This window comes from Xiphias gladius, chromosome 14, assembly GCF_016859285.1.
Source record: "Xiphias gladius isolate SHS-SW01 ecotype Sanya breed wild chromosome 14, ASM1685928v1, whole genome shotgun sequence".
In the NCBI taxonomy this organism is placed as follows: domain Eukaryota; kingdom Metazoa; phylum Chordata; class Actinopteri; order Istiophoriformes; family Xiphiidae; genus Xiphias; species Xiphias gladius.
In genome coordinates, this window is record NC_053413.1 from 23,826,532 (window position 1) to 23,970,710 (window position 144,179).

The 144,179-nt window shown below is 42.0% G+C and overlaps 1 protein-coding gene and 1 non-coding gene across 2 annotated transcripts; one reads left to right on the top strand and one right to left on the bottom strand.

The window, feature by feature from the left end:
* Window positions 1–23,238: 23,238 nt before the first annotated feature.
* Window positions 23,239–101,720, bottom strand: LOC120798995 (contactin-associated protein-like 4; the record flags this gene model as incomplete). Its single annotated transcript, XM_040143794.1, is given in 24 exon segments — window positions 23,239–23,435; window positions 24,347–24,418; window positions 26,278–26,496; window positions 31,028–31,115; window positions 35,887–36,020; window positions 38,289–38,513; window positions 41,416–41,655; window positions 48,098–48,316; window positions 52,516–52,686; window positions 53,080–53,207; window positions 54,732–54,894; window positions 57,144–57,344; window positions 59,789–59,908; window positions 62,040–62,146; window positions 69,251–69,422; window positions 69,872–70,021; window positions 70,684–70,951; window positions 73,891–74,037; window positions 74,258–74,433; window positions 79,386–79,592; window positions 82,750–82,897; window positions 87,825–88,018; window positions 97,545–97,655; window positions 101,693–101,720. Coding segments are annotated over 24 exon segments (3,885 nt in total), but the record flags the coding sequence as incomplete, so codon positions are not given.
* trnal-caa lies at window positions 68,715–68,797 on the top strand. Its single transcript has one exon. It is a non-coding gene; the product is annotated as a tRNA-Leu (tRNA).
* Window positions 101,721–144,179: the final 42,459 nt, after the last annotated feature.

Below are 144,179 nucleotides of genomic sequence, written 5' to 3' on the forward strand. Positions count from 1 at the left end.
TGCACGCCTATTAATCCCACATCAAAACCAAAATGCCTATTTTAAAAATAAAAATGTTATCAGAAGGTTGGCTTTCCCTTCCTATCTTATTTCTTACTCATTCTTGTGCACACAAAACGTCCTCACTGTTCTCCCTACTTCTCAATGGAAGCTCATAAATATTATCAAACGTCCCTCAAGGGCTCATGTATGTGTTTTTGAACAATTTAAGTCCCCTTAAAGACTCATAGATCATTAGTTTCAAACGTCCTCTCAAAGAGGCTCATAATTATCAAAACGTCCCCATGAAAGAGGCTCATGTATATTTAACATTAAAGAGCAAACATCTGTCCTTTTTTATGAATCAATAAATCACGTATTTTCAACCACAACCTATGTGTGGCTCTCTCACGAACCTTCCGCCGCCAGTCACACCCAGCTGAAACACAGCTGACACACACACCATGCAGCAGGCTCACTCACCCGGACCAATCGTTGAACAAACAAAGGCACAGAGCAGATTACACAAAGCAAAAGCTCACACTCAATCACCATCCCAAATTTCTCAAAGTTAACTCATTCATACTTTTTCCCTACTAAATGCGCATTTTTGTCGCTCACTTTTCTTTTTTTTCCTAAATTTATGCTACCTTTTTTTTAATGAGATGTAGACATTTCAATGAGACGCTGCTTCAGACTTTGTTCGTCAACAAATGTTGGATTGGGAGTTTACAATTGAATTTTCTCATTCTGCACCTCCAGTTCTTAGAACTGACCTGAAACATCCCCTAGTGACATTCCAGGTTTCATGGCCCGTCTAACACCGCCTTCCTAAGGGCTTCATCCGAATCATCTGCGGCTTGACCTCCTGTATTATCTTTTCCTTTTTACATCGTCTCTTTTACCATGTTACTTTTACTTTTTATTTAATTTCTCAGAATTCCTCCGGGCCCGGAGTTACGTTTCTATTTTCCAGTCAAATTCCACTATTCTTTAAAAGCTAACTTTCACGCAGCGGCTAATACGCATGTCTTACCGCTAAGAAAGATAAGGGCCCTGTCTTCATTAAACTTGCATGGCGTTTATTTAGCACACCTCACCGTTACTAATTAGGCTATTCTACAGTTTTCCTACTTTAACTTCTTATTTTTTTTTCAAGTCCTTTTACTACACTACTCCCCCTTTTGCAGTGCCCTAGCAACGCAACAAAACCCCAATGTAGAACGGAGCACCGAACAAACCATCAACACATCATGACACGCACACACAACTGATTCTTTGCGGTGAGTCCAACCAGCCAATACAACAGCCTCAACGAACAAACCAGTGCCCCTAGAATGTGAGGAAGGCTCACCTTATCTGCAGGCGTGGAGCGGGAGTCGGCGCGCTGATGCTGGTAAAGATACTGCAGGGCACAACACGACCAAGTTTGTGATGCCAAAATTCTTCTAGTTTATTAGATGATGAGGATGGAGACTCTGCTGACACCGTTTTGATTGCATATAAAGGTTTTACAAAGAAGTACAGCGTCAAACTTCATTCCTTTTTTTTACTCTTCAGCAACTTTTTTGCTTCCATTTCTATCACTGCTTTTCTTCTACGTTAAGTTGGCATACTAACCAGCCAGCCCTGTCACGTAATACCACTTTGTGATAGTGAGTCACTTTAGCATCTGGTCTGCCCTCGGTCCAACATGATGAAGTAGTGCTGCCCAGAGGGCGTATATCTATCTTGTCTTGTAAATGCAAGGATGGCTGAAGCTCTTGGTAAGTGTTTTTATTTTTTTTATTTTTTATTGTTTGTCTGAGAGCCTGTTATCAGAGATTCATTTAATAAACTGCTTTCACACTGACTAAAGTAGAAGAGGCTTTCAAGATAGTTTAATTTTATTTACATAGCACCAAATCATAAGAGGTTCTCAGGGCACTTTTCATAGAGAGCGGTTCTAGACTGTACTCTTAATAGTTATATTTACAGAGACCCAACATTCCCCCATTAGCAAGCACTTGGCGACAGTGGCGAAGAAAATCTCCCTTTTTAACAGGTAGAAACCTTGAACAGAACGTGGTTCATGGTGGGCGGCCGTTTGCCTTGACCAATTCGGTCGGGAGGGGGGGGTGTAAGAACACAGCACAATACAGGTTCCACATAAAGATGTGTAATAATGAGACGAATAATAAAAGTAATCATTAATGTAATACTAAGGCTATAGTTGATGGGATATGAATGCGTACAGGAGGAGAGGGGAGCTTGGCGCATCATGGGAAGTCCCCCTGGCAGTCTAGGCCTATAGCAGGATAACTAGGGGATGGTTCAAGACAAGCCTGAGCCAGCCCTGACTGTAAGCTTTATCAAAAAGGCAGGTTATAAGCCTACTCTTAAATGTGGAGAGGCTGTCTGCCTTCTGGACCCAAACTGGAAGAAGGTCCCACAGTAGAGAAGCCTGATAGCTGAAGGCTCTGCCTCCCATTCTACTTTTGGAGATTCTGGGAACCAAAAATAAGCTTGGGTTCTGGGAGCGCAGTGTTTTTAGTGGGATAATAGGGTACTAAGAGCTCTTTAAGGGCTTTGTAGGTGAGGAGGAGGATTTTATATTCTATTCTGGATTTTACAGGGACCCAATGCAGAGAGGCTATTACAGGAGAAATATGATCCTAGTCCTAGTCTCATAGTTAGCCGTACTTTGAAGCAAGTTCAACTTTTACCAGGATATCTTTTCGTTATCAGGCTTCACTAAGCTTAACAGCCACAATCACGCTAAGCGATCACAGAACGGTGTTTATCAACCGTTGGTAAGTCAAACCACGTTTTCCTGAGCACGTTCACAGAAAAGGGCTGGTGTTTGCATATGCCTAATTGAAAATGTGGACATATTTTACAAAGGAAAAGCGCAAACTAATAATATTAGACAAATACGAATAAATAGACATAATCCAGGCTAAAAGCAACAGTTGCAGCTGCCAAATTCAGGAAGGATGGCTAGTAAAAAACAAAAAATGCTGACTGTGAATGTGTAAATTTAATAGGCTTATAATATCACGGCCCCTTCATTAGGGCACAAGTAGATCTGAAAAATTACAAATTACAATTGTGTATGTATGTGTGGCTTAGGTATTCTTACTGCGTTGCAATATATTCTTTCAGCTGCAACCCCGGTTGTGTCAAATGGACTCTGGAGCAAGCAAAAATTTTATAAAAACACATATGATTTCAAAGCGGTGAGTAGGTTTAATTTCATAAGTACAACAAGTAACGAGGCTTTAGTGCTTCGGTCTCTGTAGGATGATGTCAGTATAAAATAAGCAGTGACATTTGCTTGCAGCCAAGAGGAAAAAAATTAAAAGACAGGAGGCAGCCCTCCTACACAAGTACACTCCTGCTGAGGAGCTCGCCTTCTGCAATAATGAGGGTCACTCATATAAAAAATAGTCAGAAATCCAAAGGCGTTTGCTGGTCTCTGAAAACTCTTGCCCTCCTAAGAGACCCTTTCATGATCCATGCACCGACCTCCATGGGATCTTCTACAACTGGTGATGCCATTTTCCAAGAAAATTGACTGGTCAGTAGAAGGTGCTTTTATCCGTTATCTGAATCATAACCTGCTCCGTAGCAGGTTAGGTGTGCAGCATAAGTTACTGTGGCGATGTACCCCAGGAAGAAGTGAACCACTGTCATAACCCTGAAAAACCAGGGTTAAACCTGAAGTTACCTTCCTAACCCCAAATCCCGCCTTTTTTTCTCCAAGCCTCAGTTCACTAGGAATACAAAGAGTCGGCCCGGACATTAACTACCACTGTGGTTGCAACATCAGTCTGGCGAAGAATGGATGGAGAGCCGAGGTAGTTGCACTGCAAGTTTAGGAACTGTTGTAGGACAGGTGCACAGGTTATCAGCGAGCTGGGAAGCCAAGCCCATTCCATCACACTCACACACACACACACACACACACACATACACAGATGGAGCGACAAGACAGGAGAACACTGAGAAGACAGGTTAGGGGAAAAGACAGGGAAACGCTAGGAATCTGCTGGGGGGGGTACGGCACGACCACAGCCATAACACAGAGGGCGAGACAATGTTAAAAAATGTGACAATTAGAGAACATTTTGGTCAAAGGATCAGTGTCAGCGCGACTTATAGACCTTGCACCTCCTAGATGAGGAGGTGCATGAATAGGCTATCATACTAACAGGAGGAGGGAGGTAAGAGGCCAAAGGAGTTCCACATGAGCTCTTCAGCTACCTAGGTTTAGTCACACAATCTAGAAGAAAACCACAGTGAATTCTTGGACAGCACATGTATTTATCTACACACACTGATGCGTACAAGAGAGTCCTTTTATACATTACATGGTCTCTTGAGGATGATCAGAGAGCAGTATTTTACATTTAGGCTTTACAGAGAACACCTCCTTTTTTTTTTTTTTTTTTTTTTAATTCAGCTGCCTACCGTCGTAACAACTTTTTCAAGGGCTGAATCAAGCCAGCTGGGTTTGAGCCTGAAATGAAAACCCTCCACAGTGAAACAAATGCAGAATATCCCCTTTTGAAAAAAAGGGATGTTAGTATCTGTTCACCTTGAATAAATCAAGGTTTTCCAGCCTTTTTTTGCACCACGGATAGTTTTTTTTTTTTTTTTTTTTTTTTTATATTGACAATGTTGGCATAATTGCCTTGTGTAATTGTTCTCCAGACACCTCATCAGTATGATTACCGTACCATACCAGAAGCTAAAGCAGATAAACAGAAGTCCAAACTAAATTTTTACTTACTTTATTTGCTTTGAATTTCATTGTGGTTGCTTACAGAACCCTTCTGTAGTGTCCACACATACAGTCGAAGCACAGACTGTGACAAGTTCAAGGGAATTACCACCAAATTAGCCTATAATAACCTGTAAAATTTACAAAGAGGTTGGAAACCTCTGTTATAGGTAACCCACAGGATTGGAAATGCACTCCAAAAGAGCAAAAATGTACTGGTCGTTGAATTAAATTGCATCCATCACTTTTACAACCCCCCCAGCGGCTGCCGGCTGCTGCTGCTGATACGCGCATTGTGTTTGGTGTCTTTGCAAATATTGACATGGCAGTCTTTTTGTTGAAAAATTGTCATTTAAAAATCAGAAACTGACAAAGCGACTATTACTGTCACCACGGGTTGGTTTGGGGGTACACAAGACACCGGCGCTAATGTGACGCTCACTCCAACATTTTCTTTACACATGCTTCATATATATCCCACAGAGATGGGAATGTCATTTCAACAGGACCAAATCTGCCTGGTGAGGAAATTAATCTGTGGCTGTCAGCTCCACCTACCTGTGCTGCTCCCTGTGTGAACACACAAATGAGCAGAGAAAACCTATCTCGGTTTAAATAGATCTATTTGCAAATACATTATTCATGTTCCCCTGGTAAGGACTAATATATTTTTACCTGCCGCTATGTTTAATTCATAACTTGGAAACATTTCTCTTGCCTCCGAACTGGGTGAATAAATTGTGAGAGGTTGTGTGATATTTCTCAGAGGCTGCTGTGTCCACTTAGACTGCATGCCTCGAATGGCACTAATGATTCCTCTAGCACCAAAATCGACCTTACTTTAGCAGGATATATTTATCTAGGGGCTACCAAATGGGGATGAGTAGCAGGTGCTACAAGTGTCAGTTTGTTCCGCCGACAGCCGAGAGATATCGGTACACCACATCTACCACCCTGGATGTTGTTTGATACTTAATTGTCCCCAAATATCAGGAGGAAACGAAATCTGCCATGTATTCCACAGACACAACAGAGAGAGGGTTATTTGAGCACAGACTAAATCTGTGCTCATATTTACAGAGCAGCTTAATAAAATTCTTAGCTGCCACCAAAGTACGACACAGGACGTAATTTTATTCAAGTTAATTTTATACCACCATTAACTGGCAAAGCATGTGCTTGCCAAATCTCAGTTCAGCGTGAAGAGTTTCCCGGTATTTTATCTCTATTAAACAGGCAAGTTAATGTGATCAATATTCAGTTTGCAGGAAATTATTTAAGCAAACAAAACACAGGTTAGAAGCAAAGAGAAGAAAAGGCACACAGTAGGGCAAGAAACAAACAATTCTGAAAAAAAATAAGCCAGAAAAAATAAATAAGGGGGTGAAAAAATAAGAGTAAACTGAAGATGGAAAGGCAGAGAAAATGAGAAGGAGCCTGCTGAGCTGAAAATAGCTTTATTGTCTCTGTGTGCAAGGTAACAGCAGAATAAGACTCCGGTCTAAATGTCAGGATGTTGGTTTATGTAATGGAAGAAGAGCAGTGGGGAAAATGAGACACTTTAGCAAGTGACTGCCTCAAGATTCTAACAGTAGAGCTAGAGTGTGTTATGGGGACAGGCTAGTATCCCTTCAAATTTGGTAAGAAAGAGATCTGACATAACGGATGAAAATGGGGGAGACAGTCAGATCAGAAACCACTGTCCCGCGGGATGGAATCAGATCCAGGGTTTTACCCCTGCAGTGACTAGGTTTACGCACACTGGGTGAAACCAAAAGTATATCAACAAGCGCCAGAAAGGCTTTATTTATCAGAGGACTTCAGGTGAAAATTGAAGTCAAATCGTGTGTGAGGGTCAGGTGGTCTACAGAGTAATAAAAGGTGGCGTCTGTTGCCCTGAGATGGGTTTCTTTTTTTTTTTTTTAAACAAGAGCCTCTAAAGACTCAAGCCTGATTCTGATTTTATCAGACAAGTATGTTAAAACACACAAGTAATTTGCTTCCGGTCGGTGAAGACTCACAAGCACTATAGACAATGTACATCATATTTTACAGACAATACACAATATATAGATGTAGTAACATACAGACTATATGTATATTTATCTTTTTATAAAGCGTGTGTGTGTGTGTGTGTGTGTGTGTGTGTGTGTGTGTGTGTGTGTGTGTGTGTGTGGTACTGCAAAAAACAATTTCATGTGAATGAAAACGAAATTGTGATGTATGGGTATTTTGCACAATTCAGCATTTTGTAGATGTGAAGTAGGGTGTAATCTGAGGAAACAAGGGTAGCTATGGCGTAGCAGGTGATACTGGTCAGCTATTTGTGAGGAGGGTGGCATGAGGAAAGGAACTGCTCTTGTGTCTGGTACTTCTGGTATGCATGGTTCTGTAGCGGCTGCCGGAAGGAGCCGCTTGACTCACTCAGAATGTCTGCTGGTCTCTTATTGTGATATGAGAGAGAGATGCAAACGCTTAAAAGGTGAGGCCCCACGAGCGAGGTCAGCCCTACAGGCTCGGCCCTGACTGGACAACTCTGGAGGACCCATGCAGACTCAGTCGACAATGTCTAGCAATGTCAAGTTTGAAGTAACCTGTATGCACAAAGGGACCGCACTCAAGAATGAATAGCTGCAGCGCCCAAGTCAAATTTGAAGGAAGAATGAGTGGTGTCACCCAGCAGGACTGAGTCAACAAAAAGGGGTAGTATCGGGGAGACATTACCCTCAGGAGAGGGCATACACACAACTTTGTAATTAACACTTTGGACAACAATCAAAATTGACATTTTAGTGCCAGAGGGTATACCTCAGCAGACAACATTCGAGTGTCGAATTGCTGAGGGACCCCTTTTGATGGCAAGGCTGTGAGATTAGATGTCTAAGAAAGAAACACCTCAGAGGAGACAATGTCAGAAAATCAAGCCTCTGACCCTCACCATTAAAATGCCTCAAAGGTTATTTGTCTTTAAGGCCTTTTGTATTGCAAGGGTTACAAGTTTTTCTGTGTTGTAGACCACGGTCTCACTGACCCATAACAAGAAGAGCCAAAGCCGAGAAGAAGGCAGGGATGGATTATCGAACGGGCCTACCGTGCACAAGCCCAGGGGGCCGAGAGGTCAGGGGGTCCTGGGCCAGAGCCTGTGTGTGAAGAGCTCAGTTAAAAGACACAAAACGACCACAAAAATATGCCAAATGACTACAAAGAGACAGACAACCATCACAGAGACAAGAAAAAAAAAACCCCCACAGAGACTCAAATGACCACAAAGATGCAAAACCAACCTTTTTAAAGAGACACAAAATGACTACAAATGACGCAACTATGTTTCTTTCAGTATGGGGGTCCTATATAGGATGGGCGGGGGGCGCACTTTTACCTGTCTCTGCCAACTGTCCCATTTTCTCAATCTGTCCATGGACGGACGTTGATGAGGAGAAAAAGGTGCTTCAACTGTTTGTACATTGAACATCAGTAAACATGAGGTGTGTTCAGAATTTTATTGAGCCTCCCCTGCATACAGCTGAAGATTGAATCAACAGGGCATCGACTCCAAATGATCTATGTCTTTACCGTCTGTCCGACTTAAGTCTTTACCTTCTTATCAGACAGATTTAAAGCTGGCAGGGTTTTCAGGAGACAAAGGATCTTAATTAATAGTTGAGGTCGTCTGAGTTCTGCCGTGTTGAAGGGCCTGCATCCTCTTCCTCTTCCTCACAGCTCTCCACCTGCCCGATAAGAACGTGCAAGGGGTGAAAATGGAAAAAATGTTTTTAGAAAATCAATTTTATAATTGGATAGTGAGGCTGTAAGGTGGCTCAGCCCTGATAACTGATATGTATCAGGTTGAACACTGACTCCTCTGTGTGGAGGCAGACAGACAGGAGACGCTGGAAATGTTCTGGAGAGCGAAGGTGATGAGTGTGAGGATAATCCTTTTTAAAAAAGTGGATGTCGTCTGCAGACAGCCATGTTTAAAAAGTTGTCCTCCAGTGCTGTTACTACTTCTGTTACAGATTAGCTCTGTTTCTCCAGGGACTGTTATTTTTCCATTAGAGATTAGAGCAGTTTTATCTCCTTTTTAAGAAGGAAAGGTGGGAAGAATCAAAGGGCCGTTAAGCTGAATCTGTTAGACTGAAGAGCAATCTGATAAATATTCTCTACAGACGGACACAACATTGCCTTGAGCTGTTCCAGGAGAAATCTTTCTCTTCCAATTCTCATTGCCTTATCCTACTTTTGTCTTCTCTTCTTCTGTGTTCTCTTTACCTCAGACATCCGCTGACAGCCATCAGCCATTGGAGGTGTAAAACTGATAACAGGTTGGAAAGGGAAATTGTTTTACCACTACCCTCTGACATTTCAGACATTTGTCAGAAGCGTCTTGATGGAAACGGATGGAACCTGTTTTGTCCAACTTCATGACAAGGATAATAATCACCTTTACCATGGCCATTGGAATATCAGTTACGAAATGGATGATGTACCTGGGAGCCAGACATTATAACTGGATACCTTTTTTTTGTTTTGTTTTTGCTAAATTAATTCAAAAGTATTCAACTTTTGGTAATAACAGGGGTTTAGCTGAAGAGCTTGTAGTTAGATCAAATTTTGTAGTTCTCCGTTTTATAACTCTTAGAATGTAGATATCTATGTCAGCTAGTGTTGAGAGGAGGAAAATACAGGTCATTTGAAATAACATCAGCTGCAGTGGGGCTCCTTCCTGGTGGCCTGCTGGTTTTAAAGGACAGCTGCAGGGGAAGAAGGCTGGAAAAGTGGCCAAAAAAGGGAAAATCATCTCTCTCATTTGTTTTATCTCAATGTATTTTATCAATTTCATATCAGACATACAAAGACACAAAAAAAATGGCTAACATTTTCCACTTATTTTGCAGCCCCACCACCCTAGACAACATCATCAACAACTGTTACATGCCCAAACAATGCCTGTAACAGAAATGTTAATCAAATAACAAGACAAAACCCAGAGGAATATGAAGCACAAAATGAGGATGAAAGAATTACAAATAACTGGTCATTCTGGTTACAAAAGATTAAAAAAGAACCCTACTTGATTTATATTCTTTCACTCCCACCAAGGACAGCAGACACCTGCTCTGCTACATTTTTCTGTTATGGTGGGACGAGTTCTACTTTGGTCACCTCAGATGATTCCCGGCATACAGTATCTCCACCCAGCTTTAACCTACAGAGGTTTAACCAACCAGAATAACTGAAAACACCCATGGGGCTGTGCGAGGCCTTGAACAAATTTAAAATAGCCGATTAACTAGTGTCTTGCATGTTTGTCACTTAGAAAGCTTTTGGAAGGGGCAGTGGGGAAGGTGATCGGACACACTTGGCTCGTCCTAGTTTGTTGGAATGGTCATTCTCACTTACTGAGAGGGAAAAATTATTTTAAACTGACGCACCATGACACTTGTTTCCTTTGCCTTTTTACTTGCAACATCTGAAACAATGGACAAAGGGATACTTTTTTGGGATATGTAGATTCAGACGTTTAACCCTAAATGCAATGCTACAGGTCCCTGGAAACACGTAACATTTCTGAAATGACTGCACTCATTAACTTTGGTGGCACAGCAAAAGATGTCTGTCTGCGGTCTCTCACATTAGGATTAGTAGTTGACTAATATTTTCAGGGTCACAGAAATCACATTCTTAAAAGTTAAGTAGATTTTAATGAGTCGTTCAGTCGAGGCGGTTCCACATTTAACAGATGTTTTGAATTAACGAACCCACACACGAATGAAATTAAGGGTTTGTTGGATCATTCGTTAGATTAGAGAAATGAAGGGGATGATAGTGGACTCACTCTGCTCTCTCCGCCATGTTATAGGTGGGCTGATAAAATTCTGCAATCTAATTAGTCATCTGATTGAATTCAAACTCCAGTGAGAAACATCTCCACAGCCGCTGAGATGATAAACTGTAGGTGGGCTGGATAATTGCCGGCAGCCTGCTATGAGAGAGGAGAGCTTTTCCCTACTATCCTCCTTGACAAAACATCAAGGGTTTTTCAGGCTGAAGCAGAGAGAAGCTCCACTGTTTCTCTCACCGCTGTTTAATGACACAAGCTCCTCTTTTACTCCAACACTGTCCGCCAGGTCATCTGACAATTATGATAAAACAGGAGTCAGATCCAAAACCAGCAAGTTGATGCTTCTCCGATTTCTTGGAGGAGCAAAAAACTTTCAGGAAATTTTGAAAAAGATCTGGAATGACTTTGATAAAATAATCTTAACTCAAGGTCAACTCAGTAACTGTTTCCAGACCTTCAGGTGCATTTCGTGGCTTTCAGAGCAAATTTAGTTTCTGCTCTGAGAAAATAAACTTTTCACAAGATAAAAACCTGTTTTAGTTCCCACAGGTTTGAGCTGTATCTTTCAGTTGTCTTTGAAATTAACTCCCTGATTCTACTTTGATAAATATTTAATCTGAATTCTGTTACTGTTGCTACAGCTGATGACCTCCATCTTGTCGTGTTTATAGTAACATTCTCATCTGTGTGTGTTTGGGATTCTGCCTGTGCAGAGCTGTGTGCAAAGAGTCTTTAGGTTATATGTACTGTAAATGAACCGAGGTTGAATTTGTATCTGTATCACTAAATATACTGTTTACTGACCGTTATTGATAACTCCTGAAGTCCTTCCTGTGAGAGCTCTTCGGTCATACCATCAGCTGACTGGTTGGCAAGTATAATAGCGATGTCTTACCAAACCTGTGTTTTTCTGTCTTGTTTTTGGCATTATCCTTTGCCCATTTAATACAGAGACTGTCCTCACCAGAAAAACATCAGACCATTTGTCCCGACACTTGAACAAACCTATGTTTATCCTTTTCTGACGAGTGACATCGTCGTAATCGTGAGACTCTCCCATGTAAGTACTTAGTAGTTGTTGTTATACCCTTTCATAACCACGGGTGTTACTGTCTTCTGCTTCCACTGGGGACTTAATCTATATATATATACTGGTGATGGTTTGTTTCCTTGTGGCATGAGGGACAACGTAGCTAATTTGACAGCTATACTATACTTGTGGGAATCCAGTTTGTTTTGTAAAATACTGTTTGTGTAACTCTTGTATCACATTTTTTTTTTATTTGTAATCATTGTCATTGAATTTTTTTTTTCCAACACTGTTTTTATTGTATCACTGTAGCTTCTTGTAAAAACCTCCAGTAAAGGCCAACACCTGTGTTCAACCTTTTTACAGGAAGTGTGTTTAGTGGACTGCAAAGCTGCGTACTTACGGGGGAGAGGACATCCACGCAAGAAAAAGTTTTATCACACCATTGCTCTTCACTTCTTTTATAAAATACAAGTTGAACTTTACAGATATTAAGTTGTAAACGTCATATATAAATCATCTCAAAGCCTAAAAATCTCTCTCCAACTTGCCTACTTGTGTTTACATCTTTTCTTTTGCAATGGGTTTAGATTTGATAAGAGAAATCAATATAAGGAAATTGCTTTTACTTAGATTCATCTTATCAGTGCATGTCATGAAAAGAGCAGGTGTCCCTGGTATTTTGTACATTCTGCTAACTCCTCTCTAACAACGCTGGATGGCTGAGAGGAGATGGTGATGTTGCTGGGCTGTTTTGATACTTTCACAATGAGCTGTAGCTCAGAGGAAGTTGTTATGCTTTTGTTGAATGTCACCTTAACCGTCTGGATAACTGCAATGATCCAATCTGACATGACATTGGAGTTCTGGATGTTAAGAGTCTGTCAGTTTTTTGTGAAACTGGCTGGTCATACATCAGTATTCATGTAGTAAGCCATAGGTAGTAATACAGCCTGTATTGACTGACACATTCAGATAAATCACCCTTTCCGCTCCAATATTTTTGCATATTTTTAAAACAATCCATCAAAAACTGAAATTGCTTATAAAGTTTGACTCCTGTCTTGCCTGGAGCAGCAGATAAAATTCATTTTATTCTAGAGCGTACCATGAGGTACGCAGTGTCCCTACCTGTATATCAGACATAATAATCTGGGATATTATGATAATGCAGCACTGTGTAACTGCAGCAATTATCCTGAAATGGTAATAGCTGGTTGTTGCAACGATTGTAGATAAAAACAGACTGGCAAGTATCTTAGGCTCTAAAGGGCTCATGAATCAAAACATTTGATTTTAGTCAATATTGGAGGTCTTTTGGTTACCACATGCATACTTTTGACAAGTGGAATGATTGAAGCTGACTTGCGCTTAAAACACACAAGTGTGTTCACTTCAACCGTATCAACATTTTTAATAATACGCCCTTTAATTGAAAGAGAAAATGTAACCTATTCCACATGTTCATAAGCCATATTCCAACAGAAGCATCTGGCTGTAATGGAGTGTTTAAAATAAGAATTTATTCTGTTAATTTCAAAGACATTAAAAAAAGATCATAATCTTTAAATTACTTTGAGGAAATATGTGATACAGCACATTATTCATCAGAATTATTACAGCAGTAAATGCTTGCTATTTAAAATCACTTCTGTGTCACTGTGTTAAGTTATTCTGCTCTATGTATATAATTCAGAGTGTTCTTCATCCACCTCAATGAATTCCGTAAGTGCTATGCAAAGGCAACTGGACCTGCATTAAGTTCTAGAAGTTCTTCGCCTCTCATTGGAAAGGTTTCTTCAGTTCTAACTGACTAGTGGGGAGTTCCAGGTATCTATCCTCTGGAGAGATCAGCAACACTTGGGAGTCGTTGAGGTCACATGAGCCGTTGACCCTCCCTGGCGTCATGTGAGACATGAGTCCTGGTGTTCGGCTGTCTGTGGAGTGAACTTAGAACTGCATTGTATGTGGCTGACAAGTGGTGTCTCAGAAGACGACCTCTGTTTAGTGATGGTTGTTCTATACTGACAAAAATGGTTTGTTTCACTCCTCTTTCAAACCATCGGTCTTCTCTGGCCAAAATGCGTACATCACTGTCCTGAAGAGAGTGTCCTTCATCTTCTGAGTCCTGACCCTGGGAACTGGCTCTCCTGTGTTGTGCCGTGCGCTTATGTAGTGATTGTTTAGTTTCCCCAATGTACAGGTCTGTGCATTCCTCGCAGCATTGGACTGCATAAAGTACATTGTTCTGCTTGAGCATGAGTATTTTGTCCTTTTGAGGCAAAAACTTTCCACCCTAAAGTGTTACTGGGCTTGAAATGTACAGGGATGTTATGTTTGTAGAAGATCCTCAAGAGTTTTTCAGATAATCCAGCAACGTAGCGAATGACAATGTTATTTCGTTTATTGCAGTTTTATTGTCTGTCCTGCCTCTTTTTGTGGTTTTGACAAAGGCCAAGTTGGGGTAACCACAAGTTATAAGTGCTTCCTTGATATGTTTATGTTCCTTCTCTTTTCCTTCTGACCTTGTGGGAACATTCTGAGCCCAATGGTGTAGAGTTCTGAGGACCCCCAGTTTGTGTTCCAGTGGGTGGTGAGAGTCAAACAGTATGGTGTGTGTGTGTGTGTGTGTGTGTGTGTGTGTGTGTGTGTGTGTTTTGTGTTTCTGGTATTCTTCAATGTTGAGGCTTCTGTCATTCTCGATGTGCACCACACAATCCAAGGAGGCTAGGCTATTGCCACTGACATCCTCATTAGTTGACATGATGTTGCTTACCACTTCATTGATGTGTTTAGTGAAGGATTCAACATGGATTTTGATTTTGACCCGGGTGTCATCCACATACCTAAGCCAGTGGCTGGGGGCAGCTCCTGGAGAAAGAGGTCAGGGCTCTGCTCTCTATCTCTTTCATGTAGAGACTAGCCAGTATTGGTGACACCCTTGAGCCCATGGCAAAGCTGTGCTTCTGTCTGTAGAAATCATTGGTAGTCAGGCAGAGGTCAAGCTAGGCACATATATGGTCAGGGGTGAGGTTGGGTCTGTTGGGTAAAGCGCTGTCATGTAGCAGTCATTTCCTAACTTTTTTAACTGCTGCTGTGGTAAGAATGCATGTGTAGAGTGAAGCGACATCATAGGATACCATGGTTTCATCTGAGCCCAGTTTTATTTTTCCAACCTTGTTAGCAAAGTCCTGGGAGTTCTTGATGTGTTGTGTTTCTGACCAGAGGAGCCAGGAAGGTGGCCAGGTGTTTAGCAATGTTGTGAGTTACCAAGTCAATAATGCCGATGATGGGTCTGAGTGGGGCTCCTTCCTTGTGTATCTTTGGGAGTCCATAAATGCGAGGGGTGGCTTCCCCGGGGTACAGTTTGTGATAAAGAGAGTGGTCAATAGCATGGTCCTTCTCCAGTTGTTGTAAGCAAACTGACTACTTTACTTTTTTGTACCCGCTGGTAGGGTCTTGCCTTAGTGCCCCATAGGTGGCTGTGTCGCTGAGGAGACTGGTACCTTGACATGATAATCCACTGTGTTTAGCACCACTGTCCATTTTCCTTTTGTTGGCTGGAAGGATGGTGATGTTCCGGTCTCTTTGGATTGATGTCAGTGCCTTCCTTGGATGGTGAGGTTGGAAGGGAGCGCTCTCGCACTGGCAAGAGCGGCTGATACCTTCAGTCTGAGTGGCTAAGTCTATGTATTAGTCAAATTGTTGTTTCTGATGGCTGATTCTGTGGCTGTGATGAGGTTTACAACTGGTACCTGTTCTGGTGGTGTTGCAAAGTTTTTAGTCCTTTTGGATAAGACATCCTTTTCTGGTTGAGTGAAGTTCCTGTCAGACAAGTTCTTCACCCACTTTCCTTGAATGTCCAGCTGTGTTGTGGGGTCGGACTTCCTTCTCCAGGTCAGTTCCTCTGTCTTGAGCGCAGTGCTGAGATGTGACTGCAAGGTTTGGAACTTGCGTATCTGTCGTTTCTTGCCTTTGGTGTGTTGTGAAGTCTTTGCCTTCATTTTTCCATTTTAAGCCTGAAATGAAACCTGTGCATGTACAGATGAATGAGCAGGTGTCAGTCAGCAGGAGACTTCTGGGTTCCTAATGTCTGCTGCATGAAGGGCTGATAATGACAGGATTGACTTCCTCCTGCTAAACAACATCTGAATCATCCAGAGACCAGAGGAGGAGCAGCTGATCAAGATTAATTGGAAGGAGCTACATACAGAGGGAAGAGAGAAATGGAGGCAGGAGAGAGTGGCTCCTGGATCTCAGCAGGACTCAGATTTCCTTTCCTCTGCTTCATTACCACTAAACATCAACACAGCTGTTTATTGCATTTCATCACTGGCAGATTGGCATTGGAGCATCTCTTAAAGAAGAAATAATCTTATGGGGTGAGTAAATATCAGAAGGGGCAAATGCAGTTTTGACTGTCATACACACACAGACGTGAAAGGTGGTTGTAAAAAGTTGCTACATCTCAAACTTCCATTTAAATTACTCGATACAATGCATCCCAAAGGTGATGACAAGTTTTCACAGCAGAAAATCATCAGCTTTCTTAAATCACTTGTAATCCACTTCTCATCTGTCCATCTGTTAGCAGTTTTGTCAAAATGGTCCCTAAACTAAATAAAATATAGTTCCATATATAGGTCACTCGTGACAACTGAACAAGCTTCATGACAACTAAGCAAACTCCCTCCATTGAAGGCCATGAGACTGTGGTTGAAAGCTCTGTAAGACATCTAGAGAGTGGCCCTTGAGTTAGAGAATAAGAATATTTTGTAAAAGAAAAAAAAAAAAAATCCCACCAAAATACAGTTTCCATTTTTCAATTGCCCTCTTCAACCCCTTACCCATTTCTTTTGATGAAATAACATACTGATACTTTTGATTACGTTGCAGGATTAGTTTGAAGAGAATTCAATGTTTTAAAACTTTTTACCTCCTATGAAGACAATGCCCGGTAGTGCTAGGAATTACATCCATATATGATTTTAAGTGTAGCAATTTATGTCAATCGCCCAATACGGTGCCAAGGAGGAGTTAGTCCTTTACAATAGTGAAGAGGAAAGTGAGTGTGTGGAGGTAAGGCTGGAGTATGGACATGTGACACATCTAACGTTCGTGCAGGGGATTTCAATTTGTGTCCTACACCTCTAATTATCGTTTGACTTTTTATTAACTTTAGAGAGTAACTTAACACCAGACTGGAAAGCAGTGTTTTGATTCCCTTTCTAGTTTCAGGCCTGTTTCCCCTCTGATGCTGGCTGTGTTTGGGCCAGGAATGTGTTCTGTTGCACCTAATAACTCTATCCAACACACCTCGGGGGGGTTAAGGTACTTTTTAACTACAATTTTTTCCTAACCTTTAGCCACATGTTTAGTTGCCTAACCCTAGCCATACCTTGACCATACTCTATTTGCTGTAACCACTTTCTTTCACTAACCTTAACCATACCATAGTTTCCATGCACTTGTATTACAAAAAGCGAGATTTCCAAAATGTTTACAAAAGACATAATCCCGGATTTTGCGGAATTGTTATTTCAGCAAGTGCCCCAAAACGACACATTTACTTGAAGGTGATACATCCTTCTAATAGCCATAGCAATAATGACGGAAAGAAAGGAGGAAGTCTGGTGATGTTGTTATGGAGCAACAAAGTCAACATATGGAAGAGTTCAGGGTTACTCCCCCTAATCTTCAAGGTTCTCTAAATACATTTTCTCTGCCACCAAACGTGGTTTCTTGCTGGGAGCAAATGGTGGTTGTGTTGCTGATAATGGTCGCTTGCCATTGATGAGCTTCAGCTATCATTGTGTTTTAAAAGAGGTTGGAATATGCCCTCAGGGCAGCGCTACTTCATAAGCCACTCGTGTTGGACTGAGGGCAAACTGGAGGCCAGAGTGACTGTAGTCCACTGGCCAGAAAATGACGAGGCAGGCCGGCCAGGCGAGGGCTAGCTGGTTATCACGCTAAGTTCAGTAGGAGAAAAGAAGTGATTAGAAATAGAGGCAAAACAGGAGTTAACATTGCCGTTGCTTTCCACCAATGGAGACAGCTCTTGGCGGGTAAAAGAATGATGTTTGATGTTTCTTCTAAACTGGTTAGTAAACTGCTGTTAACATTTGCTATGTAGCAGTCACTTTAACCCAAACTGTAGTCTTTCCAAAAACCTATCCAACACATTTTTGTGCCTAATATTTTTGTACTATAATTGAGAAGACTTGTTGGGCAAAAGGTTTGGAAGACACAGCACAGTTGGAGTCGACTGTACCTGACATGAATTTATACTGACCAGCTGTGGCTTTAAATTAAGGGTGGAACTGCAAACTATTCAGTGACCTTAGGAGTACTAATTGTGGAATCAAATTCTTTGGGTCTGGCCTCTGAGGGTAGTTTGTTTTTGTAGTAGTTGAACTACAACGTGAGAATAATGAATCAAACTGGCTTTGTCATTTTCACCACTCAAATTACAACATCTAGATCTATGACACTAGATGATAATCCAGCCTCCAAGATGCTGCCAGGGTGGTAACCTGGTCCACTCATGTTCAGCTGTAAAATCAACATTCTGGAGATCAGGATCCATTGTTGCTTTTGCTTTTGTAGATTGGAGGTGATCTTCCACTTTCCAGCTTTACAACTGAATAGTCTTGAAGCTGATTGGCTGACGGCAGAGTAAAAGAGGTGAATCCAAGTGGTATTTAGCATCCTAATGACACACAGCTGTATGCTGCACTCCCTGAAGATGATCCTTATGATCTTTGAGTTTCCTTCGCTTCGAGTCTTTGAAATCGCCGACGCCCAAGATGTAAGTTATCGGCTCCAAATCTTGTCTCTGATCCCAACCAATCAGAGATTTAAAAGAATCAAACGGGGAACCCTGATCTGAGGCAGCTAAATCAGCTTGTAACCTTGGGGTTGTGAGTGTTTAAACAGGCAGAAAGGCTAAAAAGCGCTTCACAGAGAATCACTTTGACATCCTCTGCTCCTGGATGCTTCACAGCTCTACATATTTCCCTCCTCTCTGGTCAGCAGCAGAATGCGTGTTAATAGGCATCAGAAATGTGATGTTCCCACATTAAAATGACATGGCACAACAATAACAAATGTAAGTGTAAGTTAATTATACTCGCTGTTGGGGGGTAAATTCTTGCTGTGTGTCGTTCTCATTCATCAGAGATACAACAATTCTAAAACAACTGGGATTATTAGGAGCAAAACCTGTGTTGGATATTTCTCAGATTTTTCTTATCGCCCAGAGACTACTGCTCTCAAAACATTTTAGTGAAGAACAAATTATTGTACAAAAGAAAAAGAATACTGTGGAAAATGGTTCCACAGCGCGTTATAATTCTAATTTTGATGGTTGTAATGTATAAATTATTATTGTATGACTTCTTCAGTTGTTGTAGGGTTATATCATCTTAAATGTAAATTTATACTCATACTTTGGGGTTAAAACCAACCAAATAAAATAAATCATATGCAGTCTCTGAAAAAACTTTTTTTAATTTTCATCAAACAGAATTATTTCTATTTTTTTTTATTTTTTTCAATTGCATGTCACTCAGACTTACTGACATCACTGTTACTCACCAATCACCAAAACTATGTACCATCACATTGTTATAGCTACACTGATAATCAGTGACAGGAGGTCTTGCGGGAAATGAAATCAAACCACCAGCGAAATATTGATTCTTGAAATTTGAAGCTGTTATGACACTGTACTTCTGTCCATTCCATTATGGAGTGACAGATAATCTTCGGGCTCAGTTATTATCAATGACATATGACAAAGGTCTGTTTTTCAAATTTTCCTCTGTTATTTATATGGTATGATCTGATTAATTTAGCCGCACATTTTTGTACTCTGCCCTAGAAAGGTAAACAACAGTAAAGTGTTTGTATGTTTTTCAAGAGCGAAAAATCATGACTCAACTTTAGAACAACAAAGCTAGCGGCGCTTCCACACGAGAGGCATTTCAGCCGCCTTTTTCTGTCTGTCTCACACACTTCTGAACTTCTGATAGAACAGAGCCGCTTCAGTTTTCATTACATCTGTCCACACAGGCCGCTTTAACGGCTCACATTTTTACTTGCAGAACCCAAGAGTGTTCGACTGTGAGAGCTGCCAGGGCGCGGGGTGACCTACATTCAGTTCTGTGCCTGAAAGCATCCTGAGTAAACACAGACTGAGAACTGCAGCCGTTGCTGCTCTGCTAATGTGCTGCTCACGCTAGGCCACCTCTGTAGACACGGTGCTTACGGCTCTGTTGAGGCTTGAGCTTACATGCTCACATCAGCATGCTAACATGCTCACAATGAAAATGATAACACGCTGATGTTAATCAGGTATAATGTTTACCATTTTCTCTCTTGGTTTACCGTGCTAGCATGCTAAATATGCTCGTTTGCTAATTAGAGAGCGTCATTGGTTTTTCAGGTATTTGGTCACAAACCAAAGTATGGAACAAAGGTAAAAGGCCAGGGAATGAAGCTTTTACAATTCATTCTCCGGGGACCATGAATGTCTTTTTACCAAATTTCGCAGCAAACAATCCAACGGCTGTCTGTTATCTGTGTCGCAAGGTTACTTGTTTAGTTTTGCTAAACAAGTAACCTTATCGGTGTGTGGAGAGTGAGCGGCCGTTGCAGAATTGTTGCAGCAGAGATGCGCAGCGGTGGTGAGAACTTTTATAAAAGCTGAGAACAAGGCCCGCGTCTGCTTCTTGTTGTGGGGGTGAAAAAATAAATACTCAGAGTATAAAGATGCACTTAGAAGTTTTAGCAACTTTTCTCATTAAAATCCCATCTGTGCTTTGGGGTCTCGCAGAGAGATGGTGATGTGTGTTTGGTAAACAGCTGCTGTCGGTCCTCTTTCTGCTTCTCGGCTTCCCTCTATCAGCAGCCCTCTTTACACATGATCTGATTCAACACATGGACGGATTTGCTTCATTTTCAGCATTAGTGTCAGAATGCGTTGTCATTACATCCAGTGTCTGCTTGACACCCTGTCCCCGGATTGTCTCCCTGTCTCATTCTGATCATCTCGCCGCTTTCTATCGAGTCACAATCGACCTGTCGGACCGCAGCAGATTAGCATTTCAAAAAACACATTAACTGTCTCTGCACCCAGTGAACAGGGTGACAGACAGCCACAGCGTCACAGAGCCCGTGCTGCTGTCAGTGGTAAAAGCTCTACTGCTCAGAGAAATTTAGAGAGCTGGGAGGCTCCTAGCAGGCGGCACGCAGCAGGGAGGAGAAAACTTTTCAGTGGGGGTAGAAAGAAAAAGCACAGCGAACTGGATGTAATGGCTTTCGAACAAACCACACATGGTAGAATTACAGAAATGATCTGGATGCATGGATGTGATTTGATTTGCTGCCTGTGCTGTGTATCTATGTTTGGAAAAGAAAGAAGGGGGGGAAGGACAACCTGAATGTCCCATGTCGGTCCACCTCTATCCTGATTATGGCTCAGATATCTCAAACTGTCACTGCAAGAAACATTCACAGTCATACGCACACACACACACACACACACACACACAACTTTTCACAAATGAATCCAGACTACAGCGTAGGAACCTAGTTTTACTAAAACAAAGTTGTGTGAATCACTTGAACCATGAGTTTCTGCGGGAGAAACAGCTTGAATTCCTCGTATGGAAGTTTTCAGAAGGAATTCTTCAGGCTATATTACATAAGAGAGGCAACTTTGATATACTTTAGTCAACCTTTTTTATAGCTTCAGATATCTCTGCAGTTTTAATGAAGCCTTACTTTTGTAACTACAGGGGTAAAGGTTATTTAACAGATGTCACAGCTTCCTTGCCGACACTCACATTTCTCAGAGACCTCTCCTCGCAAGCTTCCAGCTAAATTTTAAAATTTATAGTAACCCTACTTGACTTGTTAATTAATTCTGGTCAATTGAATCCACTCTGCGCTTTAAAAGTTAAATATAAAAAAAAAAAAAAAAAAAAACTGAGTGTTTTTCAACATCAAGTGTTAAACATCACGACTCAGATTCAAAACTGGCAAGACTAAGTGTCTACAGCCATGCTCGCGGCCCTGTGTGGGCGGGGGGGCTTGAAGTTTTAATTTGTTGTAAAAGTTTTTTTTGATACTATTTATAGTTGCCTTCTTTTTTTCCAGCCATAGCCGTTCAATGTATTTACAGTTCTGTATTTTCATGTGTTAGTAGCGGAGAGATTCAAATTGCCTGCCGACGTTTACCTACAATGTGAGGTTGTTTTTGGCTGCGCTGTAAACAAACACACCAGTTGCTCTTTTGTTGTATTTGTGTGTTTGTTGTCTTGTGTTTTGCTACCATCAGGACTGTGGGACCCGCAGTATTACACCACACTAGTAGATATCACCAGTAACCATGGATGTCACCAAATCAATCAGGACTGAAATCTTGCGGATTTTTTTAGTGTTTTTTAAAGGGGAACATCAACAATTTTACACATAGTTTACAGTTTGGAGATGACTACTGCATATGTGAAATAAAGTTGTGTAAGCCGTGTGTGTCACTTGAGTCAAATTTGGGGGTGTGGAGATAGAAAAGCGACGTTACCAAGTCCTCTGTAGCCCGCTCCTCAGCTATGATTGAGGCTAGTGGCTCCAGGCTACATTAGCCGCTAGGACCATAACACACCGGGATCTGCTACGGAACTGTCAGTGATGGGGTTGCACTGGGGGTAATGTCAGCTCCAGGTTTTGACATGGGAGAATAATGCATGGAATAATGACTACGATATCACTTGCTCTGCTGCATCAATTCTGATCTTTTTATAAAACCATCACGACTCCAAGAATGTTATAGCTTACAATGCTAAAGTGAAGAAATCATTTTAAGCCTGGTAAATCAGTGAGCCCATACATTTGGAATAAAATCTGTAGTATAGTGGAAGAAAAATTTCCCTTGCGGAAGTATCATACTGTATATTTACTGAAGTTTTTTTTCCACCAAAGATCTTACAATGTGAAAGCTTATATGGGGGGGTTAAAATGGCAAGTAAGTGGGAGGGATGTTGAGAAGAAGAAAAGAAGCTGAAGACGTAAAATATCTAGGGTTAGTGGGTGATCGTGTAAAAGGTGGGCAAAACCTTTCAGGGGGAAATAAAGCAACAACCTGCCGATTTGGAGTTTGCCTCTGTCCCGACATACCGTAAACCCATCTCTCTCCAGGACAAACCCAACCACAAGACGCCGTAGTTTCACCCCCCACCATAAAAACACTGATATCTCCTTATTTTCAGCATTTCAATATGACAAAGTGACGTTAGCCAGAGACTGCTACAAAGACATGAATTCAACATTTACATTTTTGAATATTTACAGCTGAAACAAAGGATATCAACACCTCAAAGTCCAACGCTGTCTGTGGCCTGTTTGTATCAGTATTCAACATCTGTACAGAAAAGCAGCCAAAAGACAACACTGTGTGAATTGTTCTTTTTTGCCTCCACATCCTGTGGAGCCACTTCTGTAAGTGAAGCGTCTGAGTGGCTCTGAGTGCAGTGTAAAGTCCTGAGGCGTGGCAGGACAACCCCCCCGTCTGCACCCTCAGCCCCAGAAACCACCAGTTCAACAGGTCATCAGGGCCTCCAGTTAAATAAAGTACTCCTTCTGGTTTTCACAGGAGACGTTCTGGGAGTCAGTCTGGTTGCTGAAAGGAAAATCTGGGCTCTCCTCCTGCTTGACTCCCTTCACATCCTGATTCCGATACGTCTCCTTTCTCCGGTAGAGGAATCTGGCCGTTATCGCCAGGCCAGCCACAATCACAAAGATCACCACCGCTATCACACCTGCAAGGTAGAAGAATTTCAGGATGTGAAAGGCTGAGGTATCAGATAATTGTCTTTTCGAATTTCAATATGGATGAATGCTTCAAAGCCTTAAAGAAACTACTTCTATATCAGAAAAAAAAAAGGAATTTTTTCCCCCTGTTGTAGAGTCATTTTCTTTCTTAATGTTTTAATTATCTTGCTACTCTAACTAATCTAAGTACAATAAACATCATTTTAAATCTTTTAAATCAATTGGGCTCCTCTGCTCTGTTTAGCACATTTGGGAATATAATAGCATGTTTCATTTAATTGGACTTCCAAAATACAACTGAAATCAATTTAATGCCACATTACATTTAAAAAGAGCATGCTTTTTTTTTGGATAACAGCAAGAAAGCTTTCCCATCAGCAGGTCTTTCCTGCACAGGTTTAATTAGGTGAGCTGCCCTTTGTGCACTGAGACAGAGTCAGGCCAGTTTAATGGACAGTTTTAAATGACTTTTCTCTGGGTCTCATCTTTTTCTATCTATGCAATTATAGATTGAACCTTTTCAGTCCTCACTTTGAATCAATCTGTGCCGGCAGGGCAACAAAGTCTTAAATTAGTTTTAAACGGACTCTTGTTCAGCACATCGCTTTACTACTTCTTACAGCTCAACATCTGTCCACAACTTTGTTCACCTGAGTAAAAGCTGAACAAAAACTTTGAAGCAGTTTGTCACTTTGGGAAAAATGCATCAAACAAAAATAGTAATAAATGTTAGGTAATAGACGATCATTGCTACAAGATTAAATACCAGTATGGTTGACTTTGCAATAACTTAATGAGAGTCGACCAAAAACCAAAGCTTCAGGTGTTTTATACCAGTGAGACAAGGTGAAATGGGCCCTGTTTGAGTAGAGTGAAAGATGTTGAAACAGTTCGGTACCTCCAATCAGAGCCGAGTCAGTCCTGATGGCATTGACTAAAGGTTGACCCGAACCCACAGAACCAGACTGGTCTACAGCAGAGAGAGAAAAGAGGGGTGGAAGAAAGGAGGAAGATGTACGGGCAAAAAAGAATAATGGAAAACGGAAGGCCCCCAAGAAATGTAAGACATGATATTGAGGAAGATGTACGGACAAAATGTACGAAAAGCAAAATTGATGTAAACGAAATATGGGAAGTAGGGAAACCAAAACATGGAATAATAGAAAATAGAAGGGAAAATGAATTGGGGGGGGGGCAAAAATAAAGAGATCCGATCAGAAAAAGAGAGGGGAAAAAAATCAGAGAATATAAGAACATAATCATTCAGAGCAAAGGGGGAATAACTAAAGCACCTCTCCAACTGACTCCAATAAAGCAAAAGTAAAGGAAACTCCCTCTTTGTGGTCCAAATTAATTAAATCATTGATCACACTGTCATTAGCGTCCCCAAAACAGGAGGCATACTGAATGCGATTAATGAGCCCCTTTATGAGCACGAAAAGCAGCTTTCATGGAGTTTACACACACAGAAATTGAAAGGCAACAGGAGGTGCGTGCTAGTCTACTCACAGGTTAAACCCCAAGGAAGACAGACGGAAACAGAGTTGAAATAAGAGTTGTCCCCATCTAAACTAACTCCCAATCAGTGCTAGTTAAGCAATAGAATCAAAAATGTCCTCGATTTTAGAGCAAAGCGGTTCATCGGGTGCCGTTAACTTTGTGCCGTTACTGTAGCTGTTGAACAAAGTGTTAGCAGAAGCAAAGGAAAAAAAAACCACGTCAAGTGTGAGTGGGTTGAGCAGTACACAGCTTGTCATAATACGTAAGAGCTTCAGTCTTGACAAGTTAAACCGAGGATATTTTAACGACTCCCAAACTGCCACTCAACACTCCGCCGTTGTTGTCCCTGTCGGACTAAAGCTGACGATATTCGATGTTTTCTTGTTGTTGTCAAGACCAAAACCAACAGAGCAATGGTCGGTCTCACAGTACTTTTTGACTCCGGGACCCTGTCTGTCACACTCGGCGCCAAGCCCACTGGTTGCTACTGACGACGCACGGCTTTAAGAATGGGTCGCAAAGGCTCAGTCATTTCTTAAAACAACTGGGCACAAAACAAACAAACTAAAAAAAAAAAAAGTTGGTTTGTTGGAATATTTTCAGTGACGGATTATTAAACATTTTTGCTCTTGTGATATTTCAGACAGCGGGCTGGTGTATTTGGAAGTGACTAAAAATAAACTCCGGTCTCTTTGTGTGTGTGTGTGTGTGTGTGTGTGTGTGTGTGTGTGTGTGTGTGTGTGTGTGTGTGTGTGTGTGTCTGTTTCATGGTAATAAAGGAATATGTTACCCGCCGCAACAGTGTGATTTATTATAATTTTTAGACAACAGTTCAGCTCGGTGGCACAGAGGAATAAGCTATATCAGGCTTTAGCTCCATCGGGAACACTTGTTCGAGAGATCAGTTCACTGTTGGTTTTTGGGTCTTGTAATGGAATTTGTGACAATAAGAAAAAAACACAGAATATCACCATATCCGCTACGTTTTACACAACCTGTCATCCAGTTCTGATCTTCTACATACACTACAATCTTGTATCTGACTTTTTTAAGGGGCTTAACATGATTTTGCCTTCATTACTGTCATTTACCTTGGTTTGTAACTTCAAGAATTGATTGAATGTGCGGGATCAGAGCTAATACAAGTCCTTAAGATACAAATAAACAGTCAAAACACATAACGGACCTGACTTTTGACACATCATGTAACATTTATTCTTTGTTCTTGTCTGACAAAACTCTCAACCTCACCCTCGTGTGTGAAAACACGTTACATTATAAGTTTGATCTTGATATCCTGAGTCCTAGCCAACTCCTTCACCTTCTTACCTGACAGGTGGTGTGTGTTCTCTGCTGCGTGGGGATTGGCTGAAGCCGAGGAGCCACAGTTGGACTGGACTAAAGGTCCGGTGATGACGACGGGGCTGGTGTCCGGGTGGAGCAGAGCAGCTTTCAGAGGCCTGATGGCGTTGAAGCGGACCACCGACAGACAGCCGGTAAAACCCAGAGACGCCAGCCTGGCCAGGTCTGGATCCAACTCATCAGAATCTGAGGGAAGAGATCTGAATATGTATCATTGTTGAAACACATTGACAGTATTACATTTTATATTTGAAAGTTCAAAATACATTAAAAGCTCATTTTAAAATACTACCCTGAACCTTTTTTCTCCTCTAGTTTCATCACAGGATGCTACAAACTAGAAGTAAAGGTATTAAATCACCAACTGGTTCCAATTTAAAACTTTTCATTCCTTCTGGACATGACAGCAACTTTATGTAATTAAGTGTCAGTTTCCTGTAACAGCTCTGTGCTTTGATTTCTCCCATTTCGAATGAGACACATTTTACTGCATTTCCAGGGTGAATGTAACTAACGTACAGTACCGACGTGCTTTGGAAGTACAGCGTCTTTTCCATTCAAACCGATAAAGAGTAAATTGACCTGAACTGTAATGAGAGACTACCTGAGATGAAAGAGCCAGAGCTACATCATTTTTGTCAGCTAGGAGATAAATATTTATGGGCCAATAGTGGTGGTTTTTAGAATAAAGCATATCCTTTCCAGGATAGGGAGTTTTGATTTCTTCCTAGTAGACGACAGTGTCTTGTCAGATCAGCAGAGGAGAATCTCGGTGAATATAATATTGCAATATCCCTGAATATCAGTCTCGTTATTCCATCAGACTTGAGAAACGGATTTATGAAACGAAAGGCTGAGGACTAATAGACCAGTGCCATGCAAGTGGCTCTGTGAGGATATAGTTAGGCTCAGCAGTGCTTTGAGCTAAATCCAAAGTCGTCATGCTAACACGCCTACAATGACAATACTAACACACTGATGTAACGTGGGTGTGTTCACCATCTTAGTTTAATGTGTTAGCATGCCGATATCTATTAATTACAGTTGCAAGAGTAGAGCTGCTGACGGGAACGTCATCCGTTTTGCAGGTATTTGTTCATAAAATTTTGGACCTAAAAAGTTGTTAAAAAAATAAAAAAGTGAGGGGCTTGCCAAAGATATTACACTTCATCCTGAGGCGGACGTGAATGTGTGCACCGAATGTACTGGCAATCCATAGTAGTAGTCCAGACGTTTCGCTCAAAACTGTAAATGGCAAGTTGATGTTGGCACTAGAGGAAAAATCAGAAAAGTCTTTCGGACTCATCACTTTGCTCCGGACCGAAGCGGTGGACTGACCGACTGACTGCCATCCCTAAAACCGCACCGCTAGCACGGCTGAAAATAAAAAAACAGGCTGTTTTTACAGTCCCTGTGGCAGGTGGGGACACACGTTTTAGGCAGTTGAAACTGTTTTGATGGCAACACCAACCCCCTTTCTGCCTCACCTTATCTCCCATACATGCCTACAACATACACTGACAGATCCACCGACTCAGCTGCAGATCCCCGTTATCCCTCGTTGCGGGACATGAGTGGCAGAATGCCGACTCGACCTGATTCAAGCACCTGTAAACATGTCCTTCACTCATTATGCTGAGTACAATACTTTTTACCTGTTGTGCGTTTGAATGTTCACTCTTATTTGTGCAGCAGAGGTACACAAACTGACATCAAGTTGGGGTCAATCATGTTCATCCCCCATCAATCCAAAAAAAGGCCAGACGTACAGTCACACACTCCCTCATTACTGTAGACAGACTGGCAGTGATTCAGCCTCCAGTCCCCATCTATGACTGCACAAGACCGATGCGTTCTCTCGCCCTCAATCTGTTCATTTGATTGACTTAAATCCCTTCATCATTCACCTCCACTCCTTCACAGCAGTGTAAACAGCAGCTGTGAAAGCCAACATTACCGCTGTAACCAGCTGCATCGGTGTCTGTTCAGACGACTGTGGCTTTACCGGGACACATCTGCACGTTGAGGAGAGCAGCGGGAAACATTACTGCAGCCTGTAGGCTCCTCTCAGCTGATACGCTCCCCACTCCATCACCTCTCTCCCCCTCCCTGTCTCTCTGTATTCCTTCCTGGTTCATTAGTTAGGCTGATGGATGATAGGGTTGGCAGGGAACGACAGAAAATCCACTTTCCTGCTGCTTTTCGGACCCTGATCCGACTCTCTGCCCCTTCTGGTTTGACAGAAGGGAGGACCGGTCGCATGCTGACGTGACGGGGTTAAAACACACTGTGCGACACTAAGTTACTCACTGGGGATTTACATCCAAAATAACAAAAGATCTTGGACAATTTATATCAGTTACTCCATAGGATGTGTGATGTTCGTGCCTGACATAAAATGTAGATTTATTTGGTTTTATTAGTATGTAAAATTTATTTTTGACAGCTATGGATATTTGAAGGCGAAAAAACCAAAAACTGATAACAACTTTGGATTCAACATTTTTTAATATTGATCAATTTTGTGCCTAAAAATGTGAGTAATTAAAATTTTTGAGCAGTGGTAGAATAGAAAAGCCTCTGAAACATCAATAGCCTGAGTGAGTCTAAGTCACTATTGATTTTAATCAAAAGAAAAAGATGAAAAATAATAACACATTTTCATGATTTCAGGAGGCAACCACTGGAATGCTGAAAACTCACACAAGAAAATAAACAAACCGCATCATATCAATGAAAACGTTAAATATTTACTTTGTTTTTAAAAGTTTGAACTCAATACTGACAAATTGCTGGAATGTGTGTATCTGAAAATACATTTATTTGCGGTACCATGTAACAACAGCACATTGCTGCCTATTATCTTGCACAACACTGTTACACGATTATAATAAAGGGCCACAAAACAACTTTGACAGGAAATACCTGTAGAAAATGAGTCATTACCTGGTATAAATTAATAGCACAGACGCTAAAATAAAGAGCTGACTCGAGTTTTACTGTTGAAAGCCAGTGTGTTTCCTTCTTAATCGAGAGCGTGTTGCTGTGACTCTGTCTACCACAGAGCTGTGACAAAAGCCTGCGGCCTCTCGGCTCCTCATGTTATTAACAGCTTATATCCCAGTCCTACTCTGATGGAGCCGCTCAGAGAGAGAACATGAATAAGTCATGACAGAGCAAATTACTGTCTCACCCCGACTGTTACAAGTCCCTGTCGAGGACTACACAGCTAAATGGATAAATCATGGCACTAACACACCCGGGGTTGGTGAAACTTTGCAATAAAATGTCCATTAAATGGGCTACCTTCTGTTCACTTCAGTAAAAGTGTCTGGGAAGAGAAAGTATGTGATGGCAGTTGGAGTTTTACAAAGGAAAGGCAGGAGTAATCTGCGCACTGAATATTGCAGGCTGCCAAAATTGCAAAGGCGCAACATTTTGACCTTCAAGTTCTTCATCTGGCACCTAGAGTTTGGACAAAGTCTGAGTTCTTCAACTAGGGTTGGACCTTTTAAAACCAAAATTATCTAATAACATGATGGATCCTTCAGGGCTAAAAATTGACCTATTTTGTATATTTCAATAAAATTTCCAAATCCCATATAATTAAACTGAGAATACCCACAACAACTAATGATGTCTATCCAGCAGTTTAATCCAACAATCAGCTCACTGTATAGAGTCCAGAATCTTTAACTTTCAAAGTCAAACACACACACACACACACACACACAGAATAATATTACTCTTTGTCTTGCTTCAATTTGGAGGATAATCATCGTCAAAGTTTTGGAACTAGGCTTCCCACAGTGTTTTGGGGACATGTAAATACGACAAATTTGCCGAACGGTAGCTTGTTTCCAATGTGTGCCCATGGATGTACAGACAGCTATCACTGCCTAAAGTACCTCAATTGCCTTCCACCCGATGTAGTATCTTTGCTTCATGTGACTCCACCACCTGTCACCGCATTTATCATTGTCAAGGTGAAGGTGCCAATTTTTCGTAATATAGATCAAATCAGATTCATCCAGCCCTATGCTGGATAACTAACATTTGTAAAGTATGTACCCGTTGCTGCACATGTTTTTCCATAGTTTTAAACTTTTGCAGGTTTACAGCAAATTTGACTCCTTTCTTCTTTTCAGTCTCTTCTCATTACCATTAGAAAGTGGAATGTTGCCAAGGCTATTAGGGGCGTCTGAAGTTATCTCCTTCTCAAAGTCAGTCAGAAAAGAGAACAACTGGATTATTTAAGTGCGAAGTAAAAGGGACTCTATTGTATTTCATTTAATAATTGGGGAAACGGGGTGATCCGGATGCTAGAGAGAACATAAAAGGTCCAAAATATGGTTTCCGCACATGTCTGACAACATTAGCATCAACTCCACACCTACTCACAACATGTTGTTGTGGATGCTAGGCCTCGGTTTGAAGTGTAACGCAAGAGCTTCTAAAGTATGTGGCTGTCTCCAGTTTCACCATCTGCTAGTTTTATGTCCATCTCAACTCAGCCCTACTTAGCACATGATAAAGTGATTTAATTTTCATCTTGGTACCAACAGCTTTGGCTGCATTTATTTCTGTAGATTTTCATAAGAAAGCACAAGCTGAGTGTCAGATGAGGCCGAGAGTTCTTAGAGCTGCTATTCGAATGAGTGTGAGTGCTCCCTAAGTAAAAAGGCCTTGTGTTTGCTTTTACTGCCTCCTCACTTACCGTGCACTCTGCCCAACACCAGAGACTTGATGGCGTTGAATTCTCCATCAGATGTCAGGTTGAAGTCTTCCCTGGCATTTTGGTTGATCTGAAACAACCGACACATTTCTCTTGTGAATTGTGGGGGAAAACATTGTCGGTGCCTCACTATGCTAGCTACATAAAACAGCCACTTTACAATGCCTCAGTAAGTTCACTCAGTGTAGCATTCTAAAACTTTGGATATCTGAATTTGGAACTGAATTTTTAGAACAGCGTTCAGCTTTCCCCTATTTCACCTCGCCAGCTCAGTGGGTGAAATGAGCCGGTCCATACTTTCAGCGGAAAACATTCAGTCATCGGGGGTGAAATTCTCCCCTGGAGACTATTTTAATGAGGGCTGCTCTACAGAGAGTCTCACCATGTGGCTGTGGAGAGAGAAGCTAATCAGAGCCAAAACGGAGGTTCCGCACTCACTTCAGCATTTAGAGGACATTTAACACCAAAGCTTGACTGTGCCATGGTCTATTATTTTACTTCTAACCCTATTTGAATCTGTGAGTACAAGTTTTAAAAGCTGATCACTTTAATGAGGTAATTTTTTGGGATGAACCTCCGGGCTAAAATAAGATCCTATAGGTATTAACTACTTAGAAGTTGTGAAACACATCTGCGTCTGGAATGTCCCAAACTTGAGTTCTTTGTCCATTTCAAATAAAAACAGTGAGGTGGGTTAAAACACCTGCTGAACTAAACTGTGTGAGATACTGTACAGAGAGGAGTATTTCATTGTTATTTTATATTATGCAAAGCTGTATTAGTTCTATGCGTCTCTGGGCTGCATTCAGACAAGTATGCACGTGTGTTTTTATTTATACTCGTATGGATTTGGGGTATAACGTATAATGTGTCCACTATGAAGCAGCGTCACATTTAGCAAACCGCAATATAAATTAAAAGGAGAAGAAATATGGAAACTAAAACCAATTTCACCCCAGTGACAGTGCAAACAAATTACTACATTCGTGAAACACATGGGAAAGAATCTTTTTTTAGCATTTATCAATTTATCAATGTAAATGAATCGGACAATGACATGATATTAGTTTCCTGTGCTCCGCAATAAGATCCCTTGTGGCAGTACTATGCTAAAATTTCTGCCCAAACTCCGAGTGAAACAAATAGAGAAAACGTCCAGACAAGGTGTTAGATAATCCAATCGAACAGTTTAATGTTCATATGCACGTTAAGAATAAACTAAGTGGTGCAACTGTACTCGAGTAAACGCGAGTTATCTTTTAAGGTGGTGCCGGCTGTGGCACTCATATGTCTGTGCAATCTTCACTTAATCTCTTTTTCACTCCAGTTGAAACACTTGCACTGAATCTGAACCTATGACTCCTCTTCATGAGCAGGCATTTTACACAGTGAACAGTAGAGGGGGTGGAATATAATAGAAGTCACACACACAAAGACGCACGGGTACAAGCCGGTTCATGTTGCTAGGTAGCTACAGCTTATGACCATACACGTAGATGCATTGGATGTTTGTGCTGTGTACAGTATACAGCAGACCCTTTTTTATCCGAAGCGACTCACAAGTGAAGGGCAACACTAAAGCTTCAGTAAACGCAATGCATCCACATCATAATATGCATGATGGCTTCCCCATCTTCCCAGACACCAGTACCCCTGCGCTGGAATGGCCCCAAGGTTTCTGTGTGTCGGCTAGTTGAATTCATAAAACGCAACATTATGTAGGAATATGTGCAATGTGAACACAATATAAACTATGATAATGAAGGTCTTAAAAATGGATTTTGACTCAGGGCTCCTTTTATACAATATAATGAAGGACCCCCCTCAGTTGATATTGTTCTTCATTTGTGCAAATTCGCTAACAAATCTGTTTATTAATCAAATTACCAAAGGCCACTGACATGCAGAGAATCTGCGACTACTGGGGGCCCCTGGGGATTTGGGACCCCGATTCCCTTGTCCACTTTTGCAAGTTGGTGATCCAGCCTGAGGTGCTGGGTGTGGCTGGATGAAAGTTTGAACCAGAGAGGGCCATGAAACACTGCTTTTCAGCCTGGTATAAATGAACTGTTTAAGGATGGGGTTGGTTGAATGTGCATTCTTTACATAGATACTTTACCCATGCAAATACTTTCCTTTTTTTTCAAAAGTGATCTGTACTGACTAATCGACCTTTTATATGGTTGCAAGTAAAACTTATGAGAAATTGTATATGTTGCAGATAGATGGTATTAGCTTTGTGCTAATAAGTAAAGTTTGGAAAGTGGTTACAAGCCTGTTCTGCTAATATCAAACAATAAGCTCCAGGTGGAGTTTTCTTTGCCCTAATTACGATATGATTTATTTTACAGTCGGTTTCTGGATATTATAACCAGGAGTATTTCTCCTCTGATGTATGAACAGAGTGTACTAATTGGAGCATGCTGTGAGATGAACAGGAAACCCCTCAGAGGAACACACTGGACTCTGGCCTCTCTGATAACAGAGCAGGAACAGAGGAAGCGGCGCACTGGTAGCCCAGAGTGAGTCATTTTTCACCGGGACACCTGCTCAAGGGACAGGATATGACACTGTCCACTTGGGAGACTGGGTGCCGCCGGCCATCGGGAAACGGCTTCGGCGGAGCTCTTGTCGCCGTTCACCTGATGTTCCCCGGAGTACGCGGCTAACGATATTATGATTCGAGGTGACGGAAACAGGCGGGATGAGATGCACCTCATATTTCACCGGAGCTTCACAACACTGCGACTCGGGGAGCTGCGCCCATGCAGGATGAGGTCACCTTGTATTTCATCTCGCCGCGCTGATAATTAAACAGGCGCTCAGGCCGCTGGCTCATGGTTAGATGAAGTTAACCTCATATATCATCTGAGGCTGTTGTTAACAAGATGATAAGGGCTTCAGTAGATCCAGATATGATTTTAAGATGCTTCATATTTCATCTAGAGCTGTTTTAATGTGTAGTGTGTCCATGCTGCCCTGTCGTAGCTCTGCTATCATCTTATTTATAGCCGAGAGGAATGACAAAGTACTGCAGAGAAGGGACTCTGTTTGTTCCTGCCTCTTTGCTGATTAAAATTATACACAAACGCACGTTATCTACCATGTGTTTCTGGTAGATCATTAGTCGCAGTATTCTGACATTTCAGTGCACACTACCTTGAGTGACAGCAGGCAAGTCATTATCTCAAAACTGGGAGAACAAATCATTTTTAAATGCCATGTCCCCAAAACTGTCACTTTTTTTGGGTAAATGTATTAAAAGTATGACAAACATGTTTTCATCTATTAAGAACTACTTACCCTGTTTGTTTGTCTTTTGTGCTCACTCAAAAAAAAAAATAAAAAAATAAAAATCAAGCTCTCTTCACTCTGCAAGTCAACATCTGAGAGCATGAAGACACAGATTCGTAAGAGTGGAATTAGATTTGAGCAAGAGGGCGCCTGCGAACCATATTCAACTAGCCGGGTGCGACAGGATGTACCCACATGTGGACATTGGGGTCATGCCATTTTCAAAGTTTTTCAAATGGTGAGATGTTGGAAACCCTGCAAATACCAGAACACATTTTTATTTTTAAAACGATCCAAACCACATCGCTGTTCCAGCTTTTATTTTGAAAGCAGGAGGAGGAGTCTAACAAGATGACCCTTTTTAAATTGAACAGATTATGGTCTGCTCTCTGTTTCAGGCTGCCGAAACTGAGAGTGAGCAGCTTTGATAATATAAGCCTCATTGATCAATAAAAGGTAATGACACAATTCTTTTTGCAGCCTCAAATCATATGCTATGCTCACAATTTTGTCCACACACACACACACACACACACACACACACACACACACACACACACACACACACACAAATCTGATCCTGCACTTACAAATCTTTGCCTGCACACACTCAAATGAATAGCGCTCAGAATAAGCTTTGTCCTCTCTCAAATCTTATATATAAATATATATAGTCATATATATACTTCCATACTTCCATATACTTCAGGTCAATCCATAAAAATATAATTTTGTGTATTCTTTCAACTCTCTGTAGCAGTAAGTACAGGGTGTAAATGATACCGTACAACTATAGTGTGGGTGAGTGAGTGAATAGGGGGTTAAATGGGTCATGGAGGATAAGATGCGTGTAATACGCTCGTGTGATTATTTACTAAAAGTCTCACGTGTGTATGTTATCTGTATCTGTGTGCAATTTAGTACAACTCAGCAATTCAGACGCACGTGCTTGAGCATAGGTGACTCCAAACACATAGGCGTCTTTGTGTGCGTCCTGCGACGCTGTTGCGTAACATTAATTACTAAATGTGACTATGTGACCATGTACGAGGTGAGATACTCTAGAATTACTGCTAAAATGGCTTTGGTCTGATATAGTCATGTAAACGTTTAACCAAATCACCATTATAGCAACTACCAGACGGAAAATCATACATACATACATACATACATACATAAAAATTAAAATAAAGCTACATAAATGATGAAAACAGATAAAACAACAATAATGATTCATACTGGCCTGTTAATGTGTCAACATTTAGATGAACTGCTAGTTTTTTTTTGGTTCTTTTTGGTTGAAGAGTTTGGATGAAGCCAGGCTCCATTAAGACTCACACGTGCAGTCGCAGGATGCGCACGCGACATACTTACACACGCACATGGGACTTTTAGTATATAATCACAAAAGGGTATGTACGTGAGTCTCGTCGTCTGTGACCCCTTTTCACCCACCGTAGTGTGTGCGCATGTGTGTGTGTGTGTGTGTGTGTGTGTGTGTGTGTGTGTGTGTGTGTGTGTGTGTGTGTGTGTGTGTGTTTTACTACCTGCACAGACACAGAGTCTGTCAGTCTCCTGACGGTAACAGTGTGTAGTTGTCCGTTGGCCAGGCTCCTCACTCTGCTCCTCAACACTTCAGCTTCTCTGCTGCTGTCCAGCTTGTACCGCACCTCCAGCTTATCTTCACACACACAGAGACATAAACAACACAGGTTTTTTTTTCTTCAATTTAAACTTTTTCCCTTGATGAAAACATCCAGGTCTTCTTCTCCAATCTTTACTTAGGTTTTTTTTAATGATGTATTCTTTGGCTCAGTAATGAATCTGAATGACTGACTAGTGCCTGACGTAATAAAGCTTTTCATATCAAGAGGATTAGGATTTAATTCCCTATCAATAACAAAACTCCAAATCTAATTAAATGTCCTAATATTCAGAGCATTAAGAGCAGATTTAATGAAATCCCTGTGATGTCTGTGGGCTTTTAAAAATAAAACACAGGATAAGACATTACACATCATCCTTCAGGTGCATACATAATAACATTCATCAGAATTTTCAAGTATAGTAATTAATACCATAAAGAACATTTCATTAACACAATTCATTATGTTCTTTCAATTAGAAACATGTATTTACCAAGAAGGATTAATTATTTGGTGTAAGAGCTCATCGAGTTAGCCGTTGGTCTTGATAATAAATGCATGTATTCTTGAAAACAGTCAGTGATTGGCAAAGAATTTCTGTGTTTGAGCTGAGAGGGTTTAACTGCAGAGGTTACAGGAAATAAATGACCCAAACAAGAGAAAGCTCTCAGGGATTTAATTGGACGCTTGAGTTTAAAGGTGCTATATTTCCGTTTTCTCTGCCGCTGAAGGTGGTTTCTTGCCGCGAAGGGAGGGTTGCGGTCGCTTGCCAAGAGCTTCAGCCATTGTTTACAATACAAGAGGCCCTCTGAGCGGCGCTACTTCCTCAGGCCAACCGGGACGCTACAGGGACTCGCTATTGTGACGAGACGGAGCAGCCGGGCTGGGGCTAGCTAGTTAGCATGCTCACCAGTAGACGAAAAGAAGTGACAGAAATAGAGGCTAAACAAGAGTTAACGTTGGTGTTGCTTTCTACTGCTGGAGACAGCTCTTGGCGAGTATAGGAATTAAGTTTGATGCTGAACTCGCAACGTTTCTTCAAGACTGGTAAGTTAACAGCTGTTAAGGCTAACGTTGGCTATGTAGCGACAACAAAACTCACATATAGCAACTTTATCAACATTTACCTGACAACTGCACAGTCAGCACGAAACCTTAATGCTCTGCTGTCCATCAGTTTTGATCATTAACACCAGAAAAAATCCATTCACAGCTAATCTAGCACCAAAGTGCCAGGTTTATTAGACTCCTGAATGCTAATAAAGTACTTTTAAATTTAAAGTGCCTCCTTCTACTCTTAAAAGCCAAACTCACAACATACTCATTTGACTCAAAAGTTTATAAAACAAAGTGAGTTTACTGCTGCTTTATTCAGCAGCACGCTGACCTGCCACCCACTAACAGCCCACCAGACACTTCTATTCCCGCAGCATCACTCATCAGGGCGCGCTGGTAAAACCAGTGAACGCTTTTTTAAAAATTTTTTCAGCCAGAGACAAAACATAATAGTTGGCCCAGCTGGACAGATTAAAAGGCAGCCGAGGCTGACGGGGTGAAGCCAGAGAGAGGAAGGATCTGACAGATCCTGATAGATCTGCTAAAGCTGCAGAGCAAAGGACGAGCAGGAAGGAGAGCGGGAGGGCAAAGGAGAGGTCGATAACACGAGAAGATGACAGGGACGGGAGAGAGGATGAGATGAAGAGGGGAGGAGAGGTACGATGAGAGGCTGGGCGGAGACGTGGGGAGAGGAAAGCAACTGGAAAACGTCGAGGAAAAAAAAGAGGAAAAGTCTTGACAGAATTTTTGATTTTGGGTTTGAAAATGTGCACAAAAATAACAAAAGAAGAGAGAGCAACAAACAATAAGAAAAAGAGAGAGAAGATAAGAGGTATAATTTACTGGAAAGGGAGGGATGAGGGGATTGGGAATTGGAAAAACATGTTCAGAGGGTGAAAGAAGAATCGAAGGGAGAAGGAGGCAAACTGTAAGAGAGGATTTTAAGCTTTTCATAAATAATAGAGGACATTCAATCTCAATTCTGATTGACCTGGAGGAGAGAAGACAAGAAAAGGCGTGAAAAAGGCACGAGACAGGGAGGTAAATAGGAGGAGAGGTGTTTAAGTGTATAACTTTTGTAAAAATCCTCTTAAGCTTGTTAAAAAAAATTTTAATAAATAAAAGCTACAGGAAAAAAAAGTCAGGGTGAATAAAAAGATTTAAAGGAAAAAGACACTCCAACTCAAGCTTGGACACCTACCACACAAACAAACTCCTTCAAAATAAAAGCCTAGTGTCCTCCTCACCGTGCTTGTTGATGAGCAGGGCCAGGTACTCTCTGTAGTAGGAGCTGACGTAGAGCAGCAGAGCCGGACTCTGGTTCGTCCTGAAGCTCAGGGAGACGTTCTCTCCTCTTAGCGTCATGTCAGAATAGATGGAGGACGGCAGGGCGCTGCTGTTCCTGATTAACTCGTACGGTTCCTTGAAAATGTAGCTGACGGACGTCCCTGACTTAAAGATGGCCGACACCTCTGGAGGAGGAGAGACAGCCACAGAGAGGCTCATTACAAAGGTTTTTTTTTGTTTTTAGCAAAATCTGAAATGGAAAAGAAAAATGATAGCAGATTTTGCAAGATACAGTACGTAAACTGAAGATGGAAACAATGGCCGGCACTGATCTCCAAGGCAACTCTTCCTACCAAATAATACCACATTTAAAGAACCTTCTTGACTTGGGCAAATGTATTTAAACCTCCTTTTTCTTGTTTTCAGTAGAAGAGTATTGCCCATGATTTTTCGTCAAGGAGGTAGACTCAAGTACTTTTTCATTCTTGTTTCTGTATATTTACATTTTAGGAATTTCACTATTCACAAAGATTTAGAGTGACCAGATGTTGCCCAGGGTAACTACACAGGTTGCTTTGCTGATGATACAACACCACAATACTTGTGAGCATCTGGTTAATGCGTGTAATTGCCAGAGGGGATCGTGGAGCTGGTCATCACCTGTCTGTGTTGACACTGGGGTTTCCAGCTACGAGGCGGGTTGGTAACCGCTACGTTACAAGCCACATAATCAGAAACATGCATGAGGTATTGAGGTGAGATAAAATGGTATTCAGTAAACGTAAAAATCTGATATGAAGTTGCTGATATGTTTCCAATTATTATGGTATTGATTGGCATCCATACACAGCTGGATACATTATCCTCCCCACCAGCCCTACACACACACACACACACACACACATTCAGAGGAAATTACATTGACTTACATTAATTTCCTGGAGACTTACTCTAACATTAACCATGACCATTACTTGCCTAACCCTAACCTTAAAACAGTCTTCACCTTAAAATTCAATGATTTACATTATGGGGGGTTGCTTTTTGTCTCCATTAGGAAGACAACTCCCCATAACCTCACACTCTGGCTCTCTCTCTCGCTCTCGCTCTCGCTCTCTCGCTCCCATCTGAAGCCAGAGAAAAGAAATGTTGTCTTGGCAAAAACCTCGATAATTAGGTCCGCTAGAGCTATATTTGCTAAACCAAAGGATCATTTATTACTTTTAAGCTTCTTTATAATTGTAGGTTAAGGATTTAATTATGCTATATAAAGTATAAGTATAAAAATAAATATAAGACTATATATAATTTTAGAAAATAGTTTTGAGTAAGTGGGGGTCATTTAGACAGTTAGTATTGATATCATCAGATGTTTTCTTTGAATGGAGCGAGTGCCAGTGTAACACGGTCTTCTACATAGTTGCAAGATGGTTTTTTTTTTTTTTTGAAGCCTTAATGTTGCTAGGCTAGGTGTTTTTAAGTCCATTTATAGTGAGTCTTTTCGAGTTAGTCAGCCCTGAAAGTGTTTCTTTGGCAACTTTCTCTTGCAGTAAATAAGGCACCGTCTTTTGACCACAGCATCCGATTTCCCCAGCGGTTGAGCCTGATCCTTTAAAACATTAGACTCTCCCTTGCTCCACCTACCCATCTCTCATGGATTGGAGAGATTTTATATCTCATCAAGCGGGTAAAAAAAGAAAAGTTGTTAGTTGCTTCCCTCTCAGTGACTTTCCACTTTGTTTCAATGGTGTATTAATTGCTCAGGGTTATTTTAGCTCAATCGGATGTTTAAAGCATATAAACAACTCTACGTGGCCTAATTAGGTTACAGGAGAACACGAGGCTTTTCTCAAAATACCAGCAAAAAGCGAGACGAAAACCCCTTTGTACTAATTACAGAAAACAGTGTTTAACAAGTTTCCCGACAACTTTAAACACAGCTACAGCACATCCATACAGGGTTTCACAAACGCATGGAAGCAACTAAAATTCACTTTCTATGCCTCACCCCGCTGACATAGACGCAGATAAGTACAGTAGATGGAGCAGCAGGATAGTGTGTGGGAAGAGGGCGTAGAGCGTCCTCTTAAAACTGCTGAACTCACTTAAGTTGTTGAACCCAGATACAGTATAAAGTTCGACGTGGTGATGCATTGTTAATGCAACGAGTTTAACATCAAACAAATGACTTAAATAGACTCCAACACATCAAACAAACACTATTTGCATGAAACCTTTGATCTCACACGGTAGCTAAGTACTTCTTGATGAGTGCTAGGCGCAGTAAGAGGTTCACGGGAATGATGCACTGTAGATTCTCAACCTTTTAAACAGGCAGCAGATAAACACCTACACATGAATGTTCTGAATCACAGTCTCTGTCTCTTCTTCCTATCTGGTCTTTATTTGTGTTCTTCCATCCTTTTGAGTTTTGTTGCTTACGTTCTCATTGTGTGTCCTATTAGAATGCTGTAGAAATGACTGCCCACGTTGCACATATGCAGATGCAGATGGTTCGGGGGTCGACCTGCGGATTAACCCTGTCTGTCTCTGCTCAGACAATCACCTGCCTCGACTCTTTCAGCCTCCTCCCGAAGGACCCGCGAGCTTACACGAAGCAGCCGGGGCTGCCCCAACCCCGTCTGCGCGAGATGTGAGCTAACTACGGCAAATGTAAGGCGGAGGGGAGGGGGACGCATGTGGCGCGCCGCAACGTGTTGTGCAGTGGTTACACCGGCCTCCTGGAGAGAGGTCAACTCTGTCTGAGCTAAAGAGAAAATTTATGATAGAATAAATGGCTTTAGCTTGATAAATGACTGTGACAACCTTGCTTTTGTCTGAAAAGTCAATTTTTTAAAACCAAAACTTGTCAATTTTTACCTTCCAAACAGATTTTTTCTCTATGCAAATTAACCTCTAAAATAACTGCCAAAGCGAGTACATTCTCCAGCCAAAGAAAACCTTTACAACATGAAAACAACCCATATTTATCTAGTGCTTTTATCCAAAGTGCTTTACAAATTTGCATCTAATTCACCCTTTCACGGGTTCAGTGTCTTGCTCAAGGACATTAGACGTGGACAGTACCTGTACGGCAGAAGACTCCGGTGTAGGCTGACAGGCCACAGTCACAGTGGAAGCCGTTGACTCTCTCCACACAGCGACCCTGGTTGTGGCAGAGCGAGCCGTAGCTGCTACAGTGACCCGGGCAGCCGGGTCGAACCCCGGGCGTGATCTTCGCCCTCTCCTCCAGGTCCAGGGTGACGCCGTTCAGCTGCAGAGAGCGAATACAGCCCCGAAAGCCCTTCTGCCTGGACGCTGTGCCCCCTGGCAACATAAAAAAACAGAGAATGATATTTATTGCTTTTATATTTCATGTTTTTTTAATATTTCAAAATGGCAAACTTAACATTTCCTCTGTAGCTGAAACTGCTATATTGTAAACATCACAAAAAAGCAGCATCAAAGCATGTAGCAATCAAAGCTAGTTCTCTGAGAACAAACAAAGAACTAATATGCCTGTCTGTCTTCTTTTTCCCCAGCCTTTCTTTTATTTCTTTGTGTGTTGACACGTCTGTATGTTTTCTTTCTCTCTACCTTTTTTCTTTTCTCCTCCTCCTGTCATCTACAGCAGATCAACACATCGCCTCTGCTCCCCCAGAAGCTCCAAACTGTCAGCACTCTTCTTATGAAATGACACGATGATGAAACCGCAATGAGGCAACAACCTGTACGTGGAAAATGGATTCGGGGACATAACTTTCATCAGCCGTCTTTTAGTTCTGTCTGTAAAGCATCATTCTAGCTGTGACGGGCTAACTAGGTGGCAGGCTGCCTTGCTGAATTACCGTCTGGCTGTGTGTCTGGTCTCTGTGGAGCAGAGAGGCAGATTTTTCTTCCCTTTCCATCACTTTTCCTTGCATCATTCCCCAGCACCTCAGTTGCAATTTTTTTTTTTTAAAATCATGGCTACAAACCCGAGGACGGGTGAAACAATATCAAAAATACGTGTAACACACATACTGTCCTCTCAGATGTGATGGCAGAGCAAGAGTTCAAACCTGACAACCTGTCATTTCTACAAAGATCACGGGTTGAAATTGTTTTTTGTCCTTGGAGTTCATGCCAGCACTTTGCTCTCAGCACTCAAAGCTGACAACTTCCTACTGCTGGGCAGCAGCAGCTTTTCACACCAATAAATCTCTGAGATCTGTGAGACTCCCCTCTGCTCTAATACAAGTCACAAACTGTAAATCATTAAAATGGGTATGGAGCACAAAAGGAGCAATAACACAGAGGTGAAAACAACCATTAACTTTTATTTTTTTAATGAAACAGGGAAGCTAAATTTAAGTTGACAAAAATACAGACTCAAAAAATGAATATTTTCCATATATAAAAATGAATCTTTTGATGAATATTTTTTTTAATTAAGCTGTGTGCTAATATTGAAGGAAAACGTACAAAGTTTGTGACTAAGTAAAAGATGAAAAACTACCCTACTGGGGACTAGTAATTAGAAATGTGAGGGGTCATACTCAAAAAAAAAACAACAAAAAAAACGTTCGATCTTGAGACAGTGGCACGTGGTGACATTTACAGATAGGCATGCAGACTACTGAAAAATGTCAGCTTCAAGAACTACAAAATGTATTTTAGGGTGCTAGATTTTCCTCCTGGTCAGCCAACATAAAGGATACATTCATTTCTATCATAATGGCCAATTAACTCCATTTTAAGAGTATTTTATAGGGCACGGTATCTCATGTTCTGCACTGGAAGGGAATTTAACAATGCTTTTCTCCCATGCAGTTGACATTTTAGGGCACTTCACCATGTTATTAGTAATTGAAAGGGCACTCATCATGGCATCATGTTTTTCTCACACACATGCTTGATGGCACTTTCTCTCTTTTTTTTTTTTCCATTACAGAACTTCCAGCTCACCCCATTACAACAGCAGCTCACAGGCAACTACATCTTCGTCATCTAAAGGGCACTTTATTGCGTTTTTCTCGCTTGTGAGGGCACTTTATAGGGCACTACCTCATTTTCTTCCAGTGAAAGGGCACCCATGAGGAACTTCATTCCATATTGTCACATATAGAGGCCCTTTATAGGGGACTTCATCCCCTCTACCGTGGGAGCACCTCAGAGGGCACCTCTGCGTTACTTTTTTTGTCCTCAAGTCAGCGGGTGGGGTGGGGCGGGGTCAGCGGATGCCCCAGTGCTTACGGGAATCACGTCCAGGATGGTGAGGTCATTCATAAAAGCATAATGAGGAATTTGTGGAGCCATGATCAAAGCACAGATCAAAGAATCCAAATGAAGACCTTCAAGATCAGTGAGACTTTCATCCTCACATACAACCTCAGCTCTAACAAGACGATTTACAGTCTCTCTGCGCGAGAGCGCACTCGGTACTGGAGTATACAGTATGTCAGCCACAGGAGAGTGAATGGAAAAACAATTAGTGAAGTGGAGAGCAAAGCAATCATCAAAGGCAATGTACGTGGCTCAAAATACAAAGAAACTCGACCTGCGGGTTCAGAAAGCAAAGTGTAGATAGAGAGAATGAGCCTAGAACTGGGGAGTTGGCAGAAAAAAACTCTGCGGCAAAGAGAGCTTCAACCACGTATGCGACGGCACAGCTTCTGTAACTTGAAACACAAAAGTACAATATCATGCAATAAAACACACACACAGGATGGGCCCCTCTGCCACATATTTGTGGGGTAGAGATCAAGTTAAGGAACAAAGAGTACAGAAGGGCAGCAACAAATGATCATCTTTTATCATTTAAGTGGTCGTTTTTAGCCACATACTAGCTGCAGGGCTCTGGGATTGGAAATGTCAGTCCGTCTGGTCTGTTCAAAACCTTGATCCAGACTGAAATATCTCAACAACTACTAGATGAACGATGAAATGATGAAATCTTCATACAGATATTCATGGCCCCCAGAAGATGAATCCTTATTACTTTGGTGATCTGACTTTTCTTCTATCACCATGAGGTGAATCTCAGTAAAATTTTTGTACATACATTCATGTCCCCCCCTCAGGATGGATTCCTCTGACTTCAATCATCAAACATCATCATCAGGTCAACTTTTGATTTGTCCAAAACTTTGCGTTATGACTACTTACCTGCTAAATTAAAGACATTCTCATCAACTTAAGCTGTACTTTGTGTTTAGGGCCAATTAGCAAATGTTAGCATGCAAACATGCCAGACTAAGACACACGGTAAACACCCAGTAAACATCATACCTGCTAAACATCGGCATGTTAGCGTTGCAATGGTGAGCATGTTAGCATGCTGGTGTTAGCATTCAGCTCAAAGCGCTGCTGTGTCTAAATAATGCCTCGCACAGCCAATAGTGGGGCTTCAGACTCTTGGTCTTGTATCACTTATGAAAAAGGGAAAAGTCAATCCTTAGTCCGAAACGGTGTACTCAGTTAACGGTTATTCATAACAGGGAAAAGCAGCAAATCCTCGTTCGTACCGAAAACTCGTTTCAGTACTAATTTGAAATGCAGTGTTTGCTACAAAAAAAAAAGGCAAGAATAAAATATCTGTGCATCATCAAGTATGAACAGATTAACAGATAGAAAGATAATTTGCCTCTGGGATAACATTGAAGATCTGTTGAAATCAAACAATACCTCAAAAGCAAGATGATTACACCAGGTTTTCTTCTAAACTACGTGGGAATACTGTGCTTACGCAGCCACTCACAGGATGCAAGAAACGGACATCTGAACTCGCCAGCCAACACTGATGCTAATGCAGCACCAATAAACTATAGCTTATCCATCCAAACCAGGCAATACAACAAATAATGTGAAATGCTGCTTGCAATGAATGCCAAAATCTTTCACTTGAATCTGCTGCGTGTGGATATCTTACATCTACAAATATTAGCCAATAAAGAAACTGGAAAAGCAACCCTCGGGCTTATAAGTGCATGCAAGGCAATAACACGGGTTATTAATTGAGACAATGTAACTCACTGCCTTATAAATCTGTACAAGGAATAATTAAGGCTCATAAATGCACTGTTTGTAGAATTATGTCTTATGAATTCATACAAGACAACACTGCGCTTTGTAATTAATACAAATAAGTCGACTGAAATAAAAATCTGTCTCATAAATGCACTGCACATGACAATATAGCTTAGTCATTCAAAATGCATGCAGAGACTGGAAATCCAAACAAAAGTAAACAGTTTTCCTTATGAATTTGTCGAAGGCCGGATTACAACTCATACATAAGCTATGCATAATAATAAAGCTTGTACAGCTTACGATTGCAGAAAAGCTGAGCTTTTCACTCTAAATAGCTTTTTCAAGTAGAGTTTAACAGAAAATACATTATACTTGTTACTGTTCTTAGACTAAACAGGGAGGGTGGAAACTCTGCACATCAATTTATGACCATCAAGCCAAATATTCAGCACATTTCTATGAAGCTGTCACCACTCAATTGTACTCTACAACTCAGAGGCAAACACACATGGGTTTAGGCTGACGGTGGTGACCTGCTGGCTATTCAAAGCGGCTTATCGGCTAAACACATGGAGCGAATCAATATCTAGCTTGATTCCTCTGCTGCCGCCGCCGCCGCCGCCTTTGTCCAATCTCATCACTGTTTGTTGGTTTGTTTGTTTTGGTTTGTGTGTTTTCTGATGTGAAGTGACATACATAATATTTACAGAATGATAAATCCTGATAATAAGTGATGGGTTTTCATTATACCCCCCCCGCAGTTCTACACAGAGACTCAGAGGTTTAGTAGAGAATGAGACTTGTAGAACTGAACCGATGAAGCTGAGATAAACGGAGGTGCAGTATTGATGAAGCTGGTAGTTAGGTACTCTCAGTGTGCAGTGTGTTGATCACATGGCTGCTAGTGAAAAATTTACAGGTTCAGATTCCGTTACAGATTATTTAAAGACCCTCGCTGCAAGAAATCACATCGCACGCTACACTATAAATGAGCGCTCCCTGCTGCATGTTTATTTATTGAATGTGATTATGTCTCAGTGGTCGGAAACCATCGACTCAGCCCGTTCACATCCAGTGGTGCTGAGCAGCTGGTGGCGTTTGGCCAATGGCAGTTTGAGTTCTCTTTTTCAGCATGTGGGTCTGTAAGAGGAGGTCAGACTTGCTGCCGCCTTGAGTCCTTGATCAGGAATTTGAAGAGACTCAGCATCTTTCATATCCAATACTGCTTTGCAGACAACAAGTTTAAGCCAATAGCAGATAAAGAAATGTAAAAAAAAAAAAGGGGGGGGGTTATTTCTAGCCTCATGGGGAAACACAACACTCAGTGAAGTTTAGAGATCAGTCACAGGTAGTACAGGAAGTGATCTTACAGAGTGTCTCTGGTTTGGATGTAGATCGAGAGGTACGGTGTTAGACCCCTTAAATATAAATGTGTCAAAGTGGCATCTTCAGTACTTAGTACCACTTCACGAAAATCCATCAGTAGCATCATAGAACATGCGAAGCAGCCAAAGTGATTTTAAGAGCAGAGGAGTCAGTCTTATATATTGTCTCTCTTCTAGGCCAAACAGCAGAACCTGAATGAATAATGCAACTGAGAAATAGTTGATCTATTTCACTTAGAATGTTGTCGATGTTAAATCTTAAAACTAGTCATGCCCCTTGACTTTCACACAAACACTAATTATCTACTTCTCTCTAAAGCGGCCTTTTTTACATATGCCTAGAGGGTCTTCATTGGTAAAGTCAGGAGACCTCAACCTGACTGAACTGGTTTCGCATAACTGATTTTCCCAGTTTTATAATTCACTGCAATGTATCCCCATGAGAGTTAGTTAACCGTGCTCAGTTTTTTTTTTTTGTTTGTTTCTTTGTGTGTGCGTCTTTTGCCTATTAAAGGTGCCCAGTGAAGTTTTCGACCAGTAGTTGCACTATGGAGCAATGTTTTGAAGAGCGGTTTGTTTGTGTATCGTACGCCGGTTACGTGATATACAGTTCTAGTTCTACGCTATTCTAATGATCAGAACTGTTGGTGGCAGCAATGTGTCAAGGCAGCGCTGACAAGCAAACACAGATGTCGGCAATGTAGCTTCCAAATCATTACAAGAGCTGGCCCTGCAAATGTCTGATTGAGAAGGAAATGCATTCAACATATTTATCAGCCCTTAAGAATAGATACGATGTGCTTTGGTGAGAAACAGTGGATGTAAACATAACTTTTTTTTACCTTTAGTTAGGGCACATTTTATGCAGATGGTATGTAAATGACCTTTTCTGTACGAAAGCTCTGAGTAACAATACAAAGCCATTAACTTGTCTTTATGTGTCATAAAATATCTTCTGATGAGAATTTGAGGAGGAGGAAAAAAAAAAATCATTTGACTAAAAGTTCTTTGATCAAGCTCCTAACTTCAGGAGGAGCTGAAGAGACAGAAACACTGAGCTACTGGTTCTCTCGAGAGCAAAAAGGATAAAAGAAACGAAGCAAGTAAAAGAGATGGAGAGAAAGAGAGAGACTGATGATCTTCCAGTCCCACAAGATTTAAGAAGGGGCCTTGAACCCGCCAGCAACTGAGACTAATGAGGCAAAAATTCACACAGACAGAAAAAGTCTCCTGTGTAAAATTATAAAGGGCGGTTTTATAATCTTAAAAAAAGAAACTGGATAAACAACATATGATTAAGGATTTTCCTCCCTGCTTGACAATTGTAAGGACCTTTGGTCGTCATGAATACAGCGGAACATCACGCTCCTCACCTATGAACAGCTGGCTGTTGAGCTGCAGGTGGAAGTGCCCGTCCGCAGGAGCCTCCTGCGTGGCGGCAGGAAGCTCGTCCAATCGAAGCGACGCCTCCTTGACGTTCCGCTCGGCTCGGACCCGATGCCACCGGTTGTCGTCCAGCGGGACGCTCGACCCCACGCGCACCTCCAGCGGGCCGTTACCCACATCGAAGGAGAAGAGCACCTGAGTGGAGGCTGATTGAGGGGGGACGGCGGGATGGAGGAGATAAAGAGGAAAAAAGAATTTGAATGGAGATAGAGGGGGATTGATATAGATAATGGAGAAAAAGAGGGAGAGGAGAAAGGAAGGGGACAGAGGGAAGCATGAAAAGAGACACAATGTGCCGTGTGAGTTTAGATAAGTATTCAACACCTTACCATTTGTCAACCAAACCATACAATTACTCTAGCCCGGTGAAGCGGGTGCATTTTATTGTGTTTTTGAATTCTTCTTCTACAAATCAAAGATTCTGATAATACAGCGTTGAGACAGTCTAATTAAAACAAACGTTTTCCCCCGACAAAACCAAATGTAATCCAGGAGATAAGGTAGGTTTCTCTGTCACCCAAATCATTTTTCACAAAAACTTCTGGTCTTACTGAGCAGTAATCAGTTCAATTCATTAATTTTTCAATAAAGTACTGGAATTAAAATTCCAGTGATACAATTTTTAATTTAATTTTTCAATTTTAAAAGCTCTAAACTTTACAAAAACAAAATGTAACGACAACCACATGGAGATGAAATATGGAGTCCCAGCTTTTCTTTGGACAGAACGCTCTTTCATTGCTGCTGTTAAGGAGACAATTCAAATGTGGTGTTCACTTGTCATTTCTTCTGGACACAGAAAACCACAAAGCCACACCATCTTTCAATTTGTGCAAACAGAACGCGGCCATATCTCAGTCAATGGGAAGGGGGACGTCTGTGTTGAAACCTCCATTTTATGATTTAGTTTGAGGAGACAGGTGTACCTCCGCGTAAAAATCTTGCCAAGTGCGGCTGGATTGAATCTTCATTTTATAGCTGCACATTTCCACACCGCTCCAGCCAGTCATCTGAGACCTGCCAGCGCCACAACTGGGAGTACAGACAACAGACTTAACAAGCAGGTAGGAGGGACCCGAGTGTATGGAGAGCAAAAAAGCAGACGGGGCATATGCAGGGCTCTCTGGAAAGAAGTTTAATTACTCTCTCACAACAAAACAACAAACACTAAAGCCAGCGGAGCTTCTAACTAAGCGGACTGGGAACAGTTCTCACAGGATAACAACAAACAAAAGACTAGAGAGCCCGGGAAGAGGTTATGTACTGATTAAATGGAAGAACTAGACTGTGTGCTGCTTCTCTCCGGAAAGCTATAATGTTCTTCACTGCAGCTTGCGAGGCCTCGCGATGTGAAAGCAAAAATGCACAAAGTCACGCAGGCGACTGAGGCAAGTGCAGATTTATCTTCTGGTCCTCTTGACCCCACTGTATTTATGCGACGGCTGTACATACACGGCAGATTCCGTAGAGACTTTACACATAAAACATATGATAAGTTACAAGATATTATATATGGTTACAGAATGAACAACCCAAAAGAGTGTTAAGGTGTATTTACTTTATATTTATGCCACATAAATATAAAGTATGGTATAGTAACGATGTAACACTGAAAGGGTGAAGAATTTGTGCTTTGACTTTTGATACCTGAATATATTTTATTGGTGATGCTTTAAAAAGTGGGTTAAGTGGCCATGATATATGTGTAACCCACTCTGAGGTGTCCTGATGTAAAAGATTAGTCTCTGTACGGCAACGACTCCGTTGTTGGCACTTTATTCTCATATATCAGGCCACCCTCTTGTGTGTTACTGCTTACGTGGTATTGCGATCAAGCCAGGAAGGAACTGCGTATGAACTACAGTTCCTAAGGAAATACTGTAGTTTGTCCTCAGCAACGCTAACCTTAGGACCAGATGGACATTTGGAAACATTAAATTCTGTGGTAACGAACGTATCCTCATCAAATTAGCGACACACCTTAAGTTGCTTTTTCAAAATTGAAATGAGGACTGAATGTTAAAAGCCATTTTTTATTGTCAAAACTTCCAAACTTTTAATTTTGTGAAATTTTTGATGTAAGAATTTCACTTATAATAGTGTTTATGCTCTTATTTCTACTTAACTTTGTAGTATTTTTAGTTGTTTTGTTTTTGACCAGTTGGGGGCAGCGGACACACATTGGGTACACAACATTGCCATATCATCAACTTTTTAAGTTGATATGGTGAACCTGTTAGCAAACAGCTGCTCATTTTACACATCCACCAGCTATGGAGCAAAAATGACCACTTTTTTGTCTCCGCCTGATAAATGTAAATCCAGTATTTTCTTTCTTTTACCTCTGTTTCTGGTTCTCCAAGTGACCAACTCCCTGTTAGCTAAATGCTAAATGTGTCTGTCTGCTGCCTGGTGCTGAAGGGGTGGTGCACAGTGGGTTGTTTTTTTTTTTTTTTTTTAGAGCTTTTTCTCCTGAAAACCGCTGCCTGTTGTGGCTGAAAACGATGCTATGAGAGCGGTGAGAGTGAAACCAAAACAGTGGTTGCGGGCGGACAGCTGAACACTGAGCTGAAACCTACTCTCAAGCTCTGTAAAGCCGAGGGGAGCTGCAGATCCAGGTGATAGTTCTCTGAAGGGTCATCGCTACAAGTAATCCTTTCTCACATTGTCTTCACATTGTTTTCACATTGTCGTTTAATTATTTTTTTTAAATCAAAATATCGATTATAGGATCTGAAAACTTCTTCCACCGCTGTCCCCAGAAGAGTTTCCCTCTGAGCCCCGGCATCAGGTTCAGGACCGCGGCCAGCGCCTCAAGCGCCTCAGCCCTTCAAATGCAGCTCTTGGTCAGCGCCATGGGCAGCAGCTCGGTGCCAGACGCCTGTGTTTGTTCTTCCCTGTCCGCTCCACCGACGGCAAAAGATTTAGGAGAGTACGGACGAAGCAAAACCATCACTCTTCGTGTTTTGCTGGTGGAAGGTGAGGATGTATTACTGCGGGTGAGTACAGCACGAGATGAAACAATATCCAAGCATCCCGCGATAACTATGTTTAGACGTTGTTGTCAGGCCTGGCCACAGCGTTACAGAGCGATCGGGGGCCGGCCGGAAACAGAGCAGCAGTATCCAGAACTGGAACAACCAGGCTGACAATGATTTCCCCGAGGAGAGAGGCTGCTGTTGCAGCACTGTCCCTGTATTAGATTCTGTGTGGGTCCCTTACCCCCCCCCCACCACACACTTTTTTTTTTCTAAACAACTCCCTCCAAATTACAACACAACAAAAAAAACAACCAAACTAAAAGGGTGAAGTGAGGTGAAAGAGCTTCAACAGGCAACAATGGGTGATTCAAGGCATTTGTACAGGCCTACTTAAAATGACACACACCATTGCTGCCCATAAATGTGTACTTCATACCTCACTGCATTACTGTCATAACCATATAAGCACAAGGACACCTTGTTGGGTAATACAGCTATATTTCAAATGATACAATCTACAGTTGGCTATAAACATACATCTCACACCCCACCACATCTCCATGGCACCCATAAACCAAATAACACCCTGTTGGTTATTACCGTCATAATCTAAATGACACACTGTGGTGCCCATAAATGTGCGCATTATGCAAGAGACAGGAATTAAAGGAGGGTCATGGATAAAATGCCCCTGATAGTTCATGAAACAAATGTAAAATTAAAAACAAGGTTGCAAAAAATATGCCTGCAGTCATTATGAGCTCCTCTTTATAGGTGTAATCTTGCTCACATTTTATTGGTTGTGTGGTTAATGCAATGCTGTCCCACATGGACCAGAGTATGGTATCCACAGGGGTGTGTACAATGCATTCAACTGCAGCCTGAGGGGGGGGGAGAAAATGGATTCGGAAACAAACAGCGCAGCCTAAAGCGAAAAATAAAATGTTGGAAACAGACAAGCAGCGCTAGAGGAAAACAGAAACTCCACACAGTCCAGCCTTTCAGCAAACCATCCTCCACTGTAAGGCCTCCAGACGTAGACAAAACACTTTATTCCGAGCACTGGGAAGGCAATGCAAACAAGCTGTAATGTTTTTGTGAAGTGCACGTGGTCACAGTTCAACAAAAAGAGACAAAAAAAGGACCAAACTTCATTTGAAAATTAGATTAAGAGTGAATAAAGTATAATCCAAAGTTAACTTCTACAGCATCTTCTAACTGCATCACTAGTAGGCCCGTAAATAGAAATAAAGGAACAATACAATAGTTTTGCTGTCATGCTGTAAAACCACACACCATCAAGGACTTAAAATGATGCACACACATGTTGCCTTTAGGTGTGTCTGGATTCATCTCCTACTCACAGCTCAGTTCGATCCGGATGAAGTCTTTGATGCCCAGGTTCTCCAGGAACACACCCGAGGAGGCCGTGGTTTTGAACAGGAAGGAGATGTCCGCGCTCAGCTCTCCGTGGAAGGTGGGGAAGTGGAGGTACGACGTCTCCTTGTCGAAAAAGGCAGCGTTCCAGAAGTTCTCTGAAAAACACACACACACACACACACCCTCACTGTCACATCAGGAACAAATGACCTAGAGGGTTAAGCAAACGAACTGAAACCAAAGGTATACAGTGCTGCTGGCCATGCTTTGACATTTGTATCAAATGCGTTGCTTTTCAGGTGTTAAAGACTGCAATTACAAAATAATTAAAAGAGGAAAGAACGAATGGTTGCTTTGATTAGGTTTGAATAAAACTCAAAACAAAATCATGTTTAGTCAAGTTGCCAAAAGCCTCCAACACTTCAGATTACACAGAACGAAGCCGAGTTAAGACGCAAAAGGAGTCTCCACTAAAAAGTGATGAAAAAGCTTGACGTTGCGAGCTGTTGCCAAAGTTTGTGTTCATGGAGTCGCTCTGTGTGACTCACTGTCTCCATGGCAACGGAGCGGTCCCACCCTGTAGGTGGCCTCTGACCCTGGCCTCTGGATGTCACCCAGCACCAGAGACCTGACGGGGAGGCTCTCCTTGTGGATAAGCAGGCCCGAGTCTTCGGCCCTGGTGGAGGAAAAACAGGAGGAGGAAGTGAAGAAAGAGGGGGAGAAAAAAAGAAGAGAGACGAAAGACAAAAACATTTTGAGGAGAGAAAGGCAAAGTTAAGGAGAAGATAAAGAGGAAGCAGGAGGATGAGGACACAGTTTGATGTGTAAAAGAACAAAAAGGAAAGACAAGATTTAACAAAAACACACCAATCACAAAACCCAAACTATGCTCATTTGCTTGCCACAGATTTATCGGTGTGTATGTTTTTAATGTTACATCACTCTTGTAACAATATTACATGTGGCGACAAGCTGATGCAAAACACTGCAGTGTGTGTGTGTGCGCGTATTCACTCCCTTAACCAAATTATGACCATCCAGACGCTCAACTCTCAGTGCGTGGCGGTTTTTTTTGACCAGCAGCTCCAAGAGCGGGACACCTCCTGTCCACTCAGGCCCACGCCCAGCTATAGGTGCCGTAGATGACCTGTTAGCCGCGTCGCCGGGGAACGTTGGGAATGAAAAATACACTCAGGACTGAGTGTACGCGGCACCTTGTGAGTCTGATGAAATATTGAAGGGCAGCCGCGGCAGCTCCGGTACATAAAAATAGAGGTGGCAAGGCAGAGACAGTTGGGACCGTTGGTAGAGGAATGATAGAGGAAAGGAAGTGTTTGATGGCAGGATTGCTTACAACATGAGGGGATGTTAAAACTGTTTTGTTTCTTCCCGGGCTCGATTTATCGCAGTTGATTTGATGTTTGCTTAACCACCAAACGTACAAGTCAAGCAGGGACAGCATTCTCAGTGGTGCTTGGTATCCCGCAGGAAATCAAATTTCATACGTATCTTTTCTGTTTTTGTCTTGTATATTTTGTAGTCCGATTATTTCTCAGTGTTCCTGCTGTTTTCATCAGCCAATTGAGCCAAGTATTGAGTAATTCTGTGTATTTTATGACAAACAGAACCATTTCTACAAAAATTCATATCCTCACTTTTCTTTAAATTTGTTTCTCCTGATTGAAATGATATCCTGCCTTTATTTACACATCGCTGTAATATCCAACTGCTTGTTAATGCAAAAGGCACCAACAAGGGACATTTAAGTAATAAAATTAACATCACACTAATCTGAAATGGGCCCCCGCCCCATTGATTCTTCCTCAAAACTTGCTAGATTACTGTTTTTACATTTTTAGAAAAGGTCACCAGTGTATTACCGAACAAACTGCTATGTAAGCCTTTACTTTCATGTCGAATTCCATTATTTTTACTTCCTTGAAAGCGCTGCCGATTTTTAAAGCCGTCATCACGGTTTACCAGTTATTACACAAAAATTCTGTCTTCCAAGTGAAAGGTGACCTTGTATAATGGCGCACTCTGCCTTTCCACCCCTTGAAGTCGTCCGTTTTCTTTTTCTCGACACATGATGGCCTGTTGGTGCCTAAAATAGATGCTTAAACTTGAAGACACCCCCAAAAAAAAACATTACCTCGTGACTATAAATGGTGGGGAAAGATATATAGTATAATTTCAGTACCACTCCATGCGGTCGGCGTCACAGTTGCAGTAGTGTTGCGGGTCCACACAGTCGCCCTGCAGGCCGCAGGCACACTGCCGGCTGCCCGGCTGAGCTCCGCCCCAGTAGGTCTGGAGACGACCGGGGCCGGGACCGCCGAGCCACCAGCTGAGCGGAGAGCCCTCTGAAACACACACATGATAAACCCGCACGCGTGAGGAAACATTCGTGCGGCATCAGGTTCAGCCTTTTACGGCAGAGTCTTACTTCAGGATCCTGTCCCGGTCTTTCCACTCATCGTGCTCACACGAAGGTATTTTCTTGGGACACAAGACAAAGAGATGTGCGCTGCGAGGAAATAACTAAATGCTCCTCGAGAAGATGTCGTGCTGTGTAAAAACTAAGGAGTCTTCGGAAATCTTGGTGGCCCTGGTGACCTGTGAGACTAGTCAGTCATTTAAACACAGTAACTTTTATAGACATCATAACATCTGAAACAGCCCTAACAAATTATAGGTTCAAAGTTGCACTAAAACAGATACATAAAACTTTTTTGTTGAGTGCTGCTTTCACTTCACTTCTCTTCACCCAAGAAAGGCTGCCAACTACATCTTGGCTCCTACGATAAAACTTGAAAACACTTCTTTGAAAAAAAAATTGCGGCCGTGATGTAAAAAATGTCAGCGAGTTGTGTGCGTTGTTAATATGAGAACGTTGTGAATTTCACAACTTTTTGCCTTTCCATCCATCTCCTCATCCAAGAAAGATAAATAAATAAATAAAAAATCTGTCCTTACTGGAACACAACAACCCTATATCCATAAAAACTGGCTGGATATTGTTGCTCTGGTCAATACATTATGTGCTAATCTTTACTTGTAATGTTGCTGTACAGGCTGAAACCTTTCTAAAAAGGCGCTTTATTGTGAGCCACTGTAAGACCATAAACTAAATACCGAGGAAGTAAAACACACCCTCCATCCACCCATCTGTCTCTTAACCTTTTTCTTTCCTCAGTCCACCTACTGTGCCCTTAATGGTTCCAGCCTTGTTGCCCTGCTAACTGTCTGGGCTGCAGCCAGACAGAAGATGGACAGAGGGCATTAATATCGAAAGCTTATCCCGATGCCCTGCAGCAGTTTTCTCTGAAGTTGTAAAATTATAACACTGTACGCTGCTTGAATGCAAAGAAAAAAAAAATAGAAAATTAAAGATAAATGCTGAAATCCTGTCTGTATAATAATAATATGTATGCATTTATATATATAAGCAGTGTTTCCCACAAGAAAAACGCGTCTCTAAACACTTCTGGTGGTTTAACTGATTCTAAGTCACAGCGTTAGGGTCAGTTAATTACTCGTGAGACAATTTTTAAAAAATAAACAAAAAAACAAAACCCAGACAAACTAATTGGACTCAATGCTCAGTCAAAAAGAACGAGAGATTTATACAAATTGTACACAATCCATTTGCCTGGCTCGCTGCTGAATAGGAAGAAAATCCTTGGACCCTGATTAAATTTGAAGCAATGAGACTAACAATTACTTTCTTTTCATCTGGTAGAGCGGGAAGATTGCGTGGACCTGCGGGGAGTTAAATTGTTTTCTCCACAGCATTTCTTTTTTGTACAAAATGATACAGTCCTCATAACTCACTCAAATTAGAGTCAGTGACACACAAAAAGTGAAGCAGGCGGGATTCAGTGGTTGCAACTTCAGTAAGTCGTGTCCTTGATAGACAAAATAAAATACATGAATAAAAGCATTGACTGAATATTTCACTATCTTAAAGCTATCTTCTGTTTGTCCTCATGTAGTCTGAGGCGGTCAATGAAGCAGGGGGGATCTTTCAGCTAAAATCTGAGCAAAATCCGAGCCACGATTGTACACCAGCCAGCTAAAGAGGCGCTAAATCCCGTTTCCCTTATTCTTGCTTGGCCGGGAAATCGTTCCCGCCTTCCGCCTCGAAGGTCGTCCCACAGCTCTTGTTTCTGCCCCGAGGGGCGGGAAAGTCTTGTCATGGTCACCGTTTTACACTGAAGTTGACAGACGAATAATAGATTCAGTAGATCCAAGTGTATTATGAAGTTTTAGATTTTATTTTTGTTTTTCAGATTCACCATCAAAATTTAAAAAAAAAAAAGTGGACCTGTAGGTCTGATTCATAAAAGAACCATGAACAACTTTCTTTATTCATTAGAGATATTTTTCTATGCGTGACCGGTTACTTCCCCTTTGAATCTGTATATGTGGATAACACATCGTGAGAGACGAGGAGAGTCTGCTGTCCTTCAGAAATAATTTGACATTTGACTTGTCTACCATCTATTGTATAAAACAACCTGAGTGATTCCACTCTCCCTGCGTTTCTTCCTGTTGGAAGGGACTAAGATGCAAGAAGAAAAAACAAAACAAACAAACCAAAAACCATTACCTGGCGTGTTGAGGAGGCGGGACTTCCTGCAGTGGTAGGACAGCTCCTGTTCACAGTGCTCCGATTGGCTGATAGCAGCCAACAGTTGTTCCTCCTCAGTCGAGTAGTCAAAGCGAACTAAATGCTGGTTGACACCTGGAGAGGGTCGGACTCTGGTCAGCTCTGTGTTGTTGTGCTGGATCACCATCCACGTGTTCTCCTCTGCGGATAGGTGGACACAAGCATACACGACCATTACCACGATGCAAATTACACTACATGGTCAAAGGCATTGTGGCTTCTGTTTGCAACTTGAGGCTGGAGATCGTGGAACGGGAGAGTTCGCTTATTCTCATTCTAATTTTGAAAAGTAAATTTTCTGTTCTCTTTCTGTTGGTCAGTGTATTTATTATTTATTTACAAAGTTTCGGCGTGCTCAGCCCGTCATCAGGATGTGTTGTCAAGCATCGCAACGGTTCCGTAATGTACATTTACTACACAGATGATGGCTAAGTTGTCCAATCAGAGGACCCAAAGAAATTGGTTCAGTTGTTTGAAGGAAAGATCTTGAGTAAATACACACTGCCATCCAGGTATTTGGGCCATTTTTTCCTTCTTTAAAATATAATACTATCGAAAGATTATAAAAGGATTAGGAAATGACAGAGGTAAATGAAATTAATCACGAATCTTACAATTTTATCATGCGTAGAGCATTACACCAAATTCCAATGTCCCAATGTCAAAGAATTAGAAAATGACAGAGGTAAATACGGAAGCAAAAGTGACTGAGAACGCACTTTAACGCCCCGATCACGTAAGACGCGGCTAGGCTCTATACACGTACGTATATGACGAAGGGCTGCAAGTGTTGATCATTTGTTTGGATTTGGAGAACCGAGGTCGTGCCGAGAGTCACCTAAACCAATTTATCATCGACTTGGCCCCCTTTGTCATGAAGTACAATCATTTTAGTTCTGAAAAGGACTTTTATCTACAGTTTTCAGGGACGGGTAAACTATGGGCTCTATCTGTAGTCATAACTATACCAATCTAATTATGGTGGGGTTTTTTTTAGACATTGTATTTTGCTTTCCTCCAACACCTCTGTCACATATTTATGCTTTTTTTTTTTTGTATAAAAATGTCTGGAACAAACTTTAAAATAGAGTCTTTTAAGTTCCTTGAGTAGAGGATCAGATTATTATGCAAACTAATATCCATGGGAGAAACACAGGAACTCCTCACTTGCCATTGTTAAGAAGAGATATCTTCCATTGTTTAACTTACAGGAAACATCCATCCTCACCTCACCTGTACCTCTCGCATGTGTCACGTTCTCAATGTTAAGGATAGCAGTTTAAGGTGTGAACGCAGGAAACCGGAGCACTGTGGGAAAAAGTTAACCAGCCCGTCCCTCCTCCCCCTCTCTGTGTTTCAAACAGTTTGGGAGACTCGGGTCGTGTTTCTAAAAGCAAATGAGATGCTGTTCTCTCCTCAAAGCCTTTTGATCAGGTGAAGGGTTCTTCTGGTTCATCAGCTCTGAGGAAAAGCTACGTTCAGCTGCTTGGTCTAAAAAAAGAAACCAAAAAAAAAAAAAAAACCCAGCTGGCCCCATGACCCATGAATCTAATTTACAACACTTACACTGTACAGCCAGAAGTACATGGGTGCCCCTGTTGACATAAAGTTCTTGAGTTGTTGTTGTTGTTCTGAGGCTGTCTTTCAGCGTTTGGATCTGTTAGCGCTTATTGAAGTGAAAGCTAAATGCTACGGCATAGAACGATGACTCAGACAAAAGGCTCCATCGAGTGGAGGCTGTGGCTCAGGAGGTAGAGCCGGTCGTTTGCTAACCTGAAGGTCAGTGGTTCGATTCCCTGCTCCTCCATGTGCGCATATCAAAGTGTCCTTGGGCAAGACACTGAACCCCGAATTGTCCCCGATGTATCATCGGTGATTGAGTGTGTGTAGAAAGCTGTACGTACAGAGCAGGGCGCTGTATCAATGTGTGTGTACGTACAGAGCAGGGCGCTGTATCAATGTGTGTGTGAATGGGGGAATGTGGCAGTAGTGTAAAGTGCTTTGAGTGGGTCGATAAGACTAGAATAGTGTTATATAAGTGCAGTCCATTTATAGCGGAAGATCAATGCGCCCTGTTTACGGTTGTAACGTTTAGATGTTCCACACACTTTTGGACATGTGGTGTATGGGATGAGGAAAGACGGGAGAGAGAGGACGAACAAAAGAGAAGAGAGAAAGAAGCCACAAGAAAGAAAAGAATCACTACTCACATTTATACAATTATCACAAAAGGCACTGTCATAGAGAGGGAAAGATAAATATGAAGCGGAGAAAAATCAAAACAACAAAGCTCTACATCATCGTGATGCAAATTACATAAAGCACCGAGACATAGACAGACGGGGAGATGAATAGTGGAAAGAGAGAGATTGGGGTAAAGATAGGAGCAGAATGCAGGAGAGCCTTGTAGAAAAAGGAGGATGAAAGATGAAGTGAGTCAGAGAGTGATGAGAGGAGCATCATCATTTACATTCATGTAAGTGTTAAGCACACAAAATGTTGATTGATGATGGGAGGAAGAAGGGGAGTGAAAGTTTGTGTACTGTATGTGTGTGTGTGTGTGTGTGTGTGTGTGTGCGTGTCACCTGTCATGTTGCAGTAGACCAGTTGTGGTTTGACTGGCCCGCTGCCGTCCACGTCGATGTAGAAATGTCCCGACGCGTTGCCGTTGTGTTTGTACGCCTCGCAGGACTGTTCGTACACAGCTGGGGGGAAAGTAATGGGATCGACATCAACATCAACACATCAGCTGGCGAACAGGAGCTGCAGGGGGGGGGTTTAGATCACACGCTGTGGACTGTGGATTTATGGGTGCTTCTTCATACATATGTATCACCACTGAATCATCAGCAGAGTGAAGAGAATCACCTGAGGTTCTATTTTTTATAGCAGTGTCCCATAAAGTCAAGATCAGTCCAGCTGGGGAGGACAGTAATGACTGATGGGAATACAAAGACTGAATGAATAAAACGTAGACCTTTATCAGCCCTGCCTCTTCCTCTCTATCTCTACAGGTCTTCGTCTCTCTCCTTCCTCTGCAGTCAAATAATCGAGGCGTTCAGATCCATATCTAAAGGTTCCCACACTCTGCTCACCTGTTCATCTCTCTCACTCTCCGCAGCCAAAGGCCTTTTATTCGCCGCTTCGCCCAAGTGTGGCCAGAAAGAGGCTTTCATGGAGACATCAGTAATAAAAACGAGACCAGAGGTGGAGTGTGTGGGAAGCTCTCCTCTTTTGGTCTCGAGGATTTGGCTCGAAGGGAACTGGCAGAGAACCAGTAAATCCCACCAATAAGCTCACCTTACCTCCGTGGTTTTAATTCTTCATTCAGTATCTGGCAATTTAGTCACAGCGACAGACTCATTAACCTCCGTCGTATCACTCGCACACAAACAGATTTTCTAAACATTCTGCAGCAGGCGAAGAATATTAGGGCAGGCATCACATGAAGCTCACAAAGTGGTCACTTTATTTGAGCAATGCCCCCAGGCTGAAGCCCTAACAAAAACCCAGGGATACGCCGAAGGGAAAAAACTTACATACAGCCGTAATTACTGAACAGTATCGCTGGAAAGTGCATCAGCGTTTGGCATCCCCCAGATGTTCAAACTGGAAAACGCAACGGCTGCCATTTGGAGCTGCCAACTTTAAACGTCAACTTTAAAAGCCCCTAGAAGAATGATGGAGAGAACTGACATGTCCATGAAAGTAGCAACACAGCACACTAATAGCAGTCTCCAGGCTGTTTTAGTCATTCATTTTCCATCTCTGTGCTGTTGTATGCACAATTTATGTTATTTTATACTGTTATATTGTCTTTTTAGTTTGCCTGTGTGCTAAAATCCAGTTACTGCATGTAAAAGGAAATTCATTATCTGCTTTTATTGCTCTTTCCTTCACATTTCACCTCTCAATTTCCATTTCATCTGTCATTGTGGGTCTCCAAGCCTGTCTCCTAAAACATTTATATACTACTAATTTGCGAGAGAAAATCAATACGTAATGCCACCCTGATTCTCTTTTATATCCACATAATGAGGAACTAAAGCAAGATTAAGCTTTTTTTATGGATCTGTTTAGACACTCACAGCAGTTGGTTAAGGTTTTGGAAAGATTATGGTATTATGGATAAATACTGAAAAAGTCAAAAGTGATTTAAAACATGAGGCACAACGAGTTTACTTCATTAACATTTACCCAAAATCCCAACATCTTCCTGACCTTAACCAAAGAGCTTTTGTCACCTAAATCTTACTGCACCAACGTAGTGGCAGTCCTTTGTATAAATGTCATTTCTGAGATACACGGTCGGCGTCTCTACATCAAACAAGGCCGGATTACCAATCGGGCAAAATGGGCAACTTCCACGCGGCCCCAGTTTCACTGTGTTGCAATTGGTTTGTTGTAATTTTAAGGAACTGCACATGTGGAATATGCACCATTGATTGAACCACAGTCTAAGCTGATAATGACCCTTAAAGCAACTCCCGTATCATTATGTAACCTTGAGGCTTTGTCTGCTTCAATCTAGTTTTAGCACTGTTATCAATTCAGTTGATATTGTTATGCTTATGGTCTGTTCAATCAAATTACAAAACAACCGACACACAGCAATCCTGCAGGGTACCCACTGGTTTTTTGGGCGCTGGGCGAAATAAAATGAAGCTGCCATGTGTCTGCTCTGTCCTGGATTAGCTCTTAAGGGTAGTGGATTATACACAGCGCACAAAGAAAAGGGCACTGGAGGAGCTGGGGGGGGTCAAATGCTGCAGCTCTGCAGCAGGTTAATCCAGCCCTCCTGTCCAACAGCCATGTGGTGACTGACGGCTGACTTACAGCTGTGGCACGTCGCTCCGCTGTAGCCGCTGTCAGAGCAGTTGCAGTGGAAGACGGTCCAGGTCTGACTGCAGCGGCCGCCGTGTTCACAACGACTGGGAGAACACCTGGGAGGGAGAGAGAGAGAGACAAAGTGTTTCTCGAGAATTTTATTTCAGTCCCCAACAACAGCCTGATGGACACATGTGTGGAAGGAACTTGAAGGTTTCATTTTTGCTGTCAAGAAAAAAATTAGAAAAATGTATAATCAAAAATCCTTTTATATACTGTCTACAGACAGACAATTTTTTAAAAAAAACAACAAAAAACAAAAACTTTTTCTTGTTTTGGTAGCCTGAATATTCAGGAACAATTCTGCAGGTTTTAAAGCGGAAAATCTTTGAAAGATGACAGAAGCAGTCAATGGCCAATAGCCCCCTTTCGTTGGTTGTCGTCAAGAGCAGTAACCTTTCTTCGTTTGATTGTTCGAAAAAGCAGCCGAATCATCTTTTTATATTTTAGCGGAGTCATTTATCCTGCAATGGGGGAACACGCTCAGTGTGTTTGTGGACACATCAGGATTGAACCTTTTGAGCTTTTAGAGTTACTTTATACAGCAGATGATATGCGATGCTGATGATTGGAAAAAAAATGCTTTCAGACTCTTACTATCCTACCGGAGTGTGCTTTCTCATTAAATGGGCAGAAAGCCTTTTAAATTCTGTTCATTCAAACATGTGATTCATTTCCTAGCCAAATGTGTGTAGGAGGGTCAGAAATAATGCAACTAGTAGTTGCAAAGTATTTTATTTAGGCAACATGTTGTGGGAATTGAAAAAAGTTCCAAACGTTGACTAGAAAGACAATTCAGCTGAACCACTGCAAAAGATTCAAACTATTTACTTCCTCAGATGTCCTGACTCTTCTAATTCATAGCACAAAACAAATAAGATCATACTTATCCTTCCTTACATCTTGTTTGCCTTGTCAGAACGTCTGGATAACTCTATCAGGACAGCTGTGATATGGAAAATGCCTGCACTAGAGTTTGGCTGGTTCATCTGCTCCCTTGTAACTTTTGTTTTTTAGTTTTGTGCTCGAACTTCCCCCAACTCTCAAATTGACAAAACAGGAATTTGCCATGGCGAGATTAGACATCCATAAATCAAGCAAGCTGTTTATTCTTTACCCATTTTTACGCCTTGTGCGCAATAGATCAGACGTGGCTACGAGATGTTTTAGTGGTTTCAGTTGACTTTGTGTCAAATGACCCCATACACCCAATACCTTTACTTTACCTTTACCTTTACTTTGACCGTCGAGCAGGACTATTTGTTACGTACGCTCTTCCCTCAAGTGTTGTCAGGTGAGGTTTGTTTAAGTTGTGACCACATCCAGCTGTGATACGATTCCAGGTTGTGTTTTCCAGGTTTATCTGACGAAACGTAGCCCAGCCTCTGATGTACACTATCACTGAAACAATAAAGACTTCACTCTACTAAATTGGGGGAAAGGGAGAAGCAAACACAAAGCAGTCAGAGAGAATGAAAAAGGATATTATGTCACTGTATTTCTAAAGACAGTTGGATGCATATTGCTTTCTAAGTGTTGCTCTGCCTGAGGAAACATGTTTCCTGTCTGCACGTTACATTAATGCAACCTCGTCATTTGCTCCGTGTGCAGTTTTGCTGACTAGTGGGCACCAGTAGCTTTGATAAGTATTGAGTTTTGCAAGCGTCGGATTGTCTTTATGTGTATCCTGTCTTGGCCTCATTGGAAGCCCCCTTTCCCTGTTACATTTGGCTTAGATAACAGTGTTTTTATTCGCTTGGACTGCTTCCATTTGTTCCATTTGTACACATTTGTGAGTCTGTAGTGTGTGTGTGTGTGTGTGTGTGATTGATTGTGTGTTTGCCCAAAACCCAGGCAGCAATATTGAGGAGAAAACACATGACTCTACAGAATATGCGGCCTCCCTTTTATTTAGATAAAAGCCCCGTCTCCGCAGCCTGTCAGCCTGCCACACTCTGATTTTCACCTCCATTTATCTCTATACTGCTTTGATCTAAAGTCAGCGAGTTAGCGTTCACATTAATTTCAAAATACTAATCTAAACTGCCATTGCATGCTGCTGATGTATTTCATACAGTATGTAGAATGTATGGGTTTTAGTGTGTACATAATAATACTCGAAGTAGTCGAGGTTTTTTGAGGTTTGCTTTGGATCATTGTCCTGTTGTAGAAAGCAGCCTCTTTTCAGTTTCACTTTTAACAAAAATAAAAAGTAACAGTACATTTGCATTTGAAAAAGGACTCATTTTGTTTCCCTTCTTTTCACTTCAAAAATCAACAAAATATGCAGTTGCCCAGTGGTTACCAAACGTTTGAACACAACTGTATATCATAAATTTATAACATTTTGACAACCAATTTATCTCACAGAAACAAAATAACACTGTGACACAGACAGATAACCAGTTAAGTCCCCTTTCGAACTGCAAACAGCCGCATCTCAACCACAAATCCATTGAAATGTCATTCACAGAAACCCAGTGTTCGTGCTTAGCCCTAAGGCACCCAGAAAGCGGCCCTTTAAACACCGACCCAGCCCTCTCTCCCGCAGCGCCACGTGAGCCAATTTAGCCTGACAAAGCCAAAAAATCCAACAGAACACAGACTACATTGATCCCAGTATGTGGAACCCTGCAGAGAACCCCATCCCTGTCTTCCCTCGGACGGTGCACCGTGCTTTTGTTGTCAGTAAAACACCCGGAGCACACATTCAGAGATTTAAAAAAGCTTACGACAGCCTAATGAAGGTGACAGCAATGAAACCCCGAAAAACAGGTCAATATCTTAATACTGATTTTTTTTATTATGTGTATGTGTATGTGTGTGTGTTTGTGTGTGTGTCAAGCTGCCATTTTAATGGCAGGTTTTGTATAAAACTAGGTATTGAGCTGATGTCGTAATGAAGAGGCTCCTTGTGGGTTGGAGTTCCACTCGTGCTGTTAACAGAGTGTTTGCTTTGGATAATAATAGTTTTTGGTATCGGCAACAATAATAACACACATGCACGAACCCTCACACACCACTGCAGACACAATAACCTTGCTCTTGGAGTACGACCACACACTGAAGCTGTGTCGCCGAGTCCATTTTCCACCTGACTTTACAGTACAATACTTCCCATGGGCCAAAAATTCAATCAGAACAGTGAGAGAGAGCATGTGGTAGTTTGGTTTTTTTTTTTTTTTTTTTCAGCCTTCACAGGGAAACGGGATTTTTTTGAAGGGTTTGGTCCAGTGGACAGTCAGAACTATGCAAGAACTGCATTGTACTGAATAATAATCTGATGAATACAGAAAAAGGGAAATAGTTAATTAAAATCACTGGAGCAGATTCTCTTTATCTGGCAAAGATATGTGGTTGGTTCATTATCTGTGCGTATGTTATTGTTTACATATACTATACTGTGTGTGTGTGTATGTGCTCTGCACCAGAGGGGGGGTGTTTAATTGTTGTAATTGCCTCATTAATTGTGCCGCTATTTGGCGCGACACCAAGACAGCGAGGGATTGGATCCGCTCGCTCTCCTGTCCTCCCATCGCTGCCCCTCTCATCTCCTGAGGCTGAAGTTGTTGCGCCGATCCTGCCTTGTCGTCGACGATTTGCACTTTCATTTGTCATCTTACAATCCCCGAATTACACTGAAAATGTTTATCGTGGGGTCTAAAATTGCTCTCACATCAATTAATTTCGGTTCAACTCTCTGTTCAATGTTTAACTTAGATGGATGTTGTACAAACATAAGTGCCAGTGCTGCAGTTGCATTAGGTTGTATCAAAGAAGCTAATCTTGAGTTTAAAAAATTCATAGCAGCTATAATTAATATCTTTATATTAACAATGGATCACATGTATTTGATCCATTGTTATTTTTGCTACTTGTATTTGAAAGGGGTTGCTTGTAGTGATTAACTCATTATAGCTTCATAGCATCTTTCTCATTGTTTCAGTTTTACGGTTTTCATTTGGTGGTTTTTCACCGAAAACAGGCAGCTGTTTTTCAGTGAAAAACCACCACAAACCCACTGTAAGCTCCCTGTTCAGAAAAACTGGACGTGCATACATCAGGTTTTGTGCTCAGGACACAAACACGACGCCAAAAGATTGATAATGTTGCTCTGGATCTGCCGGGAGTGCAAATACGCAGCTCTATGCTAACAAGTGAGCCATTTCAACCTTAAAAGGTGATGATTGTCCACCATTGTCCTCCAAACATTGAAAATTGACATGAATGTCTTGTTTTAATTGTTTTTATGATTGGAGAAGAAGTCCATCTTTTCTGTGTCTCACATCAGACAGTGAATTCACTGGCTCCCTTTTTGCCTCTTGTGTTTTTTTTTTCCTTTCTATACTTAGTTAGTGGTTTTTGCTTCTCTCTCTGTCCCTGTCTAATACAGTTGTGTTCCTGTGGATGTTACTGTTGTGATGGTTGTACAATCCAGATGTCCAGCTCACCTTTCCACACCTTTATCTCTCTACGTGTCTCTGAGATGACTGAAATTACAGTTATGTAACCGACACAATACCTTGACATTTTTATACACATATATGATATATGGATCTAGGCGCCGATTGAAGCCTCGAAAGAACTAAACGTGGAAAAGAAACAGACAGCGGAGCTATACTACATGACCAAAAATATACAGACACCCAAACATTACAACCGTATGTCGTTTCATACCGAAATCAGGAATATTAGTCTGCTGCTGTAACAACCTCTATAACCTGCCCTTGAGGCTTTTTTCAGAAGGTCTGGAGACAGGGCCGGGTGGGGATGTCCACATACTTTCGGGCATTCTGTTTATTGTCACACCACTGGCCTCCACTGAACAATAATTCTGTATTTCCCAAGGGAGATGCTGTGAGTGTATGCGCAAGCTTATGACTCTCTGTGTGCATGTGTGTGTGTCCCGGAGGGTGCCGTCTCTCTCTCTCTCTCTGTCTCTCTCTCTCTCTCTCTCTCTTCAAATGTTGCCTGGCTGTCGCCTCCGCCAGCAAAAGGAAAGAAAAATTATGTTTCAACACAACAACAAAAACCTCGCTTTGAAAAAATTCTGTATGACAAAATAATGAAGGACTGACAAAAAATGTCTGCTTAACAATCAACAAAACACATTACTGTTTGACACCACCGAAAAAAAGCTGCTATTGCTCTCTGTCAAATCACCGTTTTGTGCTTCTTGTTTTGGCACGACACGCCTGGAAAGCGCTGTTCATTAAATTATCCTTAGAAGCTGCAGGAGAAAGAATGTTCACCAGTTCTCTGACTAAATGTGACGTCCGAAGAGGTGGAAGACAAACAAAAATGCTTTAGCAAGTTATGTTTAAACAGCCACCTCGAGGAAAATCTCAATAAAAAGCTGTTGTTAACCATCGCTCATAACGACAAGGATTCATTATTAATGACTAATTCCGAACTGGGTTTATTTATCTTCTACCAGCAACAACAGCAAATGCCTGGTGTACATGAATACAGCTCTACCAAGTGCTTTATTTTTACGTGTCTCACGACATTTCCTACACAACGTCTGGGGTTATTGGACTTAAATTCTAGAGATATATTGACTTTATTAATACTGCTCCTCGTTCTCCCGAATATATTTCAATATTTTTTCTGTTTCAGCAAACGACGGCTGCAGATCTTGAATTTTCTCAGGGTTGTTTTTGGCTTTAAGTAGCCGCTGTTCTTCCCAGGGATGGACGAGTCGTTAAGGTGGTGCACTCAAAATGTGTCGGACACGTGTCCCCGTGGAGTCGAATCTACCACGGGTCTGCTCCGCATTAACGAAAAGTTTTAGATGTGATATGAAAAGACAAATGTTGGTTCCTGTCATTGAATATATGCACTCTACTTCTGCGTAGTGCTCCATTATGAGTTTCAAAGTATAATGTCTGAAGTTCAAAGGGTTAGTTTGGACTATTTTTATGGTATTTAGGTCCAAACAAGTGGCCCTTGTCGGTTTAAGCCTCACTCCTCATGCAGCATCGGCGCAATGTGTGTTTGTTAAGACTTTATCCTAGTGAACATATCCTTGTATGGTAACCCTGTCCCCCAGATATGACTATTAACTATACAACTAAAAGGCAACAGCAAATACATTTTGCAGGAAACGCAATCGCTGGCTGGATTACGTTCAGAGGCGAGGTCGTTCTCTTGAACGAATGAGGCACTGTATGTAGCGACAGAAGTAAGGTCGCCAGGAGGGTGGCTGTACGGCCGGCGTGACTGTCTAGCCAGAGACCAGGGTTCGCATCCAGAGTCCTGTCTGGGGTTAGGTTTAGCAACGTAAGCTCCTTCGGTTAGGGAAAGCTCATGATTTTGGTTAAATGTAAATAAACACATTGTGTCTCAGGTCACTGGGATCTTTTGTCTGCTTCAAACCAGACCACAATCTTTCCCAAATCTTAACCGAGTGCTGTGAGTGTCTAAACATAACCATAAAAAGGTTTGTTAATAATAATAATAATAATGTTTCAAAGTATGCTCCTTGTAATATGTATTTTTTATTCAGCTGTTGATGAGGAATCAGTAACTAATGTCAGGTAACAGGCTGAGCTCAACATTTTTGCAGGGTTCATTTTTAGGTGGTTTTGGGCTTGGTTTTTTTTCTTTAAAATTCATCATCTCGCCAGGATGGCCGAGTGGTTAAGGCGTTGCACTCAAGATGCAATGGATATAAATCCTCGTGGGTTCAAATCCCACTCCTGGTAGGTGTTTTCTTAACTACACCGGGGGAAACAGAAAAGACAAGCATTATCCGTACCTGCGGTCTGACCAGCAAAATTCCTTCACGCATCCTTGCTTGGAGGTTTGTGACTAATAGCTATTTCCCTCATGGGTCAGCGCTGTCAAGACGGTTTTGAAATTGGTCAGTAATTTGTGTGTCAAAGTCAGCCAAAGCGCCTTGATTTACTTCAGCTACACGACCGATAGCAATGATCGTGGCAACTGAATGATGTCCAAAGTTTCACAGTTTAAATAATGGTGTGATAAAGCTCTACGGGCTGTGCAGAAGAGTAGATCAAGGTTACAACGACCAGCCATTACATTAAAACAGGTGACTGGTTTTAGTGATGTGGCTGATTGGTGTACATCAGATTCAATAGAAAAGCAACAAAAATGTGTCTTAACTTATGTCAGTGAACAGCTTTCTGGAAACCGACCTGTCGATGATGCCACACATGTCAATCTGCAGGTTGCTGTACTTTCCCAGCTGCTTTTGCTGCACCACGATTAGGTCCACGATTTGGTTGTCCAGGGTTAAGAGACGCATGCAGCCCTGGAAGACGTTGAAGGGGTTTCTGCATTCGTGACCCTCGTCTTCAGGAGGACAACCTGGACAGGAGAGAGAGGAGTCATCAGTTAGATGTAGTGCACTTGACAACTGTTATCCAACGAAACTATTTAAACTAAAATGTCAAATAAAACAAATGTATAGTGATAAACTGGGAGATTTAGCTTTTTTTTACTTTTGCCTGAGAAATATTACATTGACTAAATTTACACGAACAATGAAATTCCACATATTGAAAGAGACACATAGATATGCCTTGTTTCATGATGTGGCCTGTGAAAGTGACTAGTTGATTTCACCATCAGTTGCCAAAGTATAAAACTGCATTATGGGTAGAGATTTACAGTTTTCGGGGTGGTTACTCAGGGCATAAACAATTTAATTTAACATTTCTTAGATTCTATACTCAGCCTAGTGTTCAGCACCTTCTTTGTGACTGTTTGAGGCTTGACAGGTTCGAATTGCTGACAAAGGCACAGCTGATCCTTACCACCGAAGAAGAGGTGACTTTCTGCGGTGACAGGAAACGAGAGGCTGGCCTGAGCGGTGCCTCCTTGCTCTTTATCCACAGCGACGGTCAGATGTCCTCCTCTGGAGTTCAGCTCCACTGAATGCCACTGACCATCATTCAGAGCGGAACCTGGAGACCAAAAAAACCCATTAACGCGCACCGCTGAAAATTTGTGGTCGTGGCTGCACATTTGCATTAGCGTCAGTATCTTAGCACGATATCATGTATGTAATCATCAAATGCGTGTTTACATGACTTTTACAAAATTCCTATTTTTGAAACGAGTCAGCCAGAATCTAAAGTAGTTTCATCATCATTTTACCCAGCGAAATCAATGGTCGCTGGCTAAAAACGAGAAGTCTGATTTTGTCCAATTGCGTCTGGTATCAAGGGCTCAGTTTCGAAAATTACTTTTGATTGATTGGTAAATGTGCCACCTTTATCACTGTAAGCTGTGTATGTGCCCTGCGAGAACAGAAAGCTTGACAGGCAGCTTAACAGTAACTACAGGGGGCAGGGCTCAGTGAAGTGTTAATCCTTAGAGCAGTTTTGTTGGAGAATACTTGTTTGGAAAAAAAAAAATCGATTGCCATTTCATACTTTTTATTTACCTGATTTATGGTTTCATTAATCTTAAGGTTAACATTACAGTATGGGGGTTAACTCTTGTAAGGGGTGACACAGTAATGACTCAGTATCCATAAGAGTAACCACTAATTTAACTGTTAATGGTTAGATGTGGATCCGAAGATGTAGAGGTAAATGGATTAAGGTTCTGGGTGTTGATTTACCTGCACCGAGCTCCAGCAGTGCCCTGCCAGCCTTATGGATCTGTAGCCGAATTCTGGCCTCACTCAGGTACAGCCAGACTACTCCCCCTTGCTGAGGGAGGTCAAAGGTCAGCAGAAGGCCGGCCTTGTTCCACGTCCTGAACTGCAAACCCATGGACACGCCCCACGAAGGGGACGCCGTAGCCCCCGGTAACTGGAGGAAGCTCCGGGGGCCGGGGAACGTGACGGCGACGGAAACTGGCTCAGCACAAGAAAAGGTGACATTGCCCTGAGATAGAGAGATGCAGAGTGGGGAGAGAGGAGGCGGGACAGGAAAAAAGATTACCAGAGAGATAAAACAACATAAAACATGAATATTAATCAGGTGCAGAGGGCGTGTCGATGTGACCTCATGTCACAACGATCTCATCAGCAAGTCTCCTTAAAGAGGACATCTGTATTACCATAATGATAACAGCAAGGCTTAGGATACGATTAGGAAAGCAAACTGAAAATACCAAAGTCACCCAGCTTGGATGTAAGAGAGATAAAGAAGGAGAGCAAACAGTGTGTCCAGTACTGCTATAATGACACAGATACAGACACACAGGTAATGACACCTGGTCCATTGTTAAAGCTGCCTCATTCTTCTGGGAAGACCAGCCTGCCATCTTAGTAATGCTATGGAAACACAGATGACATCTCAAAGCCCTTTGTGGTGCAGCTAAAGGGATGTACGATAATTCATGTTGGAATGGGATGTGCTACTCTACCAAACAGGGTTGCCTTAAAAACCCTGCAAAGCCTTAAGACTCCAGCACCGACACACCGATCCTCCTCAATCCGCACTCTTTTTTTCTTTGTTTTAATGCTCCCCCCGCTGAGCCGTATGGATCATCATTTAGTCTCTGTATTAAATTGGACCATAAATTTGTGGCAAGTACCTTAAGAGCCACAGCACCATTACAAAATGGCCTCTATTATATCTTCGGCCATGCGTGTGAAACTGTGTACCTCTTTACTGAGAATTCATGTTTTTTCTGTTGTCCGGACCTTCACTGTAATGACAAAGCATTTATTACTCCCTGAAATGCTTCATAGCCTCTACACAATGAGTTTGCTCGACTCATTGTGGATGAAGAAACATCTGAAGGTCCTAAAGGCCAAGATTAGGACGCATTAGAGAGAGTCTAACTGTCTATACTCCTTTGTCCTGGCTTCATTAACCAGCCAGCGGCTCATTTAGCAACAGAGTCAGCATCCAGATCTGAGTGGTAAAGCCAATATTTCACCACTAAGATTGAATCCCAGTGGGTCCAAGGGGAGTCTAAGACACCCACACAGGGGCATCCATATAGGAGTGAACAATGAAAAACAACTAATAAAATAAGCCTGATACTTGAAACAAAACAAAAAAAACCACAAGAAACCAAGAGAAAACCCACCTGAAACTGTAACATACATTGTTTAGTATTTATCTAACAAGTCACAAAAAAGTCTCAAAAAAACATCATTATTAAATATTTTACCAGCGTTTGAATGACCAAAAAGAATTTTACCGAGGACCGCATTCTGATAGAGCCTTGTGGATTTTGGTCTCCAGTGATTGATGCTGTACTCTCTCACATAAAAGCAGAACAGCCCGGAGCATTAGAGAAAGCTGAACTGTAAAAACACAAAGCTGCTGCTGTATACGTGACGTGTGGATAGACGCTGCATCATCTTAAATGCCTCGGTATTAGACTCCTTGTACGGTACCACTGCGAGTCCACACAGGGTGTCTACCCACATTTTGTCACCAGCAATAGTGATTTGGAACATACCATCTTCAAACGTCCGACACCACTGCTGAAATTTCAATTAAATATGTTTTGCTATTACCGTTTCTGTTTTCTACAGTCCATTTTCCATCTCCCTTACTTTCATTACAAAACACCTTTTCTCCATTGAGTACGTTCTAGATATTAGTTTTGAACAATACCATACCATCATTTTAGGTTTATGGAAATTTTTTCAGGGCATGCGCTGTTCCTACTTTTATAATTATCATAATTTTATCTTGACCACTGCTTTCTTGTTTAGATAGTTCATCTATGAAATTAAGATTAGTCTGCTCTACTGGGTTAGACTTTTCTTATCAGATCAAACTGATTGTACGATATATATACAAATCCTAAAATGACTGATTCCATTAAACTTCCAACAAGGTGTTGTGCGTCTTCTGTAAGTTGTGGTCAGCGCAGAAATATTGAAACGTCTTACATTACGCTATAAACTGTTGATAGAACCAGGTCTTTTGACTTAGCTAAAAGTTATAGCAAGCAAACGGCAAGCTAACATGACCTGCTGCATGTTTTGACATTAGCAAACACTGTTGGGTCAGTAGTTACTAGATAATTAACTTAGCAACATATTGGGCTTCCTGTTGACAGTTGTCACACTGTATTAATTAATTATACAGAACACTGAAAGTTGTGTCTGGCGGCATCAACATGTGAAATACTGCAACATGTCTTACAGTAGACTAACCTGTTGTCTTTTGCATTAGTTAATTTTATAGGATAGAATAGGAAACAGCAAGCTAACACAGTCCCAAAGTAATGTCACTGTGCTGCGTGTTTTGACTTCTGCCAACACTTTATCATCAGATAATGTGGGTCAGTAGTTCCGGGAAACTGAGTTTTGCGTATTAGAATATGTTGGTCATTCTGTCAACAGCTGTTACTCTGTCTTAGCTACTTATACAGTGCATAGTTTGATATCTCTGTTACTGCAACACGTCTTAAAAACTTGTTGGTTGAACAAGGTCTTAGCTTATTTTTTTGGCTAACTACACGTAAGCCAACTTAAATTCACTATAGCCTGTTCCGTAGGTGTTTCCGTGTCTCCCGATGCTGTCGCCTGTAGTTAATTGGGGTCAGCAGTTTCTGGAATATGAACTCGGCATATTAACACAGCAGTCATTCTGTTAACAACTGTTGCACGGTATTAGTTACTAAAACGGTACGACGGTACATTGGTGGTCATGTGTCTAACTCCAGGACTTTTAATCACATTCATTTACGCGCATAAACTTCAGTTTACTATATCAGTTCATAAATATTCCTTTCTGATTAAAAAAAATTCAACTGCACTTGTACGCACTGTTTCACAACCGCAGAGCATGTGAACTCAGATCCTTTAGCTGCACTAAAGAGCAGGTGGTTGTGTTAAGCTGAATTAACTTACCATTAGAGTAACTTGGTGGTCGTTGTGTTTAGCTCGTTCTATCAAGTTGAGGCCATTGTAGAGCAGGTTTTCCAGGCAGCCATGGAAGTTCCTCTTTGAGACGACTGATTTCTGAGAGCCAAGGCTCTGGACTGCCCCTAAACTCAGCTATAAGGGCACAAAAACATATAGGGTTACATGCACATGCAATAATAGAAGTACAATATCAACTTTTATATTGTAGCTAGATTAGTTTTAAACTTAATTAAACTAAAATGGCTCTTTGGATTCCTTAAAAAGTGTTTTATGTTCCGTATGTAATGTCTTTTCCTGGTTGTACTTTATGTGCACTTAGGTATTGTATATTCTGCATTCTGTTTCATCCCACCTGTTCGATGTCCCAGTGTTTGAACTCTGCATGGATTTCAACCCTCTCTGTGTGTTTGTCCACAGTGAGGTTGAGGTGAGAGCTGTGCCTCTCCAGTATTACACGGTGCCAGTGCTGGTCATCCAACAGGCTGCCGAGGGAGGCAAGACGCCGGGGCTCCGAGGATGAAGTCCCCCCTGAAACAGAAGAGGTGCAGGAGGTGAGAGTAGCTGCAAGGGCAAAGCTGACAAGAGGGAGTGTAAAAATTGGGATTTTCTGATCTCACGATAAAGATCGTTTTTCAATTATCTGACCTTGTGCTAAGAGAAGTGAACAAGATCCCAATAAAAGCTCCTTTACTGTAATGAATATTCTAATTTCGTCAGGATCCCACAGAGAGGATCACACCGAGGTCACTCCCTTTCATCTCATTAGGCACGAGTGGGGATGTGCATGCTTGAACTCAGAACCGAAGCCAGATATGTGATAAAGCCAAATCTAAAAAAAGGCAGATGAAACATGGTGAGACATCATTAATGATGGATAAGCACCAGCAGGTCCAAATTAGTGGATACATTTCTGCATCCCCCAAAGAACTGGGAGAGAAACTCTGTGTTTCTGCTGAGAGCTGAGAACTGAAGGAACTGCAGAAAGAGCTGAATACAGTCAGTCATTAAAAATGTATTAGATATTCTTTAGAGAGAGAGAATTCTAACTTCAGAGAGAACAACAGAGACAGTTTGGAAGATGATGGACAAATGTATCTTTGATATTTCAGCCTTTTCTGTGAGATGATATATATTTGCAGCTCGGATGAGGAAAGACAACTTCATTCGGAGGAATAAAGTTGGGACCTCATGATAATGTGGAGGCCTGTCCTGTCAACACATCCATTGTGACGAACTGTTTGACTACTATCTGGACGAACGGAAAGAGACAGTGCAATCAATATGAGAGGAAGGATGGCAAGAATTAATAACACATCGCTTTACTGGCACTGATTAATGGAACTATTATTATGTTGATGCGGGTGGAGAAGAGAGGGAGAGGACTTTATGACTGAGTGTTTCATTGGATGGATGATTTGATTATTTGCTGAATGGCTGTAAAGAGAAAGCAGGAATCAATATGAGAGATCAGTGCAAAGACGTAGAAAATAAACTGATAATAAACTCTCTATCTTGTGTTTTCTTTGTCGCTAGTTGTCTGTTTTTTCCTCTGTGACTTCCCTCTTTTTTTTGCATCGTTGAGGTCATCGGGGAGGGAAAAAAAAAAACCTTTTTTTGAGCAGCAGTGATTGTACATGAAGGTTTATGACTGGGCAGTCAGTAATTGTATTTTTTGGACCAACTGGGAAAAAACTGTGGTGTGGAATACGAAACAGCAACACTGTCCCCTGTGAAAAACCCAATGAGTCAATGAGTCCTTCAGCAAGACTGTTACATGAACTAAGATGGGGGTCACCAAAAATCAATAGGTCACTTCCTGACGGGAGCGTGATTGTGCACAGAAAATATTAACAAGCAACGGGTCAGCAAATATGAAAAATGTAAAGATCAGTGTGACATTGGCACAGAAGAAAGGTCATGGGGTCTCAGAAATCGAAACATTTTTCATCTTTGGAGCATGAATGTGCACACCAAATTTCAATGTGGTTTGTTTTCCAGATATGTTGTCCTTACTGGCTCCCCTCTGCAGGACTACGGAGCCCTGCAAAAGCCCCGAAAGTCAGACTGCGGTTGTGAATCAGGATGAGTAAGACTATACGAGGAAGTCTGCAGGTGAACGAGAGCGAGCATCCTCAGCAGAATCTTTGGATAAATAACGGATGAAATACTGCTAATGACTACAACAATTTTTTTTAATGCAGAGGAGGGTCAGACCGGATGTGTTTGCCTCCTTCTTGCAGCCTCTGTTGAACACTTTCTGCTTTTTTTTCCTCCAAAGTAACACTGGCATCATATTCTGTCTACAATTTCACCAAAGCTTTTCACTGAATCACTGGGAGACAGTGACGGCTTTTATCGAGAGTTGCTGTAATCAGCCCCAAACATATGCAAAAGCAGATATTTGTGCACACTGATGTTTTTCTTTCTTGGGTTTGTATCGCAGAAGGCAGGTGTGGTGAGGTGACCTGCTGGCTCGTCATTATAAGCTAAAAAATGTCTCTGCGTGTTCTAGTGTTTGCTGATGACGCTACTTTGGATGTTCATTAAAATTTCTTTTAGCCTTTTACACATCTGCGTTTTCTGGGTGTGTGTCGCAGCATGAAATTGCAATGGCAGAGGACATGAGCAAGACTGATACAATTTTAACTATACAGCTATCTATTATCATCATTCTACAGTTATACTATTGTCATGTCACCAAGTCAGGTTTTGATATTTTTTTATTAGGCATTTCGATTTTAACGATATGCTTGATTAATCACAACGATGCCTTATCCTACAGCTAACATCATGCAATGCGGCAATACCCACCAACCCTCAGCATATTTGTTTTCTCAAAATTATTTAAAGTAACAGGAAAGGACTGGGCTGAGTCATGAGCCAACAGTGCTACAATATACTAAACTGACATTTTGATGACTGTAAAGCAGAGAGGAACTGGTTTTGAATAGCAGACATTAATCTTAAAAACCAGCATGTTTATTTCCGCTGCTTAGACATCAACAGGCAGACTGAGTGCTGTTTAATTTTTGCAGCTAGAAGCTTCTGCAATGTAGTTACTGTACCGGACTCCGTAAACTTGTCATTGAGCAAAGATCACGTAACAAAGGATGTTTCAGATTTTGGTTTGATGTGTGGACACGAGGCTGACGCGAACAGAACAAAACACGAGCAACGTTTTGACAAGACCCCTTTTTTTAGACCCTGCATCTCTTTAAATCAGTTGAAAATGTTGGTGAACAGATGACAAAATAATCTGCAGTATGTCAATGACAGTGTGTTTCCTCATAGGGCTAGACACCGAACTCAGTCAACTTAAACTCACTTAACAGACAAAGTGTTGGCGTTGTGGTTTTCCCGTTTGCCCGGACAGAGTTGCGGTTTTTTTTCAGGGCTGTTACGCAGAGTTACCTCTTAAAGCTAACTGCGTCCGTCGGACCTGGATGTGTTAGTGTTAGCGGAGCAGAGCAGACCATGCATGAGCTCAGGGTCAGTGCACACAGCAGATGACTTGAATTACGCAATCTGTAACCTAAAAAGCCAGTGTAGAGAAAAAAGAGAGAGGGAGAGGGTGGGGGAAGCGGAGAGAGATAATGAGAGACAGAAAGATGAAGGGCACTTGACCATGAAAAAAAAGAGGAAAAAAGGGTCTAGAACTGCAATAGCGTATCCAGGAGACTGAAATACAAATCAATGTCTACAGAGAAAAATGGAAATCACAAGATGAGGAGTGCATAGCTGAAAAAGACAAAAGGCCTCTTCTGATGTGAAATAAATAAATTAATGGGAGACAAACAATAGAAGAAAAGACAAAAAAAACAGCGAGCCCAGAGAGGGACAGGAACAAAGAGAGAGAGAAAAAAGCCTGCTTGCTCTTCTCGGTGTTGGTCTCTCGCAGCAGAGGCAGAGCTCCTACAAATCTCTCTTCTAACAATTCAGTGGGCGGCTTTAATTTCCTCTCACTGGGCCGCGGTCCCTCTTCGTGGTTGACGCTGCCTCTCTTTGAGTTGATACAGTATTTAAGATGGGAACTGTCTCAGGCTAACGTGGCACAGCGTTGCTTCACGGTAGAACAGTGACACCTGGGCTGACTCTCTCGGTGGCGTATTTTCTAACCGAAGCAGAAGCTGCGGCCGGAGTTTAGTCACCAGGGGGATTTAAATCAGATCTTTCGGGTCCGATTGGATCACTCAAACGTCGGTGTGGTTTGGCCAGTACAGCAGCGGGATGCGGAGCTGTAGTGAAAAACGAACTGTTGTTGGATCAGGAGGAGGTTTTGGCCGACTAATCTCCAAACACACAACTCTGTTTCATATGCTGGGCGGGGTTAGCTGGTTGCCCCGGATCACATTTAATTGCATAAATTTGCCTATATGCCCCCGAGTTGAAGATAAGAGCATTTTAAAAGCATTTAAATGTTTTACAGGACATTACTCAATGTCCTGTAAAATATTATACTCAAAACTATTTTTTGAACATATATTTGGCAAAAACAAAGGATAATTAAGCAGCAGACACAAGGAGACAGGACGGGAACTTAATGTGACCAAGTATTTAGGGGACTGTCTCTTTTAAAGATGCATGTCCTCTCTTCAAAGTGTTGCTGTCTGTCTTTGTAGGGCTCAGTGTGGATGAAAGAAGGAGGGAGAGGGAGAATGAGATGGAGCGAGGAGTGTTTTGAGAGATTTAAAATGGAGAAAGAGAGAGAGGAAGAGGCAAAGAGAAGATGAAATGGATGGATGGAGAAAGTATTTCAGCAGCCAGATGGGATTCCTGATGAGAGGTGAGCCATATGGTGATGATTCAGCATGGCAGCCTTACCACCTCTGGTTTAACCCCATTTACTCACACACACACACACACACACACACACACACACACACACACACACACACAGACACACCACTCGGTACAGACTGTAAGCCATGCATCTAGTCTTGCTGAGTCCGGCCCTAACACATGCTACAGTAAACAGGAACCATCCATCACAGCTGTAACTAGACAGAGATGCAGCAGCCGAGTGTGAGCCAAGATTTGAACCAATCACGTGGGAGCGTGCGTGTCGGCCATCTCACCCAACCAAAACCAATCTAAAGTTATTTCAGATGCTTCTCTGTTGTCCTCGACCTGATAGAGATGTTTGTGTACCTGTGTAACCTCAAAGTGGTTCACAAATTACATGAAAAGCAACAAAATGTCTCCTTTCCCACCAAACTGTTTCAGATGAAGGTTCTTACCTGAAAACAGGAGAAACATACGGTGGACGATACAGATGGATATATTTATGTGTTTATCTGCTACATTTTCAATTTTTCTGAGGACGTCAACAATTTAAGCATTTCTCCTCATCATTGTAGACTTAGTTTAGATTCCTATAGCTCCCACTATCCCTCTAGAGATAAACCTGGTATTTCTACAGATTTTTCTTTAAACAGACGTCAGTACCTGTCAGTAGATATCAGTGTCTGGTGTGTTTCTACCTCGTCTGAGCAGCAACAGTAGCTTCCCTCTCTCCAACTCCAGGCTGAGGCTGAGTCCTTCCGGTCCCTCAGCGTGGAGCAACGTCCCAGCATTCTTCAGGGTTTTAAACTTCAGAGAGACAACTTCTCTGGCCGGCCTCCTCGGGCCGGGACTGAACCTGTACACCAGACCGCTGCTGCCAGTGTCAAAGCTCACCACGTCAGAGGCTGCAAAAACAGAACGGGGAGACAGCAATCGGGACTTTGTGGTTACGTATCGGTGCGTTATGTCACATTTCATTTACAAATGAACACAGAGCCTCAAAAACGAGCGCACACGCTCTCCAATAAAGTTCACCAGTGCTTTTTACTGAACAGTGTACTTCCTACAAAGAGGCAGCACATATGCTCTGTTACATACTCTACGTGTACAATGATGCAAAAGGTGTGAGTGAAGATTAGGGGCACAACTGCAAACAACTGCCAAACAACAGTACTGCAGAATGAGAGCAAAACTGCGGAGAGATCCTTTACAAACAAAACAGACCCTGTGCTGAGGAAGGCGACGGGGAGGAATAAACCACTGAGGGGGGAATATGTGTGAGATGTGCTTACCAGTCATTTTTCAGAAAGAAAAATGAGAGCAAAGGCCCTTTTTTAATACATAAAATATACCCAATTCAGCTGCAGCAAATGACCTTAGAAACAAATGTATTTTGAGGGAAACGTAATCCCGGCCCAATTACTGCTTTCTATCAACATGATGAGGAAATGTTGTTACGTAACGTATCTGGCAAGTCGCAAAAGTGGTATTACTGAATATAATATAAAATGCTCTTTGACAATGTATGTCGTTTTTTTTTCCTGCCAAAATATCCAGTCTTGCAATAAAGTATACACCTGAACTGAGTACAGCATTATTAGACTTGTTTATGGCACTGGCGGCACTTGGTTAAGGTTCAGGAGAGATCAGCGTCTTGGATTAATTCAGAAAAAAAAGTCCTCTCTGACTTGAATCATGATACACAGCACGATCATCAACATTTAACCGAAACCACAATATTTTTCTGACCTTAACCAAAGCGCTTTTGTTGCCTGAAAAACCTAATCACAGACAGGACTCAAGATGCAGCCCCCGGTCTCTGGTGTCAAAGTCCCCATCTTTGTACGCCCATCATCCAGCATCATCATCAAGCATCTACTCATTGAACATAATTGGCTTGCAACTCTAAGACGAATTCAGGCTTCATCTTGTCCTATAATATTGCAGAACTACTGACTTAATATCGGCAGAAATTTGTGTCACAGTAGATGCGTTTCATATTTTTGTGCCTTTTATCCGTGACGCACTCTGTATAAACTCATCTTCACTTACCAGCTTAAACTGATAGCATATGATTTAATATCTTCCACAATAAAACACAGTCACAGAAGGTGTGGTATTTGTTATTTTCACTTTAAAAGCTAAAGGTGGATGGATACAATCGAGAAACCATGATTTTGCCAGAGTCAGGAGCAGATATATTAAAAATCTGTTGTGAAACATGAAAAACACAAGATGAGTGACTGAAACATGTTTTTTTTTGGCTGAAAACACTGTGTGATGTGGGTTTATTTTCACTGTGCCGATGCCAGAGTTAATACAGCAAATCTGTTGTGAAATACGCAAAATGGCAACGGAACCGATTAAACTGTTAACACAACATGTTTCCTGGCTTGGGGGAGGTAGGTGTGAAACGTGACATGCACGTAGACTTACATATGGACAGCAGGGACATGCCCCTACCAGTGTCAAGGTGTCCCCACCAGTATTTTTACCCATCTGAAGCAGTAAGTATTTGTAGATTAAATGTTTCAACATCATTTGTAACATCAGTTAATACTATATTAAATTAATTTCAGGTTAGACGTCGTTAGCTTATTTATACACAAGAAACGAAATGTAAGTAAAAGCTGAGCTTAGCTAATAAGAATGTTTTGTAACCAAACCAAACATTTATCTTCTCTAAAATTAGAGGGAGAAATATTCACTATTTCATGCCACCCTTGGGTGAATCAATGGCAGAGTTATTACAGCAAATGAGTCGTTAAGACGTGAACAATGTCTTTGAAGTAAATTTACCACAGCTTGTCCAGATAATTTGTTTTTTAATGTCAGGCATCATTTTTATTTTGAAAATCCCGTCAGCAGCAGCCCCTAACAACACAGACACACATAGACAGGTGAGCCGCAGGCTCTCAGGTGAGCTCTGATGTTGTGGCGACAGATCTTGGAGATCCAGGAGCTGAATGAAAAATAATTCGAGAAGCAGTTTGGGACATGATTTTGAAGATAGGTTTTGAACGAAGCTGTGGCTCTGTCATGAAACTCGAATCAACAGACTGAAACAAAAACAAGGCCACGGAATCTCGGCTGAGAATTCAAAATGGCTTCCAGCAGGTAGTTGGTTCAGACAGAGTAGCACACTACCTAGAGGTTTTTATGCATTTAATTTCTGGAAACTCTATCAAATATTAATCTAAAAAATACATTTTTGTCTCAGATTTAAATAAAAATCATGTTAAATATCTGTTTAAAATCAGTCGGTGAAAAATATGGTAATACAAGTGGTTTCAGTCCACCAGATCCATACACACACACAAAGACACACACACACACACACACTGAATGCCTTTCCCAAACCTTTACCCTAACCCTGACCTGTACCTGATTCTAGCCTAGACCCCTAAAACCCTCAAACAGCCATTTAAAGGTCTGTCAGAAAGCGAGGACCAGCCAAAATGTCCTCACTCTCCCAAAATGTCCTCACTCCAATGGTTTCGACCTCAAATCGGTCCTCACAATGTATAGCCATACAAGTACACACACATAGACACAATCAATTTCCTAGCGGCTTGTCTCAGAGCTTCAACACTACAAGGCATTTTATATTCTTGGCAAAATGATAAAGTGTGAAGCTGTCCATTATATTCACATGCAGTTGAATGGAAATGCTGTTAATGTTACCGGAAGCTCGGCATTTGATGTCTATGGGATTGGTAACTTCATCTTCAATCTCCTCAATTATTCAATCAATTCAAATAATGCAGCTAATTCAGTTACGCTTTAATATGCATTACCTTTACTCATCCTCATTTTACTAATAGTGAAAAACTAATATAGGCTACCTGCACTGTTATTAAAGTTATAGACAAAATACATTTAGACAAAAAAATATTTTTATACAGTCAATAAAACACATTTCATCCAGTAACCTGACTACAGGCTGGGAAGCGGGTTGGATGTGTTGCTGTGGTGATGCAGATTTCCTTAAAGTGAGCAAGCAACCATCCATTTTTATGGAGGAGAGAGTCCAGTCAGTCCAATAAAGAAGATGAGACTTACTGTAAGGACATCCGTAAGTCTCCAGCCGGAGTCCGATCCGCCCGCTGGGGTTCCAGTCCAGAGGAATGAGGCGGAGGAAGCGAGCGATCGCCGGCTGCTGCAGTTTGTACTGAACCACGCTGTCTGCATTACTGTTCCCCGGAAAAGACTGAAAACACAGAAAACAAAATGACATTTTAACCGACTGCATTCATTTTACATGAAAGAGCTATCAGACGTGACTAAAGATCACTACTTTCTTCTCACTTTCATCTTCAGTCCAGTGACTAACCACTGACTCTTCTGTTACAAATCTGACACGCATTATTTCCTGTACGTTCCCATTCATATTTACCACCTCTAAAGGGAAGTATACACATACAGTATACAAATGCATAGTCATAACTTTAACAGGACTAAAAGTCCACAGCCACTCTAAGGGGCTCTGTGAGGCTGTACATAAGCACAACGTTGCTTTGAGCTTACATCAACATGCTAACATGTTCACAATGACAATGCTACCATGCTGATGTCAAGCAGGTAGGATGTTTACCATGTTCACCATCTTAGTTTAGCTTGTTAACATGCTAACATTTGCTAATTAGCGCTTAAAGCAATTTATAGCTGAGGCTGATGGGAATGACATTATCAAACAAATGATCCATTTTTTAAAATATATTTTTGGGGAATTTTCCTTTTAAATAGACCACTGATGCATCAACCAAATGTTACCTTTTAGTGATAAAAGTGTAGATATAGACAAGAATTTGGGGGAGTGAGAGCAGGATAAACAAATTAAATCAGGGGAGATGCAGTCACATGATATGGGACCTAACCGCCAGGCCACCTGACACACCAGACAAAATAACAGTTCAACCTGAGGATGGTGTTAGACGATAAGTCAAGGAATCACAAAAGTTGCTGCAATTCATCCTAGAAGGGACAAGTTTTTCCAAGCCAGATTCAATGGCAATCCATCCAACAGTTTTGAGAAATTTCAACTGCAAATGTCAGCCTCATGGTGGTACTAGAGGAAACGTCATGTGATTACCATCATCCTCTGGGGACCATGAACGTCTGTCACAAATTTCATGGCCACCTTTCCAATGGTTGTTTAGATTTTTCAGACAAGACCAAGGTAGTGGACCAATCAGCTGTCGGAGTCGTTGCCATCTATAGTCATGCTGCGTGGTGTGGCTATAGATACCCTACACCTTTTATATGATATCGTTCTCGATGAACAATAAACAGCCTGTTTACAAGATCGGGAGAATGAACATGAATCTGATCGGTCCGTCTCAGGCTGAATGCCGGATGGATCGTTGTCTTTCCATCTCTCCCATCTGGCTATCTATCCTAAGAACATCCCTCCCTTGAAGTCGACATGCGGGTCAACTGGCTCTCCCACTGCTGAATAAAAGCTTAGATGCATAATTAACTTATTAATTCCTCTGGAATCACGAGAGACTAGAACTAGATCACCTCATATGATGAACAGAGAAGCCGTGTTGTGTAACTCATTAAAATAATAGTGTAGTGTGTGTGTGTGTGTGTGTGTGTGCGTGTGTGTGTGTGTGCGCGCGTGTGTGTGTGTTTACTTGTGCATTGATCCCGATTATGTCTTTTTGCGATAAAAGCTTTTGTCGTTCTTACAGCGAAAAGGGACCACTCAAAGCAGCAACACCATACAATCCTAAAACCTGCAAATATTTGTTTTAAGTGTGTCATTTTACTGAGCACTAAGCGTACGTACTGTATATACTGTATGTGTATATACGCTATGGCTGGGCGTCATCGAGCGGTTTCATGGGTCCCGCGCCCGCTTTTTTTTAAGACTGAGCAGCTGAACGCTGCTTTTCCTGATGAGCGGCTGATGAACCACAAGAGCCCTCAGCTCAGTGAATGACTTACAGGAGAGAACAGCACCTCTTTACTTTTAGAAAAACGACCTGACTCCCCCAAACGGTTTGAAAGACAGCGAGGAGGAGGAGGGACAGGTAAAGCTGTTTCACATCTCCCACCGTACTCAGTTGCCTGTGTTCACACTGTCAATTGCTATAAATACTGTTTCAATGTATAGTGAATTCCCCCGTTAGATGCATAGGTGAGGTGAGACTGGATGTTGTCTATAGGTTACGCAATGGAAAACATTAATTAACAATGACAGGTGACAGATTCCTGTTTTTCTCCTGTTGATACTAATGTGCATCTCATCCTCCACTCAACAGCATCTTTACTCCAAAGTTTTTAGCAATTTCCAGGCATTTCTTTATACAAAACATCAAAGATAAGAGATAGAAAGAGGGCAAAAAGAAGTCATAGTGATACAGTTACATTACTCCTCTCCGCAGGCTTTCCCTCTCAAAGTTTAAAAGAAAGAGAGACATGGGAAGAAGAATAGAAAAAGATAAAGGTTCCCCTCACTGGTCTTCAGATCAGTCAGCTGAAAACAGAAGCCCAGTAGGAAATATGTTGTGGTTGATCCAGCGGCTCTGCCGTCAACCTTCTCCTCTGACAGCCTCTCTAAGCCTGGCTGACTAACACACAGAAGTCAGAAACACTTTGAAATGTGACTGGGATTGTGCACAGTTTATGTAAAGTGTCAGATCAACATGTTTTTAAGCTTTGAGAAGCTGCCCTTTGCTCTCTCAGGGAAGATCCTCAGTGCTGAGATCAGCTGGATTCTCTCCATATGAGCAAACTGCCTCAGCCTGGCTTCTAATCAGAAGTTGTTCTACTACTTCTACCAGTCTTAACTACTGTAACAAATGTGGTTACTACTTAGCACTCCAGTGTCTCTAAACTGGACAATGGGACAAACACAAGTCCAACACGACACTCGTGTGCTGTGTCCGCTAGTAGGTGGGAAGCTGATGCCTCACTGCCTCTGCTGTTCCCCTGACTGATTTCCTGTATCGATCAGTTCAACAAAAGCTGCACACATGTTCTGGGACTGCGCTCACTGACATATGCAATCAAACGCAGGAATTTTTCATGTTAAAGTAAATTCCTGCTAATTTAAATTTACGTCGCTTTGTCGACTCTAATGTGAGGACTGGTACTGGCAGCGAGGAAGCTGGCAGCCAACTAGCCAGAGCAATGTGTCACTGCACTGAAAGGGAGTCAGTCTTAATGGCCAGTGATACCTAACCACGTATAGAATACCGGGACCAGAGTCTTCAGCCATGCGAGCAGCTCTGTGAAGCTGTACATAGGAAAAGTGAAGCTTTGAGTTAAATACTAACGTTTGCATGCAAACATGCTCGCTGTTGTGTAGCATGTTTGTTAGCAGCTTACTTTAGCCTCTCAGCATGTGAACGTTTGCTATTTACCACTAAACAAAAATGACATCAGAGGCAGGTGGGATTGACTTTGGTCATAAACCAAAGTATTGAACACATTACGCCAGAGCAAAAGTCAGTGGACTTCGACCTCTTGGGAACCATCTGAGTGTCTGCACACAATTGAATTGCAGTTCCCGTTGTTGTTGTTGATATATTTCAGTCTGGACCAAAGTGGTGGACCCCTGTGACGGACAGACATTGCCATCCCTAGAGACAGCGTTGCCCCTGAGCGTTGAGTGTTTTCATCCATGAGCACCGCTATAACGTCACTTCAAGTCCTACCATTTGTTCCCCCGTCTTTATTGTCACTCCACTCCATGTTAAAAGGACAAATCATTAAAATGCGACCTAGAAAAAAAAAGTTAACGATAAAAAGAGACACAGAGGAGATTAAAGATGTAGAGAAAAGCACCACGACTTTTAATTTTTTCCTCAGGCACACTCCTCGGGCTGCACTCAAGACTGCACCGCATGGTCCCAGCCAGGAAATTGCAGCTCGGCTGCCTCTCTGTCCCGCTCTGTGTCCATCGACAGCAGCTTAAGTGTTTTGGCAACAGGTCCGCACAGTCAGCAGAGCCCTTTCAATTGGTTCATCCATTATTAATGAAGAGTCAAAGGCTCATGATGACTGTGATTATCTCTGCAGGATGGACTGATCCCTGCAGACCGGTGTCGCTAAACACCATGTAAATATGACTCTAACAGTCCAGGAAAATGAGCTGTAACGAAATTCAGTGGTGTTAATTTTTGCGTTTATCACCTGATTCCTACAGTGCAGTTCACTTCAGGTTGTACTGTTCCACTTGTTTTTCAGCATTTTAGAACAAATGCACTCTTACTGTCTTCTGTTTGGCTGTCTTTATCTGTCCTGTTAAACTACGGTATATTGTTACAATAGAAATGTTCATCACCGATAAGTCATACCTTTAATGTCGTCCTGCCAGTGTCAGTGGATTTGATTTAGAAGGATTGGTAAATTAATGGTCTGTAACGTAACCGTGTCATAATGGTTGACAAAAAACATTAAAGTATCCTGTTTACTGTGAATTCAAGCGCTCGTATTTCTACAGTTGTTTGTGTTTTTCGTATTTTGTAGTATTACTCAGCCACAGCTACATGCTGCTTGCAGCAGAAACAGTTGGAAATGTGAGAATTGTGTCTAAAGGTAAATACTGTAAATAACTATCAATCAATTAGGGTATATATTCCCCAGAGGAAACCTTGTTTCCCGTACATATTATCGTTTGAAATTGTTTGCTAGCTTGCGAAATACATTCGAGATAAACAGTGAGCAAACACCACCCTGTCACTCTTGTGATTTTGTTGTTATTTGCCACCACTTTTTTATGGATGTAGCAGCCCTCTGGGACAAATTTGTGATTTCCTGCTTTAGAGAGGAACTTGACTTGATTTGATATCGCTGTGCTGTTTTGTTACTGTCTGTTGTTGTTGAACAACGACTATATTAGACTGTGTTTGGACAGACAACCGCACTAAGTGAAGCAAAATGAATAAAGAGGGCAGCCTGTTTGTCCGTTGCAAAGAAACAACCGCCTTAGCAAATCAGGGGTCCTTGAGCAGAGGTTTCCGACAAAAAACGAAAGCAGGCTTGTTGGGCAGACAGTTGAATGTTTTCAGTTTTGTCACTACAATAATCAGACGTTGGCTACTTGTTACTGTTCCAATGTCTCAGTTTTGTTGCTATTTATTACAGCAAACTGTTGGTGCTGTACACACCCAGTATGGACTCACCCCTATACTGTCCTCCTGCCTGTACTGTTTCCAGTTGTGCCCTGTGTCGCTGAACATCAGCAGGTATGACGTCAGCCAGTCAGAGCTGCCATACCGCCCCTGGGTAGCGACAGCAGTCATCTTGGTGCGCTCGCCCAGGTCGACCTCCAGCCACTGATACCTGTCTGATGTGAGAGGGGACCAACCTCCAGCTCCTGCAGAGATTGAAAATTAGAGAAAGGATTGATTTATTACATTTTAATCTACAAGGTACAAGATATAATAAGCTTTTGAGTCACCAGTGTGTGTGTGTGTGTGTGTGAGGAACGAATTGCTTGACCTTTAAGTCTCCACTGACATCACATTTTGTTATAACAGAGCTAGAACAAAGCACATTTTTGTGAGTCACAGTTGAACACGGTGTTGGTTTCATTCCAAGACACTGCAGGAGTTTTTTAATGTAGAAAATTGAATTCAAAGAATCCGAGGGAGTCAGATTGCTGCTGTGCGTTACGCAGAATGTTTTCCTAAGAGTCATTTTAGGAACAGTGCATGCATGGATTTTCATGCGTGTACTGTGTCCTTTTGTATTCATAAATCAAAAGCAGACATTCAAAAGAGTGCATGAATGCCAATTCTGAACAATTTTCCAACTGACAAACCTGCAGCAACCACAGCTTTCCATGCTTTTCATTTGTCCTTAGATTTAATTTTTTTTTTTTTTTTCTTTGAGAACATGCAGTGTTGTTTAGCAGACACTCTGGATGACTCAGCACACAAATGCACCACATTTGACCAATACGTGGCCTCCGACCTGCAATTAAAACTGTCATTATACAGCAATGTATAATTCTACAGCACAGTGAAATGCAGAGTCGCTGCCTCCTTGCCACACACACAAACATTAGAATAGTTTAAAAATAATGGCAATAGGCAGTTAAGTAGAACAATTACTGAAATCGATGTTTAACAAATTTGCATTTTATAAAATAACAAATGGTTATTTGGTAATAAAGCAATGCAGTTCATGTTTTGGCAAACCTCCATCCCTCATGCTATTATATATATTGTGTATATATACAATATATATAAAATATGTATGTGAATATATGCGTGTATATATATATATTTCTACTTAAAAACTTCCAATCCTGCTCAGATTCAACCATCAGTGCATCTTTTGTCCATTCCTTCTGTGGCAGATGTAGAGGAAGCCCTTTATTTTATCTTTTATTGCTATGATTTCAATCACTTAAAGAATTTATTGTTCTCAAATCCGGACATCCTCGTGGCAAGATCCTAAACTATCTTCTTCGACCTCAGTGCTTAAATGTGTTTCTCGATTTAATTAAATATTATTGTGTAGCCCCTTATTACTTTTCTCAAACATAACATCATCAGTACGAGGCTGCGGTGCCATGCATTGATTAGTTGCACTGAATGCCAGACCATGTTGATCCTTTACCAAATAAATCACAGCTAAGAGGCTGTGGTGTGATCTATTGATTCATTTTACAGTTTGCCTGCATGTTTGAACGCTTTGATATATAAAATATCTTCATAAGAGGTTGCGGTGCCAAGCATTGATTAGTTTTACAGAATCCCTGCAGGTTCCTTTCCTGTGTTACCTATCACAACTAAAGAGCAGTGTTGTTACATAAAGTATCGAGTGACTGTATTCTGGGTCAGTAGGTTGAGAAAATAAAAGGAGGGTCGGCCAAAATATGTTGATTAGTTTTAGTAAAGTGCAGTTTTTCAAAAGGTTGGTAGCATTTCCTGTGTATAGTATTGTATAGTATAGTGTTGCCTATTTGCACATTATGCTTGTAAAAATGCGTCTTATCCCCAAAATATTTTGAATAAAGGCTGTGGAGTAAGTTATTGATTAGCCATATACAAGCTATTTTTTGTTAAATTTGCCTGTGTTTTCAGATACGGAGACAACTGTTACAAGACAGAGATGGAGCCAGAATCTCTCTCTCTCTCTCTCTCTGTGTGTGTGTGTGTGTGTGTGTGTGTGTGTGTGTGTGTGTGGGAATTTGCTTTGTCAGGCCAAAGCGACGCCTCAGAGCTCAAACAGATGGACACTTCTGAAGAAGAAGGCTGCTCACCAATGTCCTACTGAGCACACACAGACACACACACACACGCACACGCACACACACACACACGCACGCATGCACGCACGCGCACGCACACACACACACACACACACACACACACACACACACACACACACACACACCAGCATAAACATACACAACCATCCCTACAGAAAAAAAGAGAAGAGAGGCACAAACATTGGAAGTCGATAAGCTCCTGGAAAGCATTAAACAACAAACTGACCAACGGCAAAATGTAAATCACACTTGTCCTCATGTTCCATGCTGATGTCTGCTTTATGTTTCACCAGCAGGAAACTAACATTGAAAAAACAAAGCAGCAAACAGAATTTATCCTAAGCCTCCAAGGCACAGGTTGTTCATTTTAAGTGAAGAGGGTGAGGTCGCAACTGTAAGCCATAAGATACCCTTGAGTCCAGAAAGCCTTTTTGCCGCACAAAGTTCTCGAGTAAAATGCCTGCATCCAGTACTGTCACTGAACCAATCTGGCTAATAATCTCACGCTCAGTTTTACCCCTACTTAGATCCGACTCAAACTCCTCACATGGGGCAGCCACTCACTTTGACCGCCGTTTTACAGCAGTGTACCCATGCATCAGACTCGGAGGGGCTGACACTCATTTCAATTTCAGCCACAAACCACCCGATAGAGGTCGTGTTCTGATGGAGGCGAACAAAACTACATCACAGGTGAGAAGAAGGGATGCAGTCCCAAGGTCACCAAACTGGGCTTTCGCCACTTTGTCCATCAAAATTAAAAAATGACTTACTGACAGTACACTTCCTTGTGGGAGCCGGACAACTTCCAAGAAAGTGCGTGACTTAAATTGCGAATAGAGAAAACAGCTTTCGTCCCTGTCACACAAGCACAAGGCGGCTCTTTCATGATGTGCCGACCACCTCGTATTCCCGCAGTAACCGCCACAAGATACTCCAAGGGACACGGTCATAAGCCCTCTCCAGGTCCACGAAGCACATTTAGACTGGAGGGGCAAACTTCAATGACACCTCCAGTATTCTTGCAAAAGTCAAGAGTTGGTCACAAGTTGCTTCCCAATGCCCAGGGTGGAATGGTCAGATTCATGCTTCTGAATCTGACCATAAGTCATTTCTATCCTCCTGTTTCAATGTGCATTTTGGATTTGTGCATAAAAAGAAAAAAGAAAACTTGAAGAAAATTAGAGGACAAAAAAAACGCTTGCAAAAGCAAAATGTGACAGAGTGCAATGGAAACAGACTTAGTGAGTAATGATGGCGTAAATGAAGCATGTGACTTCGCTCCACTGAAGAGACAAAAAATATTTTCCATTGTTTGAGATTTTGCTGGCACTCTTTTAATCGTATAATCTCATTGCAGCCTCCTCTCCAGCGATCGTTTAATGGCAAACGACTGGAGAATTAGCACCAACAACTGTTTATCATGATGCACCCACCTCCTAATATTTCGCATAACAGCAGTGGATGGAAACCAACGCAAATTCACATTTTCTTTGGCCGATTTTCTGTCAGTCCAGTTAAAATTTGCCTCACATTTAGATGGAAACTTGACTCTTGTTGAAATGACTGAAACCTCTTCTCCAGCACCCTGGCATTGCCCAGCATCGCTAGCATGCTGCGCGCGGTGTCATATTGCAAAAATACAAGCTTCATAGTTTCCCAACACTCACAGATTCCCACAAGACAAAGACCATGTAACAACAGTGCCACCTATTCTGGAGTCTAGTTGAAGCAAAAGGTCAGTTTTGTAGCAAAAGCATCTATAGTAATCATTCCTGGGATCAATATTAGGTTTGGTATCATTATGGTTAAATCTATATTAGCTCTTCATTTGTGTGTTCAAGCAAGACTAGTTTCTTTTTATCTTGAGTGTGGGAAGCGCAGTATTGCCTTCATTTCGTTATCGGTCAAAAAGGAGTCTGAACAATGTGCGGTGACAGGCCGAGGAGAAAAGCTCAGCAGCAAAAATGAATCGGCGTCGCTCTGGTGGCTGGTGGAGCATGTTCTTTAAAAGAAAAAAGCTAAAGGCCAACGCTCATAAACACTTGACTAACAGACGTGTCCAGTGACAGCAGAACAGAAAAGAGCCGACACTCTGACCTTTAGCCATGAACATTAAACCGTAGAGGAAAAGAGAAAGTGGTGAGGGAGAAGGAACGGCTCCGAGGCGGAGAGGTGTTACGATTTGCTGCGTCCACCCTGTTAGATATAATTGAAACGGAGGTGAACTGATGGCTGATGGTCTAAACATTTTCTGTCACGGCTGTCAGTTTAAATCAAAGGGGTGTGCCTGCTTTCCCCCACCCCCGTGTCCATCAAGGCACCAACTCTCACCACCCACTGAGAAATGTAGTTGGAGTTAATTATGGTGAGGAGTGTGACATCACCGCTCTGCCGGCCAATTACCAGGCCAAACTTTCCTCCGGGCTTCGCCGGTCAGGGGACAGTGAGACTTGAATTTCATGTAGCTTCAAAAGAAAGAAGGCAGCCTTTGGCCAATTCGATACGGTACCTACGTCACATCTATACTTGTGCATTATGGGGGTTTGACCATAGCAATGTAGCCCACTCATGTAGTCGCTGTAGCTACGCTGTTGTCACAATGACACCTGCCTGCTCCCATCCTCCCTCCTCTGCGATCTGCAAACTGATCATTACATTATTCATGTTTATTCATAAAATAAAATAAAATATTACATGTGCAGAATCTGAATCAGGAAGAAATCATGAAAACACTCTGTGCAGCTTTGTTTATTTTTTTTCCTCATAAGCCAGAAGGCTTTTCTTTTCTTCTTCTTCTCTTATTTTGCATTCCAAGTTTATCTTGGCTCATTTAGAAAAATTATACAGCTACAGTCCAGCACGGCCACACAGTCACGGTTATCATCATTGGTCCAATAATATCGTCCTGAGCCTGAAAAGGACATCGGACTCCTTCACTAACTAATTGGGCGATAGGTTTGAGTCAGAATATTTCCAGCTGTTTTTATTGATCCCTCATATCTGTTTTGTTCTTCCAATAATAAATAAAATCTAACTGTCTATCAGTCACATTCAATGATGCAGATACGCTGAACATATTTATAGTAACTGTTGGAGCAGAAGTTAGTGGGCACCAGATGTTTCTTTTGTTACAGTCATTTAATTGTACGCGTTTGACAGGTGAGATGCCTAACGTCCTGAGAAGTTGCCGTGTCTTCAAAATGACCCTGGGGGGAGCGGAGACGTCCTCCTTGGTAAAAAACAGTTCCTCCGTCCTCGCATCTCTCTCCAGCATCCTCACTGCGAGGAGCTAAGACGCGGGGAAGAGACGCAAGCGGGGGAAAGGGCGGAGTCAATGTTAGCCCCACGGACCGCATTCCTCAGCTCCGGAAACCTGGCAGCTGTTACGACGCTATGAATCTGGTCCTTCCCCGCCTGTCCACCAGACGCCCTCAGCGTCTTCCTCCCCCTTTGCCAGTCACCTTATCGCCACACCCACCACGCACGCCGATCCATCGGTCCCTGGTTGAACCACGCCTGTTCTTTGTTTACTCGTGAAGCCTGAGTTTAGAAACCCAGCGTGTTCTTCTCCCCCTCCACCAGATTGTCAGTATTGTCATACTTCCATCATGTTTAGCCATTCTTGTGTATCTTTGTCTGCCTGTTTTCCGTTTGGTAAACCTGCCTGTTGCCCTCTGCCACCATCTGCCTGTCCCTTCTCTGGCTTTGTCTGCCCGTTCAGACTGTCCTCGTGTCCCGCCATCTGCAAGCCTGCTTATCGCCCACAAATTCAGGTTAAGTCGATTTTACTTCAACCGGCTCTGCCAGTGGGTGTCTGTATCTGTATTTTTCTATCCTCCTCCCTGTTGTTGGCACCATGCATCACCTCAAAAACCGAATTACAAATTGGACTGTGGTGGCTGTGGGGTTCCCAAGCGGAGAGCACAAGAACTGTGATTGGTTAACTGGCCATCGGAGATTGTTGACAGTGACGACAGCCTCTAAAGCTCATCTCATTTTCAGTGACACAAGACATCTTTTTTTGCACGGCAAAGTCATTTCCATTGCTTCAATTTGTGGCTGTCACGTAGTAAATGAAAGAATTTAAACAGATTACTTCACGCTATATAATATAAGAACAATACGAATTGATGGACAGCATTATCCATCTTGTGTTGCAGAGGTCCTATGGGCGAGTGAATTCCAACGCTGAACTACAAATCAGTTCCTATGCTCCAGGCATCATGGCACAGGAAAACAAATCCTCCTTAAGTGCTACACACATCGGCTGAGGTTAAATTGCTGCTTTCCTGTAAAGTCGACACACTGGGGTTAATAGGACCGTGGCACCTCCAGACAGGTTGAAGCCGCTGTGCTGGCTTACGCAGAAACTGATGGATGCAGGTGGTCTGACGAACGTCATCTCTTTCATTTGCTATCGTATGGACAAATTTCACATTATTGCATATTAGGATGAACGACTGTCCACTCGATAAAAGATCCCTCTAGATTATGTTGGCGATTAGTTGGAATTTATTAACTGTAGGCTACTAATTTGAACACTGTCTCTATTTGTCCTATAATTCAGACCTAATTACATTTCTTTCTAGGAAACTTCCAATAAATTATAAGAAAATTATTGGGAAGTTGTGGACCAGTTAAACACAATATTAGCCAATAATTTGTGTCTATTTTCCCTTGAAAGTCCCATCATTGAATCATGTTAGTATGATAATATACAGCATGACATACATAAAACTCACTTGAGGTGGGTTTAACCTCTCACTTCATTCCTGATACTTCAGTTATCCACTTCATCTGCAAGGACTCTGACACCTGAAACCAACTCAAGTTGTCTGTCTTGTGATTAGAACAGTGCAGGTAGTGTATGCAACAGGTGAGGGGGGGGGAGCCGGTCAGGCTGCGCAGCTGTCCTCCTGCTTTACTGTTGAAGGGAGACCAAGCCTGACACGAGGCCGTTGTGGACAGCAGCTTCACTATAAGGAGCAGATGGATGGATAAGTAAAGAAAGGGCTGCTGAATCATTAATAATGCACCGATATTCCACCTGACAGGTACAGAGGACAGGCAGGAGCATACAAAGAGAGAGAGACGCGAGTAAAATGAAGAGTCAAGCGGAAAGGAAGAGACCGGACAGGGAGAGGAAGAGAGGAAGAGACAGGTAGAAAAGTGAACAGGCGTTGTTACAGACAGACAGGTGGCTGGAAGGAGAAGGAAAGAGACAGGCAGGTTACAGGTTACGGGCAGGCTGTCGTACAGGCTCGGAGTGAGGAGCTCATAATCTGCATGAGAACAGCAAGTCTGGATGGCAACTTCAGCAGTCTGATAACATGGCCTACTGCAGCGGCAGGCTGGAAAACATCAGATGTCTCCTGCAGGCAGAGGACGAAACTTTTCCACTCGAGTTTCAAGTGGAACACTGGAGTACACACTGAAGTCACACACGTAACTCAATACTTGATTAACTGGTAATCCATACAAACAACCAAAACAAGTTCCGATTAAAGTTTAATTCCACTTTAAAATCCAATTAATTTAGAAAGTGATTACTGTGGCATAATCTTTTTTTTTTCAAAGTCTATTCCAGCATTATTGCAGTGACATCACTGATAATTATCAGTGCTGCCCCCCAAAAAAGAAAGTTTGAACATGAAGCAACCTATTAACATTTGAGACAGAGAAGAAGACAGAGCTGAGTAAATTAGTTCTTACTAATTTAGTCAGAAAATATGACTGTTGACGGAGTGAAACTAACGATTATAACAGAAATCAAAGATAAAAAGTGAAGAAGGGAATTCAAAATGAAGTATAAGAGACTGAGGATCAAAACAAAGTGGTGAGGAAACCAAAATAGCAACAAATTCATCCTTCGGGTCCTTTTTTGAAAGAGACGTTAATCTCCAATCAACCGCCTGCCAGAACCAGTCATCTCTGGGCCCAGATGTAAAAATCATGCGCAGGAACAACATACTGAGTGGGGAACCTTTTAAAAGGAACTGCCATTTATAAAAAAGAATACGTGTATATCTCCGCACATGGTTTACATCAGACGTAAACACATGTATCACTCCCCAAAATGAGGAATTTATGGACATTTCAGCCAAAGCCTTTATCCATTCATCCTTTATCCACTTCAGTCATAATAATAATTTAAAAAAAAAGAGATTAGTCAATCGATTAGTCAATCAGACTTCAGGGGTGTGGCCTTTCCAAAATTGCATTTTTGGGCCTTAATTACAGCGCCACCATCTGGCCGATGCACCTGCACATCATTTCCTGTTATTGGGCTAAGTTTAAGAACATTACGCTGGCACAGTAATGGTTATATAGGATAAAGCTGTGTTATGGAGCTAATGACATGAATAGAGGCTCACTATGTTGAATTTTAAGCAGCATTAACTGGTCAACGGTGCAGCGTTCTGCAGCCTCGGCTTCCTGTAGTTTCCCAGGTGGTGAAAATCCTTCAGATCCAGATTAAACCCGTCTCACCCTCCCAGCTGATTCTGGGCTTTGATGTTGGGATAAAGCAGCGAAGCCCGTTCCCCTCAAAAACCACCACAACAAACGATGATCTTCATTTCGTCAAACATCAGGATCCAGGACAGGACTCCCTGTTGGGTTTTCATGCTGGACGAACAAACACCATTCACATTTATCCTTCTGGCATACACCCTCAATACAAACAGCACAAGTAGAGAATAAAGACAGGACAAAGCAACTCTTGCTTGTTCTCTCTTTTAGATTCTCTTGTCTCTCAGAAATGATTCTGATCCTCTGTCTCCCTCTAAACTAGTCACCGGTGAGTTGCCTCTAAGTCTTAGTGAATCCAGTAAAAATCAGGTTTTGTATTTTGATCTCTGAGCTCAACCAAAGTCTCTTCTGCAAGGAGCTGCGCTGCTGCAGAGCAGCTACTCGGGAAAAGAATACAGACAAAAATGATTCAAGAGGTATCTAGATCTCCTGTGATCCACATGTAGTTGCATGCAGGACAGTCGGAAACCACTGCAACAATCCCTGCCAGCTTGACGTTCCTAGGCTAAAGACTGTTACACTCAAACGGGGGGAAAATAAAGGAATCTTTCAGGTATCTTAAATGCATAAATTTCCAAACAGGCTAAGGAGAGACTAAGCTTTCATATTAAAAACTGACAAGTTGTGAGGTGGCTGCCGTATAAGTTCACTGCCAACCAAAGACCTTCTTTCTTAATTTCTGTTGCTTGTGACACCCTTCACCCTCTCTCCCCACACGTTTCCTGTCTGTCTCTACACCGTCAGCCATTGAATAAGGACAAATATGCCAAAGGGTTACCTCAAAAAAACTGACATGTTTCAGCAACAATAGAAAGCAAAGCTTTTCAGCACATAAATGTCAGTGATGTGTGTTAATGTGTGTTAATGACACCTGTCAATATCATAATTGTTAAAACACGTGAGCCAGCTACACTCCTGCCACAGAAATTGCCTAAGTCACGTGATGTAGCCCTATGTTGTCCAGTATTCAGCCGTATCCTGCTGTGCGTTCCAGTCAAATCCAGCGCCAGGGTCCTACTCATCAAACACAACATTATCCGGTCGATAACTCATTCAGTCAGCGTTAGCTGCAGAAATTCTTCCTCACCGTCCCTCCTGTTGAGCTTGGCGAAGCCCGGCGCGTGACTGCTGGACAGCTGGGAGGAACTCCTGAAGGACGACGGCAGCAGATTGGACACCAGCGGGCTGTCACATACCTCTGTCAACCAATCACAAAGCAGAAAAAAACAAACAAACACATACAGTGTTAGGGCTTTACACTTGTTTGATATTTAATCTGTTTTTGAAAAATCAAATTTTTAGGAAATTCACTTGCTCGAAGTCTCACAAAAGGCTTGAGTTTTCATTAGAACTAGCAAAATTGAAAACCTTTATGGGGTGTTAATGATAATCAATGCCTTTCCTGTCATAAGCGCTATGCCCATTTTGGGCTTTAGGATCGTTTGTGGAATGGCGCTGTACGGTACTGTCAAGAAACCTGACATTTGACCTGACATTGACACACACAAACTCTGACATTTGACCTGTTCATCATTGGCTCCCTCTATTGTTACTGACAGAGGGACCAAGTCTCGTTGTATTGATCTTTTTAAGCCCCCGTTGATACGGATGTATACAAAAATTACCATTACCAGGTCATTAAATTGCTTTGTACCGTCTTTCATTTCAAAGCCATCGACAAATAATAGCATACAGGGCTCATTATTATTCATAATGTACCGAATGATCATTCACGTTTCAGCCCTTTCTGTCTTGCAGTTGCCCACATTTTACAGGTGAGACAAAATATTTAGATGAGGGTAAGATCAGAGAATCCACAGAGCTCTGTATTCAGGAAAAATCTCAGAGCAGCGTCGGCCGTCTTGCCACAGTGAGAGCGACAAAATGTAAGAGCTCAGAAAAAAAGGAGACATGATTAAGCAGAAGTACTGCAACACTTATCTTGAGTGATACAGCACTAAGAGATTTAGAAAAGCAGAATACCAGAAGTTATTTGATATGAGTATCGCATTTTTTTTTGGCCTCGATAAAGACCGTTGAGTGGGTAAGGAGAAGTGGAGTGGTATCGCTGGGCTGCTGTTTTAATGTCAGCTAAGTGAAAAAAAGGCCTTTGAATTTACGTTCCAGTCTCTCAGTGAGAGCTAAGAAGTTCACAGCAGCAGGCTGATACAGGAACGTCTCCTCACTTCGCGTGACTATAAACATTTTTGTGGTCCAAAAATCATAAAAGCAGTTGGACAGAAGCATCCGAGCTCTTCTCCAGAGTTGAGTGGTTCAGAGAGCAGAGATCAATAGTAAAAAAACCACACTGAAAATATCACAATATCAGACGCAGCAGGAGATGGATTATTCTCCATCTCTTACCCTGAGTGAAAAACTGTTGAATTGTTAAAAGCAGCAGGACGGGAGCTCACTGATGCTGCGAGATGAAAGTCTTGTATCTTCAAATTATCCAAGATTTTCAGGTCCAAAGAAACACAGCGTTGCTCTCAACCTGAGCACTGCACATTTTGGAGTTTATCCACTGGAGTTCTGAAAGGATTTTTTTTTTTAAGGCTAAGGGGTGTTTAATACCATCATATAACTCATTGAGAGGCAAAGATTCCATGAATTGAAATCCAAGCACCAAAACCTGAAAAATGAAGGTTTCACGTGACAAAAGCTGCATCGTTATTCCTGTCAAGTCCATAGACTATAACATGAGTGGAAGAGCGGAGTCTACTCACTGAGGAGGCGGCTTACTGTTCCCCAGGTGGAAGCAGGTCTTTTATCTGTAATGGCACTATATTAAATGAATGAACAGTGTAATAATGTCCACTTGGATGGATGAATGGTGTAATTCTGCCAAAATGGATAAATGAATGTTATAATCATGTCCTGCTGTGGAGATAAATGGCTGGCTGACTGGCTCATTATAGGCTGGGTACTGATGGAGACGGATCAGTGTTGTCAGAGGAGACCTTCACGTTTCACACACTTTATCTGTTTATGCATGATCGACTGCAATAAAACAATTACATATTATACATGCATATCATACCACAATAATTAACAGTAATTCAGCTTGTTTTAATTGGCTTCTCCACCACACACTCCCAGGAAATCATAAACATGCCCATATGGTGAAAATTATTGCAGGACTTGGACTCTTTACTGTTGCTGGAGCTATTTCATTTGTTAGTTTTGTGGGATCTGTACAAGCAATGCCCTTGCTTCGATATGTTCTTCTAGGCCCACACCATCGCGGAAACTCCATTCAAAGGTCAAAACGTACAGTTCAATCCGGAGACGGTTGAAATGACATTTCTCAGCGATACGTCTCATACTTTCTGAAATATTCAACGTTTTTTCTGCCTTGTCTCCCGTAGAAATGAACGGAGGGAATATTCAGAGCGGGTGACATCACAACCGGACTGGAAGAAGGTGTTAAAGGCGCTATATGTAATTTTTTGCTATATTTCTGCTAGAGAAAGAACCCTTTAATTTAAAGGGTTTATATTGTGACATTTTTGACACCAGGAACACAAAATCTCAAAGATATGTGCAGCAAAGTTTTGTAGTGCTAGTGGTGTAAAAACTAGCGCTACAAAGACTCTAGGGTCTTTGACTGAATGGCAGGACCTTCAAAAGGTGCGCGGAGCCAAGTCTCACTAAATTCTGAGTCTGACTGAGGGAGAAAGAAGCTGGTACCATCAGCATGGAAACCTGAACTGGAGCTGGCTATTTACAGCTGATGGACATTTAGTCATTAACAGCTTCTCTGGTCTCTCTCTCTCTCTCGCTCTCTCACACACACACACACACACACTTTAGACTCCATATAAACAGATTTTCACAGTGTAAACTAAAATGCATAATTATTCTATTAGAATTAATACTGGCCGGCAGATTTTTATTTTCATTTTTTTTTCATTTTTTTCCAAATAAAAATGATCTACTCCTTCGTACAAATTTATGCCAACAATGCAGATTAGTTTCTGGCGTTTCCAGCAATGAAGCTCAGCTTCAGTCTTTTTTTAATTGACAGTTTAGCATCAGCTTTTCCGGAAACCAGTAATCCCACCACAATTTCTTCCTAGTTACTACACTGAGAAAATACACTAACCAGTAAAAAGTCATACACTAGAAATTAATTTTTGATTTATGAGCTGTTCAGTGGTCTGCACAGCGTAATTATGTCTCACACACAAATGCACACAGAGATTCATGGACACCGGCTCAATAAATATTCATGGTCTTCCTCTCAAGCTCCAAACTGTAAGCAAGAGCCAAAGTAACGCTGCCTATGTCTAGAGCCTCTCCGTTAATGGATGTTGCTCTCCACCGCGGAGACAAGAGCCGATTACTATGATTCACGCTGCAGACTGATCCCGGCCCACAACTCTGACAACAAGGCTTTAGCTTCGATTACTCTGTCAGCATCAGTGTACTTCATCTCAGCAAAACAAGGTCTTCATCTGCCTCTCGATATCCACCGCGGCTTGATGATTTCATTTTTTAAAGGGAATAACATTCACATTTAAATATGTCTACGCCACAGATTTCACACCAGCACTAGACTATTTTTCTTTAGTAGTTTAATACGGGGGGCATCAAAAACAAGAAGAACAACTTTTACCATGTTGAAGATGAACTGTGATCCTTTGTAGAATTAGGATAAACAAATGAGACACTCGTTGGGCAAGCTGATATTTAAAAAAAAACAAATGAGACTGAATCTCCCTTAAAGGTTTATTGGTTAGTTTACTTGGGTAGATTGCACAGGATTAGCATTTGGGAAGTAACTTTTTAATCAGGTTTTTGTTCCTTTTACAATCCTCCAATGCAACAGACATGCAGCAAAAAAGTGAAGGCAGCGCATCAGTAGCATGCAGCAGCAGTTTCGCTCCTGCGTCAGTGTCCACAAAAGAACGCGTCCAGGCTCAGTACTGCATGTCCAACACACAATCACGGTAGTTACACACATAAAATGGAAGAAAAACAGACTCTAAGCACAAAAATATACTTGGGGTTACAACTATGTGAGAAGAGCGCATGTGCCGCACTGATCTAAAATAGAGGCTTATCTTTTATATTAGATGTACAGGAGACTGGAAAACCCCGGCTGATATGCCCCCTGTGTAGACAAGTCCTTAAACATCAGAGTCGCAAAAATGGTTAAAGTTTGGTTTGGTTTGGCCCCAAAAAAGCACCTTGGCTAGGGGAGGATCAAGATCATAGTTTGGGTTAAATTACACTTGGTTGAGGCTGGAGAAGCAGCTTGGTTTTACTCCTCCTCCTCCCTCTGGGGACTTTGTGGCTTAGGGTTGTATGATACGATCAAAATCTCATATCCCGATTTAGGTCATTTGATATCCAGATAATGATACATATCACAACGTAGCACGTTCTCCGTTAATTCGGTGAATAAACAGTTTATATAAAATGATCACATGGAAAGGCCTGTTTCTGGGGGACCGGTCTGCGGCATAATTTGCAAAAGTAGGGGTTTCTGGTCCGCGTCGGTCTTTTCGTACCCCGAACCACGTCCATGTGACAAAAGGGGCCGCTCTTTTTATGTACAGGCTCTGCGGGTCGGAAGCCTTTTCCCGTTTGGAGTTAACGCATTCTGTGTCACGTTCACACTCCCCCGCGTTTGTTTGTGTTGTCTTCATGCAAATTTCCCGTCTGCATCCGTTCTGCGCGGAAGAACGCTAAACGCCGTCCAAATGACAATAAAGACAGTAAAGACTGTGATATGCGACCCAACAAAGTAAACGATAGAGCATAATATGAAATGATTCACATTTTTCTATCGTCGTACAATATATATCATCGTATGGCACAGCCCTAATGTGGCTCAATAGCAACATCACAATCAGCAAGAGATATCTTTTTTATGGCCATTAAAGGCCTTCGTCACTTGTAAGTACACAAATGTCATTATTGGACATTTGTATTTTTACGGGTGGACAGTAGACAATAAAATAGAGTGTAGTAGAGGCCAGAGGTCGCCGTCAGAAACATCGGAAAGCTTCTAGTGTGACCTCAGTGACACAGAAGCTCTGAGTAGTTTCTCTTTCGTAAAAAAATATCTGGTGTTAAGTGAGTCTGAACTCTATTTAGGACAGTTTGTTCCAGCAGTTATTGCTAAGTAGTCAGATGTACAGTCGCATTACACTTAACAGTCAGTCCTCAATAATTCAATAATTCTGATAATCTTTATTCCTGCAGGCCTTGGCCTGACAGACACTGGTTACTGTGGGTGGTGGGGGAACCCTCAGTCTGAAAGGCAGCTGAATTACAGTAGTCAGAGGAGGTAAAACGAGAGGCACAGCTCTCTAATGGTGACCGCTGTAATCCCTGAGGAGATAATGTGTGGTGAGAGCACAACCTCACCGAAGTAACACTTGACACCGAAAGAGAGAGAGAGAGCGTGGCGGAGTTTAGAGACGCCAGGCCAGTTTTCCCCGGCGGAGGTTTGGCATTTAAGAGCGGGCGTCCCTGGAAGTGCGACCAGTGGAGCACAAACACAGACAGCTCAGAGGAAAATGGAGCTAAATGTTGAATTCCTGCTGGACTCTGCAGCTACTAAACCTCAACACTGACCCTGGCTGTGTTGGACAGAGAGCTTTCCTGAATATCAGACTACTGCACCTTCCTCCACATACTGCCTCGAAAACCAACGCACCTCTTTCCCCTTTCTGTCAGCCCCAACGTCTAATCAGGGGTGAATTGACTAAAAAAACGTTCTTCTCGTGGGTTTAAATTTTTAAGCATCCGAGTTAAAGGAAGAAAAAACTGACATTCCTGAATCGGTAGCATCACTTCCAACCAAGAGTAAGAAGTTTGAGGTGTCAGAGACGAGTAACACTTACAGCAGATAAGACAAAGTATTTATCTGACATTAGAAGGCCGATTATGGAGAAAAAAGCTTGGGAAATGATTGCCTCAGGGTAAGAGCACTTCAGAGCAAAAGAGGAATATGGTAGAAATGATGATACAGCACAAGGTGACTTCTCATCCTGTAACAGAATATAGGGAGTGATCCTGCTGTCTTGAATCCACTGTAGTAGAAAATAACCACTATTTAACTGGCTATTAACTGAACTACTACTCTCCCAGAAGTCTCTGCTGTTTTCTTCCCCAGTTAAAAAAAAAAAGAAAAAACACGGGAAGTCCCAGTTTAATGCAGACCTCCTCTGACAAGAGCAGAAATCCATTCTGTTGATATCAGAGTAATGGGAAATGGCTTTTCATCTCAATAAAATATCCTCCCATCAAAGAAATGCTTAAACCGTTGCTTGTACCTGAGGAAGGATTTAGAGGGAGAGTCAAACCTCTCTCCGGGAGCCCATCCATCCATCCACAGTGTCAGTTTTATCATCCGAGGTGAATAAACTGGGAATCTGACAGCAGTAAAAAGTCTCGAAAGATTAAAGAAAAAAAAATCTCTGGAGTGTCAAGGTCTTGGCACTGTCAAGCATGATTAATCACCGCTGATATGATAGGTGGACTAGTACTTGGCACGGGAGAGACAGGGAGGGAGGCCACAGCTCATTCACCTGTATTGTCCGCTTCTTTACTGTTTGGCTGAATAACAAAGTGCCCACACTGGAGACCCTGAATACTGATGAGCTCCATCCATCACCCCAACAAAGAGCAGTAAACGGGAGGTCCTGCACTTCAGAGCTCTATAAGACCCATAAAAACCCAGAGTTCAGTGCTTCTCAGACTGAGCTCAGCCGACTTATTTATCCATTCAGAGCCCGTAGCAGCAAGCAGGATAATGAGGGTCCAGCAATTGTTGTTTTTGCTCCAGAGCACTAACAATCGTCCTCAAGAAAAAAATGCCAATGTTCATTTCACTAATCTGCCAAACTTCTACCTCCAGTTTGACCCGAAGGGATCCAACTACGACTGAAAGTAGTGGTAGAAATGTAAAAATAGTGCTGTGTTTGTAACTTGATGCAGCATTTTAACAAGCTGATTTCAACTTTTGAGTTCAAGCTGCATTAGGCAAGATTAAAATAAAAGAAAAGGATTAAATCACGACATGAGCCTGTGCAGCAAGCAAAAAGCGCCCATCACCCTATCTAGGATGGCCTATTTTAAATTTTTATCTGTTCAACCCATTTCATGTCATCTGCCACGTACAAATACAGAACGTATGCTTGGTACACGAGAAATTAGGGCTGCAGCTAACAAATATTTTCATCAACAATTAATCTGTTGATTAATTTTTTTTTTTACTATCAATCATTACATCAGTAAAATCTTGGAAAATAGTGAAAAATGAAAAAAGAGCCCAAGTCGCTGTCTTCAAATCACTTTTGTACAATGAAGAAAAAGAGCAGGAAACAGTGAATGTTTAGCTTGTTTTTTTGGAGAAAATGACTTAAATGTTGTTGATCAACTAATCCATTGATCAATTAACAGCCCTACATGACACAACAAAGTTAAAATATATAAGAAAATTTACAATTTTCTTCTAAACAAGAAATGATGTTAATTTCTGTGTAGCAGCCTGTTCACACCAGAAAGTGGCACAGCAGTGTAGAGCTGCAAGTAACAACTATTTTAATAATAGAGTAATCTGCCCATTATTTTCTCAATCAATTAATAATTTATGAAAAGTTAAAAATTGATTAATCGACTACTCGTATCCACATGCCCTTGAGAACAAGGTTGTGCTAGAGGCTTGGTGATGTAGAGACAGTTCGCAGGGCTAGCTGCTGAACTACTGTATCTGTCGAGCTAACTGCTAATGCACCAGTCGGGCGGTAACATGCTATTGCTAGTAGGTCATAGCTGGTCTTCTAGCTTCTACCTTCTCTGTGCTACGCCGCTTACTCCCCCCTGGCATTTTGTTCTCGAGATGGTACATCATTTCAATAAAGAGTCTCTGAGGATGGAGACAAAAATGATCCAATGTAGCTTGTCTGCTATGTTAGCAGGCTTGTTAGCTCGGTCGCTAACGGGACAATGATTTCATCCAGTTTATTCAAAAAGACATTGTTTGATTGACACCTGTCTCATCACTGTCTGTAGACCGTTCCTCTTTCGTGGAGCAGTTTATATGCCTACAAAGCTCGTTTATATACTGTAAAAGCGGAGTTTGCAACAAAGCTCCATTTTGGACTCTCCAGCTTATCTTAAACGTCAACACTTGTAAGACAGCCTGCTGTTGATCAACAGCCCCAATCTGCATTTCAATTTTGTTCTCCCATGCAAGCAGATCCACTGACTGCAGCAATTCCGTTGAAATGAATTGATTTTACCTCAGACTTTTGCAGTTTTAGTTGCTGATGTGACGCATTTTTGTTCCGTCACACCAGCAACTACAACTGCAAATGTTTGTGGCGCCAAAACCAAACACAGAGTTCAAATTTTCCCAATCCAGCTTTAATCGTGTCTAACAGGAGCATCCATCCCATTTCTAAACATATTCCAGTGTAATTTTAAAAAAAGGGTCTATTTACGGAGAATTTTTTAAAAAAAAACTAAATGAAAGACGGAGCTGATGCAGGGAGACAGAGATAATGACCTAAGATACACTACAAAGAGTCAAAAATACACTAAACCAAAACTTGCAGTTGTTCTTTTCTTGGCCTTATATCTACTTCGTGCACTATGTTGGATTTATATTCTGGCTGTGACGGATAGAACGAGCTGATTAGAAATGCTGAATTATTCAACAGGAGACAGTATCTGTTCTAAAGCTGCCTGTGGCCCGACTTGTTAATTGATTAATTGAAATGCGGAGCAGTGTACCGTGCTACCTAATACCCTGAAGGTAAGGTCATGGCAGGAGCTCTCCTCTCCTGGTTTAGTTAGTTTTGCTTTGACACATAATTAATAGCACAGGATGAGAGAATCACATCAGGCTTCAGACAAGCATATGGCACCTACCCTCTACATACCTCTGCAGTTTATTCTGGGATACTGTACATAAACTGACACTACAGGAATGATTTTTACATATTTTAGGATGTTGCATTGTGAATATAGAACATATCATCCAAGATAATTACACTTATGGTGACAGACCTTAACACTACTGAAAGCTGCAAAATTCTAGACATTCCACAAATGAAGACCTTTGCACAGATTATATATAGTCATGTTTTTAACTAAATAAATGCAAAGGACAACACACTGGATGTAAGATAGACTTTGATTGGAGTCACTAAGCAAACCCCAGCATTTTCCTGGTCTCACACAGTCTCACACATGACGCAAAGCACTATTTAACCATTTGATTGCCAGTTATTAAAAATAGGTCAGAGGGTTTCAGGAGGACAAACTATTTAAATCTTTAAAGGAATATTTCACCATGGATATTCACCATTTCACCAAACTACTAACTTACTACTAAATTAATAACTCAAGAAAGTTGATTTAGGGTTATGTCACTTTCTAAAGAAACTGACCTTTTGTGAAATTATTATTCATTTTCTTTCCAAGAGCTAGATGAGAGAGCATCAAGTCCTGAAAAAGGGGGGAAGCAATAACCGGGCTGTCCACAGATATGAAAATCCATCCTACCAGCACCGTTAAAGTTCACTAATTAACATATTGTGTCTCATTTGTGTAAAACTGACAAACTGAAATGTTTCGGTCATTTATACACTTCAGTTTTTGTGTGGATTGATACAACGTCGGGATGACCTAATCAGTTTTTTTGGCCCTGATCCGAGTCCCTTAATACTGGGTATCTGCCGATACCAAGTCCAATTCGATACTTATATCTATCTAAATGTCGTTAAATATGTATCTGACACATATAAATAACAGCCGTAGACAAAGAAATCTGACCAACCCTTATTTTTCACAAGCTACTTAATCCAAACACTGAACTCGTGCAAAAATGTTCCATTTATAGGCTTAAATACTTGAAGTTGGGCTGTGGCAAAGCACTCCTGAGAAACACCTGACTCTGTTGGGGTTGGAACTATAGAAACACCCTGTCCACTCGAGGAGTATCTTCCCTAAGCCAAAGTGAGAAGCTGCCAGCTGAATGTTTTGCATACCGCTCTTTACTGCTAATGGTAATTAGCGCTGGAGATTAGCTACAACATTCTCAGGCTGAGGTGGGTCAAACACGGCAGAATACAGTAAAGAAAGGACTTTGATCGGCTTGATTTGGGCCAGCTCCGATCCATTAAACCAAGCTCAGATGCTGAGCCTGAGGAGCGGCTGAGGACATCTCTAATATCATGTTTTAACTAGTGAGCTTTGGAAGTGCTAGGAGGAATGGAGTTTATTTTTAATTTTTTGGACAGCACCATAGCTGTTCCCGACAGTTTAATATTTCCCAAAATGTCAAACTGTTCCTTTAAAGAGTAACATACACTATGCAACAGTGGTTATTTACCTTTTTCCAGGGAAAATTTAGTAACTATGTCTTGTAGACCCAAAAAATGGTGAAAATCTATAACTTTGCCTCATGGTACTCCCAAACTACAAGGCAATGTCACTTGAACACATCTGCTGTGTCTTGCTAAGCTAGCAGTTTAAACGAGTCTGGCTCTGAAATTGGGACGGGGGTGTGTATCCGGGTTCAACAGCATTTATCTGATTTTGTGCAGGAGGGGTGTTCAAGCTAAAAATGGGCGTAAAAAATGTTTGGTGCTTAAAGATCAATTTAACACCAACTGAGCCAGACTGGTATGGACTCACTCACGATGTCCAAATAACTATAATCAGCCCAACAACTGTAATGTGTGTCCCCGCTTTTAAAACAGTGAAGATGAAATCACTTGTTAAAGTAGTCATTTATTTGCAGCGGAAAACCAGCCCTCTAGAGAGACAAAATCTACTAATACCTTTTTTCCTTTGGTGTCAAGACCTTTCAGCATCAGACAGATAAAAATGCACATTAATGCATATGGACGGTGGACAGCCCATACAAACAGCATCCTAATGCTTGCAGTACTCTGTATAACACCAATGTACCACCGCCTTTGAAAGGAGAGAACAATCATCCTCCTCACTGAGGCTCATCACACTGAGCAGCGATGTGGGTGGCTGAGTGGGAGACAGACATCAACCAAATGAAGCGATCAAGACAGCGACGAGCCACATCACAGCAGCGTTTAAAATCTCTTCATCTTCAAACCGCCAGGTTTAACTCACATAAACACAGACAGAGAGTCGAAAAAGGCTGCTGAGAAACAAGACTTTCACCAGGACTCAATTCAAACACTGCTGAAGCCCAAAACATTCACTGTGAATTTCAATGCCAGAATTATGCAGATTTAGAGGGAACGCTGCTGGCTACATCACTCGTACTAATGGCTCCAGGGGGAGATATGTATTATAAAATATCTACTAATTCACCAGCTGCACTAAGTAAACGATTTGAATATATTACCTCTTAATTGAAAATATCAACACATCTCTATAAAAAAAGTAATTTGTTTCTGTCATTCAAGCAAAAAGCACAAAGATATTCACATGATCCAGGCAGCTTAGCAGAATTAATTTATTTAAAAAGTCATGCAGTAAATCGAATGGGACACTGGGGACTCATAAAATGGAAAAAAAAAACCAAACTGCAATTTATTCAGTTGAGAGAGTTATAATGCAGAAAACATTATATAATTAATATAATATCAAAGTATTTTATGATTTAAACATATTACTTTTCCAGCATAGTCCATTAATCTACGTGTATTGTTTACTTTATTGTGACAGAAGAACAGTCAGACCTGTTGTTGTGATCTGCCACCTCTACAGGTAACCCTACGGTTGGGTTTATGCAAAGATTGTGTTCATGGTTTTAACAAAACCAGCGTTAAGTGTTGGCAGACAGGATGCAAACCCTGGTTTCCGTCAAAATCGGTGTGTACTGTATGTCCGTCCTTCCACCCCGACCTCCTACCCAGTGTTTCATGGTGGTATAATAACCTTCTCCCACTAACTATTATCGACACAAAAAGTAGGCCATTTAAAGCTATTTTTTAAAAAACTACCAGCGCTGTCTTTTTTTTTTCTTTTTTTTTTTTTTTCTAAAAGACAATTTTCTGAAGTGACAGTTCAGTAAGAAAGTCTTGGAAAACACGTGACTAGATGGTTTCAACCACCAGTGGCGCTGTGGAGCAGTGAAAAGGAACGAGGGAACACATTTCTCCCACAGAGAGTGGAGATACAAATGCCTCAATAATGGACAAACAATGAAGACCACAATGAAGACCACCCACACTGCTGCAATTCTCCTACAGTACTGAATAGTAGAACAGCCAGACTAAAGAGACTGTTGGGTCTGCTACTTAAAAAAACGTAATAAAATACTCATTACGTATTACTCTCTGAAAAAGTAATTACAGTTCTTAACTAATTGCCCAAAAGCAAAAGTAATGCGTTACATTATTTGTCACATTACTTTTGTGACTCAGCCCAGCTTTGTCAGCTCTGGTGCCTTCAAACAACTCCACCCCCACGTGTCACATGTTCTGTATTTAAACCTGCCGTAGCCGTTTTGTTGGCCACTTGTGAGCATCACCTTAAGATGTGAACACCACAGTGACATAGAATCACCTCTCCAGTTGATATAGCGAACCCGTTTACACAATCAAGCAGTCACGGAGCAACATTAGCGTTGATCTTGAGTCATGCTTCTGGCCTCCTGATGAATATAGGTCAAATATTCGCTCTCTTTAAGCTCTAGAAATGTCTGGCCCTTTAGCTGCTAAATGCTCCGCTATGTTCAACAGCCGGTCCCTAACCATGTCTGTCTGCCATTTGTTTTTGGAGCTTTTTCGTTGAAAACAGCTGCCTGCAACAGCCAAAAATTACGCCATGACAGAGGTGAGAGTGAAATAACGTCAAAGCTGTGGGCCAGGCAGCCAAACAATGAGCTGGAACTCACTATAAAGCGCCGTAAAGCCGAGGGGAGGTGGTAATCAGGTGGCAATTTTTCACATGGTTTCACATTGTCATTTGATTTTGTTATTATAAAATGTCAATTATAGCCGCTTTAACATGTAGAAATAGAAGATGACACATTGCGGTTTAACAGACAGCCAACCCGCGGTCTTAATGTACTTACTGGCCATCAACAGCTAGCTTAACGTTAGCCATGGTGACTGCACAGGGCACTCCAGAAGCCCCACGGGGGTTCGCACAACATCCAGGTCTGAACACAGCCAGGTGATTTCTCAGTGTAGACTTTCCGGTGGCTAACTAACAGTCTAAGAAGAAAAAAAGACGACTGTGGAGCTACTAGTTGCGAGGATAACTTCCTCCCCACACCTTCAGCCGCTACACCAAGCTAGTGTGTCCCAGACCAGTCTTTCCACTGGGCAAAGAGAGACTGGAATTAATAGAAAAAAATCTCCATCAAACTGCCAAAGTAACTGAGCATTACGGGGATTTGTAAAATTTTAATACCTTACATTCCTTGTTACAGAAAAAAGTGATCGCATGCAGTCACAGCATCTACTTAGTTTTGCTTTACAATCACCGTCCCTCAGGAGACATTAGAAGATAAGTTCTCTTTATAAAAAAAACTCTCTGCGGTGAATTTGATGTCCTCCATCTTCCCCTGCCTCTCACACACTCACAGCTCAGCTTTCCTGAGGCTGGAAACACAAAGGGCCCTTAGATTTCTTTAACTAACCAAGAGAATTTCTGTTCTTTCCAAAAGTTGTCGAGACAAGCACCGACAAAGAACTTTTGGCCTGAACCACTGAACTTTCACAGGGCGTTGTAATGGGATGTAGCTGGGGTAAAAAATGGGGACGCTCCCAAATTAGCGCAATGCTCAGAAACAAAGGTTATGGTGGTGAATATCCCGTCACAGCTTGTTGGACACATCTTTCTCAGGACAGACTGATCTACAAAGCTCGAGTCCTTTCAAATCACATGAGTTAAAAGAGAGAAGATCAAAACCTTTACACCAGATAACACTGGTAAAAAACTGATAAAGCATCTTCTTCACACCCAAGAGACACACCACTTCCTCCTCGGAAAGATGGTGGTTCTGGTGATTGTAGTGGTTTGGGAGCAGAGGATTTTTAGGCACCATGGTTCTGGACCAGTATTACACCCATTTGTTCTCTGCCTGCCGTGAATTTAATCTTTTGCTGGAGCTTGAAGTGTTTTATCTCCGAGCTGATAATGCACTCCACAGAAATGCAATTTTTGGTTTCTAGGCATGCTGGGGTGAAATTTATCGCACTGTTGTGATATGACCGGTCAAGACCCGAGACTTCCTGCTGCTGCACTGTATACTGCTCCCAGAAGGACCAGCAGACTGCTCCGTGAGAGCAGTAACACCTGCTCACATATGAGTTGTAATTGTTTTTCAGGACTATGTTTATGATGATACATGATACAGTATCAGTCCACATATGAATATCCTTTTTTTTTCTTGCCTTAGTTATGGGAAGGTTTAGGGTCAGGTACAATTTCTAGTTGCTGGGGATTTAGTACATTGTGGATGAACCCTCTTAAAGATGGGCTCTCTGATCACTGCATCACTTGCCCCCATAAGTAATGTACTGGACTGGGACATAATGTCATCTAAAAATCTAAACATTAGCAGATGTAACTATGCGATATGGCTCACTCTTGAACTACAGGAAGAACTGAAGAGATATCTTACCCTAGGCAGCATTATTGTAGCCTCACTGTTATCTAGCAAAGCTACCTTTGAAGAGAAACTTAATATCGGGCCGTCGCATCTCTGTGTATTCAGAAATGTGCACTGCAGTCAAATGCTGCAGTGATGCTACAGCGTACTGACAGACCCTCAGGTGTACTTCCACATCACTGCAGCAAGCCAATCTACCAGAGGGCAATAAAAATGAGATTTAGAGCTGCTAAGTTAGACTTAAATGTAGCCTGGCTCCTTTTAATGTAACCTGCATAATCTAGCTATTCTTGTATTGGCCTCCCATGTTATTAGATATGTTGAGGAATTTTTGCCAATTTAGCAGTTCAGAAAAGGTCGCTTTAGTCCACTGTTCCAAACGTCTACATTTCACAATTTAACACCCTCGGGTGGTCATTTGCTTACACATAAGTGAAGGTCTGTAGTCACTCAACTAACACTCAGATTTGTGACTCTAATGTCAAACACCGGGTGTCTTTTCCGGTCTGATTCCTTTTGTTAACAAAAAAAACCCCAAAACTTTTTGTTAAAATCAGGATCTACCGAGTTTTTTATCCATGATTGCCAGCCTTGAAGAACTTGAGGGTGGCGGCTTCAAAAGTATGACAAGCCTGCTGGGAAATACATTCGGACAAGCACATGAAGCCTAATGTAACCTTGACTTTTACAGTTTTTTATGTAGACTAGCGTGAGAAGTTGACTACAGCTTGAAGAAGGAGAATCCTATCAGCACATTCAACCCATGCACTCGTTGAAAACAAAGCTGGAAGGGACTAATGTCCGATGCAATGGCACAGTGCTGTAGTGTTTAAAACTTTTAGTCAATCTTTGTTTAACTGACTGAGGTAGAAGCAGCACACATGGACCACAGAGGGACAGATCAAATTCTGTTCTGAAAGAGTCTGTTCCTTCAAATTTCAAATATCACTAGAATTGCTTTCTGCGGACAATATTAATACATGTGCAGTCTTGCAAAAAACCCACAACTTGCAGGGCTCTGCAAAACTGAGAGCGGAACATGAACACGGACACACAAATGCACACACACACTCAAAAGCCAGTAGGGGGTGAAATTGTAGAGGTAGGTGAAAATGTAACCGCAGGAAAACAGACAGGAAGAAGCTGCTAAATCTTCTCATTCATCCAGTATCTCCTTTTTTTCATATTCCTTGCTCCTATCTTCATGTCTGTTGACTCTTCTCTTCTCCCTGCTAAAATCAGATTCATCCTTTTCCAGCTTTTCCCCCTACGTATCTCCCTTTTTTATGTCCTCGTCCTCCTTTCTTCTCTCTTCTCCCGCACCCGCTGTCCCTCCCCGTCGTCCTCCTCCTGCCTCCTGCTTCGTCTCATGAAGTCGAATCATCTCAAAGATCTGAGGCGTTGCATCCAGAGAGCAGATGGTGGCTCGTACGGAGAAACAGCAAAAAGTCACTGAGGGATAAAATAGGGAAAGCAGCGGAAAATGTCACTGCAGTTGTGAGAAACAGACAGCCTCCAGACCCCTGACCCCTAAAGTGTATCGTCTCAGACTTTATATTGCTCTTCCTCCCCTTCTTCCCTTTTCTTTTTCCACATTCAACTGTCCTCGTCCTCATCGCTCTCACCCTTATCCTCCCCCCTCTTCACCTCTGTTTCACCGCCAAGTGCTTAGCTCTGATTAAGCTCTGTCTTGCCGAGCTGAAATTCAGCCTTACCCTTCACTCTTTAATGGGCACTGACTCAGCTCTGTCCTCCTTTCTAGTACACACTGACCGGCCCCTGCTTCTTTCCATCAGCAGTGGCTGCACAATATCAGTGCGGCAGAGCTGCAGGGTTGTGGTTACGAGGACCTGACTTCATAAAAGAATCCACCGCAGTGACAGCATTAAGCGGTGATCAGCATCTATTTTGGTGTGTACCGAGCTCACATCACAACCTGGACTTTGAGGTATGAAGTAATGTAGATGCACTGATGCCGAAGACAGATATTAGCCTTGCGAAAATTTGGAGTGATGCAGAGTTCATAACTATAATATTAAGGGGCAACTTTCCAGATTTCTGAGGTGAAATTTATTCTAATGCGAAAAATTCTCACACCAGTCCGTGTCTCCGGAGATCGGTAACCCCACCTGTCTCTCTCTGGCTTGATGTAGAGCCTCTACTTCATCGTTTTTAGCAAGTGAGGGCAAAGGCAATGCGGAAATGTCACAACAGAGGAATTGTTCTCCACTGTTGTATCCTGAGCGTATTAACCTTAACATTCATTCGTTCACATCGATATGTGAAGGAGTATCAACAGGGATGCTGGATGGGCACATATGGACTTTCTGATCTGTGATAGACCTGCAATTAAAGTTCAACCTTGTATTAACTATAACCACAGTCTTTTCCTAACTATAACCACAATTACAAACAAGTCTCTAAATCTACTCACATGCCCATTTCTTTTACTGTAAACGAACAATTTTTTTGGTACAGTCTTTAAAAACTCACACCTGAAAGCAACCGCAGAGAAAAATTGCTGGGGAATGTGTGCCCCCCGACATCATCCGTCACGACCTCCGCAGACGGAAGCAGATCCAGAATTCAAAGCAACAACAAGTCATCTGTGATGATGACAAGCACACGTGATGAATGGCTTTATTTTTTTGGAAGCCAGACTTCTTCTGGGGATGGCCTTGAACAAACACAGCGGTCTAGCTGATCCTAATATCAAATGGATGGAGTGTAGTCCTGTCAGCTCCTCACATCCCTACCTGTTTCTGGGTTAATAAATCCAGATTCATGACTGGTGGCTCAACGATGGTTCTGTAACCTTGACTTCATCAGATCTCAGTCATGGCTCCACTTTGCCTGCACACATTCTCATAAATGACACTAAAGAAGAAATATGAAGGGGATTTATCCTCAGATACTTTACTTTTTCCTCGTCCTGGCTCACACTGATGCTGCCCTCTCATGAATCATAAAGGACCGGGAGGTTTGCGGGGCGTTTCCCCACATATTCACACAATAGTTTATATTCGCAGGTTTATGTTCTCCCGGTGCAAATACCTCATTGAAAAGCAATAAATTCCCATGAGACAGGGCTTTGCAACACCTGAAAATAGGCTGCTGAATTCACACCATCCTCAGCATTTTCCTTACCAGATTAATCCTGGAAGATTAGGAGGGATACGTCATGAGCTCTGATATTTAATCAAGCACCCAATAATATTCATCCGCAGCTCCCTCAGTTTAAATGAGCAACTCCTTTAGAAGAACCCAAACAGCCTTCTTTGGTGTGTAAAAACACCCAAGAATTTATCCTTCAGCCTCCGGTACTTCAACAACTCCATTCAACATCAACTACGTGAATAACCGAGCCATTCTGTCTTTAATTTACTGTAACTAGCAGAAACACTAATGCCAGGATTGAGACAAAGAAATCCTGATCACCTGCCTCTTTGTAGTGCAATCAGAGGATGAATGGAGGGCAGGTGGCAAAAAAACAAACAAAAAACCCCAACTCAGAATCTGTTTGAATATAAATGAATTTCTCCTTCGTCTTTTTCTCAAACGGCCTGCTTCACCCGACAAAATATCTGACTCCCAGACTCAAACTCTGTAACTGGCTTAGGGGCAGGACGGCGTGCAGGCAGAAAAAACAAACCGACCACTCATAACAGCTCTAGGTTTAAAACGTCCCCCTTTCAGGCCAGACTGGGGCTATGCTGACTCAGAGGAACCAGTGAGCCACCACCATTCCAAGACCCAGGGACGGGGCTGAAAAATGCTAATCAGCACCCTCAGACTTACACAGAAGGAGTGTGGCGGTATTAGCTGTCATTAGGCTAGGATTAGAGTCATTTAGTGTTCTTGAGATTATCTGTCATTAGGCTATGATTATAGCACACACTCCAGTGGCTTTAAATCAGCTCAGAGGGGAGATAAAAACCCTCAAGACAGACTGTTGAGACAGGGAAGTAGAGAACAAACGGGCAAGATAGAGAGCATACCTGAAGGTGATGGTTAGGAAAGTGAAGGTAACCATCTATGCACCATCTGTGGATGATGAGTAATATGATTAATGACTTACTGGATTAAACCTCTTTCATTCCTGCCACGGCACATCCTTCTAGGGAGGATAGCATTAAATGAACAACTGATAGACTGGTCCATGTGTTGATCATAACTTGACCCTTTTTTGCTCCCAACTTTGCCCACAACCAGTGGGCAACAATTTTTGGCGCAGTGGCTCCCACATCGCATTGCAACTTCCCCATTCTTCACGTGACGCACGCTGGCCCACAAAGCATCTTCCCCATGCCCAAGCCTTTGGAAAAGGAGTTGAATTGAAACCTTGAATTTTTTTTCTTAGCATCAAAAACGCCCAAAACACTTAATTTGCTCCAAAAACGTTTGGAAATTCTGGAGGAGGCATCGCATTCGTGTGTATTCACCATTATAATGATAATTCGATAAGTCACTTTGTTGTGCTTGAGCACTGAAACAAGTGCTGAGTTACTGCGAGTGAGGAAACAGGAATATCAAACTTAGCTCCTTCAATTCACTCTAATAAACCGCTTCAGCCAGCCCTTGCCCCTAGTACCAGCAGAGCACTGAACCAAATGACGTGTGGAGAGAAGGAATAATAATAGTTTTAAGGAAAACTTTTTGGTTGGAGCCGATTTTTTTCCCCCTTCTTGTTATGGCTTTTAAATCCCAGATGCCTTTCTTTCTCCAAAACCATTTCCTATGAGGCAGTAAATTCTTTATTCTTTGCTTTTCACGTGGATTCCTGCAGTCTCTAACATCAGCACATCTATTTCCAGCTGTTGACCGTCAACACTGATGTAATATGGTGGTCTGTCCATCACTCATCTGTCCACGCCGCCACTTTGGTCTGATCCCTCAGCGGTAATCTGCTGGCTGAAATACTACAACATGCCTTGCTTGTTGTATCTCTCAGGATGTCTGTTTATCATCCATCCCTCAGCTTTTCGCATTGATCCTGAAATCTTATTGAGTCATATTCGTGCCTCATTCATGAGCAGGTAATGGGGCATTTTAAGCAAAAGATTGTTTGCAATCGCATGAATCATATATTCTATTATTATTATTATTATTATTATTATTATTATTAATAATAATAATAATCATAATCATAATCATAATAATATGCAAAGAAAGTTAAAGTTAAAATACATGCTTAGGAAAAAGTCACAAATATAACAACATGAACTCCTTGTGCCAGATTACTGTATTTGATTTTTAACCCTTATTAAAATGTTAAAAAGTAAAAATAATGAATTGTCTTTAAACTGTTTATACATACTAATGCAATATTTACACACACTGTATATAACCTAAAAATTCATTGGTTCAATTCTAAAATTTGCACGTGTATAAGTCATAATAAATTCAGTTGCACGTGTACTTGTGTAACTTGTGTAACTACAATATTTGCACCTATATTTCCAAATGACACATACTTTGCATGCGTTTTATTATACTTTTATGTTCTTTCATGAATTTAATGAGTGACTTCCCCATATTGGAAGGTTATTTTAGTTTAATTTATTCCGTTTCCAAACCAGCCAGACCAGTGTCTGTTTTAATCTTCCTCTAATCTTCCTGTGTAAACACACACTGAGGGGCTTTAATGTACATTGTAGCCTCTGCCTTGTGACAACTATTGCACTTAAATTACCATGTGGCCTGAGAATACTTTCAAATTTAGAGCCTCAGCCTGAGGAGCTACTGTAGAGGGAGCTAGAGTCCTCTCCTCCACTGAGAAAATGTACTGTGTTTAGCAGCAGGTCAGATGTGTCTCTTTTCACTCCAGGCAGCCGCATCTTCATATTAATGTGCCAACATTAACTTTAACCTCATGTTTTGCTAAACCACCCAGGGCCAATCCAGTTAATTCAAACCCGCACTGAGCAGAGCCACATACATGCATATATTACACGTACACACCAACTCGCTTTGCCAGAACACACACACACACACACACACACACACACACACACGAGCCAGTTTGGTTTCTATCCTGTTCAGCACAGAGTCAGTAACAGCCTTGTCTACTTCACATGATTTTAAAACTCGAATATACTTTTTAAAAAATCAAAAACAAAAAAAATCCCACCTTTGCCAGAAGTTTGATTTCATAGTGACAATGGGATGTTTTGTCGTGTATATTGCCATTGATGTGGCCTCAGCACAATAGAGTTATACTGCATGTACCAGCAGCAGCCAAGTCTACAGCCACCATAGCGTAGCTTTGTGAGGCCTCGACACAGCAGTGCTTCAGCTAACCGCTAACACCAGCATGCTAACGTGCTTGCAGTGACATGTTAACGTGCTGATGATTAGCAGGTATAATGTTTGCCATACTGGCCATCTTAGTTTAGCGTGCTTACATTTGGTATTTGGCACTAACCATGAACTACAGCGGAGACTGCTAGAAACGGCTTTTTGTTTTATCGGTATTCAATCACCAAACCAAATATACTGACCAAATTGAAATTGGACCTGGTGGTGGCGTTGGAGGAAGAATCAAGGTATCACCAGTCATTAGGATTCATCCCCTGAAAGCCATGGATATCTCTACAAACGTCCTTGATCATCAATCCAGCGCTTGTTGATGTTTCAGTCTGGACCAAGGCGGTGGACCAACCGGCATTGCCATCCGCAGAGCCATGCCGCTAGTGTGACTGATTTTAAAAATATGAACGTATTACATCGCGTAGCACAGCATCAACAGACCAGAATGCAATGCAACTCCAAGGCAGCAAAATCACTCCCATATGGCTAAACATGCAGCATACTTTACTGTATGTATGGACCAAGTTCTGGTTTGTTCTCTTGTGATCATCAAGCAACTTTCTGGAAAATGTAGGAAATGACAAGGTGAAGTAGAAAGAGATGAAAGGTAAGGAAAGGAAAGAGATTTAAAAAAAAAAAAAAGTAAAATATATGACATAATCACATAATAATTCCTTGAATGAACTGAACATCATACACTAAATATGTGAGAATGAAATATATTTTCTTTAATTAGCTAGCTTATGCCCTCCATGTGCTATGTTTGAATAAAACAGGACTTATTCAGGAAAAGTCTGCAAAAACCTTCTGCTATTTTTGACTTCATTTTGCATCAGCACCACACATTTACTTTTTTAGCCAGGGTAGACATGGCTCTGTGGAATCGCGATGTCAGTCAGAGCACCACTTCGTTCGAGGCTAAATGATCGGGATTGCCTTGGAAAATACCTAAAGATATTCATGGTCACCAGAGGATGAATCCTACTGACTTTGCTGATCCTCTGACTTTTCCTCTAGTGCCACCGTGAGGTTGAAGTGATGTGTTTTTCAGTGAAATGTCTGAACAGATACTGGGTTGATTCCCATAAAATTTGGTTCGGATATTCATGTTCCCCTCGGGATGAAGCGTAATAACTATGGTGATCCGCTGACTTTTCATCTGGCGCCATCATCAGGTCAGAATTTTAATTTGTCCGGTACTTTACGTATGACCAAATACCTGCAAATCTGACAACATTCCCCGTCAGCTTCAGCTGTACTTTGAGTTTAGTGGTAATTAGTAAATGCTAGCATGCCAGCATGCTGAACTAAGACAATGAATGTTAACATCATACCTGCTAAACATCAGCATGTCAATTCCCCCAGGGCCGCTAGCATGGCTGTACCCTCAGTCTTGGTCCAATAAACACAGTTTTCTCCTGCCAACATCTTAGCAAATTAATCAGAGGTACTTATTTTCAAACCGGCAGCTTTGCTCTCATTAGCAAAATGCTTTGGTCTGCCGCTGTCCAAGCACCTTAACTAAGAGGAAACATTTATTCCACAACATCAGACAAAGGTGTAGGCTATTCAGGTGCAGCTGTGCGTCTGCAAGAATTAATTTCTCTTACGATTCACGAGATGAGACAGTCCGTCACAGTCTGCTCACTCCTTCAGCTCCTTCCTTCATCCTGTCTCACAGACTTTACAGTCAAAATTTCTGAAGTTCAGCTGCCGGGAATCAACCAGCATCTCTCACAGGGGTCAAAGCCTCAGTTTACAGGACACAGAAGTGGAAGGGAACAATCCATTGTGAGACACTCTGACCCTACGACATCTCATCAGTCTGTGATGTTCAAAAAGGTTGTAGCAATTTACGGCTACATTTAAGGCTACAGGTTCCAGAATTAATTTTCACAGCAGCCGCACACGGAGCGATAATTTGTTTACAATCAAAGGTGAGCGTATGGGCATACAAACAAGTTTAGCCTGGCTGATTTGTTTGTGCGTCGCATCTATGATGACAGCCTAATGCTTTATTCAGAGCACAACCTGCCCCGAGGCAACGCTGGATCCTGGTCTTTTTTCCTGCCGCTCTGAGTGGAATAAAATGGTCACTCTTGCTCTTTATGGTAGATTTCTTACTGTATGCTTTTTGAGCACGAGTGCAAAATTGTCACTATCCACAGAGGCCCCTTGCCCTTTTACGACTATACCCGATGTCGGTGTTGATCTTTTAAAATGCCAGGGAGTTTTCTGCTCTCCCTGGAGTTCCTGGACCTGCTTTCTGCTTTACATCTATGTTTGGTCACTTATCTTTAAAAATACAACAACAACAACGAGCAACAGGGTCGAACTATAAAATGCAAGGTACGTGGCAAGGTTACCTTTAAAGCTGCATTAAAACATTTTTTTTATACTAAAATCGTAAAATTTTTGCCGTTCCCCTTTGGCCCTACGGAGCCTTTAAGCATCCTCAGCTCGTTGTTTTGATTTTACAACTTTACTGTTTCAGGTCACTCTCACCGCTCTCATCCGTTTTGTCTACTGCAGCTATTTTCAGCAGAGAAGCTAACCTCAGCTTTGTCCAGGGCACCACGAGACACAACGGCTACTGCCTGTCACGGGGATCACACCTGTCCCTCACATTATGGTCTCTGCACAAACCCGGATGACCCGCATTCATTCGTCTACCTCCACGCAAGAAGCTGTTTCAAGACACACAGTGGCTCTATCATGCCGTGTATATCGAAAAGCGATTAAACGCCCACTGGTTTTACGGCTCTGCAGGTAGCTGTTTCACACGCAGACTTCTTTGAATCTGAACACATAAACCCCCAGCGCGTCACTCCTCCGGCTAACAAGTCACCGGAGCGCCATCTGTGGCTCTTAAAATATGGATTTCTACTTTGTTGTCATTTTGTGGCAACCTCCATAATGAACAGTGAACTGTCTCCGGGGGGGGGATGGCGATGCGAAGCTCAGTCTGAACCCCGTAGCTGGGAAACCCTCCACCTCTGCAGGTTTAACTTATTATGCTGCCCTGGTTTATGGTCCGTGCATGATGAGTGTGCGGCTGGGTCAGGCTGGGCGAGATAAACAGAGAGACAGTGAGAGACCTAAGGGAGACACAGTGGCCAAGGCAAAGAGCGAAACCAAAACCAAAGAGGAAACATGAGCGTCACGGCCGAAAACACTGATTGCACCTCGTACTGGACCAAATTAATAGCTGATACATTGAACTGTAATTACATATTGAGTATTAATCATTGTTTTACACCTCTGATATGACGGAGTTTCCTCCCTGCCCATGATTACATGAAAACACGTAGTAAAACCTGCAGAGAATTTTAAATTTGATTGTTCGTTTTACACGTTTCCTGTTGAAAAAATAGTTTTTTTGTGAATTTAGTCCTTGCACCAGAGACTTTGGTCTGTTGTTGAATAGGTGTGGTGCTGCTAACCTTGAAACGATATCAGAATTTAATCAGTCTGGGTTTCACTGGAGACTTCTAGTATCCGGTGATGGTTTAAATGCTGTTTCAGAGACTTCCGCAACTCGACAGAACTGACACTGGGAAAGACGAAGTATCAGTATTGGTCTGAGCCTTGAAAAAAAACCTAAAAAAAAAAAACCTTACTAGTCGAACATGAGTCAAAATAGCAGCAGAAATGAGGCAACCACAGAATCAGAAAAATAACCTGAAGAGGGAGAGAGAAAGAAAGGAGCAGCAGAGAGAGAGTATACAGAGAGAGACATGAGGTGATGTGGTCGTGAAACAGGGAGAAAACGTGCGGGAGGGGAGCGTGAAGAGGAAGAATTGGGAAGAAAGAGCGAGTCAGATACAAAAGGAGGGCAGAGATCCAGGTAGAAGACAGGAGGAGGACACGGGCTAGAATGAAACGGCAGGAGGAGAAGAGCGAGAAAAAAGAGCAACGAGCACAAAGCCGGGTCGGGGTTGAGAGGATGGAGAGTTGGCAGCAGATCTGAGTCAAAAACAGCAGGAAGGACACACAGGTGAGACACAGCAGGAGGAAAAGAGGCTGCGAGGAGAAGCCTTCAGTGGAGAAGCAAACTGAGAGATTCGGATATTTTGGAGAAGCTGTGGACGTTTTTTTTTTCAGGAAAGAATAACAGAGGAAGGAAGGCTGAAAAACTACAGATCTCTTCTAACTGCATACTCCTCCTTGCATCGCCCCGTTCCTCCATTCGTCTCTCCAGATGTGGAAGAAGCAATCCGTCTCTCTCTCGCGCTTCTACCGCCTCGCAGCCGACTGCCTGCCCGTTAGGCAGCAGCCGAACCGTCAGACCTCAGTGATCACTGAGCACGTAGCTTATTTGACAGTTTCGGGATGATGTGCGAGAGACAGACCGTCACAGAGGGGGGCTAGACGGATGGGTACGAAGCAGATTAAAACTCAGAGGAAGCCAGGAAGAGGAGAGGATGGGAGGGGGCGATGATGATGTTGGTCACTTGTCAGAGGATCTCTGGCAATAAGAAAAAGGCAGGGAAGCAAATAGAAACACTAAAGAACTTGAATAAAATGCAGAAGAAAACAAAGGGAGGACCAGGTGGCAATTTTAAGGGGCTGCGGAAGAGGATAGTCAATCAGTGGGTGGATGGAGAACTTTTACAGCCATCTGCTTCGATACCACAGAGGAATGTCTCATTACACACTGAGATTCATTTCCATTTCTCTCCTCCCTTCATCCGAAATCTCTCCATTTATCCACTTGGGTTTCTCTCCCTCTCCTCCCCATGCAGGAGAACGGACATGCCTGCATAAGCACAGCTGAGCTAGGCTGCCTGTTAACACCGTGGTACATTGGCACGATATAACTCAGCAGTTAGGACGAAATAAAGGCAGTTCCTCCTCCGTCTCCATCGCAGAGGTCAAATAAGCGAACCGGCAACCTCTCAGTCCCGAACCCACCTCTGCAACCTGCACACAGCCCCCTTTTCCCCCTCACAGTCCTTCACACTCCGGCTGCTCTCTGGAGTGTGTGAGACCAAACGTGGCCCAGTCCCGGGATGCTCACCAATGCTGCGCCGAGCACCACATTGACCGGAAAACAAAGCCGTAACGTTGTTTTACGCACACAGTGGATGAACCGGCTTCTAACGCGTTTGGGTGACATTGAAATTGTTCTTGGGATGGAAAGAGTCTCCGAGCCTATCTGTCACCCTCGATTTTTGCAGAGATCCCCACGAGAGAATGGTCGTTTTAACCCCGGAACTCAACGAGCAGCTAATTAAATGCACTGGGTTTGGTGCTTAAAGTCCTTTTGAAACTGGCTACCTGCTTTCAAACAGCCTCATATGCGCTGTCATCCACTGTTACAAGTGATCCAGTCTCCCTAAACAACAGAAAATGAAATCATCACCATTCACACTTAAGCTCCCCGTATTTCTCCTTTACATCCGAGCGCCAGTGCGCAGCTGAGACGCGCTGCAGCCCACAGCCTATACGGGGAAATAAATACCTCTACTTTATCCAACTTAGAATAACAACTTTATGTGACAAACAACTGAATATAACTGCATCCAGAAAACAAAAGACCGGTATTTTCCAGGCAGGGTGACAGAAGGTTGAACCCCCATTTAAAGCCTCCTCTCCGGGGTCCACGCTGCCCGGACTCGCTCCGTCTCCTCCGGGGGGAAAGTGAAAGAGCGCACAGCCTGCTCACCTTCTCCGGTTGTCCCGAAGGAGCTGGAGAGAAGCAGGGCGACCCGAGCGATAATCCCAGCGACTCTTTTAGTCCCCGGATCCATGATGAGGCGGCGGGAGGCTGCGGAGAAGCCCGGTGGCTGCTGGAGGAGAGAGACGGAACGACCTCTCCTCTCCAGCTCCGAGAGAGAGATCTCCTCAAAGCCGACTGAGGGAAGAGAGGAGGGAGGGAGGGAGGCAGAGAGAGAGAGAGGAGGGAGAGAGAGAGAGAGAGAGAGGTCAGTGAAGCCTGTGATAGAGTCAAACTGAAATGCACACATTAATTTACACGTGTGGTCTGAAAGCTGCTATCTGGTTTCCACAACGTGGGAAAGTGTCTGCACTTTCACTACATGGTGTCAATCCAAAACAACACAAGACCTGAGGCCCTTCATGGGGGGCCTCCATGAAGGCCCCCCCCACCACCACCACCACCACCACCACCAAACAGCATGTATGGATTTACCTGACAGATACAACCAGCTATTACCAAAACACGGGCACACTCGCTCTGTGTGTGACCTTATTCACCACCTCACTGTGGTTGACACTGACGGGGCACTGAGTTCAGTATAGGCCTGGTCAAACTGATAACTGATCAGCACCAAAACCTAACCCGGTCTCAGTTTCCGACTAAGTTGATTTCTTTTTTTTTCCTTTTCCTTTTTTTTTTTTTTCTTTTTCCAATTACTATTCTTTCAGTGCAGTTATAGCTCTGACTCGGCAACTTTTTCAGTCCAGTCTGGCAACACTGGGGTTACTGTTAATTTCTGACAGCTCTGCGGTGAAACACTGACGGACGTGGCAACAAAAATCTGTGGCAAAACAGCTGCAAAGCCACAGTCACTGGCAATTACATCTAAAATATGATATAAATGCTACAATTTATTCGGCAATTTCAAATAGAAAATGTGTTTTAAAATGGGGTTCTTTAACTAAACTGTTATCAGACCACTGCAGCTCAACAAAAGTATCTAATTCATGCTGTTCAAATTAAGTAAGCTAGCAATCAGGGTATCCATCTTGGAATAATAGATTCACACTCACAATAATGTGAGGCTTTCCTTTCCTTCCCATTCTGTTGAGCCATGAATGTCTGTACAAAATTTAGTGCTAATCCAATCTGGTTTACAGCGCGTTAAGCTATTGCACTGGATATTTGAAAACTCAGGGGAAAAACCAGAGTCATTAGGATTCATCCTCTGGGCGCAATGAATGAATTTTCATGGCACTCCATCCAATATTTGTCAAGATATTTCAGCCTGGAACCAGAGTGCTGCGCTGTCTGACTAGGGCTGAGCGCAAAATTTGGTCACTGAGGGAGGCTGAATGAGACTGTGCACTCGGCGATGATTTGTTGTGCATTTTTAGTGGCTCTCACTTGTTTTAACGCCTACCTGAAGGTGAAAGCTCAAAGTACAGGCACAAAGAGAAGAGCTGCACTGTTTCTATGATGATTTCCAATGTGCAGATCACTATGAGTGTACGAGTCCGTCAAACATAATGAAAGTGCAAAAAACATTTGGGGAATAAAGCATTGAACAGTATAGTGGCGAAGAGTTGTGCGACTATTCTGGTGGACGCAGGTAACGTAGGCGTGAATCATATGCAGCGCAGACTCTTCTAAGGAACCAGACACTGAACCAGACCTGGTTTTTTTTTTTCAGAACAGGTGGCGGAGGAAGTACACGACTGTATTGCCCCGGGAGTTGTCGAAAAATCACGTGCAGCACGGAATGCAAGGTGTGAACAGAAGTGAGGGAGGGAGACACGCGGGCAGACAACACCACGCGAAGCAGAGCGAGTGACGACGGGCAAGGAGAGGTGTGAGTGAAAGTCGGAATCAAACAGACGGGAAGCAACGCAAACCCAGAATAGATATGAGAAGACCCCCGTGGTCGTATCCAGGTCATGAGAGAGTTCGGTTGGTTGGTCATTGTATAGAATGGTAAATGAATGACAGGAAATCAGAACAAAATGGACCAGACGTGTAGAAATGAATGTACCCAGGCAACCAACTTTGCCGCTACACATCATCTCTGAGGACGGGCGTTGAAATTTGGTGGACGATGATTAAAAACGGAAGCATCTTAGGAGCAGCAGCGAGGGGGAGGTGTTGATTTCGTCCTTTGGGTGACTTCTGGCCTGCAAGAGCCATCGACCCGTTTCCTTACCGGGCCGAGAACATGGAGGATGAATTACCTGTTGCTGTCGCATGATCCACCTTCACTGGGTCCAGGGATGAGGCGAATCAGGGCGGGGGCTTCGTGGGCGACAGTGACGGAATTTTTGAGTTTAAGTCACATACTACCGCGAATAAACCTAGTTCTGGACAACAGTTGAACTTTCTTCTGTTTCTTCTGAAATCCAAGTGGCTGTTACGAGTTTTTAGTTTACACAAACAGAGACACGTGACTGTGGTTAGCTGGAATTGGTTTGATTCTAATAATGAGACGCTTTCACAGTGGAAAAAGGTACCAAAACATCTAAGGAAACTTTTCAGATCTTCTCTGCGGTTTGTTTGTGTGTTCAGCATGTTCTAAACACTCACGGTTTCATCCAATATTAGTCTTTTTCCTTTATTTCTTCTTTTTTTTTTTGCCGTAAAACATTTCATCATTGGAAATCCATTTTAACCCATGCGAATTTATGCTTCCCGCAGCCTCTGTAGTCATTTTGTGAATTCAAGGTCAGCTAATTGTCAGCAAACTGCAGGCTTTTTACAGCCTGCAGGAGATGAGCGTTTGATACTCAAAAATGTAGACTTTGGATAAACTTTGGGTAAACTATGAATTGCAGGTATCGATAGCAGCCATTCTTATGCTCCACACTTAAACTAACTACAAACTTTTTAGAAAGTGGTAACACTTCAAACAAAACCTCTCTTGTTTCCTTTGATAAATTAAGCGCTGTAATCCCCTGAAAAGGGGTTCCCATTTTAGAAAATGATGGATTCAGTGAGGCTTCCATCCCGTGGCCATGAAGACTTCTTGTCTTAGAATTTCGCTAACATCACTTCACTACTCACATTCACATTCAATACTTACTGTTAAAATTGTCTGCGTATGAGCAGCGACATCACATAGTTGTACATTTATTTGTTTAGTTGCATTTACCGGCATTAGGAGAAACGCAGGAGGAGATTAAGTGTAAAAAATAATGGAACAGCAATAAAAAAAAAAAGCAAGATACACCCCATTTTTCATGCAGCTCACGCAGCTGGCCATGAACACACTGGATAAAATGGCTCTGTGTTAGCTCAGATGCACACCCCTTACAATGAACAAGAGGCGGGTAACAGTGAACCCACGTGGGAGAGGAGTTCTTGGTAGTTTTCAGCGGGGTCCATACGTTAAAGGAGAAAGGCCTTAAAACAGAGAGGAGAGGGGAAGGCGAGCAGAGGGAGTCAGCAGGAGAACCTGGTAATGAAAACCTACTGAGAGTATAGACAGCAGGGGAATCAGATGAAAAAAAAAAAAAACCTGTTGAGAGCAGACACAGCAGGGGAATCAGATCATTCTGAAGCCAGAGTCTGCGAGAAACAAGGGACCTCACTGCACTAATGCACACAATCAACACGAGCGTCACACACCTCGTTGGCCTTCGGACTAACAGCACGCAGAGAAACCAGCTGCCTGTTTGATGTTCAAATCAGACGGATGAGATATTTGAAAACTAATGGGAACCTGAAACGCCTAGCAGGCTATTTAAGGGTCGCAATGAAGACTTTTCGGTAAATCCTCCAGACGAGTCAAATGCCTCACAGTGGAGTGATGACACAATGTCACCTCTGGCTTTTCCACCCTCGCTTTTGGAAAAATCGTTTCACCATCTTCAGCTTTTCCTCCTGTGAAAAAGTGGAATGAGGCTATTTTTTTCAGTCTGACAGGTTTGATTAAATCACTTGGCAGCTGTGAGTGAAACTGGGCCACAATGGGAACCGGGGGACAAACTTTTTTTTCTTTCATTTCAAAGATATATTTCCTTTACCTCTTAGCGGACTGAGCTGTGCTATCACAGAAATGTGTGTAAAATGGTATCGTGACCAGAACCCTGGCTCTTTGACACCATTAGGCCTCGGAGTAAAGACCTTATCAATGAATTCTCATGAATTTGTCACTGAGATATTTGTCTCAGGAGGACAACTTTGCTCCTCCTGGACCGAGGCTATGATCCTCGGTAGGGAAAAAGGCGCATTAGTGAGTAGCTTCCCCAGTAGAGGACTTTAATTTTCTCGCGGTCCTATTCATCCAAGGCGTGAGCCTGACGGGTAGATCAACAACCCCGGTCTTGCTGGAGTATTTAGGGAGCAGAGCCTGAGGGGGGGGGGCTCTGATTTACCAAGTGTCAGTTAAGGTCATGAGCTTTGAGTGGTTACTAAAGAGATCAAATCACAGATACAAGCAACTGAACTAAATTTCCATCACAGCGCCTGGGCTCGTCCTTAGGGGCAGGGTGACGAGCTTGGATATCCAGGAGGAGTAGAAAGATCCTGTTAAAGCGGTTTAAGCATCTGACCATGTCTCCTTGCCAACCCCGTAGCCTATGAAGTGCGGTCCTATGATGTAAGAACCTTGTAGCAAATTTGTATCGGCTAATGCCTTTTGGGAGGACATTTAGTCGTCACCCAGATTATGTTTACTGGCACCGATAATACAGCCCAGTATCCCTAGGAAGCTCTCTCATATAGACGTGTCACAGTAGGGAATCACACCGGTAATAAATTGATGACGGATTAATTCCGTTTAGCTGCCTCAGTTTCAGGGTCCTGGCCTCGTGCGCGCTGGCTCGCTGTGGCACCGTCATGCCTTTACCGGAACACCTGAAAGGAACAGGGCATTTGATAAGGTTGTAGGTAACGCCTTTGCTGTTCCCACGTTTGCCACAGTTGGACCGAAACCCGCCAGGCAAAGTCGACTTGCGTGGCGTGGCCGTAATGCAGGAGGGGACAATAAATAGCGTGGGGCAGGGTTGCAAACATGCTAACTGCTAGAGCTAGCATGGATAGCAATCTAGTCACGTTGTAGACGATGCAGCATTTTGTCAAACATTTTACTCTTGTTAACTTCTTTAAATTGGCCAAAGTAACAAAATCAGTGAGTGTCCTGTGTCCTGTCTGCTCTGCTTCGATGTCCGAGTTTGCCGGCTCTCAGATATCCTCACCTCTCTCTGGATGTGGTTCTCACTCCTGACAAATCACGCCGCCGTTCTCTTAAAAGAGGGAATTACCTTGAATTTTCAAGTTTTCGGTTAATTAGTGCCCCAGGAGCCCAAACGACCTCACTCTCACTTTGCCAAATGAACCAAACTAAACGAATGAAGAACTGAGAGATTGAGTTATCTGTTCTAGATATTTATTTCATTTAACCCTTACTCAGCATGTGACTCCTAACAGTCAAATAGAAACGCCGGATCGATCGTTTAAAAGAAGGAAGGGTCACAGTGGGATGCAGGATGGAGATACGGGCAGGTTTGTATGTGAGTAAAACTTTGACTAAGTGAGTGACATAATAAGTGTGATCTGGATGATTTGGGAACATTTTCCATTCGTAATGATGCAGAGCCGAATGTAAACAATGTGCATATTTCAGAAAACACTCACTAAGGATTTGTTAGTAATTCTGTTTGATTCTGTAGATAAATATTGATAGGAAATATAAGTTTTTCACTGGGGTCAGGTTCGCTATAATGCCCTTTCAGATCCCACTGATGTCAGCAGCCAGACAGTATCTGTTGTCATGCTTGTGTCTAATGATGAAAACAACAACTTTCCTTAACGTAAACACAATATGGAGACGGGACGTGTTTTCAGTTCTCAGAGTAAATTATTATTCTTTACAGATTTTACAGTTTCACGCGTGTTTCCATTTAGCGTATGCATTCTGCAAAAATAAGTTTAAATACTCTAACTGAAAGCAGCGCTGTCGTCCATCATTATGTATTACAGGGGGACAGAGCCAGAGTGAGCTCTCAGTATCACAGTTATTAGTAGATAATGGAGTAAACTGAGGCACTTACGTGTCTCTGACACGATGAGTCAGTTTGCTGCCGAATGATGCGAGGTGTTCCTGAGCCGCTGCCTCATCTTCATGTCCGCACTCGTAGCCATGTCGAGTACCGCATGGAGCGAGCCGGCGATCGGTGCACTTTGACTCTGCTTTATATTCAGAGCAGCTGCTGCAGGCTGTTGGAGGCCTGCTGCCCGACCGGCCGGCCAGTTGGCTGCAACAGAAAAGACACTCAGGAGTTTCTTTGAGAGCAGAGCAGAGATCACGCTGCTGGAAGCCAGAAGAGAGAGAGAGAGAGAGGAATCGACGAGTTTCAGGGACGAGTCACCTGTCCTCTGTACTGTACGCTGATGCATTTTAGGCAGTGAGGGATGTTGCCCTTAGCTCCGCTACAAATTAAGTGGAATAGGACGGGGACATGGAGGGAACGGGTGTTATTGTGAAGTAGTCTTCTCCGGTGCACTGTAGGTGGTGAGGTTCGAAGAAAGACTGCTTGTCATTCTGTGTTGTTTCATACCCTCAGTCCAGCCTGGCAGGCACTGACGCCCTTCTATGCTGCCAGAATTAAAAAAAAATTGACGTCCTGAACTCCTTCTTAAGTTACCCACTGTTCCGCTAACCTTCTCAACTAGGTCTGACCTCACTATGCGTGTAGGTGCACAGGTATGCAGCGAGCTAAACACACTTTCAATAAAGGCTGAAGGCAGGAGTTGGCCTTTGAAGTCTTCACTGGAAATTGGATTGGATTACCAACTGGCCCCAAAAGCCACGGGTTCGTCCAACTCCACTGATTTTGGCAGTGCGATTAGGTACAAATAGTTTTAATTAGTTTTAGAGCCTTTATTATTTTAGTGTATATTGTCTTCACATGGAGCGTATTTCTAAATATAGTTTGAACCAAATGTTTCAGCACAGGAGGTCTGGTTGCGCAGGACTTAATGTGAACTTGGAATTGGCGGGGTTCATAGTCAGAGGGCGCTAGATGGAGGTTTGGTGAGTCCATGACTGAAAGCAATTGTGGAACTTTATTGGACAACAAATTCAATGATAGTAATTACAAATCAGGAAAAGATGAGATACCAATAAAAATATTTAACCCAGACCGCAGATAAAATGAATTATTACAGTAATGAGGAAGCTTGATTCACAAACATCTAGACTTCAAATAGCATAAGGTTCATTGTCCTTCATGTTCTTCTCCAATGAAAGATCAGCATTAAGTCATTACATTAAGCAAATCACGCAGGGGTGGAGTCGTTGGGGGTATATGGTCATATGGGCGTGTGTTTAGAAGCTCTGTAAAGAACCAAATTTGAGTGTATACTGGTGAAACATGCAAAGATGATGAATGATTGGTATGCATGCTGCTAGGATTAGGAGAGCCCCCAGTGCCCCCCCCCCCCCCCCCCCCGCTGCATAAATAACCAATAACCAATGGAAGGGAATTGAAGGTTTTCGTTTTTGGACAAATGCTGGTGTGAATGTGTGTTTAGAAGACCCGCCAGTTTTGCCACCTCTGTAGGCGGGCTGGGCTCGTCTCGGTGAGGCCAGAGGCTCAAGACTACATTAGCCTCTACTGGCATAAAATATCCAAATCTGCTACCAAATAACCAATTTTGTATGTATGTGACTGGTGAAACATGCAAAGATGATAATGTTCTGGTTGGCCATGCTGCTAGGATTTTTTGGGGAGGAGAGGCCCCCCCCCCCGCCCCCCCCTGCATAAACGCGCTTAACCCATTCACGCGAATTGGAAGGGCTGCGGGTTTTTCGCGCAGGACGAATGCTGGTGTGAATGTGGCCTTAGACAGACGCCAGTTTGCCAGACCTCTGTAGCGGGCTCCCCGTCTACGTGTGAGGCCAGAGGCTCAAGACTACATTTGCCTCTACTGGCATAAAATATCCAAATCTGCTACCAAAGTGCTCAGCGGTCGAGTTGCACAGTGGGTAATGTAGGCACCAGGTTTTGACAAGAAGGACAAATGCATGGAATAAAACAGACAAAGGTCTGGTTCTGGTGCAATTTTGATAATTCTTTTTAAACTGCCTATCATGACTAAGATCTCTAAATGCTGAATCGGCTGAGTACTCTTTTAGAGCCTCCTCTGAGCTGCCGTTATTGAAGGATATTTATTTTAAAATGTGATGAGAATACTCCAGTATCATTTTTCCTGCTTTTCAGAAAAAGACATGAAAAAAAACTTTTTAGATCAGTCAAAGTTAGTGGTGATTAAGTAGAACTGGGGCAAAGCCCTGTTTGTTTGTGTGTTGGCTAGCTAAGCTTATAACTAATGCTCTGGACCAGATCACTTCACGTTTTTGTCTGCGGCGATGAAACCACACCGACACCCTCAAGGCTTCGCTGCTCCCGCTAAAATATGAACGGTCAGAGGAGAGCTTTAAATTTACATTGGCCTGTCAGAGTGTATTTCGCAGCTGATTTCTTAAATGCAGCGGGTACAAAGTGACAGCAACTACATGCTGCCGAACATACCAGCAGTGTCACCGACAGCAGAGTGACATTTTAAACCTCCCCCGGAGGACAACAAACGGTGGATGGCTGACAGGCAGCCCAAAGACACATGTCCAACTGTGTATTTAAGGCAACGCAGTAGGAGTCTGTCAGGCATTTCGATGCGGTTTGACAGTGGAGTGACACAGATGGCAAAGCGCACTGTTACCTGCATTATTTGAGATGTACAACCACATCCAGATTTCAAGAGTGTCTGCAAGTGAATCCTACAAATGTGTTTTTGCATGTTAAACAAGTGAAGTTTAAGGTATTGGCCCGCTGCTTCTTCAGTGACACATCCACATAGAGGGTGATGCGTGTTACGTGTGTGCGTGTGTTTGTGTGTGTGTGTGTGTGTGCGCGTGTGCGCGTTTGCAGGATATTTTCTTATGTTTCTTTCCATCTGTTCCCCACAAGGATGAGATATTTCGTCTTGAGTTAAGATTAGGCTAAAAATTGGGTTAAGACATAGTATATTTATTCAGTTTCAGTTTTTTTTCTTTTTCTTTTGAAATACTGAGTAATTTCACTTCACGTCCTCTAAAAATCTCTTGAATTATTCCTCTTTGATTTACCTGCTCTTAAGTCATGTCCACAGTAAGGCCATGGCCTGTGAGGACAGGCGGCAAGTAGACACTGCTTTGTTTGTCTGTGTGTGTGTGTTTGAGTTTCCTGGTGGTTGAAACTGGATAGAATCTGAAGTGGAAAACACCGGTAAACTTTAAATCCCTGGTACCGAATTCTGTACCTCACAAATTAACTATACAACCAAACGGCACTGTAATAGTATAACACAATCAATAATAGAATAATTAAAAATATGCATAACACTATAAAGATAGTTTACACTTATTGTATTAGACCCTTGTGACAACCTAATAATTGGACACAAGTGTGTGATTACTCAACAAACATGAGAAGATAAAATGTTCATAAAAATGTACAATGATCTAACATTTCCATTGTGTCAGCTATGTTTTTTATGGAGCTGTATACAATTTCACATTTACTCCCATTTTCATGCATGAAACATTTTTTGGCCTCAGTCTTGTACGATTCTAAATCTCCAGTCTGTCTTGTTTTTTTTTTACTTACAGTTAATCATTTTATTCATGCAGCAGATTTTATTTTTCGCCGAAAAGCACAGAAAGTTCCCTACTGGGCTTCAGTGTCATGTTGTTGGCTGCCAACGCACAACGAAACATTTTTTTTATTTTTTTGCCAGAAATATGTCGTTTTATTGTCCAAATTTATTTATTCCAACTAAACTCTGTAGTCGTCTTCAGGACGTCTTCTGGACTTGACTGAGGTTGGCAGTGCACGCCAAACCAGATCGAGCTTGTTCACAGTTTAAAACCTTGAACTCCCAAACTTATTATTTGTGGTCTCACAGATGGCCTAAGATCCACCATGATTTAATGAAGCAGGTTTCGAGGGCAACAGGAATAAATTTTCTTTGAGGGTCATATATTTTACAGGGAGAAGGGAAAAAACAACCCCCCTTCACTGAAAGGCAACATATGCCAGGCCTGATTAACACTCACAACTCAACTGACTGCCTGAGGACAATCAGTGCAGCGCTTCTCAGCCCTTCCTGGAATAGCTTCAGCGTCCTGATATGATTGAACAAACATTCTTGCTCACTTGTGCTTGCGGAGGCTGTACATGATTGGAGTGAGAAAGGAAATGATGTTGACCTTAAAACCTGTTAACACCAAGGAGTCAAAATTAATTTGCTTTTATACCCTGGTAGATAGGGGCAGAGTGTAGGACAAACCACTGTTTCCTACCTCTGCATACAGCGAACAGGAAATACATAAGGGACGATAATAAAAGAAGCAACTTACAAATTCAAGTCAATTGGATAGATTCTTCCCTATCAAAAGTTTCTAAAAGGGGTGTATATAACTGCAGCGTCTAATTGCACTTAAATTACTAGGGTATGGATGGTATTTTTCTTGGTGCTGATTAAAGAAGGTCCGAATATCATGTCTTTCATTGCTGTTCATTTGTAGATTGTTTGCTCCAGCATATAGGTTAATTCAAACTTATATTGACTGTGTTAGGGTGCCATGGGGCAAAAAATTATACGTATAAATATATATATATATAAATATATATATATATATATATAATAGATTTTTTTTATATATATGTAAATATGTGTATTTATATATGTATACCTTAAGGACAACATCTATAATAATCCAAGTGACAGTGAAGTGGAAAAATATTTTGAACTACTTATTTTTATGTTTTATTAAATGCACACAAACAAAACAATATTTAATGACCACATGTTGTGCATCACCTGAAATTCATACACAATTACACCGTTTATATTGCACTATTTATTTCTGGGCACAGAAATAAGAAAATCCATTCATGTCTGCAGTCGATTTCTTTCCAATACATCCCCACCTGATGATCTTATCAGAGGCGTATGTTCACTCAGCTGCTGACATTTATTTCACTCAGTCTTTATTATCTTAAATCTCCACTTTTGCTGCTCTTCTTGCTAATTTACTGGCGTGTGCTTGAGTACTATTTTCTTTTTCCCTTCAAGTTTCTGCTAGCACAACAAAATTTCCACACAGCAAACAGGCAATCCCAGTATAAAACATGATGGAAAGGTTCTCCCGCTCTCTGAATTACTGCGGAGAGAAAAATTGGAGCAAGGCCTTCCTGCTGTAGACTTAACCTTTAAATTTCAGACCATACGATTTTATCTATTTATTTTGCTGAGCAAGTAGCAGAGCAGTGAGTGCATCAATACAACAGTGTGTCTGATATATCACTCATTTATATTTACCCAACAATGGGATTTTTGTTCCCTTCTTTCAAGTCAAATACCAGCCGTGGCAAGCAAACATTTATTAAGGTGTTTTTTTTTTTTTCCAGAGGATGTATCCTACTGACTTTGGTCTTCCTCTGAATTTTACTCCAGCACAACCATGAGGTTGGCATTTGTGATGCTGAAATTTGATCCAGACACTGACGTCCCCCTCAGGGTGAATGGTATTAACTTCAGTGATTTTCACTTTGTGCCATCATCAGGTCGAAATTAGCTGAAAAACTAATAACATTCCAATCATTTCCTAATTACCAAATGTTAGACTGCTTAAATGCTAACCTATGATAGTGATGCACCTGCGACACATCAGTATGTTAGCTTTGTCATTGTTAGCGTGTTAGCATGCCGGCATTAGATCACTGAGCTGCTAGCGTGGCAGAAGACTCTTGTTAAATTTTGGAATGCACTGATTACTAGATTAAAACCATAGACATTTTTTAAATCATTTTGCAAACCTTATTGCATTGTTGAAGGTGTCCAAGGGGACATAACACACTGCAAGTTAATAATAATAATAATAATCAACATCATCATCATCAGCATCATAATACTAATCATCATCGTCATCATCATCATCATCATCATCATCATCATCATCATCATCATAATGGCAGTGGGTGTTGAGCAGGATCATGGGGGAAGCAGGTGGTTTGCAGTCACAGATCCAGACTCTGACGCACCGGGGGCAAACATACCTGCAGAAAGCAACAGGAGGAGAGAGACGAGAAAGCATAAAACTACGGAAGAGAGAAGATGCCAAGTTAGTAACAAGCATTGATGGGATATGAATGCGTACAGATGGAGAGAGAGAGGAGGAGAGGGGAGCTCGGTGCATCAGGGAAGTCCTCTGGCAGTCTAGTCCTATAGCAGGATAACTAGGGGATGGTTCAAGACAAGCCTGAGCCAGCCCTGACTGTAAGCTTTATCAAAAAGGCAGGTTTAAAGCCTACTCTTAAATGTGGAGAGGCTGTCTGCCTCCTTGACCCAAACTGGAAGAAGGTCCCATAGTAGAGAAGCCTGATAGCTGAAGGCTCTGCCTGCCATTCTACTTTTGGAGATTCTGGGAACCAAAAATAAGCCTGTGTTCTGGGAGCGCAGTGTTCTAGTTGGGTAACAGCGTACTATGAGCTCTTTAAGATTTGATGGTGCCTGACCATTAAGGGCTGTGTAGGTGAGGAGGAAGATTTTAAATTCTATTCTGGATTTTACAGGGAGCCAAGGCAGAGAAGCTAATACAGGAGAGATTTTGGATTCTGCATTTTGGATCAACTCGAGAGTATTTAGAGATTTTTTGGGACAGCCTGATAATAACGAGTTGCAGTATCCAGCCTAGAAGTAACAGAAGCCTGGACTAGTTTTTCTGCATCTTTTTGAGACAGAATGTGCCGGATTTTTGTAATGTTACGTAGGTGAAAAAAAGGCAGTCCTCAGTGTTTGTTTTATTTCGGGGGTTAAAGGACGGTGGTGCCGGAGGCCAGGGCAATGCCCTCTAGAGTAAGTATATCTTTAGATAATGTGTTTCTGAGATGTTGAGGGCCAAGTACAATATGTTCAGTTTCGTCTGAGTTTATCGGCAGATAGTTGCTGGTCATCCAGGTCTTTATGTCTTTAAGGCATGTTTGAAGTTTATCAAACTGATTGGTCTCATCAGGCTTCATTTACAATTACAATTGGGTATCGTCTGCATAACAATGGAAGTTTATCGACTGTTTCCTAATAATTTTGCCAAAGGGAAGCATATATAAGGTGAATAGAATTGGTCCAAGCATAGAATTTTGTGGAACTCTGTGACTAACTTTTGTGTATATGGAGGATTTATTATGCATTTTTTATAGAGATATAGGTCTATAGTTGGCTAACACACCTGGATCAAAAATAGACTTTTTAAGAGGGACTGTGGTACAAAGCCTGTTAATAAAGACAGACTGATTAAATCATTTACACATAACGCCTGCTTCAATAAAAGTTAGAAACAGCCTCAAGGTGTTTTATAATCCTGGATTTATGATACCAGGTCAGAAAAGAAAGGAGATCCAAATGGCATTAAAAGTGAGCTCAGTAAAACTTTTCTTCTTTTTTATCCTTGAAACACTGATGTTAGACAACTACAGACAACAGCTTCACTAATCCCATTGGTTTTTTTTCTTTCAGGGGAACTCAGGTTTGTTGTTGTTTTGGAGCAAAACTGATCAGACTGGCAGCAGCCTCCCGCAGCTTCAGACAGCCGAGCTGTCGGTCGGTTCTCTAAACCTCGTCTCTGCCAAGAATTAACACACTTATTGCTGGATGACACGTTAACAGACAGCAGTTCTTACATCCACATCGCCGACTCAAAACTTTTCGGACATCAAAATGACAAAGCAGAAAGACCAAACAGAACAGAACTAATTCTCTTTGATCATAGCATTTAACAGGGCGGTCTGTGAATGTTTTCATCTGCATAATAAACAAGATGATGTAAATCCATTGCACTGCAATAATTAGCAGAATAAGGTATAAAACTGTTTTAACACTAAAATTAACAACAATGTGAAGTTTGCCTGAACTATAATGTAAAATTAACCAAAGTATGGTTTTCCTGCAGCCATATCTTTTCAAAGGGGAAATAAACAACACTTAGTATGTGACATCTACTGCACTGTGTTAATTTTGAAAATAACATACAGGAGCCATTCCACTGATTAAAAGCCAAATTAAAAATATTTATTTCCTTGTGAAACTGAATTTGATTGCTGTGGCTGTTTGGCTGTTTACACAGCACTGGTTGAAATCATTGGCATTGGCCCTGAATTTTAGGTACAGAATTTAGAATATCTTCATAAATAGATGCAATTTAACCAATTTTGTATAATCAGAAAATTTAATAAAATGTCCAAAGTTACCGAGCAAATGCTTTCATATAGTGAAATAAAAGATACAGATATAAAATATACACCTGACACATTTATAGGCAAACTTTTTGATGAATTTAAATTAGTTCCTCAAACAAAATAAAAAATAAATAAGACTCACCGGTGCTTAATTTTCAGTGTTCACGTGACCTGAATTAACCAATGAATGATGGTTTTACTGCATAAAAAAAATGGGGGCTGATTGTTTCCAGTTTCTTTTTCACAATGGCAAAGACAAAAGAGCTGTCTGAGAGCAGCAAATGCTATTCTCAAAAAAAACATAACAATTGCAAAGGCTACAGGCAATAACCAAAGATCCTGAAATCCCTGTTTCAACAGTTCGTAACGTTTCACAGTCATAAAACTGTTAAGAAGTTTTGAGGACCTGGCGCTAAGAAGAAACTCGATGAAAGAAAAACACCATATAAGACATCTAAAGAGCTTCAGGCTGACCTGGATAAATCTGGAGTGGTGGTTTCAGCCCATACCATACACGGCACACCAAACCAAGCAGGGCTCCATGGGCGAAGACCAAGGAGGACACCACTATTGAAAGACAGGCACAAAAAGGCAAAACTACTGTTTGCAAAAACTTTCATAGACGGGCCACAGTCTTTCTGGGATAATGTTCTATTGACAGATGAAACCAAAGTAGAGCTCTGGACCGGCCAACGCATGGACTCAAGGAAAACCTCGGAAGGTTTTTATGAAGCTCTTTATGACTCGGACTTTATGGTTTGGGTCATTGTCGTGCTGCAGAATGAATTATGGGCCAATCAGACGCCTCCCTGATGTCACTGATGATGGATAAGAATCGAAACATCTGAACTGAATAAACATTTTTGCACAGTACTGTAAATTTCACCTGGGCTAAAAACACACAAAAAAATTTTAATACCCACATGAGTACATTGATTCCACACGAGTCTCACTATTTTTATCCAATAATGACCTCATTTGAGGAAAAGAGGGAAATAGGTTTTCATTAAATCTGAAAATAGCATTTCAATTCACCTCTTTCATTAAAAATGTTGTTGAAAGGAAATTCATCAGAGCCCAAATCATCCATTATTGGAGAGCAGCAGCTCAACTATGGTGAGGAAATTAATCACACAGATCATAATTACCACTATGAATATTTGCCAGATGTGTCTCCATCCTTCAGTTCAGAGACAGAAAGTACTGAGTGATTATTTCTAAAGATGCAAGTTGAAAATGGGATTATTTTTATTGATTTTTGTTTTTGTAAAGTGATGTTATGGAATGTAAATCGGTTCGTTCTTTTCGGTCACTGCTGCCAATGTGCAGTTCATGATCAGCACAACTATGCTGCAGTAGAGAAGAAAAAGGAGAAAATGTAGCCAAAATAGTTCAGTCACCAATATTATTGGCTGGCTTACATGGTGCGCAGACGGGCAGGAGGACAGAAAAGAGGCCAGACAGACTGGGGGTTGGATGGCAGGTCGGCCAGAGGACTCAGGAGAAGATCAAATTATTCAGGGGGAAATCGTTTCAACAGAGTTTCATTTCCTGACAAAACTATTATCATTAGCTGACACATACAGGGGGAGTACTGCAAATGCTATATGTGTTCAGACAGACTGGCAGACAAAGGCAGCCACCCACACAAAAACAAGACACATACTGGAGTTAGACTCATGTACCACTGGCTACACTGAATATCGGCCAGTCACATACGCAATTATATGCTTGGAAATTCATTCATGTGTGTTTTTGTTTTTTGTAAATTAATTCATTTAGAGGCACTAATGTGTCCCAGACTTGTCTCAACTGGTAACTTTATGGAAATCGTGTTATCAGCAGGTTTTCAGTTCAGTATGTTTCTCACTCGCGTTTGAAAGCATCCGGCCAACACACAACTGCGTATCACTTATGCATGAAACTTTAAAAAAAAATGGACTCCAGGCACAGAAAAATGCTTCAGGTTGCGCTCACATGTAATAGCACCCAGTCAGTTCAAATGACAGCATTTGGGCTGAATAAAAACCGCAGTTGAATCTGATATAGATCAAGTAATTCTAACAAGTCTTTCTTTAGTCCAGGCTTGCACTGAAAAGCTTGGTGTACCATGGTGGCCTAAATTAAGTTTTATAGGCTTTTAGGCCCAAAAAAGAAAATGTCCACATTTATAGATGCAAAGTAAAATAAACACAAAAATGTCTTGAAAAAAACCTGTGATCTTGTCTCAGCTCAACCCTGTCTCCTAAAAATAATGTTTACACACAACTAATCTGCAACAGCAAATAAATTTGTTATGAAGGAAATGTGATCCTACATGGATCATATTTTTATACTGAAGAAATGTTGTTAATTAACGTATCTGGCAAGTCACAGAAATGCTGATAATGAAAGAATTAGTAAAATGTTCACTGAGTGAATGAGGCTGTTGCCACGGTGACTGGATGTGGTATATAGGTAGTACTAGATGGTTACCAGGGTGTACCACGTATTGGTATTAGTCACAGAGCTCTATCATCTCCTCTGTGCTGTGTGTGCTGTTGCCTGTTTTGACGACATAAAAAAACACGCGTGTTCCATCCAAAAAATTCATTTCAAATTAGGTCGTGATACATTTTAGGCTTTTATCATGAGATCAGCTCGCTCTGCTTCAGCAGCGAGGAAAGCTGAAGAAATGGAGGAGGGGACACAGGGAGGTTGTCACACAGGCTCTTGGAGGCTAAATTAAACTCTCCTGTCAAATATAACTTTTTTCATCTTCTTCTATTTTCTGTTTTTTAAAAAGACTGCTAATATTTATTGAATTTATTGAATGGCTGTCTGCCAAGAAAAATGCCTGAATAAAGGGCGAAATGTCTAGACGTCTGAAATGTATGTGATTTAAGCTGATTGTGCATCCGATCTCTACTGTCAGACAGGAGCAAACGTGTAACTGAACGTGGTGCGAGTTGTCTGAAATTAAGAAGCTGTGTTTGGTTTATCTTCTCTGACCCACCAACAGCCTCAGAGAGGGGGCAATACCTGATCCAAGACGAGGGACATCAGGGCTCCTTAAGCCTTGTCAAATACATGAAGGTTATACAATGACTCTTTAACTCAGATCGGGTGGTGCAAAGTCGTGACGGATTGACTTGTAAATACCTTGCGAAAGAAATGAAATGTCATGTTGATTTAAAAGCTCATCTCTCAGTGTGCATACTTCTGTCATTTCTCCGGGTATGAAAGGAAACAGGATCCTGAATTGAGTTTTAACTGGCGCAAACACAACACGCGTGTCTGCCGACAAGACAGCACCATCCTCCACATTTTGTCACAGACACTTTTATGCTTCACCTTCTGTTTATTTGTTTATTTGCTCACAGAATTTACCTCTTTGGCTCTATTTTGAGGTGGATACAGGATAAAGCAAACGAGCTGTTTATTAATAGACACTCAGGAAGAGATAATAAGACAGAAATAGAGTCAGAGAGATACTCAAGTGCTTACCTGCAGATATTTTTCACGTAGAAAACAAGATGCTGCAATAACTTCACAGGGTTCTTTTCACGAAGACACTAAGGGAGAACCAACAACAACAGTGAGCTGTTTACTGACTGCTGAATATGTAAGTAGTGCTGGCTGATCATGCAGGGAAGAGAGGATTGATCAGAAGCAGATAATGGATTGTGGTAAACAGAAAAACTCACTAACCATGATAAGCTGTGTTGGTGAGGCGGCAGGATGAATGGGTGCCATTTTCACGTGCAGACTTGTGCCAAGGGATGCAGTAAGGATAAGAGTATTTCTATTAAAGTTAGGGATCTTTTGTTACTGAGATGAAAACATGACCAGTTGTCACAAACTGGCCCAGAGTCAGTGACCAGAAAAGGGGATCCCGCGCGAATAAAGCTTGTGTGCGTGGGTGACTGGATGATGGGATGATCAAACAAAACATAACACCTTAACCCAACTGGTTGGTTGAGACGTGGGAGGAAGAGGAGAGAGCGATCTTACTCTGCCAGTTGGCTCCAGAGCCACGAAGCCAAACCAACCATGCACGAAGCAGAAAGACAGGGAGGGACGTCAATAACCAGGCCTGACTCCTAATTGTCTGTGTTACGGAAAGGGACAGTCGCATCTCAAGTTCACGTTTATTTAAATGCATGTAGAGGACAGGAAAAAATGTTCAAATCTGCACCCGTCTTGGTGTCTTTGCTCTGAGTTGGATCGAAGGTTTGGTGGACCTCAACACGCTGGACCAACTGAGCGTGGTCAACAAGCATACCATTTTAATATCACACAATTATGAACAATCCTATGGGAGGAAAGATATTTTAGTTAACTAGCTTTATAGCACTTTGATTAGCCTTCAAAAAGCAGAGCAAACTGTCTCTCCACAGGAAGTATTCTCTGACCTTCAGATTGAGGGGATGTTTTTGTTTTTTGCTCTAGGCTGACAGTCTCAACACCTGACTGTGTCACTGTTACTTGGCAATGAACATACTGGCTATTTTCATGACTGTGGGGTACTGAGAGTCTTGTGGACCATGACATTAGCCCAGAGCTTCACTACAAGACTGAATAAATAGACTGAGCGGATGACTGACTGTTTGACTGACCGATTCTTGAGGTTTGTATTCAGCTGAGGAGCCCTGTGGGGTGTTGTGAAGCGTGATATTAGACCCTGAACTTCACAGCGGGAGGCCTCAGATTTCTAACAACCTCTCAGGGTCTCAGACACGTCAGCTGTGAATGACAGCTGCTCTCATCTGGAACAAAACGCTGCTAAAAGAGAGAAGCTGCCTTAATAGCGTGAAATGACGAGGAGAGGGTGAGCGGACTAAACCTCCTCTTAGGACAGAGTGACTGTCTGCAGATTGCCGAACGCTCCTAGAACACCAATGGATCGGGAGGAGACCAAGAAGAGAACCTGCCAACAGGACAGAGAACTAACCACAGATCAGTGGACAGCATGTTGACAGGAGGAAAATCCAGGTTGACTGCCCGGTCATACCACAAAGCAGCAGAAAGAAATGTATTTGTATGGCCTCACGAAATACATGACGCAGGAAGCTCGGTGGCATAGCGAATACTTGGCGTTCATGCAGGGTTTACTGTTAGTTGCGACTAGATTTACTTGTGGCAAAAATGTATATGAAGGGAAAAGCTCAGTTGGCGTTGCCTCTCACAGCCCATGCGATCATTTTCTCCCTCTTGGATTCTCCTCAAAGGTTAATACTGTAGAGATGTTAATGCAGTTGGTCAACAATGTGGATGCACATTGATTATATATATATACAAATATTAGTTACAACTTGTATAGCCTTTATAAAATGTGCTTATGATTCTACCTCTTTGAAGATATCCAATATCTTAAAAGTAAAATGCAGGATGAGAGAAGGCTGAAATCTGGCAGGTCTGAGGGATTTGTATCACAGGGTGGCTGGAGTCATTTTTTAAAATACTGCAGTACTGCTGTACCGGTTCCAGGGCTCAAACCCATAAAAGGGAAATTGCCCGCATATACATTTGGACAATTACTCATTTCTAACAACCTGCTTCACACTTCTTTGTAATAACATAATTTCCTGCTCTTCACTAACTCTTAATGCCTTTAGCGCTGCTTCATGCTACATTCTCCATTGAGATTAAGATTCTGCTTCTCATGTGAAACCTCCTCCTCTCAGTGTGTCTACAATGTCCTCCTCAAGTCTGTCTCTGTCCGTCCGTCCTTCTGTCCATCTCTCATCAGCTTGTTCTCTCTTTTCTCTCTGTCACTCTTCCACTCTCTTTTCTCCCGTCAGTGTTTTTTCTCTGCAGGGTTTCTTCCTGCCACGGCTGACACTTGTTTCCCCTCCACCAATATCCCGCTGACAGCGGCGGGGCTGGTCTGAGCAAACTACTTTTCCTCCCGTGTAAACATCC